Raw genomic sequence first — 141,136 nt, 5'->3', positions numbered from 1 at the left:
TTCCCAGTCATTCGATCCTCAGTGCAAGACGGGGATATTACAATTCCCATTTTATAGATGAGGAAACTGAGGCTCAGAGACATGCAGAACCACCCAGTGAGGGGAGGCTCTGGGCTTTTGCGAGAATTAAATGAGAGAACGCACGTAGAAGGGCTTTGCGGCGTCTGCCATAGAGTAGGTGTGTGGTAAATGTTTAAAAATTGGAAACGGGGCCGCTTGGCACAGAACGACTTCATGCGCTGCATCTTCAAACTTTCACATTTAAACTACTCACCTCTGCATGGCGCCCTCCTGGTGTGGACTCTATCGTAGTGAGGAGATGGCGTGTTACCACGTGGTCTTCACGTGCTGGTAGCACTGATACTAACATCTGTTACTCTAGTACTGTAGCATGCATTAGCACAAGACGGGACAAAAAACTTGTGTCCAAAGGAAGGGACAGAACTCAGGAGGCGGGTGTTGGGGAGAGCGGAGAGCCTGCCCAGCCATCATTTTCTTCCCAGCTTCACTAGTCGGGATAATTTCTCTCGATGCTTTTCAAAGCCTGCTCTGTAAACCTGGGGACCTGGCCCTTCCGGGGCTGTGGTGGGCTTACTGACCGGCTGCAGTTGGGCAGGGACCTGACGTAATGGCTTTGCCCTCCTCCCCTCTCTGCCTGACCTGGGGGATGTCATGTCTTCCCTTCCTGCTGAGTGTTTGCTCTTTCAGTCCCTCAGCCCCTTAGGCAAAATCCAGTGCAGCTAAACCCTCCAGTCTCAGGCCTGATGTGTGGCTCTCCTTCCATAGCGGACTCGATGTCCCTCTGGGTGGCAGGTACCATCTGGACACCAGCTCCTGTGGCAGGACGAGTGCAGGGGCTGCCCCACGGCACAGCTCCCTGGCGTGGCAGAGCTGGTTTGATTCAACTTTGCCCAGCCCAGCAGCCTGGAACGGGGAAGCACTCCCACCCTCCCAGGCAGCCTTCTCGGCTGGAGCGGCAGCAGGAGTGCCCAGACCCCGGAACCTTGCTCTGTGTCCTCCCTCTGCCACCGTCTGCCATTCTCTCTTGTTCTCCTTCCCCTCCCCAGGGAGGAACGCTTGGGGCAGATCAGTGAGTGCACAGGCCAAGGAGTGACCAGCTAGGAGAGAGCTCAGTCCTGGATCTGTGATTGAGTTTGGGGTGCAGGTGGGGGAGGGTGGAAGTCACCTCTTCCTCCCATGTACCCCAACAACTCCTGTTGTTGCCTGGGAGGGAGGTGGGGGGCTGGAGTGATGGCAAAGGCAACGGGGTGGCCCTCAGCCTCTCCTATCCCTGATGGATGAAGGTGGGCTCTGGTCCTCATCACGGTGGTTCTACCAGCTCGGTCCTGCAGTGAACAGAATCCCAGGTGTGAAGGGAGTATGGCGTGGGGACTTTCTGCAGAGGTGGGAGCAGGGGTAAAGGCGGCCACACCCAGTGGCCAGCTGCAGTGGAAAGCTGTAAGCCCCTCAGCCTGAAGGCAGTGGGGAGTCCAGGGAGACCCCAAGGGGGCCCACCAAGGCTGGAGTCACAGGACAAGGCCACTGTCAGGAGATCGGTGACCTGGGCCACCAAGGAGGGAGCAGGGTGGAAATACCCAGACCTCTTTCTCTTCCCGTCTCCAGTCTGGGCTTCCCGTCTCTGAGCCCAACAGGAGCCAGAGGCCCAAGTCCCCCACGTGGTAAGGTCGTGGCACACAGGGGATCCCCTCAGGTGGCTTTGGGCCCTGGCTGCCAGTTCCAGGGTGCCAAGAGAAGCCTTACTCCACATCTGCGACACTCCCACATATTTCAGGAGGACCCTTGGGAGGGGCAGCCAGGCCTGCAGGGCTCCAGGGTGAGCATGGAGACGGGGCTGTGCCTGGCCCTTGGCTGGGAGCGGCCTGTGGGAAGCCAGGCCTTGGCCTTGTCAAGAAAGTGGTGATGAATTTCAGAGCACCGGGGCAGGGAGCCATGGGTCTAATGAGTCCTCTTGAGGTCAGGGGCCCCCCAGGTGCATTCTCACAGTGCCCTTGATAGACACATCTCAGGCCCATTGCAGGGAGCGCTGTGGATGATCACAGCAGCCACCATTTAGCGCACACTTACTGTGTGCCAGGGCTGCTTGGGTTCAGGTGGGTTATTCACAGAGGTGCACAGAGCACTGTCCCATGGCATGTGAAATCTTGTGGTGCAGTGACATTTTAAGCTATAAAGAATAACCCCTGACAGGCCTGGTGTGGGGGCTCACTCCTGTAATCCCAGCACTTTGGGAGGCCAAGGTGGGCGGATCACCTGAGGTCGGGAGTTTGAGACCAGCCTGACCAACATGGAGAAACCCCGTCTTTACTTAAAATACAAAAATTAGCTGGGTGTGGTGGCACATGCCTGTAATCCCAGCTACTTGGAGGCTGAGGCAGGAGAATCGCTTGAACCCAGGAGATGGAGGTTGCAGTGAGCTGAGATTGCTCCATTGCACTCCAGCCTGGGTAAGAAGAGCGAAACTCCGTCTCAAAAAAAAAAAAAAAGAAAAAAGAAAAAAAGAAAAAAGAATAAGCCCTGACAGGCTGCATTGCCCTGGACTGTCACCTGCCTGGGAGTGAGCTCCTCTCCTGCACCTGGACAGAGCAGCCCTGGCCTAGAAGACAGCACGCTTCACAGGAAACATCCAGGGTCCCGCCACTCAGCAGCTACCCGCCCAGGGCCTCCTGGCTGGGAACCCAGCTTCCCTGCCTCTCCGTCCCTGGCTCTGTTCCCACTGTGTGGCCAGCACAGCTGTCATTCCAGGGGCCACTGGTGGACTCTGGATGATCATTTACAGATTGGGAGGGGGCGATAATGCTCTTGTGCCCTGTATGGGTCATTAAGAAATGGCACCACAGGGGCCAGGCTCCCATGCCAGCTCCCCCTCACTGTCTCTTTCTGCCTATCTTTTATTGTCCACTCTTATCTTTCTCCCTCCCCATGCCCCACCCTGGTGCAGGTCCCTAAGACCATAACCTTCTTCAAACTGCTGTTGGCTTTTCCCGACCTTCTGCCCCAGGCCCGGAAGGTAACTTTATCAGCAGGGCTGGTGAGGGCTTGGCTGGGGCCCCAGCCCTGTATGGCCAGAGAGGGGGGAGAGTCTGCCAGCAAAGCAGAGACCCAGGGCTGCGCAGCGACGTGGAGGAAAGGGATTAGAAGGCATCAGACTCGGACTCATCCCATCCTTGTAGACCTCAAACGCATTTCCCCCGTCCACAACCCAGGCCTCGGGAGGTGGGCATGGGGTTGGACTGGCTCCGTTCCTCCTGATCTGTTCTTCTTCTGCAGAGTGACAACTGCTGTGATCAGAGAGTGAGGGAGCTGATGGGCACAGGCAGCTCTGAGTCACCTGGGACCATTTAGGGACTCCTGGGTCTCTGTCTTTGCACCTTAAAATGGGTTCAGGTCCTGGCTCTGTTTAAACTTTCTCATGCTGGTGACAAGAATAGTCACCTATGAATGTGAATAGCCCTCCTCAGTTTAAGAGCAAGTAGGATGCACTGGAAATTTGACAGGTCTTGTAATCAAATGAATCAGGCTTCAAACAGAACCCACTCTTCCCTCGAATGGGGGTGGAGCCTCAGTGTCATCTGCCAAATAGAGCCATGATCCCTACCTCACAGCCACCATGAGTGGGATCAGTACCTGTTTGCTGAAAGGGCTCTCCACATGCAGCCAGGTGGAGAGGGGATAGCTTTGGAATCATGGAGACTTGGGTTCAGATCTCAGTGTCACCACTGGGTCAGTCCACTCCTCTCTGGTTTGCTGTTTGCTAAATGAGGACAGTGACACCCACTTCTCAGGTGTTGGAGGAATTGAAGAAAGGTATGTTCTTGCTCGTGGCCAACGATCAACAAGTGGCAGTGGCTGGCAATGACACTGAAAGGAGACATCAGTGTCCCCATTTCACAAGTGAGGAAACTGAGGCCCCAGGAGGGCAATCAGATGAATGGTGGAGCGGGATCAGCCTCGGCCCTGGGCCTGTCTGATGCCCAGACCACGAACTCCACTACCCCTCTGGGCCCCTTTTCCTTCTCACCTGACCCACGCAGAAGCATTTGCTCTTGGAGCAGGCCTGGCCTTGGCTGCAGACCAGGGGTGAGTATGGCTGGAGTGTATCCACGCTCTTTCCCGGAGCCCAGGCATCCCGCCCCCCCCACCCACCAAGGGAGGGGTGCTCATGGCATCGTGGTGGGTGGGCTTCAGACATGCGTTGCTGGCATTCTGACCAGTACTGTGGGTTGGGGTGTCGGAAGGCTTGGCACGAGTGAAGGGGTGAACTAGCTCCCTCCAGCCTTGCTTCACTTGAGTCAGTCTTCTCTGGTGCCCAACCCATGTTTGTTTTGTCTTTCTGGGTTTCAGCCCTTTGGCCAGCAGAGGTTAAAGATTATTGAGGCGGCTGACAATAAAAGTGCCCGGCGCGCTGGCCTTTGACCACCCATTAGAAGGCAGTGGGATCAAACTCCCCACAACCGCCACAACGGCGAGAGCGGCGAGGGTGTGGGCGAGGGCACGCCCTCCCTGCATTAATATTAAGGGGACAGTCGCTCTTGCCTGGGCAATTGGGCCAAGTTTCTCTTTTATTTGAAGCCAGGGCCACAATGTGGCATTGTTCTCCGTCTCAAAGGCCACCATGCGGCCTCAGAGTGGACCCTGGGAGGGACCCCACCTGGTAGAGTAAACAGCCACCCAGAGGTGGCTGGTAGCAGTGGGAGGAGTGTTCTCTTTCTTCTGGAAGACATACATTTTTTCCCAGGGAGTCTGGGAATCAGAGGCCTCTAGGGGTGGTTGACCCCCTTCCTGAACCTCAGTTTCCTCATCTGGATCAGGGTGCTTTGCTTGAATCTGCACTCTGGGACAGGGACCTGAATCCCTCCAGTGCTCTGGACCTGAGGACGTTGAAGGACCCTGTTTTCAGAATGTTTTCTTAATACATTAAATAAAACCAGAATATCACAAAGGAAACTAATTATATTGAAATACAGTGATCAAAATATTCAAAAACAAATTTGAGATGATACATGTATTTCTTTGTGAGTGCATTAAATAACAAGTTGTAGCCACAAGTCTACCAACTACTACAATTTCAAAGGAGTGATGAGTGAAAATTGCTAGATATCTATAGCAACAAAGCCATAGACGTTCCTTGTATTTCTGTTTTTTTTTTCTGGCCTATATTTTATTAAAAAAAAAATTATTTAAGATAGTCCGGGCACGGTTGCTCACACCTGTAATCTCAGCACTTTGGAAGGCCAAAGCAGGCGGATCTCTTGAGGTCAGGAGTTCAAGATCAGCCTGGCCAACACGGTGAAATCCTGTCTCTACCAAAAATATAAAAAAAGTAGCCAGATGTGGTGGCGCACACCTGTAATCCCAGCTACTCAAGAGGCTGAGGCAGGAGAATCGCTTGAACCTGGGAGGTGGAGGTTGCAGTGAGCTGAGATGGCGCCATTGCACTTCAGCCTGGGCGACAGAGCAAGACTCTGTCTCAAAATAAAATAATAATAGAAATAAAAATTTAAAAATAAAAAAAATTAAGAGAATTATTGATTCACAGGAAGTTACAAAAATAGGAGAGAGGTCCCATTTACCCATCCCCAGCTTCCCCCCGTGCCCCCCGTGGTGACATCTTGCATAATTGTGCACATTACCAAAACTAGGATATGACCAGCACAAAACAACGAACTAGACTACAGAGCTGAACTCAGATTTTATGCTTTTTACCTGAGCTCCTTTTCTGGTATGTCTGTGTATAATTTGATGACATCTTATCACACATATAGATTCACATAACCCCCACCACAATCAAGATGCCAAACTCTCCCCTATGGCTCAGCGGCTGCCTCAAGTTGCCCCTTCATCAACCTCCCCCCGCCCACTCATCTATTCTTCATTCTGTACAAATAAAAATAGTTAGTGTGCACCAGACACTGACCAACCCTGTGGTCTAAAGAGGTAAAAACGGAGGCTCAGAGAGGTTGAGTCATTCCCTGAGAACACCCAGCAGGAGCTCACACTGCCTGCAACCAGATCTTCTCTATTCAGCCTCACTCACGAGCCTTGCAGTCTTTTACAGATGATCCCAGATGCGCTTGGGAAACCTAGATATTTTCTAGCTCCACTGCCTGGGAGCTGTGTGAATTGGGGCACATCCTGAACCTCTCTGAGCCTTGGCATCTTCAGGTTTCAGTGAGGGGAAGGAGGGACAAGCCCACCGTCACGACGATGCATGCTAGGTGGGCTTGGAGAAGACGGCCTTGCACCTTTAGCGGAGCTCCAGGCATCTCCAGGGGGCAAGACGCCACCACCTAAGTGGACACACACACACACACACACACACACACACACACGGAGACAGAGAGACAGAGAGAGAGAGAGAGAGAGAGAGAGAGAGAGAGAGTTTGGGTATGTAAGAAATGCATTCAGAGCCTGGAAAAGCTCAGCACTACTTGGTGGCACAATTAATCCTTTCTCATCATCTCACAGGTCACTTGGAGGCCAGAGTGCATGGCCAGAGGTCCCAAGAGTTGGAAGGAGGGCGGGTGGAAGGAGGGCGGGAGGAAGGAGGGCGGGTGGAAGGAGGGCGGGAGGAAGGAGGGCGGGAGGAAGGAGGGCGGGTGGAAGGAGGGTGGGTGGAGATGATGTCTGGGAAAATTCTGTGCCACTAGTTGCCTGGGGAAATTGGTGCAAAATTGCCTGCATTTAGTCTACAATTGGCTGAATCAATAAATGAATAAGTGAATAAATATCCTCAAAGTAACACACCATGCAGAATTTTCTGAATTAGCTAAAATCCTTCTGATTACAAATGATTAGACTCTCAAATTGGCTTAAGGAGGAAAAGAGTATCATTTATTGGCTCATGTGATGAAGCACCCTCTGGGGCAGGGTAAAGTTGACCTCGGGTGCACCTGGGCATGGGGCATTGGACAACATTGAATCTTCTCTCTCTCCCTTTCCCTCCCCGTGTTTTTCTCTCTTTTCCCCTCTGCATGCTGCCTTTTTGTGTGGAATGGGCTGGGTGGGGGAGAGTTTACAGCCCAGGCAGCTCCAGAATCATCCCCTTCCTGCTTCACAACTTAAGTAGAGAGATGACTCTTGTTCACCAGCTCCACCTAGGAAACATACTAGAGAAGGATCCGACTGGCCCCGTGCGTCCCGCAGCCACATCGGGACCAATCACCGCAATCAGAAACCTCAGTCTGAGTCCTGAGCTCAACCCCATAGTTAGGGGTGGGCTGTGTTCCTCAGAGACAATTGACTTGGGGAAGCTGTGTTGGGCTGAAAAAGACAGCACAATAGTGAGACTTGTTAAGAAAGTAACAGGATGTGTAGGCATCTCACGGAATGTCTGGAGAAGCTCTTCAAGGACAGGAAAGAAACTCTGGGGTTGCCAGTGAGTAGCCAACGACAGCATGAGTGGTGCAGGGAATCACTGGATGCTGCGTGCTTGGTAACTTGTATGAAAGTTATTTAATGTCCAGTCCAAATATGTCCGGACTAAACTAACAGAGGTGTGCTCTCTGGATTCCTCAATTTAGAGAGGCCAGGCCCATGGGCGTCCTTCAGTTACGTATTCACCAGATGCTCATGGAATGCCTGCAACGCTCTGGGTATAGCACATAAATGAATGAGTGAAGCAGACATTGTCTGCCTCAGTCTGCCTGATTGTGTTACTCCTCTGCTCACAAACCTGCAGGGGCTCCCCAGTGCCTGAGGACGGTGGGAACTGCCAGCCTGGCTAACAAGTCATCAGCCATCCAACAACAACCTTTCTTTCTTTTCTTTTCTTTCTTTTTGAGATAGAGTCTTGCTCTGTCACCGATCTTGGCTCACTGCAACCTCTGCCTCGCAGGTTCAAGCGATTCTCCTGCCTCAGCCTCCCGAGTAGCCGGGACTACAGGTGCGCACAACCACACATGCCTGGCAAATTATTTTTTTATTTTACTTATTTGGTAAGTTGCCATCTATAAGGATTCTGCCAATTTATGGCCCCGCCCACAATGCACGAGAGTGCCTATTAAATCTTTATAAGTGTTATCAAATGTTTTGATCTTTCCTGATCTGTTAGTTTAAAACATGGTATTTTTATCTTAGTGGAATTTTGTATATTCACTTAAGAATAAGGTTGGGAACTGGGCGTGGTGGCTCACACTATAATCTCAGCTCTTTGATTTTCAAGACTGTTAGCTCGTTTGGTCCTCTTAATACCCCTGGCGGGCAAGGACAGAAGCCAGTTTGAGGATGGGAAAACTGAGGTCCAGGAACTTCTGTTGCTGGCAACACTGTGAACCAGATAGATAACCATCTTACTAGAAACAACTAAAAATCTTGGACTGAAAAACTCTCAAAAGTATCCATAAGCTGATGAGACAGCAAGGCAGTCTCAGGCCAGGAAGCAGGTGAAGACAGAGACTCAGAAAAGTCGGTGGTGGGCTGAAGTCAGCTTTTGACTTGGAGGTATTTGTTGAGCCATGACAACCTGAGCATTGATTTTACGTATCCTGAGGCTAGGGAGTAAGACAGCATAACAGAACCTGCCCAGGTGGAAAGTCCAACATGGAGCCAGGGGTAGACCTCCATGCACGAGTGAACTAAAAGTCAATGCCCTCTTCTTGGGACTGCAAAGAAAACTACCTGTTTTGAAGCTTGCTGCTGGGTGAAGGTGAAAATAAAACCTCCAAGAGTTTGTGACTAAGGTCAATTTGTAGCCTGAATTCACACAACCTGGGAGCCCTAAGAACTTCCTACAGTTAAAGTTCCATAGAAAATAAGCAATTTCTATGTAAAAATCACTAGACAATCATGGAAATGGGGGAGAAAGAGAGAAAGCAGAATGAGATACTATATAGTCAGACTTTCAAGGACTTCAGATATTAGGGTTATTGTACAAAGAATGCAAACAATTTACTTAAAACATAAGAGGAGGCTTAAGATGAGTAGGAAGTAAGTAGATTAGCAAATGAACTAGAAATGAAAAGAATAATTGGAGCTAAAAATTCAATGGACAGATTTAATAGTTGTTTGGAAAAAGCTTAAGAGAGAATTAGTGAATTTGAAGACAGAAATAAGAAAATTATTTAAAATCAGCCCAAAGAGGCAAAGATATGGCAAATATGGACAAGAGGTTAAGGGACCTAAAAGATGGAGTGAGAAGTTCAACTGTAGTCTAATCACAGCTACAAAAGGAGAGGCGAGTCGAAAAAAAGAGAGTGAGCAGGAGGAAAGAAGGGAGATAGAAGTGTGTGACAGGCAAAGCCAATAATGTGAGCAGACAAGAGCTGAGAGCTTTTCAGAATTGAAGAAAGAACAATCCTCAGAGGCCCAATACGTTCCAAGTTAAATTCAAAGAAAAAACATAAGTGAAACTGCAGGGAGCCAAAAATAAAGGAAAGATGTCCCGAGTAGGAGAGAAAAGCTAGACTATACACAGAAGAGGGACAGGCTGACGTTGACTTTTCTGCAGAAACAAAAGGAACCAGAAGACCATGGAATGCTATCTTCAATGTGCGAGAAAAAAATCACTGTCAACCAGCAATTCTATACTCAGTGAAAATATATTGCAAAATGAAGATTAAATTCAGTCATTTTCACATAGACAAAAACAGAAAATTTACCACCAATAGACTCTCAATAAAGGAATTTTAAAGAATATGCTTTAAGCAGATGGAAAATAATCCCAGATGGAAGGCCTAAAGTGCAGGAAGGAATGAAGGACTAAGAAAAATGGTAAATACATGTGCAAAAATTGCTTTATATCGACTATATAGAACAAAATCATATACAGTCATATACATGATGCCTGGTGTGCATATATTGAATAGGTGCCCATAAGTGATAGCGATGAATGAGGATGATGATGATGGTGCATACAACTTGCAGAATGATGGTATAGAAAGACTGAAGACTCATGTAAAAAAACTCAGGTTAAATTATAAAACTTTCATTTATTAGCTGAATGAGTTCGAGAAAGTTACTTCAATTCTCTGAGGGTAGTTTTATAACATGTCAGGTCGGGATAAAAAGAGTGTTTATCAGGTTTTTGTAAGAAATAAATTAAATAATGCTTATCAAACACTAAGCATAGGGCTTAGCATGCAGTTGATATTTTGTATTAGGTTGTTCTTGTATTGCTGTAAAGAAGTACCTGAGACTGTCTAGGCAAAACCATGCAGGACATAGGCATAGGCAAGGACTTCATGACTAAAACTCCAAACACACTGGCAACAAAAGCCAAAATAGACAAATGGGATCTAATTAAATGCCAGAGCTTCTGTACAGCAAAAGAAACAGTCATTAGAGTGAACTGGCAACCAACAGAATGTGTCACCACGCTTAGCTAATTTGTGTGTGTGTGTGTGTGTGTGTGTGTATATATATATACATACATATATATATATATTTTTTCTTTTGGTAGAGATGGGATTTCACCATTTTGCTCAGGCTGACCTCAAACTCCTAGGCTCAAATGATATGCCTGCCTCGGCCTCCCAAAGTGGCTAATATTTATCAAAAATTTTGTGTAGTTTTCTAAAGGATTTGGCCTATAGTTTCTTTTTCCTGTAATGTCTTTGATTTTAATATTAAGGCCTCACAAAATGAGCTAGAAAGTATTTCTTCCTTCTGTATTTCCGAAAAAAAATTATGTAGGACTGGTAGTATCTACTCCTTAAATGTTTAATATAAATCATCAGTGAAGTTGTATTTACTGGGGCATCTTTTTTTGGGGAAGAGTTTTTACATTACAAATTCAATTTCTTCAATAGTTATTAGGGCCAGGCATGGTGGCTGATGCCTACAATCCCAGCACTTTGAGAGGCTCAGGTGGGAGGATCACTTGAGCCCAGGAATTTGAGACCAGGCTGGGTAACATGGCTAGACCCTGTCTCTATAAAGAACAAACAAAAATTAGCCAGGCATGGTAGCATGCTCCTGTAGTCCCAGCTACTTGGGAGGCTGAGGTGGGAGGATTGACTGAGTTCAGGAGGTCAAGGTGCAGTGAGCTGTGATCGTGTCACTTTGAGTTAGTTTTGGTGGTTATTTATTATAGAATGAATGTTTATGTCCCCCTGTATTAGCCTGTTTTCACACTGCTATAAAGAATACCTGAGACTGGGTAATTTACAAAGAAAGGAGGTTTAATTGACTCATAGTTCTGCATGGGGAGGCCTCAGGAAGCTTACATTTGTGGCTGAAAGTGGAGGAGAAGCAAGCATCTTCTTATATGGCTGCAGGAGAGAGAGAGAAAAGGGGAAACTGCCAAATACTTTTAATCCATCAGATCTAGTGAGACTCATTATCACGAGAACAGCATGGGGGAAACTGCCCCCATGATCCAATCACCTCCCAGCTGGTCCCTCCCTTGACATGTGGGGATTACAAATCAAGATCAGATTTGGGTGGGGACACAGAGCCGAATCATATCACCCCCCAAATTCATTTGTTGAAGCCTTAACCCCTAATGGACCTTTGAGAGGCAATTAGGTTTGAATAAGGTATGAGCATGGGGTCCTCATGATGGAATTAGTGTCCTGATATGAAGAGGAAGAGAGACCAGAGTGCACATGCTCTCTTTCTCTCCAACATATCAGGACACGTGGAGAAGATGACTGTCTGCAAGCAAGGAAGAGATCTCTTACCAGGAACTGCATCTACTGGCATGTTGATCTTGGAATTCTCATCCTCCAGAACTGTGAGAAATAATGTCTGTTGTTTAAGCCACCCCGTCTATGGTATCTTGATATAGGAGCCTGAGCTAACAGGTCTTTCAAAAACTTTGTGTATTTCACCTAACTCGTTGAATTTACTGGCGTAAAGTTATTTGTGGTATTTTGGTAAGCATTTTTATGTCTATTTTTGTGAGGGATATTGATATATGGAGTCAGATTACAAAGGCTCATGGGATTTGACTTGAGCCTCTCTTTCTTTTTTTTTTTTTTTTTTTTTTTTTGAGACGGAGTCTCGCTCTTGTTACCCAGGCTGGAGTGCAATGGCGCGATCTCGGCTCACCGCAACCTCCGCCTCCTGGGTTCAGGCAATTCTCCTGCCTCAGCCTCCTGAGTAGCTGGGATTACAGGCACGCGCCACCGTGCCCAGCTAATTTTTTTGTATTAATAGAGACGGGGTTTCACAATGTTGACCAGGATGGTCTCGATCTCTCGACCTCGTGATCCACCCGCCTCGGCCTCCCAAAGTGCTGGGATTACAGGCTTGAGCCACCGCGCCCGGCCGAGCCTCTCTTTCTAACTCTGCACTCAGTGACGTCACATTGATAGTCTGAATGCAGCTATGATGGGAGTATTTACAACAGGGAAATTGGCAAACACTACAAGTCAAATCTTTTTCTCCTGTCATGGAGAGCTGGCTTATCAGCACAACACTGCTTGTTTTCTTGTTTTGTTTTGTTTTTAACATCTGTAGAATCTGTATTTGTGTCCCTTCTTTCTTTCTTGAAATAGATATTTTTTTCTTTACTACTTTAGCTAGAGGTTTATCAATTTTATTGATTCTAGAAAGAACTAACTTTTGGTTTTACTTATTTTCTCTATTTTTCATCTGATTTTTAAATTTCAATGATTTCTGTTCTTTACTATTTCTTTTCTTCTGCTGACTTTTAATTTCTTCTTTTTGAAAAAAGTTTCTTAATATAGAAGCTTACAGCATAGATTGTAGGCCTTTCTTCTTTTATACTACATGCTTTTAAAACTGTAACTTTTCCTCTCGGTACCACTGTATCTGTATCTCACACCTGCATCTGTATCTCACACCTGTATCTGTATCTCACACCTGCATCTGTATCTCACACCTGTATCTGTATCTCACACCTGCATCTGTATCTCACACCTGTATCTGTATCTCTCACACCTGCATCTGTATCTCACACCTGTATCTGTATCTCACACCTGCATCTGTATCTCACACCTGTATCTGTATCTCTCACACCTGCATCTGTATCTCACACCTTTTCTTTTCTTTTTTTTTTTTTGAGACAGAGTCTCGCTGTTACCAGGCCGCAGTGCAGTGGCACTATCTAGGCTTACTGCAATCTCTGTCTCCTGGGTTCAAGTGATTCCCCTGCCTCAGCCTCCCAGGTAGCTGGGATTACAGGCACGTGCCACCAACCTGGCTAATTTTTTTATATTTTAGTAGAGACGAGGTTTCACCATGTTGGCCAGGTTGGTGTCAATCTCCTGACCTCGTGATCCACCTGCCTTGGCCTCCCGAAGTACTGGGATTACAGGCATGAGCCACTGCACCCGGCCATACCTTTTCTTATACTGTGTTTTGACTATTATTCAGTTAAAAATGTTTTCTATTTTGATTGTAATTTCTTTTTTTACCCATAGATGTTCAGGTTCCAAATACTTGGGGCTTTTCTAGGCATCTCATTGTTATTGAAAACTAATTTAATTTCATAATTTCAATTTAATCAGAAAATATACTCTGTGAGAATTCAGTCTTTTGAAAATTATTGAGATTTATTTTAAGGTCCAGTGTAGGATCTATCTTGGAGAGCATTTTACGTACACTCGAAAAGAACCTGCACTCTGCAGATATTGGGTATACCATGTTATAAATATCAATTAATGTGCTTGTTAGTATTGTTATAGCTTCTAAATCCTTATCAATTTTTTCCCTGGTCGTTCTATCAATGATTTTAGAAATATGTCCTGAAACCTCTAACTGTGAATGTTGATTTGTCTCATCTTCCCTTTAGTTCTATCAGTTTTTACTTGGTGTATTTTTTTTTTTTTTTGAGACGGAGTTTCACTCTTGTTACCCAGGCTGGAGTGCAATGGCGCGATCTCGGCTCACTGCAACCTCCACCTCCTGGGTTCAGGCAATTCTCCTGCCTCAGCCTCCTGAGTAGCTGGGACTACAGGCATGCGCCATCACATCCAGCTAATTTTTTGTATTTTTAGTAGAGACGGGGTTTCACCATGTTGACCAGGATGGTCTCGATCTCTTGACCTAGTGATCCACCCGCCTCGGCTTCCCAAAGTGCTGGGATTACACAGCGGTGATGCTGTGTCCTCTCAGTGCAGCCGGTCAGGAAGCACGTGTGGCCCATTAGTCTCATGGCTGGTGACATTAACTTTCATCACTTGGTTAAGGTGGCATCTGTCAGGTCTCTCCAGTGTAGATATTATTTTATCCTTTGTAATTGAAAAGTGTGATGTGAGGCTATACTTTGAGACTATGTAAATACCCTGTTATTCCTCAAAGTCTTGTCTCTTAGTTTTAGTATCTATTAAGGATTCTTGTCTGAATCAATTATTATAATTATTATTATAGTTGCCAAATGGTGATTTTCTAATTTTACCATTTGTTCTATTTTTATTAGTTGGCTTTCTAGTATAAGAAAGAATTTTTCTTCCTATTTATTCGTCTATTTATATCAGTATGATTAATAGATTCTTACTTTATACTGTAGGTTATAATCATTTACTGCCATTGTTTATTTTGACACTCAAATTGTCCAAGATTCGGCCAGTGAAAGCCCCGTTAGTCTAGCTCTTGTGCCTTTGACACAGCTCTGACTTTTTTTTTGAGCACTTCCTTACATTTTGCCACAAGATGTTCCAGGCTCATCTTGTGCACTTCCTTGCTCCAGCACTGCGATCAGCCATCAGCTTTTCTGTGTGGAAAATGACATTTATAAACTGAGATCTTGTCTATACATACGCTGATGGTTGCTAGGCCCTCTTAACAGACAGAATCGGGAAATTTTACACATACATACATCACATATCTGTATGTATGTATCTATCAATCTGTCATTTATCTATGTATGTATATATCTATGTATCTATCAATCTATCATCTATCTAGGTGTCTATCAGTCTATCATCTGTCTATCTAGGTATCTATCTGTTTATCTATCATCTATTTACCTCTTTATCAATGTATCTATCATCCGTCTATCTCTCTATCATTGGTCTATCAGCATCTATCAGCTATCTATCTATCTATCTATCATCTATCTATGTATCTATTAAACTATCATCTAACTATCTATGTATTTTTTATCTATCTCTCTACCATTGGTCTATCAGCATCTATCACCTATTTATTTGTTTATCAGTTATCTATCTATTATCTATCAATCAATCAATCAAAACCTGTAAGTTCACACCAATGTCTCCAATTCCAAACACCTCATAGTACCTCTATCTTTCTTCTTTTGCATATTTGTAACTTTCTTCTCAACCATGAAAAGGCTGGCTTCCATGATCAACAACATAGTCACATATCTCTTCAATATTAGAATGTACAGAGTATCTGAATTGCCAACCCATTCCTCTGCAAAAAGGAAGCCTATTAATGAGAGGTCAATATTTGTGTAGAGTTCTTTTTGTCTAGTGCCTGAGGGCATATAATCCAAGTACCATGTTCAACAGTGACTCAGTTCTCCCCGGCAGCAGTTATGCTGTCTATTTGAAATATAGCTCTGTAGTCTGTTGGTATTCTAATTCAGGTCCTCTCCTCTCTCCTGGTTGATTTCATGTTCTTTTTCTTGAGCACGAATATAATCAGAGAGTGTTTTCTGTTATGACCCCATCATCTTGAACCTTTCACTCCCTTCTCACCCAAGCCCTGTATGTGACTGCTATGGCCTGAATTACGTCCCCCTCAAATTGATATGTTGAATCCTTAACCCCCAGTGTTCCAGAATGTGACTATTTTTGGAGACAGGGTCTTTAAAGAGATGATTAAGGTAAAATGAGGTCATCTGAGTGGGCCCTAGTCCAATCTGATTGGTGTCTTTCTTATAAGAAGAAGAAATGGGACATAAGCAAGGACAGAGGGAGCATGAGAGGACACGGGAGAAGGCAGCCATCTGCAAGCCCAGGAAAGAGGCCTCAGAAAGAACCAACGCTGTCAACACCTTGACCTCAGACTCCAGCCTCCAGAACCGTGAGGAAATGTGTTTCTGTTGCTGAAGCCAACCAGCCTGTGCCACTTTTTTTTTTGAAGATGGTAAATGCAGGGGATTTTATTGCCAATGAAAGTGGCTCTCAGCAGGAAGAAGGGGAGCAGAAAAGGGGGCGCAAGCGGGAAGGTAATTTCCCCCAGAAGTCTGGCCATCCCAGCTGGACTCCTCTCCAAAGCCATGCTGTCGAACTGTATTTGTGAAGTCAAGTCGCTTCTCTCCAATGTCCACCTGTAGTCTCCGACGCCCAGCTGCTTCTCCTCTCTCTGCCGGCTGAGCCTGGGGTTTGTTCATTTTCTGGTACTCCTCTAAATGCATGGAAACCTGTTCTTCAAACAGCATACAGGTGGCCCCACGCACAACTGCGCAAGCGGACCCCATGGACATCCCTGCCAGGGGAAGCCTGGCCCACTTTCTTTTTTTATGGCTGCCAGAGCAAACAAATGTAGTAATTAACCTCACTGGTCCTTGCTTTATCTTTCCCGGTTCTTTTTGTTCGTATAAAAAGATATATGGATATTTTCATATTTCTCCTTTTCTCTTTTACCAAATGTAGTCTACTGTAGATACTCTTGCACTTTTCAGTTAAGACAATATTCTAGAAATTGCTCCACATAAGCACATCAGTTGCTTAATAAGTCAACCATACATTCCTGGGAAAACCTCACTTGCTCACGATGTACTATCCTTTTAATACATTGCAGAATTCAACTTTCTAATAATTTGTTTAAGATTTTTGTATTTATGTCATGAGAGATTAAGGTCGGCAATTTTCTTTCTCTCTCTCTCTTTTTTTTTAAGAAGTCTCGCTCTGTCACCCAGGTTGAAGGGCAATGGCATGATTTCAGCTCACTGCAGCTTCCACCTCCTGGGTTCAAGCAATTCTCCCACCTCAGCCTTGCAAGTAGTTGGGATTACAGGCACCCACCACCATGCCCGGTTAATTTTCATAGAGATGGGGTTTCACCATGTTGGCCAGGCTGGTCTTGAACTCCTGACCTCAAGTGATCCACTCGCCTCTTGTAATGTCCATGTCAGGTTTTGATTTTGGGGTTCTGTGTCCTCATAAAATGAGTTGGGAGGTGTTTTTTTCCCTCTGTTTTCTGGAAGGATTGGTGTAAAATTGGCATTTCTTCCTTAAATGTTTGGAAAATTTACCAGTGAAGTCATCTGGGCCTAATTTTTTTTTTTTTTTTTTTGGTGGGGGTTGGGGGAAGCAGAGAAAGAGGAAGGAGGGGAAGAAAGTTTTAAATTACAGATTCAATCTTCAACAGACATGGCTCTGAAAATTTTGTTTCTTCTGATGGTAGTTTTTTGTTTGTCTGTTTGAGACAAGCTCTCACTCTGTCACCTGGGTTGGAGTGCAGTGGTGCAGTCAAGCCTCAAGCTCAAGTGATCCTCCAGCCTCAGCCTCCCAAGTAGCTGAGACTACAGGTCGACACCACCATGCCTGGCTAATTTTTTTTTGTATTTTGCAGAGATGGGGTCTTGATATGTTGCCCAGGCTGGTCTTGAACCTGTGGCTTCAAGGGATCCTCCCAACTCAGCCTTCTAAAGTGCTGGGATTATAGGTGTGAGCTACTATGCCTTAAGTTTTGATAAGTGGTATTTTCAAGGGATTGGTTCATTTTATCTAAGCTGTCAGTGTTTCAGTGATAAATCGGCTGGTTTAGGGAAGGAAGAAAGGAAGCAGGCCATGACTTGGGGAGAGTATTTCAGGCAGAGGAAATGCAACATGCAAAGGCCCTGAGGCATGTACCTGCTGATGAGTTGCAGAATAACGCGCAGGCCAGCCGAGTATTGTTCCAGAAGGAGAGAGTGTGGGGGGGTTAAGGTCAAAATGGCAAAGGAGGCTGGGACCCAGGACCCTCTGGGCCATAATAGGGTCTTCGGTTTTTACTCTGAGTAACAGAAAGTTTTCATCAGAGCAGCGTTGTGATCTGGCTTATGCTTGATTGTATATCAGATTGCCTGTGGAGAACAGCCTCGAGAAGGAAACGGAAAGGGCAGACAGGAGACCCTGGCTGGAGAGGTGGCAGCGGAGGTAGTGAGACTTGGCCGTGTTCTGGAAAGACTTCACAGGCAGAACCAACAGGCTGTGATGAGGGATTGGATGTTGGGTGTGGGAGTAAGAGAAAGGTCGGGGTTGATCCTCAGGGCGTGGGCCTGAGCAATGACCGTTTTCTGAATTAGAGAACACTGTGGGAAGAGCGGATTTGGGGATGGAGCTCTGAAGTCAGTCTTGGAGAGGTTAACAGTGAGAGGCCTGTTAGGCACAGAGTGAGGAAGTCCGTCAGGTGGCTGGATACATGGAAGCATTGTTCGGGGTTGGGATACACGGGCATGTAGATGGCATTTGAAGCCACGTGAGAGGTTGATATTGCCAAGAGAGCAAGTGTAAGTTGAGAAGAGGTCCGAGGGATGAGCTCTGGGGCAGAACTATGCCCAGGGGTTGAGAGATGAGGGAGAACCAGAAAGAGATTGCTGACCGGTGAGATGGGGGAAAAAACAGGGCACGTGGCCACGTCGAAGCCCAGCGAAGACGAGGAATGCCCTGCCATGCCACAGGCAGCCGACGGATCTGGGGTGATGAGAACTGAGCGGTGACGTTGCACTTAGCAACACGGAGGCCACCAGTGACTTTGGCAGGGGCCCTGGGTGGCCCCTGAGAGCCAAGGCAGATGGGGTGGCCTCCACAGGGACTGGGAAGACAGACCCAACAGAGTGAGTGCAGACAGCCCCGTCACAGACGTACTCTTCCTTTTATTTTTTTGAGATGGAGTCTTGCTCTGTCACCAGGTTGGAGTGCCATGGTGCTATCTTGGCTACCTCTGCCTCCCAGGTTCAAGCAATTTCGCTGCCTCAGCCTCCCAAGCAGCTGGACTACAGGCATGCACCACCACGCCCGGCTAACTTTTTTGTATTTTAGTAGAGATGGGGTTTCACCATGTCGTCCAGGGTGGTGTCGATCTCCTGACCTTGTGATCCACCTGCCTTCTAAATGCCGGGATTACAGGTGTGAGCCACTGCACCTGGCCACAAACGTGGTCTTCTTGGAGAAATGGGGTGGTACCTGGGGGAGGTGTGGAGAAATGACAGCATGTTTCAGTCACAGCTGGTAAAATGAGAGCTCTTTATGTGTGAAGTCCTGGGGCACTGTGGGGTCCCAGGGCTGAAGAAGACACCATTCTGCACCCACCGAGTTCAGTAGCAGCTTGGGGCCTGCAGAGTTACAGCCCAGGGACTGATGTGCTGTGATGGATGAGGCCCAGAGCCTGGTGGGAGCCTGCAGAGGGAAGCCTTCCTGGAGGAGGTGATGTCTGGCTGACATCACTGAAAGGGAGGTGAAGAGGCCTCCTCCCCCAGGAAGCCTTCCTTGATGTACTTGCTCAACACCCCTCATCTTTGTCTCCATAGAACTCACTGCATTCCTCTTGGTATTGGCTATTCATGGGGATTACATTCACACAGGTGAAGCACCTTCCACGCCCAGATGCTGAGCTTGGTACTTTCACCTGAGTTTTCTCATTCCTCCTTGGAACTGCGCTGTGAGGGAGGTCCCGCCAGGATTCCCTCCTCATAGGGGAGGAAACTGAGGCTCTGGGGAGCTGAAGGGCCTTGTCCGTGCTGGAGCTCAATTTGAATTCTGTTTGATCCCTATCCAGTGGCCTTAGCACACAGCAGGGGCTCAGAAAATGTTTTTTGAAATGACACTAACACGAAGGGAGGTTTGATCTTGCAGAGGCCGGAGGAGGAGAAGGTCTCCTGGCAGACTCCACAGACACAGCTCAGAGGCAGACTGAGCAACCCCTTCGCTCATCCTCGGGACCTGCTTCAAGGGAGCTTTGGTGTGGCTTACACTGGGTCCCTGGGCTGCGGGGTGAGCTTGGGAGACCCGGCTTTGCTCTGGAATAAGGGAGGCTGGAGGTAGAGGGGAAGCCCCATCCAAGCCCTTCTGCCACTCTGGGCCCGCCTTGGTTCGGGTGGGCCTCAACTCTTATGTCTAGACGAAGGCATGGCCCCTCGCTGGCCTTTCACCCCATCCTCTAACTGTGTCTACAGGCTGACTCCAGAGGGGCCTTCCTGATCCGAGTCCTACCAAGTCTCACCTCGGCCTAAACCCCTTCGGCGTCAAGTTCAATGACACCAGCCTAGCAAACCTGCTTCGGCTGCCTGTCCTCCCTCCCTCCGCCCCTTCTCTTCTCCCTTCCACCTTCTTTGTCCTTCTTTTTTCTTTCTTCTTTTCTTTCCTTCTTCCCGCCTTTTCCCTTTTCCCTCCCTTTCTTCTTTCTTTCTCTTTTCCTCCCTGTCTTTTATTTTTCTTTTCCTTTTATTAAAAAATTTAAAACTATCAAAAAATTAATGAAATTACTGTGTATTACACTCAGTGGTGGATACACGTGATTATGCCTTTGTCTAAATCCAGAGAATGCGGAAATCAAGAGCGAACCCCTGATGCACACTGTGGCTCCGGTGACATCAGCACATCAGCGCCGGCTCCTCGGTTGTCATGAAGGCACCACCCTGGTGGGGGCTGTTGATTGCGTGTGGGGGAAAGGGGTATATGGGAACTATATGAGTATATATTGTACCATCCTTTCAGTTTTGGTGCGAACCTAAAACTGCCCTTAAAAAAGTCTTCAAAAAAAACCCTGAAACATTTTCAGGTTTCCAGCAAAGGCAGATAGCCATATAATAAACAGCATGCACCCTGCACTTGCTTTAGGAGTGGACTCTTACAGATGTCACTGAAGTCCCCATGTCACCCTGCCAAATCTTTTTGCTTCTTTGACTCATTTCTTTTTTTGTGTTCTGCCGGTCTCTCCTGGTGGGGAGGCAGCAGGCAGGCGGCCACTCACGCTTTCACGCTGCGTTGTTCCCTCACCCATTCACACATTGCTCCCTGTTCATCCCCTCATCCACGTATCCATTGAGTTGAGGGTCCATGGATTCATCCACATTTCCCGGGAGTCTTCTTGGGGTGGGAGCTGGGGACACGCAGGTGAATGAGCTGTGGTCTCTGCCTGAAGTTACTCAAGGTGCAGGGGAGGGACAGAAAGAAAGCCCAGCAAAACCTGGGACCCAGTGGTTGCTGCGGAGCTGGAATAGGAGCAGGATTAAGTGATATGTGAGCTGAGCAGACAGAGCGAGTATCTGCTGGAAAGGAGGATGTGAGGACGGTGGACTTCCTGGAGGAGGCAACCCTTGGCTGTCTGGGCTCTGAACAATCAGCTACGGTTTTTTACTTGCTGCCAGAGCCTGGCCAGAGCCCCCCACGTGGAGGGAAATAGTCCAGTGATCAAGGTGAGCACAGCACTTGGTTTGCAGGGACCAGAGGGTGACCCAGCTGGGGATGAGGCTAAGAAGCCAGAGCCAGACACCAAGGGCTCCCCTTCTGCCCAAGACTCTGAATTGAGGCAGTGGGGAGCAGAGGGCGCCTTACAGAGGGCGTGGCACAGGCAGATTGGTGCTCCTTTGTCCTCCCTGGCCACAGTTTCTCCATTTGCAACCTGACAAGCCTCAGGATTACCTGGACTCTAGAAGTGCATGCTGGAATCATATCCATCCTGACCCCTTTGACAATGAGCTTCCTTAGGGACAATTCCAGGAGGTCGAGGTGGGCAGATCACAAGGTCAGAAGATCGAGACCATCCTGGCTAACATGATGAAATTAGCCAGACATGGTGGCACGCACCTGTAGTCCCAGCTACTCAGGAGGGTGAGGCAGGAGAATCGCTTGAACCCAGGAGGCGGAGGTTGCAGTGAGCCAAGACCGCGCCATTGCACTCCAGGCTGGGTGACAGAGCAAGACTTTTTGCCTCGAAAAAAAAAAAAAAGGACGACAGAGAGAGAGAAAGAAACAGTTCCTGGGTCCCTGGCAGTTTGCAGCATTTTGGTTTTCCCACACTTGGCATCAGACCAAATCTGGTGGTCGTGAGGGCACAGCTCAGGCAGGAGAGATGTTGGCATGGTGTCACGCCTGCTGTAGCAGGGGCTGCTGGGAGGCCTCTCTCCCGACGTGGGTCCTGAGACATCTCAGTGCAGTGCTCTTGTGGAATGGCACGGCCCTCTTGACTGCCTGGACACCCTCTTTCTCATGAATAAGCCCAGGTTTCTTTAAGAATGCAGTGGCCTCCCAGTTGGGAGAAACCTTGTTTGGGTTGAGGGCCAACCTCTCAAGCCTCTCGAGCCTCTTCCAGGGCACAGAAAGTGGAAACTAGGAGCAGAGGACACGGAACGTCCTATGATATGAATGTTCGTGTGTTCCCCCCGCCCCAGTTTATAATCCTAAAATTTAAAATCCTAGCCTCCAGTGTGACGGTATTAGGTGTAGGTGGACCTTTGGGAGTTGATTAGGTCGCAGGGGGTGGGAGGGGTTGGAAACCTCTTAGATGGGGTCAGCGCCCATATGAAAAGGCACACCGGGAAGATGACCACTCTCTCCATTACGTGAGGACACAGCAAGGAGGCAGTCTGCAAACCTGGAAGAGAACCCTCGCCAGACACAGGCTCTGCCCGCACATCGAACATGGACTTCCCAGCCTCCAGAACTGTGAGAAATAAATGTCTGTTGTTTGAGCCACTCAGTCGATGGCACTGTGTTATAGCAGGTGACTGAGACAGAGGAGAGAAGCCCTGAAGTACTCTGCCTCCCTTCTCTGATCAGTGAAGATTCCCGCCCTTTTCCTGTGACCCAGGGTCTCTCCTGAATGACTGGGATTGGTGAGCCTTTTTCTAAGCCCAGTTCTATGGTTTCCCAATGCTTGTTTCTCTTTTGTTGGTCGACAGATGGTAAAAGGATTTGGGGGAATGAATTGAGGCAGCAGTCCCAGGCCCGGGAGTCAGGGGCATCAGGCACTGCCCCCAGCCTGTGCCTCCCCTGCCTCCCCCTGGCTTCAGACTCCCTCCTGAGGTAGGTGGACTGCATTAGCTCTTGGTTCCTTCCAGCTTAAAAATTCTACGTTCTAAATCCATCCATCAAACCCTATTTTGAGGGCTTTGAAGTGAAGCCTGGGTGTTTTTACCTTATCCCACACACCTACCTCACACCTTCCAAAGTTCCAACATCTCTTTTGATTGGCAGGTCAAGTGGACACATTTCTGGACCGGAGGGGCCCCAACTGTGAGCCTCTGTTTCCGAGGAGCTAGCTGCTCACTTCCAATTCCTGCAGGTTTGTTTGCTCCCGAGGGCACGTTGCACAACGAGGAATAAATTCTCCCAGATTATTACTTCTGTATCACCTTGAAAGCCCCATGCTTCTTCAGTGTGATGGCAGCAAGCACGGTGAGTGATGGATAAAGGAATAGTGGCAGCAGTGAACTTCAGAGGATGGAGGAAAAACACCCCAGTCAGCTCAGAATAAGATCCCGCGCATGGTTATGTAACAAAACCAGGTGTGTGGGCACTTCCGTTGAGCCATGGTCCTGCTTCCCAAATTGACTGGTGAAGAAATTTCTAGTGAAGGCCCCTTCAGTCAACGCGGAGTAACTGTACACATGCCTTTCTGGACCTGGTGTCAATGGGCTGGCCAACCAACCACACTTGGCTGCTGGCCTACATTTCCCAGCTTCCCTGGAGGTGGGGGGACTCATGTGACTGGCTCTGGCCAATGGGCTGTGACTAGAGGTGATGGGTGTCACTTCTGGGCTGAGGCAGTTATGAGCCTGTGGGACTCCCCTGTCTTCCTCTTCCCCTGCCATGGAGGCGCTGGAGGCCACGAGGGGTGGCTAGAGGGATAGGAGGGCCACCAACAGCCTACAGCAAAAGAGGACATGTGAGTCTTTCTTGTGTAAACTTCTTAAAGAGATTGAGTTGTGCAGCGGCCCAGCCTGGGTTACCCTAACATGAGGAGGTGGACACAACAGGACCCGCGTCATTGGAAAACCCGACTTTGAACCCTGGCTGTGCTGCTACTGCCTGTGCAGCCTGGAGCTAGTTGCATAGCTTGGCTTCCCTCCTGTAAAATGAGATGCCGATGTCTAACTCAGGCAGTGGTGGGGGGCGCGGGGGGCGGGGATTAGGAAGAGTGGATGTCGAATGTCCAGCCTGGCGCATAAGAGGGGCACAGTCTGGGTCTGCGTCAGCTCTCTGTGAGCCCTGCCCTGTGGCTTCACTCCCGCTGAAGGCTCAGTCACCTGGGGGGACCATTCCGTGAAGAGCGAGGTCACATCCACCCTGCCATATGTGCCTTTGGTCAAAGTTGCAGAAGCCTGTGGTTGGGCGTGAACCCAGCACTTTGCAGAAGTGTGAACTCTCAATTTACCTCCCCCACAGCCACACACACAGGAACGAAGGCAGCAGAGCCAAGCAGGAACCCGTCCTGCCCCAGGCCTCAGCTTTCTTAAGAGGCTGCATGGGGCAGAAAGGTAAGGTCGTTTCTTCCTCATCCAACGCTTGCAGGAGCAGGGGGGGATCTGATGCCTAGATAATTTCATTTAGTGGGGCGCTTGGGGAGGAGTGAAAACAGCGCTTCTTCACCCTATTATGTCCAGGAGGGTTTTCCTCAAGCACCAGAGAAAGGTGTCTTTTATCTAATTCCCTTTTCCTTGTGCGGTAATCTAGTACTGCGAGTGAGTTCATTGTTTCTCTTGTTTTTAATTCTGTGTTTATTTATTAAACACAAAAATGAAAATGAAACCCAGCTACATACCAAGCTAGCACTTCAGGGGCTGAAGAGTTTCGAAGTCCCAAGCTAGGACACAAGGTGGCAAGGGTCTTGTGAGTGGGAGTTCAGGCTCAACCAGCCGTGGTCTGGGCCTCAGGATATTCGCAGTCCAGTCATTATCGCTCTTTTCCGAGGCTGACAAGGAGGGTCACCAGTTCATGTCAACGTTCTCTTTGCAGATATTAAATGCAGGGAAATCCTTATTTATTTATTTTTGAAGACAGGGTCTGTCACCCAGTCTTGAGTGCAATGATACAATCATTAGCTCACTGCAGCCCAGAACTCACGGGCTCAAATAATCCTCCTGCCTCAGCCTCCCAAGTAGCTGAGACTACAGGCCTGTGCCAGTATGCTTGGCTAATTTTCTTTTCAAATTTTTGCACAGATGGGATCTTACAATGTTGCCCAGGTTGGTCTTGAACTCCTGGCCTCAGGAAGTTCTCCTGACCCTAAAGCGCTGGGATTGCAGGTGTGAGAAACTGCGCCTGGCCTGGGGGGTAATTTCCACCGTGTTTTATGACTTTGTAGAAAAGGCCTGTGGCCTCTGAGCCCCCAGGGCAGGGTCTGTGTCTGGGTAGCTCGGCTCTGCTCACCTGGGCCCGGCTCATTGTCTAGCACAGAGCAGAACCTCGCATTCACTTCCTGGGGTTGGCATAACAAAGTATTGCTAACTGGGTGGCTTCAAACAAGAGGTGCTTATTGTCTGACAAGCAGTGAGGCTTGAAGTCTGAAGTCACCCCGTCTCAGGGCCACGCTCCCCCTCCAGGCTCTCGGGGAAGATCCTTCCTTGCCTCTTCCTAGCTTCTGGTGGTTGCCAGCATTCTTTGGTGTTCCTGGCAGCTGTCTGGGTCCAGTGCCTGCCTCCATTGTCACCGGATGTCTTCACATGGCTGTATTCACATGACTGTCTTTGTAGGAGGACACCAGTCATTGCTTGGAAGGCCCACCTTAATCGAGGATGACCTCATCTTAACTGATTACATTCGCAAAGACCCCAATGCACATTCACGGATACAGGGCTTAGGACTCCAGCGTATTATGGCGGGGGGTACGATTCGACCCACAGCAGAGTGCAGTGCGTAGTCACCAGGTGAACCATGAGGTGCTTTGGGAGCAGGGAGGGCACTGGAAAACGAGGGCGAATGGGCCGCAGAAAGGAGGGCTTTCGTCTAAAACGTGTCTGTGTGTTCAGGCGTTGCGTGGCACTGCGTCGGGCGAGAAAGGCAGTCAGTCGGCTCGGCTCTGCCGAAGCTCAGGCTCTCTCTTCCTAGGGCCGTTGTGCATTTTTGTTGACTATCGATTATTTCCCTTTATTCAGCAACTGCACTGAGGCCAGATCCCAAGCTGAGTTCTGGTGAGATGCACAAGCAAAGGACACAGTTCCTGCCCCCAGGAGCTCCCAGCCAAGCGGGAGAGAAGGCTGTGGAAATGATCCTTCTGGTACCACAGCTGCAGAACTCGGAGGGGGGGATTGGGGGAAAATGGGGCAGAGCCAGATTTTAAAAACCCTGTCCTTAGCCAGGTGTGGTGGTGGGCGCCTGTAATCCCAGCTACTTGGGAGGCTGAAGCAGGAGAATCGCTTGAACCCGGGAAGTGGAGGCTGCAGTGAGCCGAGACCGTGCCACTGCACTCCAGCCTGGGTGACAGAGCAAGACTCTATCTCAAAACAAAAACCAAAAGACAAAAACAAAACCCTGTCTTGAATTTTTGATGTTTATTTTATCCAAGTCAGGGCTCCTGGTCTGAAGAATATTTGACCTCATGACTATTGGGGGACATTGGGGCTCCCTGCCCGGGGTCAGGATGTTCTCTGCAGATATCAGGGCGTAGGTACTGGTGACAAGGGTGCTTTGCTGCCGTGGCCCAGAGCTGGAAGCACACGCTCTCAAAGGCCGATTGTGAAGCTTCCAGGGGAGACGGTCCTCTCAGGAAGAATACGAGCCATCCTGTAGCCTTTGCTGTTCCAGAAGGCTCTGTGGTGAATACATAATTAGGCCCTCTGTAATTACCAGTTTGAATCTGCCTAGGACACTAGGGCTCCCACCCCCTAATTTACCTTATAAATTTATTCTGCTAAAAAAGTCGAAAATGTCAGTCTTCTGTGAAAGCTGCATAAATGAATTATCTCCCCGATGACAGAAGGTGGGGAGCGGGGAGGCTTCCAGAGGACATTCTTCACTGTGAGTGTCGGAAAGTGCTCCACGCTCCTCGAGCACCCAGCAGAGAGCCTAACCAGGCTGCTTCCCAAGCCCACGGAGGGCCAGGTTCCAGCAGGTTCTGTTTAGCTGGTAGGCTGGGTAGCCAGCCCCAGCAGGGTGAGCAGAGATAGCTTTAAAATCAGCCTGTTTGGCCGCTGTGAGAGAGCCTTGCCTTAGCGTGCAGACCCAGTGATGGAGGCCCACAGACGGAAGGAAAGGAAGGAAAAAGCATGGCAGCTTCTTAAAGAAGGTCTCATCCAACCACGTCCCACGTACCTCGCTGCACCCAGGACAGTCTTACACCGTAGCGTGACAATCGCCTCCTTGATTCTTTCACAAAGAATAGTTTTACAAAACTATTTATTACAATGTATGAGGCTGGGCACGGTGGCTCATGCCTGTAATCCCAGCACTTTGGGAGGCCAAGGCAGGAGGATCGCTTGAGGTCAGGAGTTCGAGAACAGCCTGACGAACATGGTGAAACCCCTTCTCTACTAAAAATACAAAAATTAGCCGGGCGTGGTGGCAGGCACTTGTAGTTTCAGCTACTTGGGAGGCTGAGGCAGGAGAATCACTTGAACCTAGGAGGTGGAGGTGGCAGTGAGCTGAGATACTGCCACTGTACTCCAGCCTGCCTGACAGAGCGAGACTCCATCTAAAAAACAAAACATAACAAATGTACGGCAAGTCTTTAATGACATTCTAGGAGGTTTGGGAAACAAAGTTATTTTAAAAGCCCCCCCCTCAGTCCCATAATTCTCACACAATAGCTGCTGCTATTTCTGAATCTCCTTCCAGTCTTTTTTTCATATGGAATCTATTATTTCCTCCCTGAATAATTAGCCACAAGGTTCAGTTGCTACAACCTTTAATTTTTAATTTCTTTCTTTCTTTCTTTTTTTTTGAGATGGAGTTTTGCTCTTGTCGCCTAGGCTGGAGCTCAGTGACAAGATCTCAGCTCACTACAACCTCTACCTCCTGGGTTCGAGCGATTCTCCTGCCTCAGCCTCCTGAGTAGCTGGTGAGCAAGCTGTCCACCACCACGCTCAGCTAATTTTTGTATTTTTAGTAGAGACAGGGTTTCACCATGTTGGCCAGGCTGGTCTCGAACTCCTGGCCCCAGGTGATCCACCCACTTCAGCCTCCCAAAGTGCTGGGGTTGCAGGTGTGAGCCACTGCACCTGGCTGGCCATGGATTTTCTAGTTTGCCTGTGTTAGGTCTTGTACTGAGGCCAGCTGGTTCAGGCACTGATACTCTCCTATGTGCCTGTCACAGGCACAGGAGACACGGTAGGATCTGGACTGTCTGCTTCAAGAAGCTCAGAGCCAAGTGACCTGCCATCAGCAGACAACAACTATAATGTTTTCCTCTGGGTACTGGCAAAGGTTAGCCTGGTCCCTGGCACAAAGTAGGTGTGCTGTGATTTAAATGTGTCCCCTCCAAAATTCACATTGAAACTCAATTTCCACTGTGGTGATAGTCAGAGGTGGGGCCTTTGGGGAGGTGATTGAGTTATGGGTGCTCTGCCCTCATGAGTGGGTTAGGAGGAAAGGGCTGGAGGGAACTAGCTTAGGCCTGTTTGCTCCTCTGCCATGTGAGGATACAGTGTTTGTGCCCTTGGGAGTATGTGGCAACAAGTAACTATCTTGGCAGCAAAGTCTGGGGCCCTCACCAGACACCGAACCTTCTGACATCTTGATCTTCCATTTGCCAACCTCCAGAAATGTGAGAAATCAATGTCTATTTTTTTTTTTTTAGACAGAGTCTTGCTCTGTCACCCAGGCTGGAGTGCAGTGGCGTGATCTTGGCTCACCGCAACCTCCACCTCCTGGGTTCAAGTGATTCTCCTGCCTCAGCCTCCCAAGTAGTTGGGATTACAGGCACCCACCATCATGCCTGGCTAATTTTTGTATTTTTGTAGAGATGGGGTTTCACCATGTTGGTCGGGCTGGTGTTGAACTCCCGACCTCAGGTGATCCACCTGCCTTGGCTTCCCAAAGTGCTGGGATTACAGGCATGAGTCACCGCACCCGGCAATATTTATTCTTTATACGTTACCCAGTCTCAATATTTTGTTACGGCAGAACCAAGACAAGGTGCTTCATCAGTATTGGTTGATTATGTACACCAGTGAAATCTGGGGGAGATTTCCCATTTCATTCCTGAAATGTTGACATGTGTGCTGTAGATTGAGTTGACTGTGAATCTCCTGTTTCATGAGCATAAGGCCTCCATAATAATATCTATCATTTATTCAGTGCCTCCTCTGTGCCAGGCCTGTGCTGGGGGCTTTCTGAGAGCTCATTTGCTGAGATCCTCCCAGAGGCCTTGGATGTAATAGAGGAGGACCTACAATGCTGAGAAGAGAAACCGCACGAAGGCTTGGAGCTGGCAGCGGGTGCACCTTGACCCTGGTGGTCTCGGAGGCGTACATCAAAGCTGTGCGTGCCCCGTCCTGCTTTTCTCACAGGCTGCTGGGAGGACACACTCAAGTCAGGGAAGCAAAAGGGCTGTGTACACTAAAACGCTGTCCCAACATGAGTTGTCTGTTTCAAATTTCACTAGCAGAAACTCTGTCTTACCCCACTCTCTCCATCCATTTCTTGCTGCCTCAATTATCTGGTTTCATAACCATGGTGTTTCTTGTTGGACTTTGCTGTCTATCACAAACAAACAAACTCTCTTCTACTGAGCGAGTATACCGTTTCCTTATTGCAAAGCTGTTTCTCTGTAATTCTCTTCCTTCCTCCATGTCTACCTGGCATTGACTTTGTCTTTGCTGTTCTAGTTCCACATCTGGTGATGTTTCCAGCTGTCTGTTATTCGCTTGCAGGATGGTTGGAAATCAAACCTGGGTAAAGGACAGTGTATTGGTTATACACAGAGACAGAGCTGGGGCAATTTGCGCTCTGCCTCGTGGTGGCTGACTTCAGGCTTCCTGTCTAAGGGGGATAAAAGTCTTCCTCTTCCCAGGATTCGGTGAGATAAACGGCCTAACAATGTAATTAGACAGAATGTCTTTTTGAATGAGCAGGCATTGAGGGTCTTGGAAGAATTTTGCGATCCGCGCTCAGGAGCCTTGAGCCCCGCTGCTTTGCTCCCGCGGCACTCGGGACACACGGCCATAAGTCCATGTGACGGGCTGTGCTGTTACTACTCTAATAGCAGAGCTGGGTCGCCAACTTTTGTTTCCCCTTGCTCTGTTCTTTGGAGCTGGGGTGGTGTGTCAGATTCAGGTTTATCTGAACCTGGAACCCCGGGAGCACCACCTCACAACATTGCCGTCTTTGGGCCTGTCTGTATCCCGTGGTGTGCTTGGCATACAGCAGGCGTCCCGTCCATGTGTGTTGTTGAGGGAACAAATCACGGCCGTGGTTATGATGAGACTGCTACATGGTGGCAGACCAGGCCAGGTGCTTTGCTAAGATCCACTCATCACCGCTTCCACGAAGCGCTGAAGCCCATCTGACAGGGAGAACACGGACCCTGAGAAATGAATGCCCTTTCCCAGCCGACTCAGCCAAAGCCCGAGCCTCCAGATGGGCACCCCTGGCAGCATGTAGCAGGCCGCGGTTTGCAGGGCAGGGGAGCCGTTCTAGTTCAAGGCAGCAGGCAGCCTTCATGGCCGGTGGGGAGGGGGCTGACAGTCACTGGCCATTACTCCCAGTAGCAGGCAGCTTTTAGGGAACGACGCCTCCATTTTTCACTTAGAGGAAACCCTTGATGTGCGCTGTGGCAGTGGCAGAGGTAATCGCATGGATCTGGGAGCTAATGCCACGGCTGTAATTCCTGTCACCTTCTCGCAGCTCACTGGGAGCTTCCGATGAATAACTCGTGGCGTTCGGGGGCTGTGTACATCCGTGGCAGGTGTCACTGTCAGAGGTCGGGCAGGGCACTGGTGCTCCACCTTGCCTTGTCTTTAATTAAAAGAGGAAATATGTCAGAACTGACATGACCACTGTCCAGCCTGCCAGATCCTTTCCCACCACAGAGAAAGCAGCCGTTAAAGATGCTCATCTCAAGAGGAGAACGAGTCTTATGCTTCTGGGGAGAAATCACCATCTGCTGAGGGCTTCCTGGCCTTTGGGGGTCCCCCTGCCACCTCCTCTGGGCCATCAGGGGCTCCCCTGCATTTGCCCCTTAATTGGGAAGTGTAACCCTTCGGGATGGGTTGGAGCATGGGAACAAAACGATTCAGTAAAGTCACAATAAAGCATCCAAAGCCCTTCGTACTTTCCTTTTCCTTTAACTCAATTTATTTTTCATTTTGTGGACAGAGATTTAGTCTGGGTATTAGTTTATGACTTTTACTGAAGGAATTACTCAACACACACACATATAAAAAGGAAATATTATTTTTATCATTTATTTTGTGCCATGTATACCATAGGAGAAAAAAACGGAGCGAAATCACTTCAGTACCGCTGTGTTTTTCATTACAAAGTTATTACATATAGAAATTACTCCAAATTATCTGAAATGAATGGAAATTATGAGGTTTAAATTCCCCAGGTTACTGCAGGCACAGCTCTGGAAATTTATTTTGTCATCTTGCTGAACATAATTGCTACAACAAAATTTCTTCCATTTTACAACTGCAGCATAACTTATTTATGCCGGCGTAGCTGTAATTTTACATCAATAAGTTGCATGGGAAGGAATACACAGGTGGTAATTGAAAACAATAATTTGTGCTGAGGTCCAGGTGGAACGGTTGGCTCAGAAAAAGGCTCCAGTTATTATCGGCAACAGCTTTGTGTCACTGTGGCCTCTTCTCATCCCCTTAGCCAACACCGGTCAGACCATCCAAACACCTTCAATCACATCCCCGTGGCTGCTGTGGTGAGAGCTGCAACTCGTCTGACTTTCCACCAAGGCCCATGTATTCTGCTCTGGAAAGTGAGGCCACGGGGTGCTGGGGGTACCCAGGGAGGCCCGTGCCACCTCTGTGCCAGCCCCTGCCCTTTCCTTCTGCTGCTTTCCAACTTGCCTCTGGGTTGGGTACATTTAGGTACCCGGAGCTAATTAAGGTGTTTGATAGATTTCAATTGGAGTATGAGTTCTTGCCAGAAACATCAACAATTCGATTCCCCAAGCACAACGCAGAGCGTTAAATCCACTAATGCTTTATACATTACTGCGTTCCTTCCCCGCCGGAATGTGTGGTCTGGGTACAATACCGAACCGGTCCCCAAACAGGCGTCCTCTCTTCAGTCTCTAATTGTTCCTGTTAAGCAGATACAAATAATGAAACTGCAGATGCCGGTGCTAAATCCCAACAGCTGATGAATCTACCCGTTTGAATCTGGAGGTCCAAATACAGATTTAAAATAATTGACTGTAAATCTGCCTTATTTAGAATCCAGATCATCAGTGTGGTCTGGGAACAGGTCAGAGATGGTCTTTTTTGCTCCTGTTAATGTTCATTTCATGGTGTGTGTGTGTGTGTGTGTGTGTGTGTGTGTGTGTGTGATGGGGGCAGGCTGGGGAGAGAGAGTGAGGCAGGCAGAGGGGCTTTGTCACAAGTTCAAATGGGAAATGTTATTGCCACATCCATATTATAGAAGCCATTCTTGTTTCAGTGATTCCAAAGGCTTGAAACCACAGTGAAATCAGTTTTATAAAAGGATCCAGATTAAACTAACACCAGAATGCACAGCAATCCAGTGTCTCGGTTTTCCCTGGGTAGCATTAATTATCTTTTGTTGTAGCAAATTGTCTGCCTTGTAAATTGAGCTGAAATGCATCTTCAAGCAGAGGCAATGTTTTAATATGTACATAATAGAACAACTTTCATAACTTCCACATACTATAGAAATATGATTTCATCTTCAATAATGTGCCTGCAGTTAAAACTTTGCGGTGTAGAGCCTTGTTTGTTAGCTTGCAACCTTAACCCTTCTCTATTAAATAGAGAGAAACCACTTACGTGTTTTCTAGGATACAAACTACCTTTGTTGAATTCACTCGAAAGCATCCGTGGCTGTTTCTAAAATGACAAAACAACAGATGAGGTCTCCCAGAGTTCTCTTGCTTTCCCAGCTCTGGAAGGCATATCTGAAACAAGGTGTTGGCTGGTTTTCATTTTTGTTTTTTGGTGAGCGCACCCATTGCAGCATACTCATTAGCTGAGCCTGTCAGAGGGATGCTAGCCTGACTCATGTCTCTCTCTCCTTCTCTGTTCTTCCATAAGTGAGTGCTTCCCCCTCACTTCCTTTGTAGTGCATCACAGCACAGATAGGAGTTTTCAGAGCCTGGGCTTGGGGGTGGGGGAGCCCTCTCTACTGAGTCAGATGTCTACAACTCCAGCTTAGCATTTACTGAAACTTCATCTTTCTCAAACTGCTTAAGGATACAAACTAATTAATCCTCACAGCCTCATAAAACCCTTGTTAGGAAGGTGATCATTACTGCTTCCATCCCCAGTCTTCCCCATTTCCTATCACCAGATACCTCATTGTTGCTAGCTCTGGACGACAGAGGCTGACAGCCAGGGTCGGAACTGAAAATTCCCTTCTGAATCCCTCGTTTGAACCACTTTAACTCTCTCTTTCTCTTTTTTTTTTTCCCTTGTCTGTGCTTTACACAGGGCAGATGGATGGTCACTAGACCACTGAATTCAAACTCATGGATGTGTGTGGGTCTTCAAAACAGAGCTCTCAGCATCTTCAGGAAAATGGTCTTCCTTGCGGTTTCAGTTACACAATTTGAAGACTCAGTGACAAAAGAGAAAGCAGCAGAGAGACCCTTTTGCATAACACACACACACACACACACACACATGCACTCACACCACAGCCACTCGGATCTCTGTATATGTGAGGGGTGGGGGTGGAATTTGGTGCATTCTGATCATCTTCATGAACAATGTTTCCCCAAGTCGACCAACTGGGTGATGCCAGTCCCTACCAAATTTGAATTGATGACTCAACTAAAGAATTAAAATTAGCAAGACAAGAAAATTCCAAATGAGGTGAGAAAGCTGTAGAAATAGTTCCAGATCCCCTAGTACTGAGCCATTCAATATCATTTCTGATGACAGGGACAGAGCTAGGAACATTCAATGTGGGTGTGAGTCCTTTTCATATACGGGGAGCTGGGTAAGTATTTTTTAAGGAAAATAATACATGAACAGTGTTCATCAGGAACAGTGAATTTGATTTAACCCCTCGGAGGCTGCAGATATAAAGGCAGCAGGTAATGATGCCTGTTTCCTCCAGCCTACCTATGTTGCATGCAGTTAAACAACAGTCGGAAATGTACTCCTGTATCAAGGCCAGGTATTACTTGCAGAAAAAAAATAAGGTGCAAATGATGTCATGTTTTAACAAAAGCAATGTTGTTAAATTCAGTACACAAAAAGAATCAGCCAAACAACTGTTGAAAGGCAAGCTTTGCGGTCCTGACTCTGTTATCGGGTGACAACGAGAAGAACTCCTCCAAATCCAGCAAAGCTTTAATTGAGTGCTTATGGCGCTCAGAAATTTGCTGTAATTTTCAGAAATGACATAAAATAATTCTAGAAGATATGGCAGAAAGCCCAAAAGGCCTCTTTTGTCTTTTTATGCCTCTGGATTTGATAGCTGCTAAAGATTCTAGAACTGTAAGGAAAGAGATAAGGACCACCTTGGGAGCCTTATTAATATGTACATAAATATGATTTGCTTGGTTCCTCCACTGCAGTTTCCTCACAAGTTAGAATAAGTCAATCCACTGATCAGATCGGAGCATCGTATTCATGCTCATCTTCACGGTCAATAACACTTATAGATCCGGAGGAAAAGAAATGAACAGTCAGAGGTTGCTTCGAGTCTGCCCTATACCTGTGACTATGAAGCGATTTGCCTTCTCTTTGCGTGATTTCTTCTTCTTCTTTGTTTTAAAGCACCAGAAATGAAGCCCAAAGTGATTTGGGAAGATGCGCTGTGTATTGCTACAAAGTTGACTGCGTTTGAGAGGGTGGATCTGTGTTAAAAAGAAAACAACAAAAACAAATGAAATGTCAGTTTTCTTTCTGCAGAAACATTAGGAGTTCCCATTGCTACTGACACTTCTTATCTTGATTCTTTCCAAATTTTCGTAAAGACATAAGATAAAATATAACAGCTCAGAAGGCAAAGATAACATTGTGGAATCTCGAATAGAGTCCAACCTCAGCTGAGTTAAGTATTGAGAATCGTTCAAAGAATTTTAAACAAAAAGTCTGGCTTGGGGGTCACGTGTCTGTTTAATCTGCCCCCACTGAATGGCGTGTTCCATGCCGCACACACAGGGAATTAAAGCCCCACATAAGGTTAATAAAAATGCACTCTGACTTGATGAAATGATTTCTGATTTCTGAACTATTCCTCTAAAAAGAAATTTAAAGTGAGAATATGGAGGATTATCTGCTGGAATGCACTGTGAAGCTAGAAAAAGAATAGCAGGGAAATATTTGCGAGTTCAAAAAGCTTTTTGACATCTGCTGTGTGTGTGTGTAAAGATAGTGCAGAAAAGGTGGCATTTATTTCCATCTGATTCCAGCATGCACAAAGCCCCAGCCTTGGGCCCAGCACACAGTAGGTCTGCAGCAGGTGCTGGAGGAATGCATCTGGTTTTATGATGCTAGTTCAGGACCACATTTGGATCCACACTTTTTCCTTTTACATTTTCATATGTGAGCCACCTGCACCCTCTTTTTGGGGGGTGGAGCGGGAGCAGGAGTGACTTTTATTTTAAACAAAGGCTTGGTGAGGAAGAGGTGGGGTGGGGTGGTGCAGTGACCTTCTCAGGAGCGTCCTGGATCCCCCTCTCTCCTGCCTGGAGTGCTGAGGCAGGAGTGGGGACCAGGCTGTGGGCCGAAGTCGGCCACCCCTCTTCCGCCGCGCCTTCTGTCTGGGCATCTAGAGAATGGGGAAACATTAGTGCGGGGCCAGCTGCGGAAGCTAGGCAGGGTCGAGGGGGAGGTCAAGGTTGGCCGAAAGGCGGCTATTGATCCGGCTTGGAACGCGAGACAGGGAGCGCAGCAAGACTAAAGGGGGAGCTGTGAGACCAGACATTAACAGCTTTCCGCGCTGATGAGGCCCGTGCCAGACGGGCAGAGGGAAAAAGAGGAGACTGGAGTGGCAGCTGGGATCGCTCCCTGACTGCGCCCGGCCGCCTCGCGGGAGAAGAGGAGGAGGAGGAGGGGAAGGAGGAGGAGGGGAGGAAGATGCGGAGGAAGCGGGGGAGGAGTAGGGCGAAGGGGCCAGCGCAAGGCTGGGCAGGGGCAGGGCAGCCTCTCCCCGGCTGCCGCGAGGTGGAGCGCGCCGGCGGGCGGCGGCATGTCCGGCCCTGCGCCCGCCCGCCCGCGCGTCCCTCTTCCCGCCGTCGGGGCAGCGCGGGGCCAATGAGGAAGTGCTCCTCGGGTCGGGGGGGCCCGCGCCGCCCCAAGCCCGCTACTTCCTGCTGGGGGTGGGGAGAGGGTGCCCCCTCCCCATGCCCGGCCCCTGACCACACGCGGGGTTGCGACTGCAGCTGGGACCCGGAGCGCCCTTGCGCTGCCCGGGGAGGGGCCCCCTTTTCCTGAGGAGTCCTCCCCGCGCCTCCTCGCCACTGGCGGGGTCTCCCTTCCTTGTAAGCAACCCGCGGAAGGTGAGACTCGAAGGTCGGGATTTGGAGTCCTGGACCGCCGGCGGCGCTAGGCTGCAGGCACGCCGCGGCGTTTTGGGTCCAGACCTGTCCCTGATGCGCTGTGTGTCCTAGGGCAAGGTGCTCACCCTCTCTGGGCTTCACATCGCCAGTTCTCAGAAAGAGAGCGCGAATTGATCTTTCAAATTTAGAGTCTGGGCGAGTAAGGATGGCCAGCTTATGAATGTCTCGAGAAGTTTATTAAACGTGCGTGTGGGCATATTTTTCTTACTTAAGCCACTTTCCTGGAAAGATTTTCGCGGTGAGAAGGGATGGCAGAAGAGGGAGGCACTTCTGGACTTTGGACCACGTGGAGGTGGGGTGTTGTGGGTGGACAGTCGGGTGCAGTCTGCCCCGCCAGGGCGAGGAGGTGCAAGCCCGCGCCCCGCCCCCGATCTCCATCCGCTTGGCCTCGCGTCCGCCGACCCCGGAGCCCAGAGTTTACAGAACTGCAAGCCAGGGCACATTTTATTGTTATTATTTTTTAGGGTATGGGACTGGAAGGGATCTCTTTCCGTTCGCGCTCACAGACGCTGGGCGCTGTTATATTGTTGGTGCCATCGCCCCACCCAAGACCTTCGGGGCGAAAACAAAAACCCCGTGTGCCCCCCGAGGAAAAAAACGCCGAGGGAGGCGGCGCTCCCGGAGGCGTCACGGCCTCGCTAAGCGCCAGGGTGAAGCCGCCGGAGCCAGGCCTGGGGGCGGAGTGGGGTGGGTGCAGCTGGACTCGCCCGCGAAGCCCAGCCGGAGCCAGGCCCCGACCCGCCCCGGCCGCCTCCGGAGACACCCTGAGAAGGGAGAGGAGGCCAGCCGCGTGGCGCGCCCAGCCCTGGAGGCCAGGTCATCAAATGGACGAAGTTGGCTTCAGCCTGGGGAATGGGGGGGGTCTCCACGGGGGCCGTGGTCTGGCCTTGTCCCCGGGCCACGGACAGGCCCCACAACTCCTCTTGTCCTCGCCGGCTGGAGATCAAACGGCTGACAAGGCAGCTGCGTCCTTCCCAGTCTGACAGGCATTTCCAAGTCCTACCCTGGGCCGAGGAGCGCGGGAGGCGGGGTGCGACTTCCAGGTTACTGTGATTGTCAGGGGCGCCTCCTGGAGTCACCCACTCGAGTATCTGCGGTGATCTGGCCACACCTACTCCTGAGCCCGCAAGTCCTAGTCCCTCTCCCACGTGGGGCGCCGCGGTCCCTTTACCCTCTCGCTGGCCATAGACCGGGTTTAGGAGGTGGGGCCGTGTTTGACCCGTAGGAGTCAATGGGGGTGAGGTGAGGGGAGGGGGCAAAAATTCGGGTGAAAATCCTTTTCCAAATGGGACTCAAACAAGGTCTCAGACACTTCTCCCCCACCCCCCTCATGTGCTATTGATTCTGTCCTCTTGGTGTGGTTTGTCTTCCTCACCCTCCTGGAGTCCGTAATACCAGGATTTATATGGAGACACTTTTTGGAAGTTGAACTTCAGCATCCACCCGCCCCCCGCAACCGTAAAATAAAAGTAAAAACTACCAAGCGACTTTTCCAGGGAAACGAAGCAATTCTTCACGTCCCCCACCCCCCATGTCGACCCCAACCCTTTTCCACAGTCCACATCCCCACCCCCAAAGTCCAAGTCCGAAAGAGCTTTTGGGTGGGTGGAGACTTGCACTGATTCAATGTAGTTCACTCACACAGCACCCTGCCCCCCACTTCTTAGGGGGTCCTGCTCCCAGGAGGGAGGAGATATAAGGACGGTTTTTCTTGTATTTAAAAATATGCTGCCCAGTGGCCCCCGCCCCTTCCCTCTTTAGCGCAGCCGGGGCTCGGGGGAGATGAGGAACGCACAAAAACGCGGTTTGCACGTGTGGCCTGCCTGGGCTGCGGGTGTGCGCACCGGCGAGTGTGTGTGTGTGTGTGAGTGTGCGCGCGCGCGCGAGTGTGTCTCTGTGTGTGCTTTCTTGTTCTCTTACAGGGTACAATGTTAAAAAGCCACCGCTAGTCGCCCCCAGTGCTCCGACTCTCTGGGTCTTTTTGTCTCTAGTGCAGATTAAACGTCACGTCCGCACTTGAACTTGAATTTTATCCCATTGTACAGAGGCAGCCCCAGCCATAGAGAGACCGAGAGCTCCCAGAGAACCCGGACTCCGCCATCTTCACGTTGCAATCTATAGCTCCCAGTCCGCGCCCGCACCGACCCAGGCGCACTGGGCGAGCCGCCCCTCCGCCCCGCTCCCCCCGGGCCCGCGGCGCCAGGGGAGCGCTGGGGAGCGCTCGCGGGGACTCGGCAGCCCCTCCGGCCGGCGCCAGCCTGCCAGGTGAACTGGGAAGGAGCCGCTCTTGGTGTCCCCCCAGAGCCTCGGAAGGGTCAGTCTCCGAGAAAAAAAAAAAAGAAAAAGAAAAAAAAAAAGCAGGCAGCCCGCAGAAAACCCAGAAACAACCGAACCGGGGCAGTTTTACATTGCTTTGGGTTTTTTGAGGGGGCGGGGTGAGGGGGTACTAGACAAGTCCCCAAGTTTTCTTTGCTTTTTTTTCCTTTGCTTTTTCTTCTTCTTCTTTTTTTTTTTATTTGTTTGAATTTTTTCTTTTCCCCTTCTGGTAGAAGTGCGCTTTCCACCTACCAGACCTGAAAGAAAGTGTCAGGAGCCGGTGCAAAATCCAGTTTAAGTTCAAGAAGACATTTGCAAGTGCAAGAGGCCAAGCAGTTTGAAGAAGTGTAAGAGATTTTTTTCCTTCGAAAGAATATATTTTTAAAGAAACCAGCCAGTCCGCGGAAAGCAACAGCAGTTTTTTTTTTTTTTTTTTTTTTTTTTTGCCTCTTTCTCTTATTTTAGACCGAGAGGTTTTTCTTGCTTTTCCTCCTCTTTTTTTCTTTTTGCAAACAAAACAAAAAACAGCATAGAAGAAAGAGCAAAATAAAGAAGAAGAAGAGGAGGAAGAGAGGGCAAGAGAGGAAGGGAAAAAAAACACCAACCCGGGCAGAGGAGGAGGCGCGGCGGCGGCGGCGGCGGCTCGGACCCCCTCCCCCGGCTCCCCCCATCAGTGCAGCTCTCCGGGCGATGCCAGAATAGATGCCGGGGCAATGTCCCGCCGCAAACAGGGCAACCCGCAGCACTTGTCCCAGAGGGAGCTCATCACCCGTAAGTGTCTGCGGCGTGCGCGCGAGGGGCCGGAGATGGGGCTCCGGGCACCTAGGGCTGGGGACACCGAACCCGGAGCAGCGGAGCCGGGCCAGGAGCCGGGGCCGCCCGCGGACTGGCAGAGGCCACGACGTCGGCCTGGAGCATGGCGGGGGCGGGGGGCCATAGGAAAGTTTCTTTGCAGCTCGGGGAGTTGGGGCGCTGAGCAGCCGGACGCGTCTCGGGCTTGGGGGCCTGCGGAGCCGGCTCCGGGCCGGGGAGGGGGCGTGCAGGCTGGAGGAGTGTGTGTGCGCGCCGAGCCCGGCTGGACGCTCGCCCCTCCGAGCGGCGTGTGTGGCGGCGGCGGCGCTGGTGGCGGGGTTTGGAGAGGAGGGGGAGGGGGTTGGGGGAGCGGAGGGGGAGGGGGGAGCCGGGAAGTGGGGAAAAGTTGGCGAGCGCGTGGGTCCGCGCTGATGGCGCGGGCGGAGGAGAGCGGGGTGCGCTCCGGGCTGGGGGAGCTGGAGGGCAAGAGGCGGCCGCTGGCTCCGGGTACCCGGTCGCCGCGCCCGGCCCAGCAGGGCGCCGGCCACGCCGGTCCTAGGATTCCGCCGCCGCCTTTCTCTCCCCTCCTCCTGCTATTTGCAAAATAATCCAGCTGCGCGGCTGTTTGCCGGGCTCAAGCCCCCCTCCCCACCCCCCATTTCCCCACCTCCGGCTGTCTCCTGGGATGATCTTGTCTTCTTTCCCCCACTCCAAAAAAGGTGGGGGGATTGGGGTTGGTGAAAAATCCCCGCCACGAGAAAAAAAAAAGATTGTCAGGAGTGGGAAGAGAGTGATGCGCTTGTAAAATAGTAAAAGAAAAAAAAAAAAGAAAAAAAGGAGACCCATCAATCTCATATCCATCTTTCTATCTCAGTATCTTTCATCTTTCCTATCTAAATAAACAAGGCAGGTCGCAGTGGAAATCCACCCGCTGAAATCGTGTAGATTTCAAGCATGTGGTGGGGCAGGCAAAGTCAGGCGGCGGGGCAAGAGAAGCAGCAGCTTCCACCGTCCCTGTTGGGTTTATTTAGCAGAGGGAAAAAGCGAGCGCGAGCGGGCCAGGTACCGGGTTTGCAGGGGAGCCCGCCCCGGGTCCCCGCACACTTGCACCGGGAAGGTGGCTCTGCGGCGCTCCCCGCCCGCCGCAGCCCGCGGGGCCGCTTCTTCGCTGCGCGCGAACATTTCTCCGCCGTCCTCTCTCGCGGTGCCTGGGTCGCCGTTCCTTTTTTTTTTTTTTTTTTTTTTTTTTTAATTGCAATAGAAATAAAACATCCTCTGGGTGCCATCGAGACCGCGGGCAGGTTGTAAGCCTGCAATCCGCCGCGCACCTCGCCGGGCTGGGGCCGGGCTGCCCGTGCGGAGCTAGAGAGGGCTGCGCGCCCAGCCGCCGCCGAGGACTGGCTGCGGGGCGGCCGAGAGCCGAATATTTATGTTATATTTTAAAAAATTTAAATAAATAAATAAATATATAAAGGGGTTCTCCCCTCCCCTGAAAACCCAGCATAGGAGCCATCTGCTCGGAGCAATTGCTGTTGCCATCTCTCCTTTGTTACAGCAGATACATTAGTAAGAATTTGTGGATTTATTTTGATTATTTTTGTGGGGGAATAGATATTAAAGTGGGATTCGCCTTGGGAGAGGGATGCCTCTTTGGAGGGAGGGAAGAGGACTTCTCTTTTATTTTTCGCCATTGTAACATCAAAGAAGACTCGCCGGTTGCATTTAAAACAAAATGTTTTGCAGCCAGATTTGAGCTTGATCAAGGTCTTTTTTGCCAGTTGACATTTCGATCCTTTACCAAGCCACAGCAATCGCTTCTCCTATACCCTTCCCCCTTTAGATGGGGTGGTTGTTAAAACGTCTGTACTTGCAGAGGCTTAATTTCTCCAGGAGACAATTTGCCCCACGTAGCCGCTGTATAATTGCAAGGGTTGTTTTTGAGGAGGGGGAATTGGGGGGGTCGGGGAAGGGGGAGTGGATGGGGGTGCACTGCCAAGCTGGCAGCAGCGGCGAGCCAGGAGTGCTTGCAGTTGTGTGTGAGGGGAAGAAGCAGGTAGGTTTGCTTTGCTTTGGCTCTCCCTCTCCTGGAATTCCTGGGACATCAGGCGAGAGCCCTGGCCAGAGGACTGGTGGCAGCTGGGTGTGGGGGTGAGGGGTGCCTGGTGCAGCACTTTCCCATCCTTCATTTGTTCTCTATCTCTCTCAGCCTTGCTCAGAGCCGTGCTGGGGATAGCCAGCTGACACTGGAGCAGTGGCAGGGGGGGAAAGAGAGAGGCAAAGGAGAAGAGAGGTGGGGAGAAAAAGGGGAAAGAGACCAGAGGGCAAAGGAAAGCCCGCCTGCCTTCCAGGGGCACACGGAGCCCAGGCTATGTGTACGGGTTTAAGCTGGGAGAGTGGTCCAACCAGTTTTCAGACAAGGCTATTTATTATCCAAAAGCAGCTGGCTTTTCGTCTGTCCAGTGTCACCCGGGAGGGAGGTGGGCGAGCAAGCAGGGAAAAGGCAGGAGTCGGGTGTACTTTAGCCTGTGTGGCCTCTGGAAGTGCCTCTCCACAAAGGACGCAGGAGTCCTGGACTCAGGGTGCTTTGGAGACCTGGCTGGCAAAGCGGGTGCTGTCGCAATCTCCACTTGGGGTCCACATTTTAGGCTGAACGCAAAAGATACTCCTTAAAACATGGGGCATCTTTATCAGCTGGGTGGCAGCTCCCAGGCCTGTGGGGAAGCAGCCTCAGGTCCTTCAGGGATGATGCAACTGCGAATAACTGATGGCCTGGGAAACAAGGAGGGCACACAAATAGCACGCATGGTCTTTGTGGGGGGGAGGCGGGGGAGGAGGGAGAGTCTGAGAAGGGCTCCATAATGAGCTAGTTAAATTTACAGACAGGGCCAGGGACAAGAGGAGCGAGGTAAAAAAGAGTGAGAGACAGCTGGTGATGGAAACCTGGGCTTCTGGTTTGCTTCAAAATGTTTGACCCAGATGGATATGGCTTTTAAAAGCGGAGGACAGACACAGTTATTAATAAAAAAACAAACACAAAACAACAGAGTTGCAATAGTGCGGAGGGGAGGTTAAGGGGATCGGCTGACCAGGCAGAAGGAGAGGCCAGAGCCTGCTGTGCCAGACAGGGCCAGGGAGAAGGGAAGAGTACTTAAATCCAAGAAGGAGCTTCATGCTTTCTGAAGACACCGAGGAAAATAAGATGTCCACGGTAACTTACATCACCGCAATCAAGGTGATTTTCTCAACAGCTCACCAACAGGTTTCCTAGGAAGATGAGTAATTTTCCGTATGAATTCACGATTTTGTAAAACAACCAGAGACCCAAGATTTAATGCAAAAGTTGGGCTGTGTTAATTCCATGGTTGCCTTTTAAATTAGGTTTTGCTGTAGCTGTGTGTTTTGAATGTGGCGGTGCTCACAATTATCTTAACTCCCCAGGGTACAGCGTATCTCCAGTGGTCCACATGTCTTTCAAAATTGGGCCTCCGACAAATTTCATAAGACATAAGCCCCCTCTCTTTTTTCCTTTTTTTTTTTGGTTAGTTGGTGGGGGGAGTGAAGTTCCTCTCCCTTCTGCACAGAAGGGAACCCCATATCATTAGAAGTGTGATATAAGTCAGCTGCTCCGATTCAACGGGAGAATAAAAATGTGTTCATCAAAGGTGTTATGCCAGGCTGATTTTATTCATTTGTAATTCACACCTGAGAGAAAACAGCCGTGAGCATATTTTAACAACCCCTAATATTTTTAAAGGGTCTTTTTCCCCTACCTGAATGATATGATGTATATACGAATATTTCTTTCTTTTCCTTCTTTCTTTTTTTCTTTTTTGATGGGAAAGTTGCTATCTGCCTGTGCCTTGGCCTTGGTGAATTTTTTGTCTGGCCTTTGAAATATTTTGTAACAGAAAACGAGTCATTTCTGAAGTGCTGGGGTGAATGCAGTTGCTTTCGTGAAGCCGGCCTTAGAGACATCTAGGCTGGGGTCAGCTGGTGGGGTGTGTCGCGTCAATGACCAGTGCACAAGACTAAAGGGGTCCTACTCAACCCAAGGGAAGGCCACCTTTGGGCGCGTTTGAGAATAATTAGAATGATGTCTCAGGTGAGATGGGAGCACAAAACACAGTCGATTACAGATACCAGTTTCCAGCTGTGGGGTGCATCAGTTTCTGGCGCCTTCTCAGAATGGAGTCCTTGGCTCTGTCTTGTAGCTTAGAACACGGCTTGCACCAGCCTCTACCTATCCCCTTTTCATCTCCTATCTCGATTGCTTTGCATTCTCTGTTGCTTGTTGTGATAAAATACTTTCCAAAATAAACTTTCAGTTGAATTGGCTTTTGGTTGATGGCAAGCTGAAACGCCGAGCCGCGCCTAGCGCCACTTGGCGCTAGGGGGAGCTCGGTGCCCGTGTCATGGCTTGGCGCCTCTGCTACAATGGGCTAGGAACGGGCTTCCATCAGCAGCGGCGGCAGTTTACGTTGCTGCAAAATGTCTTAAGTGTGAAGTTGTAATATTGATTTTCCTGCAGAGATTCGTGCAGGACAAAATGAGAATATAAGTTTGAGAAATCTATTTTCAAGCTATCACCATTGATTTACAAGCCCTCACTTGGCAGATGGGGGGGATTTTCTTTTTCTTTGAATTTCTTTCTTTTTTATAACAATTAAAATTGTGAGTTTTGAATAGGTGTGTTTTCCCTGATTCGTCTGTGGTCTTGACGTTCTGAAAATTCTGTTGCGTTGTTGAGGCGCTGGTGATCGCGCTGGTGGGGGGGTCTGGGAAGAGCGCACATCATTTTGGGTAAGGCGCACTGCTCATTTCTGTCTCTCACATGTCACAGACCCAGGGAACAGTCGAGAATCGCCGCTTTTGGGAGTCGTGTACCTAAAACGACTTGATGAATGGAAGTCCTTTTAGCTCAGATTTTATAACACTTGGATTCTCAATTCCGTTTATTAGGTAATGTTCCCACCGTACTGGGGAAATAGCACCGTTCCCCAAAGATTTAAAATGCCAACTCAAATAACATGTAAAACTTTGTTTGTAAAGAGGATGTGATTGTCAGAGCCTGTGCTGGTCATATCTTTCACCCCAAACAGTTGTTCTTTATGGATGGCTTTTAATGAGACGATTCTTCCCTAAACATGTAATTTAGTGCTGGGGAATATATGTGCTTTTGATCACAGGATTTCCAGATTTATAATGTCTTCTTTTCCAAGTTCAAGAAATCTACAGACTGCACCCTGAGTCTTATGCTAGAGTTCAATATATGAGCAGAAGAGGTTACTCTGCGACAGGAAAGAGTGCTTTATTCTAACCTGAAAGAGAAATAAATTAGGTCAGACAAAAGCCCAGCGCTGTCGTCAGCTGGAGAAAGAGCCTTCACTCTCCGGTACAGAGGGCTAGCAATTTATCTGATGATTTCTCTACTTCATTTAATGTTTGAATCGAGCCAGTTGTAAGCATGTAGTGGCAGCCAGCTCACTGGACCACTCAGAGATGAAGAGCACGGTCACCTCAAAGTCTTGGGCCGGGCAGTGGCCTCTGGGCTGCAGAAAACCGTTAAAAAAATCAGTTTAGTAATCTGCAATCCTTAACCTTAGAACTCAGGGGAGTTTCACAAGCTGTAACTAAACACAGATCACAGATAAGGCAATGCAAGAAAAAAATACGTAGGGGGAAGGAATGAGGGGGGCAGGTTCTTGACTCTCCTTCATCTCCCATGGCTTAAGGACAGACCCTCTGGCTGCCTGGCTAGGCCTCACCTTTAGCTGAAACTCTCCAAGGACTTTGGGCTCTATGTGAATGCTGGCTTCACATCTGGGAAGGACAAGGAGAAAATAAATGCTCTTTGGGGATTGTACCCTGCACCCCATGGTTGAGTTACTGATACCGGCTGAGCATCCTTCCCTGAAGATGGTGTTAGCTGCAGACACACTTTGTGATTATTAATGGGGAGGGGCACAGAAGAACACTAGGAATGAATGTCGTGTCACCCAGCTGCCGCGAGTGTGCTTTGTCACTTTGCAGTATTCTTCTGACTCACGCCATTCGGCCTGAGGTCCTGTGGGCTCTGTCCTGTCCCTGTGCCCTGATCCCAGTCATCTTCCTTCGGGTCCCAGGGAGCCAAATGTCAGGGAGATGTGCTCAGGCTTGGTATCCCCTGTTTCTCCATCCCTCCCCAAGAGATGCCGTGTGCTGACCGCCTCCCTGGAGCAGTAGGCTTCCCAGGACGTGGGTAAAAAGTGCCGAGAGCAGGCTATTTGGAGACTCGTGGAAACAGAAGCACACATGTCTTGCGTCTTCTGCACAAGCCAGTGAGGAGGGTGAGCAGAGCAGCCTCGTTTTTAACTGGCAAAAGTGACACTAGATGGAGGTTTGATGAATGGTGCCACATTCACGGGACTTTGGTCCAGCATTTTGACATATGCAAGTCTTTTGTGCAGTTGCTGAAATTCAAGAAATTCATTCTTTTTTCTTTTCCTTGTGGCAGCTGATAATTTGCTTGGGTGTTGAATTAGCCAGCCTGAGCGATTTTACTGTAATGAAATCTCAGGCCACACAAAATTAAGTCAATTCAAAGTAAAAAAAGAAAAAAATCCTCTCTTTTACATAACTTCTTTTTTATGACCCCCTTCCATGGAACTGCTGAAATACAAATACAGTTGTGAAATGTTCTAATGAGTTTTCTACTAAAACCACACGCAGAAATGACTCAAGAAAAGTTGAATGCCAATATTGTGGTGATTAACCTGTGCCTCAGAAATGGATGCACTGCTAAGAATGAAAAAAAAAGCATGTGTGTGGGGAGGTCATGTTTAAATTCCTACCTTGGAAAGGAGATGTTGAAAGCACTCCTGCCCTTGCTGTTTGCTGTTAACCTCAGAGAATCCAAACTCTCCAGCTAAAGCCTTGAGGTCCGGTGTCCTGTGTGGAAGCCTTTTCTTCCACACCTTTGAAAAAAGCATCGCATTAAATAAAAACAAATCTCTTCATTTGGCCACAAAGAGTGCTTTTATATCACATCATTAGGAGCCCGTGGTGGCTCTGAAGATTTAAGGCATTTGCAGTTTTATAGAACCTGCTAAATGTGTTGAGAAGGATTGCTATTGTGGTAAATCTTTTCCTTTAAAGCACCTATTTTATTTGTCAAGCCTTTTATTCCTAACCTTTTAGTAATGGCCGGGATCTGTGAATAAATACGTGAGTGCTGTTTTCCTTATTCACTGGTTCCTTTTTTTCTGCTCTTGTGTTGGGGAGACCCAAACTCCTGGGCTCAGTTTTTGGGGTTCTGGAGAGGTGTGTGCAGTTGGGGAGAGAAGGCAGTTGGACTCCGTAGAGCAACTGAGGATATTTTTTCAGGCAACTGCTTAAGTGTCCTAAAATTAGGCTGGAGTCCTGCAGACGGTCTGTACGCGGGGAAGCCCTCCCCATGACATTGACTTTCCTGCCTGGGGTCTACAGACTAGAGGTATGGGCGCGAGGCTCTTCCTGTATCTAAACCTCTTCATGGATCTGGAATTCCCACCTCCTGGCCTGCAGGCCAGGCCCTAACTTTGCCCCGCTGGCGCTGGCGGAGTTGGTGGTACCCTGGTCATTTTCCTGGGAAATTTCCCACAGTGGGGAGCGTGTTTTGCGTCGGCTGCCTTCCCTTGCTCTCCCTCCCACACGTCAGCAATGGCGATCGAGGTGTGTGCCTTGGCTGAGGAGGAGCAGACAGGACCTCGTGGGGCGGTGGCTGTGGTATGCATCCGTCCCTTCAGGGAGGCAGCCTTTGGAGGCTGTCAGAGGGGTACAGAGCTGACCTGGAGCAGGCTGGACTCCTCTGACCATCTACTGAGAGGGCCGAGGGTCAGGGCAGAGATGGGGTGATCTGGGCGATGCTTCTTGCTCAGACTCCACCTGGCTGTGCCCTCCCAGGGTCCCCACCCCGACCTTGTGTCCTAATAACCCTTCAAGACCCCTCGTGGACATCCTCCTGACACCCGTATCCCTCTTATCTCCGTTTCCTTCTCTGCTGGGCACTTCATTATTCCTTCCGTTAGGGGAACTTCATAAAATCTCTTGTCGTGCCTTTAAGCGTCATCTAGTCATAGATTATTTTCTCCACCAAGAATTGATTCCTGCTCTCTTCCCCTCCACCCTTCTCCTCCCCCACCCCTACGGTTGTTATTTTCTCTTGGATCCAATAAATTAGAAATGGATGGCAGCTCAGAAAGTGTTGTGCTCTGTCAAGTGTGCGTGTGGTGGCGTTTCGGTGTCGCCTGGAGTCCCAGCCCCTCCCCAAATGTTCACGGAGAGGAGATGAAAAGATCTTTTCGTAGATTATGGGTAAGCCTGGGCTTGCTGGCAGGAGCTCCCTCTTCGTAGGAAGCAGGTGTAAAGTCTCCAGTCGGATGCAGAGCTCGGGTGGATGGATGCTGAACAGTTCTTGTAAACATGTGTACACATCATGATGGCGGTTGTGACGTTGGTGGCACACGATTTTAAGAGGCTGGCACCCCTCCCCCCACATCCTTCCCTTTCTCACCCCCGTCGTCACTGAAACAACAATTCTGTGTATATTTCGTCTGGACTGTAGCTTAGCCATTAAAGATAAGAGACTTGATCTGAATTAGTGCAGGGTGAGGAGGAACACCAGTCCATGTGCTGTGTATGCAGCAATGCACACGTGTGTGTGCAGGCAGCCATGCACATACCCCGTGCTCTGGGGACAGCAGGCAGCAGATCTCTTGCTGGAGTTCCCCTAAGGGCAGGTGCATGGGCAGTTGTTACAGATGGACCAGGGCGGGTGGGACCCTTGGTGCCCTGTGTGTGGGGGAGTCACCAGCCAGGTAAGGCCCTGCTGAAAGCTTGCAGCTGCTGGGGGCTTGCTGGCTGCTTGGCGGGGCCTGTGTTCACGACGTCTTTCCATTTCTGTCTTCTGCCCCAAATTCCTTCCCAGCGAAGCTGAGCTATGGGGAAATTTGTCTTGGGATCAAGTGCTTCCCCCTTCACTTAACAACGATGTCCATTATTATTTGTCAAGCCTGATTTCATTGCTTCTAAATGCATTTACCAGCTGGGAGGAGGCCTGGCCTTGTAAATAAAATGTGGTTTTGTTGTAAAAGAAAATCCAACTTGTGTGTGTTTGTGTGTGTGTAAATACAGATTTGTCCCTGCACTTTAGGATTTAGCGTTTCAGAATCCACCCCAGCCCTCTGATAACTGACATCCGAATAAGTTGCCTGCTGCATCCATTCATTTTTCCTCTTAATGAGTCAAACATTTTAGCAATTGCTCTACTTTATTCGGCTCATAATACATGGAGAGCAGCAATATTTTGCAGGCCTACCTGATATTTGGGGAGCTTTTCATGAAAGCAGAAATCATCTCAGAGGAGAACTTCATCTTGGCTTTATTTTTGTAAGGCTGGAGTTTGCTGGACAAGGCTGCCTGAGGGCCTGGTTTGTAGGGTCTGGGAATTTGAAAGGCTGTCTTCATGGCTCTTTTTCTTGTGCTTCTTCATCTCTGGGTGGCAGGTTGGACCCCTCTGCCTGTAAGAACAGAGGCCTGGTTCTCTGCGGCTGTGCAGAGCCGGGAGACTTAGGCATCCATAGGGTAGAGAAAGAGGGGTGTCACTTTGCCCTTGCCAGGGCTTGGACAAATGTTTTTCTCCCTTTATTTCTTCCATTACTGATAGAGTTCTAAGAAGGGACACACACACATACACAGGAACCCTGCACGCCCAGCTTGGTATCTGCCTGCCAGCGGAAATGAAACCACAGTCTTTGGGGTGTCTACGAAGGCCCTGAACATGAGCTTTCAGGCCTAGTGAGCTGCCTTGGTCTACTTGCTCTGACCCAGAAATCTGGGGCTTGGGGTGACTCTGCTGCCTGAGGCTGGAGCGACCTTGCTACCTACCTGGGAAGCGTTGCATATAGCAGGCCAAGGCGCAGCCCCACAGCCTGGGTGGTGGGGAGAGGAAACCCCATTCTTTGGAGTCGGGTGAACACCCTGTCGTGTCATGGGGTTTGACTTTCAACGCTGAAAGTGGGAAGGGAAGGAGATTTTTTTTGTTTGTTTATTTTCTTCCCAGACTGCCTTAGAGGCAGTGAGTTGGATGGCTGGTCTAGGAGGTGGAGATCCCAGCTCAGGGCTGAGCCCCGGAGCCCTGGATAATCCCGGGGCTGTCTCGGGGACGCCAGCAGGGCCTGGCTCCCAGGTTGCTTGGCTGCTAGGACTTGACGCAGAAATCAGAGCTGCAGCGCAGCAAACGGCTTTGGACACCTTCAAACTCAATTACGGGGCTTGCAGGGCTGCTGCATGAGGAAGGGGAAAAGGCAGAGACTGCCAAAAGAAGGAAAGAATACCAGATGTTACCAAAAATAAAAAAAAAAGGAGAGAAAGGAAAAAGTGCTGGTACATAGTCTTGGCAAAAGAGGGAGCTGGGAAGGAGGGGTGCTTGTGAACAGGCGTGTGTGACCTCTGCTGATTTTTAAATTCGTCGGCGTTTCTTTTGAATTAGAAAGTGAATTTGAAATTATGTGGCTGAAAACCTCCTCGCAGAGAGGAGATATTCAGGCTTGCTAGCACTCCTTCCAAGGAGGGCGGAAGAGGCTGAAAAAGTTAATAAAAAACAACAAAAAAGTAAACCAAAGATTAAATTTTAAAAACGCAAGAAAACCTCTTCGGCCTCAGAAAGGACGATCAAGTTGGCCATGTGGATTTGTCGTTTGTTTTGATCAAATCTTCCACTGCTGCGGGAGTTTGCCAGGCCTGTCCAGGGTGGCATTTAAAATAGTCCCAGGTACTGCACCTTGCTCGCTTCCTTTGAATTCTCAATTTCATTATGTCCTTTTTTTGCTTTTCAGCTCATTTCTTTTGTGCCTCTCTATTTTTTAACTAAACAATATTTTGACATCCTCCTCCCATTTATTAGAGCGCCTTCTGTAAAAATGGCGCACAATACATCCTTATATTTCTAAAGAACTGCTCCTACAGCTCTCCCCTTTGGCTCTGAAATTATGTATATGTAATTGGTAATTAAAGGTGCGAGCTTTTCAATATAAACAGTATTGCTCAATGTTAGATCATTAAAGGGAAAAAGAGGCACCAAATAATTACCTTTTCCATTCTGACAAACCGTTCACAGGAATCCAGTCTCTCCTAGAACCTCTGTTCAGAGGGAAGGTTGTGATTACGTTTTAACCATAGCAAAGCATCTTTTCATAAAATAAATTGGTAAATTAATTACGTGGCATTGTCTTCAAAACCCTTTTTAAGTAAACTCCGATTTCTTTTTAAAGTGTAATTAATGGTTTCTGGGACCGGCTTTGTGAGGACTGTGGCTTTACCTTGTAGGTTCTTTTTGTTAGAGAGATGCAGACAACAGATTTAGGATTTCCTCGTCTGCGGGGTGTACTGCCACATTTCTGATGTATTCTACATTTAATTCGTCGAGGGCTCTGTCTGCTTTTCTGTAACCACAGGTGGGATCTCAAATTGTAGTTTCCCTTCTCAGCACTACCTACGTCGCTCCCTATCCACGCAGAGTTCATAGGCGTGCGTCGTACGTCACGTATCATCGTATATTTCGTATTCAGTTTCACACGTGGACTCTCCTAGGCCCTGCATCAGCTCGTGTTCAGAAAATAGAGAACAGTGATTTATGTGTAGGATGGGAGATGCCACAGAATTTTTTCCTTAAATTATCTGTTCTTTGGCTCTGGCACTTCAATAACTTCACTGCCACGGAATGCATTTTCCTCCCTCCCGTTCCTTCTCGCCGTTCCTCTGTGGTTTTCATTATACAACTCAAAATGTACCTGCCTCCTCGGGTTTCAGACCTTTGGGTGCCCTCTGGCTTCTCTGAAGACCCCGCCACTCGTGCCTTCTCTGCAATTACTGACATTTGCTCTCGAAAAATTCCAGCCTGAATTTGCTCAGACCCCGAGGGGACTATGAAACCTCCACAGTGTCCACTGCCCTTTATTTATGACACTTTCGGCTGCCGAGTCTTCCCATTTTCCCTTGAGGAGGTTGCTGCTTTTTGAGGCATTTATTAGTTTCCAAATATTTGGGTCCTAGACCCCCTACCTCTCCAGCAACCCCTCCCACCGCCAAAAAAAAAAAAAAAAAACAAAAAAAAAAACCAAGAGAAATCTATCTGCTGCTAAAGAAATATAAAAACATACAGTCCATTGAAAGTATGGTTTGATATCTTCCAAGAATGCTTTTGGAGTCTGGAGAATTTTCTTTCTTTCGTTATTCTGGGAGTGAAAATCAAAGCAGCCAACAAAAAAGGACAGTGGGGAGTGGGTGAGTGTGGGGAAATGGAAGTCTGACCGGGCCCCGGGTGCTTGGCAGGAGAGCCGGCTTCCCAACTCCGCAAGCCGGTTCCAGCCTCCCTTCTGCTGCACTGCTTTCTCCTTCGATATTTTTTTGGAACCTGACACTCACTTGTTGCTTTCTGAGCATGTGGGCTTCCTTCCCTCCTAAGGACTGGCCCTCTGACGCCCATCTGGGTTTCTGTTTTCTAGTTTGGTGTGTGGCCAGTTCCCAGGTAGAGGAATGTGAGTGGGACTTGCATGAATGGGGAGGACATGAATGAAGGTGTCAGGGACAGGAGGGGTGGTGCTCCAGCACAGCAGGGGAAAAGGGCTCCAGCTCCCTGGTTCTCAGCCCTGGATGCCCATTGGAACCACCTGGGGAGTCTGAAAGAATATTCCGATGTTTGGTTCCCAGTGTAATTGGTCAGGGATGCCGCCTGGGCCTTGGGATTTTTCGAAGCCTCCAGGTGATTCTCAGATACTGAAAACTTTGAGAGACTCATCAGGACCTGATGCTGTCAGCAGCCAGGGTGTGTGTCTATGCGCGCCTGTCCGGGTGTATTCTTATACTATGTTGGGAAGAAATTGGCAGAAAATAGAGTGCAGTAAGATCAGCACCAATTACATGACAATGTCCAGGGGGCCTGACGTTGCTCCTAGAGCCTCGGTGTGGCCATCTGTCCCATGGGGGATGCTTACCTGTCCCCAGCCCCGGGGAGGACCTGGTGAGCTCTGGCAGCTGGCAGCGGAGGGGGCTGCTTCTTGGTGGGGAAGGGGTGGACTGGACGTCGGGTGCTGTGACCTCCTAAGCCCATCTCTATCTTCTCTGCCCCTTCCCTTTCTTCTTTCTGTCTCCAGCAGAGGCTGACCATGTGGAGGCCGCCATCCTCGAAGAAGACGAGGGTCTGGAGATAGAGGAGCCAAGTGGCCTGGGGCTGATGGTGGGTGGCCCCGACCCTGACCTGCTCACCTGTGGCCAGTGTCAAATGAACTTCCCCTTGGGGGACATCCTGGTTTTTATAGAGCACAAAAGGAAGCAGTGTGGCGGCAGCTTGGGTGCCTGCTATGACAAGGCCCTGGACAAGGACAGCCCGCCGCCCTCCTCACGCTCCGAGCTCAGGAAAGTGTCCGAGCCGGTGGAGATCGGGATCCAGGTCACCCCCGACGAAGATGACCACCTGCTCTCGCCCACGAAAGGCATCTGTCCCAAGCAGGAGAACATTGCAGGTATGGGACGCTGCGCTTGCTGGTTGCTGCAGAAGCCACCTCCCGGGTCCCACGCCCTCTGCTTGAGTGTGCTGGTGCAGGGGAAGGCCCAGGGGCTTCCAGGATGGCCTCTGGGTTGCCAGCCAGTGCTCCCCCTTTCTGAGGGTCCACCATCCAGGTGACCTTCAGGAGGAGACAGGCCTGGGGCTTGGGGAGGCCCAAATAGCTGATGGCTGCTTGCTTTTGGTGAGGGGACTCTGTCTCGGGGGCTAATCCAGAGGTGGTCAGAAGCACAGAATGGAAATTTGGAAGTCTGGTTGGCCCTCTCTTTGCTACTGATCTCAGCTTAGTCCGTGATTTTGAAGCTAGACAGACAGTCTTGGGTTAGAATTTGTCTTCACAACTTGGACATGTCAGTTTGCCCATCTATGAAATGAAGCTAAGGAAACCCACCTCACTAGGGCTGCTGTGAGAATCAATGAGCCGTTGCATGTGGCATGATCGGGTAGGGACTTACGAATGAGGGTGCTCGTTTTCTCCCCTCTCCTCTCTCTCTGGACTCAGTTTCCCGTGTGTGGAAAGAGGAGTTAGGCCCTGATCTCAGAGACTGCTTCTGACGTTGCCTGACCCTAGGGGCCGGTCCCAGGCGGGGGAGTGGGAACTTGTTGGAGCACTGTGCCTGTTGGAGGAGGTTGGCCATGCCCTTTGACATGCTCACTCATTCGACCACTGGGACAGCTGGTTTTACCACCTTGAGAACAGGTCTAGGGCCCCTCTGTCCCCAGGCATGGCTCTGCTCACCGCAGTGAGTTAGCATGAAGTCCCTCCCTCTTGGCCAGCGCCATGGCATGCTGGGGCCTCCTCCAGGGAGCCACTGCTTTCTGTGCAAACCGGTGTGTTTGCTTCTGGTTTATACTTCTGAGCCCAGAAGGCCTGGGGGAGAAAGGAGGGCCTGGCCAGCCTGGGTTCCCTCAAAAGCAGTAGCCCGTCCTGGAGCAAGACAGCATCAGAGTTTATGCAGACGAGTCTTCCAACCCTGACGCAACTTTGGCTTAGCCACTTCATGGGTCTGAGCCTCAGTTTCCCCATCTGTCAACAGAACGTGGATAATACCAGCAGGCCTGGTGTAAGGATTTGATGAGCAGGGGCTCTTATCAGTTTTTTGCCAGTGGCCCTTCTTTCTCGGGGGTCTCCTGGTTTTGTGGCGTGCGAGTAGGTGGCTGGCTGGGGAAACAAGGGCGTTGATCACGACTGTGCTTCCATCATGGAGGCCAGCATGGGATCTGGAGGGACTCAGGCTTTGGATGCTTCTAGGAGGGCGAGACTGATGGGCGTGGGCACTTGTCAGCACCCATCACCCTGGACGCAGTCAGATGCCACAGCCTGTCTCCCCCACATCTCCAAAGCTTTGTGATGCTGAGCCTCACTTTGCCCACCTGTACAAGGGGCTGAGTGAGCCCTCTTTCTTATAGGGAGACTGTGGTGGTATACAGATTCCTGCAGCCTCGTGCCAGGCACTGGGGAGACCCCAGTGGACCGGTTTGGCCTCTGGGCCTTGCCTCTGATGGGTGCCTTAGCGCGAAGTCTCTCAGACGCCTTCCAAGATGCAAGGGGCTTTGAGAAAAATCTCTGACATGTCCAGGCCGCAGGCATGTAAACATTGGCTTCTCAGAGTGCTGTGCACACCCTAGCAGCGTCTCTTCACCAGGCTGAGCCATCAGGCGAGAGAGGGGCTGGGTCCCTTTTGTCTGTGTTGGCCGACACTCCAGGGACAGTTTCACCTGTAGTATCAACGCCTGGCCTCGGTGCACCTAGACCTTTCAGGGGTGGCCTTGCCCGGGAGACTCGGGCCCCCTATGTATGTTTCAATGGAAAGATTTGCGGCTTTTGCCAGAAACATCCAAATCCTCGTTTTACATTGAAGGCATTTCCCAATGAGAGGCTGCAGAGCGCTGTGGCAGGTTTGTTTAAGAAAGTGACTAAATGTGATTTCATAAAAGGCAAAGTTAATCTCCAAGGCAGCTTTGTCCTCATCCTTCCACCCCTCGGCCCCCCTGTTTTTTTTTTCCGGGTTGTGATACTGCGGCAGCCTACAGTATTTTTATTTTATGTGTGACGAAAGATATTCTTGGCCTTTCTGTTCAGCAACAGGACGAATGGATTTCTTCATTCTGGAAGAAATATGTAAAATAATCCCTTAGAAGTCTAAAGAGATATGTTTGTTCAAAGCATTTAAAATGTTATTTTAATCAAAGGCACAAAACAGTCTACATGCTGTGTCAGCTGAAGACGACCATCCTATTTTAACAGCACGTCATGTGCCTGCCTTTCTAGTTCCATTTTTCCCATTTCCCCTGCCTACTTGGGCACCAACTTTTCTTTTCTTTTTTTATTTAATAAAAAGGAAAGATTAAAGAATAAAACTTCAGTGACTCAAATGTATAAAGTAATTTAATATGGTGGGAGCATTAATTATTTTAGCTTAATTGAATTCTGAGGCCTGCAGTAGTTGCATTTTTGTAGACAAGCCCTGTTTATTATTTCTCTGTGTAGATTAACAGTAAAGGAAACACAGATAACTTTCAGTTATTTATTGTAAAATAAATGTGTCAATTCATGTGTAAAGCAAGCTGCTCAGAGATAATTGAGTCTTTATATTTTAAGAGGGGGACTAGGCATCACGGGCACTTCTCCGCCCGGGCTTCCGGAATCCCGTCCAGCTGCTGCCCATGATCCTGGCCCCCGGGCTGGCTGGCCCCCCATGCTCCTGCCTCCTGGCCAGGGCTCCAAGCAGTCCTCCAGCTCCTCCATGCCCTGCTGTTGTTCCCAGGGCCTCGCTGGCCCTGGCCAGTAGCTGGTGAGCGGATGGCTGCTAATGCTTGGACTCTGCCTCTGGCTTTGGCTGTCCAGGCTTGGAGGAGTACAGGGTGAGGTGGCCTCGAGGGTCCTCCTGGTGACCATGAGGGCCCCGCCTTTCCCAGGGCCAGCAATCTTCCCAATGCCCAGGCAGGTCCCTACCCTTCCTTGCTACTAGGTGCTTCTAGAAGTGGGGACTCCAGAGACAGACCCGAAGGGGGTTCCTCTCACCCTTAAAGGAGACCCCAGGGTGAGAACTGCGTGGGGGCTTCTGTCAGTCATCACGCTACGGTGTGGACTCCGTATCAGCCATTTCCTTGGGACAGTCATTCTGGAGATTAATTACAATTTTTTTTTTTTTTTGGTAAATGATAGAGAAATAGGAAGGTAGAAGGAGAAAGGTTCTGAAGCTTTGCTTTCTGGAGGGCATTCATTCATTCATTCATTCAGCAACTGAACACCTGGGGCCCTTCTTCCACCCTGGGTGTCCCCACCTGGCTCCCCAGGTGAAGAGCCCCCAGGGGAGGGAGTGGGCGTTGCCGTGGGGATAATGAGCAGAGTGTGAGCTGGCAGCAGTCCTGCTCTTGGGTGCATTCTGGGTCCAGGACCTGGCTCCCTGCTGAGCGCTCCTGTGGGCAGAGGAGGTCCTTGGAAGCTTGTTTCAGGCCTGTCTGGGGATGGGGTGGAGTTGGTGAGAGGCGGGCTCTTTGGCCGGTGGTCTGACTCAGGGCAGCTACGGTGCCTCTGACACATCGCTGCCTGTAGGTTTACAGTCCTTATGTCTCTTAAGGTTCCTGCCTGTGGCATCCTCCCTATCTCTGTGGGGGTTTGGGGGAGCGGAGGACCCGTCCGTCGGGGAAGCTGAGAGGTGTTCCAGGGTTCGCAAAGAGCACATGGTGGTGCCAAGCCGTTATCTGGGAGGGGCGTTTCGAGGAGGGGTGAGGAGAAAGGAGCTTTCAGGGTGTTTGGGGTTTGAAGGCTGCCTGCTGCTGCGTGGGAAACAACACAGCCCCAGTTGGAGCCCCACGTTGCTCCCTGCCAGCCTTGGGCAGAGACTCAACCTTCCGAGCTTCGGTTTCCTCATCTGTCATTGTGACATTTATGATGAGTGCCTGGCACACGGTGGGGGTAGGTGTGCTGCAAATAGGAGCTTCTCCTGGCCCTCGGCTTTCCCTCCTCTGACGCATTTTCAGGCGTTAGAGCAGCTTGCACCGGTCTCCTCGGCACTGGGCTCCGTCAGGGTTGGGACAAATGTCCACTGAGTTGTGGGACTAACTCCACCATGACAGGCAGCGTCAGCATGGGGAGACCCTCTCCCCCACATTCTGTCTTTTGTTAGGCAGCTGTCCCTTGAGGATCTCTTTGCAGGCGGTGCGCTCTGTGGGGGCCGGCTGGGGGTTTTGGGGTGAGGGAGCATGGGCTTCGGTGTCTCCCGGGTGGAATCTCAGCCCCGTCACTCACTGCTGGCCACTCGTGAGTCGCTTCACTTCTGGGCCTCCGTTTCCTCGTCTGCACCTCCTTTTCAGGGTTATGCTCAGGATGAAATGAGGAAGCACCTCTCTGGCGCAGGTTGGGCCTGAGGCAGATGATTGAGAAGTGGATGCTTCTAGAAAGCCAAGCACAGGAAAAGTGTGGGCCCTGCTTGGCAGCAGGCCGAGCGCTTGCTTTTCTTGGCCAAAACCATGAAAACTTACCTGGGATCTCTTGTAGTGATTTCCTGCAGGTTCCTCCATGTAATTCCCGATTGGTAGTCACTGAAGGGAGACGCTTGATCACCAGGAATTTGGTTTTGCCTGTTATCAGCCCTTCTATAACCGAATGAAGCTACAGAGGGAGGAATGAGCTATAAGCCTTCATTTAACCGCCTGCCTCCCTAACCCTCCAAGTCCCGAATGTCAGTTTTCTGGAGAAGTGCGGAGACAGGCAGCAGGTGACAGGGGGAGGCACATCGCCCTGGGCTTGGAGGTGGCAGGCAGCCCTGGCTGCGATGCCCCTGCCTACTTAATATGTCTTCATCGGCAGCCCAGGGAGGACCCGGGATGTACCTGGGAGATTCTCGTAGCAGGTCGGGGCACAGATACGGGTTTGGGGTCCCAGTGACCCATTGCTAAGCAAAACGTGTGAGAGAAAAGGATTTCTGACGGGCCCAGGGATTTACATGCCGTCTTGAGAACGTTCGCTCCAGACTTTTAAAAATAAATAAAATAAACGTGGAAAAAAAAATTAGCTCAGCCAGGGGGAGAAACTAAATAACTTGCTTGTGCTGGAAGCTGGAGATAAATCCCACTTGCAGGTTGCCTTCAAAACTTGCATTTGATCTGTTTAGAGTTGTTATTTTCCCTTCAAATTAAGAGGAGTTAAATCCATGTGTGTTGTGGCATGGATTATCTTTTTTTATTATTAAATCGTGACAGCTAATTATTAGTTCTGTCTGCACCGAGGAATAGTGCAGTGTTGTGTCTGAGGGACATGGCCTTGGGCTCAGGGTGGGGTCTGGGTGTCGGGATGGCTGAGCAGGGCTGGTGGGTGGTGGGGAAGAGGGCGCTACCTGGGATCCCTCACTGTGTTAGACGCTTTTCTTGGGTTATCTCACTTAATTCTTCAAGCTGGAAATAGATATTCTTGATCTCACCTTGAATCGGGGCTCAGAACGGTTAAGGGCCTTGCCGAAGGTCACACAGCAGAGCAGGCAGACCTGGGTCTGCCTGGTTTTGTTGGATAGAGAGGGATGTAGAGGATTTGGGGAGGAGTATTCTAACTCTGGCTGGCTGGCTGGTGGGGCCTTGACGGCAGGCACTACCTCTGACCCCATCCAAGATGGCCTTTGAAGCTTATCCCAGATATGCCCTGTGGATACAGGCAGGAATCCCCAGACCCCCAGGGACCGTGGCCACAGTCTGTGGCATTTGCATATACTGTCCTGTACTTCCTGATGAAGGTATTGGAGAGATGGGTGGTGACAAAGAACACAATACGATGTAAATTCAGGTGCACCTGGGCCAGAATTTTAGATATTTTCCCATATATACAATTATTTCTTGTATTTTGTATTCATTGTTGCATAGTTTTTCCCCATAAGTACAAATTATTTTTTTATTTTGAGGAATTGTGGTTCTTCCCAGGACTTGCCGTGCGACTGTGAAGCCAACCGTTCGCCTCCCCACGTCTCCGTCCCTTTAACTGGAGATACTCTCCCTTGTCTCTTGGCCTTGTTGCAAGGTTTGATTCAGACCAGGCATACATAGAACAGGCCCTTGGGGTTTTAGCTGTTGATAATGGAGATTCTGCTGGTGGATCCAGGGGAAGGGTCTGGCTTCCGAACCTCCTGGAAGGACCTTGCTGACAACTCTTCCTTCTCACCTGCTCAGTGACTTGCCTGCGCTTATGTAACTAGTTACTGGCAGAGCTGAGTCCAGACCCCAATTATCTGGAGTCAGGATAGGTGACTTTTTGCCATCCCAGGCTGCCCAGCCCTGTAGCTTGAGGCCATCTCCCCTGGTGGAGTCCTGGTTTCCTCGGTTGAGAAAAGGGGTGAGCCCTGGAGGTGGCGGACCCACCTGCCAAGTAAACTGTGCAAACTGGAGTCAAGAGTGTCTGCAGCTAAACTAGGTGACATCAGCACCGATTGTAGGTGAAAGTTTTATTGCATTAAAGAAAAAGGACAATGCTGGTCAAATAAATGGGTGTTTTTTTCTGCTCTTAAGGTTTGAGGCCTTATTTACTGATTTATACACATGGTTCCATACTTCCAGCAGTAGTTCAGGACACAGGAGAGAGATAAGAAAAAGAGAGAAAGGCAGCTGGGCTCCCAAGGGGCGAACTTAACGAACATTCAGCCTGAGTTAATAATATCATTCTTAGTTTTTTTGACAATAAATAGTAATTGACTAAAGTTTTTTAATCAGGCATTTGACAGCATTTTTTGGATGGTTGTTGCTCATTTTCACGTCTAGAATATGTTGGGAGTGGGCTCTGCTGATAATCTATAGAAATAAGGCTGGCTGTCACCCCACGCTTTTGGGGTCATCTTTTCACTGAGGAAACAGAGATTGAGTTTTTCATAATTTCATGTAAAATTTATTTTACATGAAAATAAATGTTGAGACAGAGTCTTGTTCTGTCACCCAGCCTGGAGTACAGTAGTGCGATCTCAGCTCACTGCAACCTCTGCCTCCCAGGTTCAATTGATTCTCCTACCTCAGCCTCCTGAGTAATTGGGACTACGGCACCTGCCTGGCTAGTTTTTGTATTTTTAGTAGAGATGGGGTTTTGCCATGTTGGCCAAGCTGGTCTCGAACTCCTGGCCTCAGGTGATCCGCCTGCCTTGGCCTTCCAAAGTGCTGGGATTACAGGCACGAGCCACCACACTCAGCCTGATATTAAATTTAACTCATACTTACTAGATGTTACTGTGTGCCAGTCCCTATTCTAAAGACTCTGCAGATACTAACTGGTATAATCCTCCCTATGACCTTATGATATGCTAATATCAACCCCACTTTATAGAAAAGGAAACTGAAGCCCAGAGATGTTATTTACCCAAGGTCACACAGTGGTAAGTAGGGTCCCAGGGTGTCAACTCCTGCAGTTATATTCTTCACCGTGGTCATATTTCCTCCTATGTTCCCATCCACTGTCTCTGCCCCACGAGGGTGGGAAATCAGATATTAGTTTCATTTTGTCCGTGATGCAACTGAGTGATAGAGAGGTACCTTGCACAGTTGTCCTGTGAGTCACTGGTTCAGCTGTGCCTAGTGATCAGGCTCCTGGGAGGGAGAACATTAGGAAAAATAGCTAATGCATGATGGGCTCAATACCTAGGTGATGGGCTGACAGGTGCAGCAAACTACCATGTCACACGTTTGCCTATGTAACAAACCTGCACGTCCTGCACATGTACTCCAGAACTTAAAATTAAAATAATAAAAAAAAGAAGACAGGCTCCTGACTTTTTCCCAGGGCAGCACTGGGTCTTCACTGGGTCATTTCCCAGGACCCCAGTCCTCATGGGACCATGTGTTCTTTAACTGTGGCTGGTGCAGGCCCTTTCTGCCCCTGGCTCGGCAATGAGTGATTTCCACTCTGAGGTCAAATCTTGGTGATGGGACTTGGGTTCCAGAGTGGGGTGAAAGGACCAAGAGAGTGGGCACCCACCTGTCCTGGACACATCTGTGGTGGCATGTTGACTGCATTTTGGGAGGAGCTGGCCCCCTCGTCATGAGTTACAGGCAAGTGGCCCTGTTGAGTCCAGAGTGGAGAGAGGCAGGCACGGGGGAGCATCCTACTCCAGCGGCTGGCAGGCTGTGGGACCTTGAGCAGACGGACCTTCCCCCTCTCTGGGGCTGAGCCTCCTGGGCTGAAATATGAGATGGAGCCACAAGTGGTTTCTAGTAGCTGCAAGAGCCAGGCGGGGGGTCGCGGATTTCCCACCTCAATTCCTCTCACACCTAGTAGTCCCCCCAACTTTCCTCATTTTTTACATTAATTAGGCTTAGGAGGCAGTTTTCTCTGAAGAAATTGGTGGTGAAAATGAAAACAGTTAGATTAAAAGCTTAGGTCTTTCTGCTCCAGGGTGTGAAGATACTTCTGGGAGAATTTGGTGCACTCACTGTGCGGTTGACAGTTGAAGCTTTGACCAGGCCCTGTCCCGAACGTCCCCGTGTGGTTTGGCATTCTTTTCTTTGTAATGAGTGTACCCTGAATTGTATACACCTGGGGCCCCAGAGGATCTGGACCCACCCTGGCCCAGAGCCTGCTGGGGTTGGCCAATGACCTCTGGGTGTACTGAGTGGGAGCCTCCTGAGGGCAGGGTGTGGTCAGGACTTGCAGGCCTTGAGCTGGACCCAGGGAGGAGGAGACCTTGCTGGAGAAGGCAAGGCATCCTAGGCTTCATTATATTTTGTTTTTAAGTTTTATTGATATCTTCTTGCTGGTCTGCTGGTTTTGGTCTGGAGACTCCTGGGGTGTCTCAGAAAGGCAGAGTCTGTGCTGAGGCTTGGGAGAGGTGGGCAGGAAGGGAGGGAGGTGGGACCCCTTGATGAGCCACAGGTCTGGTAAAGCATCTGCCCCTTGCAGCTCATACAGCTAGGAAACTGGGACCGCAGGCTCCTCTGGGCAGAAAAATAGTAACAAAATAGCCTTTTTGTTGGAGGTGAGAAGTCAGACTGCCCCACTCCTGGTGTGGAGAGAAGGCAGCTTTTCAGATGCACCAGCCAAGGGCAGGGTGAGCCCCCCAGTGCAGGACCACCGCTCAGTCTCTAAGCCAAGGTGATGTTTGATCAGGGCTGTTTTCCCCCCTCCCCTGCCCTGGGGGCTGAGTGCCTGGGCAGCTTCCACAGCTGTCAGGTTGCAGGTGTGGACACAACCTCAAAGGTGCAGGCAAACAGGTGTGTGGGTCAGCATCTACCCAAGATGAATCCAGAGGCACAGAGCCCTAGGGGCTGGCAGCCCCATGCCTGGACTGTGCTTCGAGTGTTATAGCACAGACAAGCCATCCTTCCAATCCCCAAGAGTGTGCAAAAAACACGCATCTACCTCCTGATGAGTGCAGGTGCCAAAGGCATCCTGGAAAGAAGTAGAGAGGTGGCTTTATTTCAAGTCTTTTTCAGGGCAGAGCACACCTTCCGGAGAGTGTAGCCAGCCAACCAGGGATTTTAGGCTCCTCCCCTGGGGTTAGGAGGCAGACACTGTCTGTCCTGGGCTCAGAGAGACAGCAACTATCTGGATTCTTCTCTGTTCAGGAGAAAATGGGACAAACCTTCAATGACTCCTTCCCACTTTCAGCAGCTGGCTAAAAACTGTTGGAGTCGGTACACCCAGGAAAACTAAGTTTTCCTGGGGCTGGAGCGGGTTATTTTCTCCTCCCACCTCAAGTTCAAAGCCAGCCAATTATGAAAGCTAAACAGTGTGGTCTTCTCTCTGCATCATTGGCTTGTAAAACTTTCCCTGCAAACTAGGCGACCTTATTTGTTGGGAAAACGAAGTATGTAATTATCCTGACCTGGCCTTTGCTTTGGGGAGAAGGGGAAAGAGAGAAAGAAGTCATTTCCAGAAACAGACGGGTCGAGAAGCAAACTAAGGTCCACACTGCAGCGTCAGGGCAGCGTAGACTGCAGTGCGGTGGTCTGGAACGCGGAAAACAGCGTGGTGCGGGGAGGCGGGGCTCGAGGCTCCAGGCTGCGGAGCAATCTGGGGCCTGCCGGGGTCACTCTCTGAGGGGCGGACATCGAAGTCCTCCCAACTCTGCTTCTGAACCTCTGAGCGCCACCTGCCTCCCCGCTACTGCGATTTTCCGGTTTCCCTGGCGATTGCAACTTGCAAGTCTCCTCTCGCCTCCTTCTATTTCCAGCAGCCCCTCCTCAAGCTTGGCCTCCTCCCCTCCCCGCGACGGTGCCGATCCCCAGCAAATCATACCCATCCCCTCCGCCTCCCGCCAGACGGCCTCCCCCTGCCCTGCCCGCGGGGGACTCCAGACCCCTCCCTCCGGGGGCCTCAGTGGTTGGGGACCATAGCCCCCCGCATTGCCACACAGAACCCAATGGCCTTCCCCGCGGCCAGGGGCGCTGAGCTCTGCAGAGCGGCCGCATCTCCCGGACCCCGCACCCGGCACGGCGCGGACACTCTGGCAACTTTAAAACTGAGCAGGGGCCTCCCCTGCGAGCGGTGCCCTGTCCCGCTGGCCCTGGCCGGGTCGGGAGGCTCCTCAGCACTGCTCCGAGGCCTTTCGGCGCGCCTGGCCCGCGCCTGGCTGCCGGCCTCTGATTCGCCCACGGCCTCGCGCCCATCGTCCACCTCCTTCCCTCTCTCTCTGACCCGGGCTGGCTGCGCACGATGATTGTGCCTTGGTGGGGGCGGGAGGCCGAGAGGGCTCAAGGTCCATGCATAATTCGGGGGCTTAATGGACCAGCTGCCCCAGCCGGGCGGCGAGGGGCGGGCGGAGGCGCAGCTGACCCAGGCCGCGTCTGGCCTCGCCGGGAAGGCGCGCTCCTTTCTTCCTCCCCTGACACTCCCCTCCCCCACTCGGCTCGGGTCCGAGGGAGGCGGGGGGTGGGCGAGCCGAAGGGCCAGCTGTGGGGAGGGGGTTTCCCTCGTGCGTCCGTGCAACTTTTGCTTTGGGGGGCGGGGGTGTGGAGTGAATCGGAGCCGCCTCGGGACCGGCTCCCGAAGGAGTTGGAATGCAGGTTTCCTCGGAGCACTGTGCAGCCCTGGTCTTTTTTCCCGGCCCCTTTCCTCCCCGCCCCCTGGCGGCCCCCTGTGGGTCCCCAGCCCAGCAGCCGCCTAGCGAGCACGCCCCTGGCCCCGGGCCAGCCCCCTTCCCTGGCAGCCGGCGGAGATGGATGGAGGCGGGGACCCAAGGTCAAGGGCGGGGAGCCCGCCGGCCCTGGGCCCCTTTGTGCTCCCGGGGCCGTCCCTCCTCCACCAGTCGCCCCCTCTCCGGCCCTTGGGCGCCCTCCCCGGTGGGTGATCTTCCCGGGCACGGAGAATGTGGTAGTGGTCTCCTCCCCGAAACCGCCGCGCGCGGGGTCAGGTTGCCTCGCTGGGGTGGCATTCGTCCCGGGTGCTGGGGGCGCACGGGGATCCCTCTTCCGCCCGCCGCCATTGCCCTGAAGAGTGGCGCCGTCTTCCTCAGCCCACCTTGGTGGGACAGAGCGGGTGGTTCCCGGGATCCAGGTGCGGCCGGGACGGAAGGAGCCTCCTCGAGTTCCCTTGTACTTTTTTTGGTCATCCAGGGGCAGCAGCCCCAACTCAAAATGCGGATTTCTTGGGGACCTTATTTTTTTCCCGAGGGGGAGGAGAGTAAGCCCGCTTTTCTAGATGGAATCCTGGAGCTGGGATTTTAAAATCTCAAGGACAAAAGTGTTTTCCCAATTGTGTGGGAATGGTACTCTCCACTAGAGTGGGACACTGAAGCCTCCTGGAATTGCCGGGAATTCATGGCAGGCCTTCTTCCAGCCTGGCTTCTCTTAGGATAACCCCTTCCAAGAAGAATTTGTATGCAAATCGTCACCTTGCTAGGAGTCTCTAGTTTTGTGCCTTAAAAATTGGCCTCCAATTGTTTAAAACACTTCAACAGGCCCTTAAAGACTCAGAAAAGCAGTGGTTGGACTCCCAGCGTATCCACCACGAAGTTCTTAAGAAAACGTTCAAACATTTCCCCAAAGCTATTACTCTGGAAATAAAAATGTATGCTGTTCGCCTGTAGCTGATTAAAAGTTTACCTTCACGGTGACAGCGTTTCCAGGCTAGGATTGGAGCCACATCTCTATTTTCCATTTTTTTCAGAAATAAATCTGAACCAGACAGAATAGATTTGCTATAACAAGAGTCAAGATAGTTTAAAAAATGTGCGTATACATATGTATTTATGATTTGGGTCAGAAACAGTTTATTGCACTTTCTGTGCTCTCAAGGCTAAATTATTGTGTAAACGGCACCTTCATGGCGTTTTGAGTAAGAGTTGATTTTAAAATCTCAGATTTAGCTAACCTGAACTTTGAGCAGCCAGCTCTTCTGATCGAGGAATCTGAAGGCATTTGTCAATTTATTTTTTGAAAGGCCTCCGGAAAAGGTAACAAATTCAACACTTGAGAACTCAAAACTACTGCCAGTCCTGGACAGGAAGGTTTTCATATCTGCCTGAACTTGCTCACTGATTTCTCAGACGTCCATTTATAACAGTTCTAACAAGATAGAATCTGCCTTTGAATATCTGTAAATACGGGTAAAGATCACAATCCGGCACTCATAATGGTCCAAAACGAACTGGCAGATTCTCGTGTTTGATTAATATTTATGTTACCGGATTCCTTTACAGAAAGAAAGATGAAACGCTAATTATGTATGTGTGTTTGAGGGGCCCCATCCTAGGTCTCTGCAGTTCATTTAAAGTGATGTACATTTTAGGATTTTTGGAGACAAGGGGTGTGTGTGTGGGGTAATTGTTCATGTTTTGCTTGAAAGACAGGTAACCTGTGGTTGCTGAAGTATTGGCTGGTACACTGAGGGGGAGGCTGACTTTTCATTTTCATTTTCTTAATTTTGACAGCTCAACAGTGATCAGAATTATGGGTGATTTCTCCCTCTAGGTTTGGGTTAAGGCTTGGACAGTGTGGTAAAAGGTTCTTGTTCAGAATCTTCCTTGAGGATAACTGGAAGCCCCCAGGGTGCTCTGGCATCTTTGAGGGCACACACTTTCTGTGCCTGAGTGGCAGGGTGGGCTGCCCTGCGGTGTGTGGTTCCGAGCCCTGGCAGGTGTCTTCAGGGCACTTGCCTTGCTTTTTTTTTAGGAGCAGTGTGTGGGAGATTTGCCTGGAAATGGGGGGTTCTCTCAGCTGGATCATGTTGAAATACCAGTGCAATTGGTAGCCTCCTTCGGAGGTGCTGTGTTCAGCATCTTCAATTTTATTGCTTTGAGAAATCTAGATTTTCGCATAGGATTTCCTACGAGGGTGGCTTCCAGAGTGGCACCTGAGTTCTGCTTAGAGGTTCAATACTATTTGTTGTTGCTGGAGCATCAGGGACCGTCTCATTGTTAGAGCAGCAGAATCTAGAGGTTGGCATGTGACATGGGGTAGTCTCAGATGCATCTCCTTTCTAAACAGCCCGGGGCAAACCAGTTCATCTGTTAGTTTCTTCATCTATAAAATGGGGTTAGCCAATTGTTTACTTTCCCGTCACTGTCCAGATACGAAAACAAACCCCTCGGTAGAAGTGAAGCAATCGCTGATTTCAAAGACATCATAAAAATGGAGAACTGTTATTGTTCACTGCGTGAGGGCAGGGTGGCTAATTTGCAAAAGGGAAAGGAATCGAATAGCTGCTTGTAGAGGGTGTAATTTTTTACTGCAAGGGGGAAGAATTAGGGGCTTTGGGAGGAGGTTTATGTGGGAAGGGGACTTGGGTTTTCGATTTAGTAACCTGATTCCAATAGGAGACGCCCCCCTCTCCCTATGCATTTTAGAGGACTGTTCCCCCACCCCAGCTCCTTATTGTTGGGATTGTGACATGATTCAAAATCTTGACACTGAATAGTGTCACTGTAGCCCTTGACCTGAATACCCCAGAAAAGGTATTTTTCCTGATATTTGGTCTCAGGCCCCAGAAGGAGAGGAGATGGACAGGGGCCACATGGACTTGGATTGGGGAGGAATGCATACAGCAGGCAGTCTTTAAATGCACAGTCTTGCTAGGTGCTGGTGAGGAAGGAACTCAAGCGGACTGGTGAGGAAATTCTCGCCGCCTGTCAGAGCTAACAAAAATTGGCACTTATCCCCATGGAGCACACAGCTGGCTGCTGTGAAATGGTACCTTCGCTGGGGAAGCCAGAGGCCCTGAGTGTCCTGTTGGGGCTCCATTTTACTTTTTGGTTGTTGCTTTTCTTTGGAAGTGGCTTGATTTCTTTTTTCCAGCAAAAGCTGGATGACTTGTAATAGATTTTTAATAAAATAACCTCTGGCAGGGCCCAAAACCTCTGAATTAGTCTTGTTAGTTCAGAAATACAGAAGCTTTCTTTATATATTGGGTTTGTTCACCCTGGCTGGGCCAAGACTTGGGGCTAGAGTTGTGGGGTAGGGGTGGGAGAGTGTGGACCTCTCCTTTCCCCATGGGGGGCCTTGAGCGAGACCCTGTTCACTGGCTTCAGGGCTGGAGTGGGGGACGGCAGATACCCGGAGTCTGCGTTGGTGCAGGCTGGGAGCCAGGAGCTGTCTGGTGCTTCTTAATTGAATACAGATCTAAGTAAATTCCACGTGGGCATGCAAGGCTGGGCAAGGAAGGCAGTGATATTCCCCTCTCCACGGCTGGACTCGTAACCCTCCCAACTGACGGGCCTCTCCTCTGCCTGTCGCTGTACCCAGCCCACATGGTTTGCGAGAAAAGGTAGGGAAGCTGGGGGACAAGATCACGCAACGCCCATGTAAATATTGTCTGTATGAACGAGCTCTTCCATCTTTTGTTAGTGGCAGCTCGTTAATTAACTAGCCGATTAGTGCTGCTTTCTTTTGACACATGCGTGTATTTTGGGGTAGAAGATTTTTGTTCTCCTAAAACTCAGAACCAAACCGTTCAGGAAGTCTCCCTTCAGCGCCGCCTTCCCTGCTCCCTCTCCCCATGTCCTCCCAGCTCTTCTTTTCCTGTCCCCTTCTACCCACCCTTTCCTTAAACCCAAGTGGGCTTGTAGCGGAGTGGAGGACAGACACGTTAAACACAGCTAAATAAATCATGTTTACGCTTGGCGTTCTCGGTAGTGAAAAATCTGTTGGCTGTTTTTACTTCCTTATTTCTCAGCATTTGCTTCCTACCTGCTTTTGAGCACATGCCCAGAAATAGTAGTTTTGTCAAATGAGGGGATAATGCCAGCCAGCCTTACCCGCTGCCAAGGAAGCTGCTGGATTTTGCAAAACAGAGTGACGTTTTTTTAGTGACACTGATGTTTTTTTTCAAAGAAATTAGGATGTAGAATAAGGGTATTAAAATGCACTTAGGGAAGGAGGAAAAAGCGGCTTGATCACCCCTTACAGCACGGGGACATGTAGCAAGCAGGTTTAGAAAAGAAAGGTCTCATTTTTGTTTGCACTTGGCCGCTCCAGGGGCAGGAGGCAGCTGTCAGAGGCGGAGGAGCTGAGTCAGGTTCCCTTCATCTCAGCCCCAAGACTTAATTTTCTCTGCCATTTTGGTGATGTGGTGCAAATTTTTTTTTTCTCTTTCTTTTGGGTTTTCTGTCTGTTTAGTCTCTGAGGCCTCCTGAACGATGCTGCTTTCTTCCCCTGAGATTACAGCTAGATTCTCGCCCCGATCTGGAATTGGAACTTGTTGGGATCCTGGCTACATGATGATTGTTTATGCCTGTAAGAGTGGCCCCGGAGGCCTGCCCGCCTCTGAGTTCTTATCTACGATGTTGTTTTGGGGTATCTGAAAAGTCATTTTCATGATGGGTGCTGGGCAGAGAACTACCTGGGTAATTACAACCAAACAGAGGCTGTAGATTTAAAAAAATTAAAAAAAAAAAACCAGTTTCAAACAAGTAGGTGGCGTGTAAATACTGGGCACTCCTGTAGGGAGAAGAGGCTTGTCTTATCGTGGCATCTTTGCAGGGTTTCTGCAGTAAATTCTGAGGTCCAGCACATCAGCTCTGTTTCAAAGATAGCCGAGGAAAAAAAAATTACAACAAAATCAGAGTCAGCGTGCTATGATTTCCCCCAATATCTAATGGGAATACTCTGCAATAGAAATGATATTTCCATTGAGGACTGTGCTGCCGGCTTCTTTAATTACATTAAATAGCGGTATAAACCTCAGCTGAATGTAAAGCTCTGTTAGAACGGCGTCTCGAGCGTGGCTAGATGAATCGCAAGGAGCAACGTTACTAGTGTTAATGTGCTAACAATCTTTATTAAATTAATCCTGCGAAGTGTTAATTTTTACAAATTTTGTTGTGCACACACTGCACGTCACTGCTAGTGTGTGAGGAGATGAAAATGGATTTCACGTCAAAAAATACGAAGGTAGCTGTCAGATTGTTCCCTTAGAAGAGAATCTGTGATTTTTGCCATCAAATGTTACCTGTGCTGAAAAGAAGGCTTACAATATGTATATTAAATGCCATCTACATACAGAAAACTCAGTTCAAGGAACTACTTTGTTGAAAGTAATTACAGGCCTGTTCAATTTCTTAGTCAGTGACATTTCAGACTTGGCTTAGGAACATAAAGAGGCCATAGAAAGATTTTGTTCTTATGTAATGCAAAGCACTGAACCTCAGTATTCTATAAGTCCATTAGAAAAAGGAAAAAAGAAATGAAAGGGAAAAAAAGAGATTTAATCATCAACAAAATCCAGGGGAGAGCTGGATATTTTTTTATTACAATAGTAGAAATCAATTACCTATAATTCTATTAAATGCAACCCAAAACAAAATGTGCATTTAAACTGTAGCAGGGTCCTCCTTTTTACGATTTGATTTCTTTTCTTTTTCTTTTTTTTAACCTTCTACTAACCAAGTTTATTTCTGTTCTGTCTGAAACAAGAAACTCTGCCTGCCCTGTGGTTGTCTGCTGCCTGATTGCTCAGGTGGAGTTTTATGGTCTGATCTTAAAAAGGTCGATGATGCTTACATTGCTCACATCCATGACTCCGTCTGCACCTGAAATTTCTGTCCCCTTTTCTGGCTGCTTTGGGCTTGAGTCATCCCAGTAACCTGCTTGCTGGGCACTCTGTTTTCTTTATGTTCTTTTTATTGGCTGTGCCGTGTATTTTCATTCTTAATTCTCCGGGATTCTCGCAGCTCAGCCTCCCTCCTTCTGTTTATTCCACTGCGCTGTGTGAGCATGGTTGCTGAGCAGAAGCCACTATTGGAGCCTGTGGGACCTTGGAACCACAACAACTTCCTGAACTCACCAGTTTTTAAACATGTTTTATAGAGGGCCGGATTTTTAACATGCATCAGGATTCAGTCTTTTCCGGGTCATTCTTCCAAGGTCAGGGACGGTGGACGCTGAAGGGTTAGAAAAAGGTATCCTTAGTTTAAAACTCCCTGTAGGCACCCAATCTGAAGATGAGTTTCCTGGGTTTGGCCTTGTGTGACATGTGACTTCTATCTTAACGGTGTGTTTCCACCCCCACCCCCGCCCCCAGCTCTAAATTAATGAAGACATGGGAACATATCGAAGGGATGCCTGGCCAAGCTTGTCATTGGAATCCGGTCCCCTAGTTCCATCTGGGAAAGGCTATGGGTCCCAACCCCAAGTTCTACACTCTTTATGCTTGGAATCCAAATGATTTATCTAACGCTTCACTTCGGCTTGTAGCCTGCCTTCATTCTTCGTCAAGTTATGCTTTACGCAGATGACACGGAGTATACTGTTTGTGGCTCTGTACGCAACCAGAGATAAAATTCCTGAAGGATCTTGGATTAGGTTGTCTTAGAGAGCAGAGACTGCTGAAGGTTGAAGTGGTGACCACACCTCAGATCAAAAAACCTGAATCAGGAGGAAAAGGGGCAATTGCTCTGCCAGGTATTGACTGGCTGGTTTTGCTGGTGAGATTTAGAAATCTGCGATTTCTCCATGGCCTCTATGGACTCTGGTTGGATGCACCCAGGACATCTTAACATGCCCACGTTGCTGATAGCTGAGTGTTTGTGTGTGCATGTGCGTACGTGTGTGTATATAGACGCTGTCTTATAGGTAATAGCATGCACACATTTTCTAACCAGTGTGACACAGGGCTTCACCTTCTGTTGTCCTCAGGCCTGCCTCTTCCAGGATTGTGGGTCCCAATTTGGTGGACCCTGCCTGCCTGAGGTCACCCCAGAGGAGTTATATTCATTTTTCTATATGTGTCCCGAGGCATGATGCATAGGAGCAAAGTAGTGACCAGTGTCCCGGCTGGTGGACAAGTGGAAGTGGTTTGTTTGCATTCCAGTAGTTCAGAGCACTCCAGGGTTTTCCCCAGAGACAACCAAAAGAAGACTCCAAGCCTTGTGTCCCCCACTGTCCCTCCTACCCCCAGCAGATACCCACTTAGGGGCTGGAACAGCCAGCCCCCTCCACCTCCGTGATTCACAGAAGATGGCTGAGGGATGCCCTTCCTTCTCAGCAACATCTGAAATGTCCTCTGCTCCCTCACAGGGGCCTTGGTGTTGGAATTTGTGATAGCACCTCACCAGTCCTTGGCTCAGGGTGCAGAAAGGGGATCAGCAGCCCTGGATATTTCAGTGGCCTGCATCTTGAGGAAATTGGAGTTGACAGTCAATGAAACAGGTGTTTTTGGACCTGGGGAAGGGGTGTGCCCACGTGTGCCCTTCTAAATGGCAAGACACAGCTGCTAGGGGGCATTTTCCCTTTCTAATCTCTGGTGGAAGGAGGAGAAAGGTTTTGGTAACATTGTCGGGGGACACGGTCATTCCTTTGCTCTGCCTCTCCATTTTCTGGGATGTGTTAGATGGACAGGGTGTTGGGGAGTGAAAATAGCATGAATGGTGATTCATCAGGACAGATTTCGGAAGTGCCCCGAGAGGAGGAGCTTAGAGGAGGGCAGCCTGGCTCAGGGTGCTCCCCGAGGTGTGCTTCTAGTCTCGCTCGTGGGCAAGCCTTCTCACGGTGGGTGCAGGGAGATACCTTGGTGGCCACACAGGGTTGTGGGGGGCCTGTGGGTGGCCTGTGGGGATCTCTGGATGGTCATTTGTGGAAGTGATGGTAGAAGTGATCTCAAGCCCAAAGATGAGAGGTTACACATGTTCCTGGAGGGCCCTGGCTAGCCCACCTCCCTTCCTGCAGCCTGGCACCCCTCAGCGACCCTCTCTGGGTCCATCAGGGCCTACATGGTTGATGAGGGATGCTGGAGAGGCTCTTTCACCTGCATCTGGATTCTTCCCCTCCCAGCCACTTGCAGTGACTGCTGGCTTTCAGCCGGCTACCCGTGTAGAAGCCACATATAGATTCGAACTATTTTTATGTCTCCCGTGTAATGACCCCGAAGGAACTCTTTAAACACAGCTGTGCACAACCTTGTGAGACCTCATTTTCCGTTTTCATTGCTATTCTTTTCAAAGACACCTACATATTCACCCATAAACCAAAACCCATGGCAGCAAGGGACTGGGGACCTGTAGTGGCCATTGGGTGACCAGACAGAACAGTGGCGTCTCATGGAGAGCGAGAATCCAGGAGTGGGAGGTGGGACTTGGGGAGCCCTGTCGCCCTGCCTGGCATTTCTAGGTCCCCCAAATGCTCCGAGGCAGTGAGCTGAGCCACGTGGCACACCCACTCCCCCTCTGGTCCTGACGTGGGGACCCGCCCTAGACTTGCAGATTTTCGTGGTAACCTATGTGTTGATGTCAATGCTTGGCTTTCCCTTTCTGCTTTATTATTATGATGATTGTTGTTGAATATTTTTCAAGGAAATGGAAAACAAGTTCCAGTAATTGCTGGTTCCTAGACCTTGGTAATTAAAAGCTAAAAATAATAACAATAAATGAAATAATACCTGTGGAGTGAAGAAATTTATTTTTTGAGTCCCCTCCCACCCCAGAGACCTGTGTAGCTCTGAAATTGAGCAACGAAGAAGGCTCCCTAGAATTGTTTTTCTCTTTTCTTATTGTCTCAGCTACTCCCCCTCTGTCCCCCACAGCCCCCCAAAAAAAGGGATTGAAAAAAGACGAATGATGAGAAGGCCAGTCTTGTCAGGTGAACACCCAGTGCCTGTTTCATGTAAGGTAGCACTCCACTTCTTTCAAATAGGAAATTGCCAAAATGGATGTCATGGGCTGCTAATTAGATGTATTTTAACTGCAGGATCATTTTACCAGCTAATACTGTTATTATGTGCTTCAATGTGAACCCATGGTGGAGCTGTTAAAATATGAGCGTTCAGTCTTAGCAGACAGATCTTGGAGCCGGTGGGATGGGTGGAGGGTGCTTTTCATCATGGCCCCAAAGACCCCCGGGCCAGGCCCTGTGCTGAAGGTCTGGGTCCTTTCAGCGTCTCAAGAGCTCCCCCACCACCCTGCTCTCCTGAAGACCACCTTCTCCTTGTGTTTACACCGGGGCCTGAGCCTCCAGGAGGCCTGAGCTCTATAGACTCCAGGCACCAGCATTACGCCACCTCCCCGCTAGACATCACTGTTCCCTCTGGACCAGCCTAGAAGCACCAGATGACCACAATCCATGGCGGTGTCTGCCCGGAACCAGCAGGCCTGAATTTCAAGCATTGCGGTTTAAAGTCTGTGCTGGCTTCTCCTCCATCTTCCCTCTGTAGCAAACCGGAAAAAGAATCCCAGTTTCCCGTTGGGGTGGGAAGAGATGAGCTAGGATCAGGATAATGATTTTTAAATGTGAGCAAGGCATTTGACTTCATGTGATGTCTTTCCCCCTCACCCTCTTAATACATAGCTTTTTTTTTTTTTTATCATCCTTAAGACAAAGTAGCTGGCAAAATATTTAAGTGATCAGAAAGAAATATTTTTATTTGCCCGCGTGCGAATTGGGTTATCTGCCTATCTTGTTTATGAGATTTGGCGCTGCCTTTCCTGCACAGTACGCTCGCCTCTCAAATCTTTCCCGGCTCCCATTTCCATATTTCTGCGTGCTTGTTCTTTGTTAATCACTTGGCAAGCGCTTATTTGAATATTAAAAATTTCTTTAATCATCAAAGGCAGGAGCACAGTCTCATGAATATTCATATTTTTCCCCCTCCTCAGACTGGATTCTAGTTCATTACCCTGCAGTAAAAGCCAAACAGCCATCAATCGCCCTCATTACAGGCTCTGGCGTTTTGATTGGCTGCCTGCTGCCCAGAGCTTTTTTTTTTTTTTATTAAAAAAAATTTTTTTTGCCTTCTCCTATGAGCTGTCTTGTACCTGCCAACAACCAAAAAAAAAAAAAAAAAAAAAAAAAAAATCAACAATGCAAGAATAAATTTCTCTGGTTGGAAAACAACTTTGCAAACTTGTCAAATAGTCCCTGTGGCTTGCTGCGGCCGCCCCTGTAGTGTCCACCGGCGCCACCTCTCCCTCATACCCTGTCCTTCCCCTCACCAAAAAAAAAAAGAAGCCCAAGATAAAAGGGGGGGAGAGAAAATTAAATAAATAAATAAAAAGGGGGAAACTTGAGCCTCAGAGATGAATATTTGTCAAGAGAGTTGACGTAAGTTTCATTTGCATAATGACTTTGTACTTCTGCATTAATAAAATTTGCATATGAAGCCATGTTAATTACTCCTGATCATGCTTTTTGCATTCATGCATAGTAATTTTCTCCGACTTGTGAGAATTAATGTCTTGGCATGGGGGGAGGGGGCGCGGGGACTGTCAGGTTCCCTTGCCAGTGTCCCTCACTCACGCGCGCTGCCTCCCTGGCTGTCTCCTTCCTTGATCTATGACTCATTTCTGCACTATCAGTAGGAGTTCTCTGCTTAAAAAAATGTATCAATTGAAAGGCACCAGTAGGGAGAAAAATGCACGTCTCCTGCACAGTGTGTTCCTGACCACCTCTCTCTAGCTCCGAACGTGGAATCTGTAATCCTCCCATTGGGGAGGGGATGCCCCAGAGGCTTCACGGGTGGGGAAGGCTCGAAATTCCCCCCAAACGGGACTGGGGCTTTTCCAGGCTTTTTTGTGTCTCCACGCTTCTGGGTGGTGGGCGTGTTCCCCGGGTGAGTGCGCATGTGTGAGGAACGGAGCAGGAGCATCTGCAAAGTCCCTCCAGAAGGGAGACGGGTGACAGACCCCTGTGGAATGCTTAAACCCATGAAGGCATCAAGAATGAGCTTATGTATCATTGCCCTGTTTTGGAGCCTAAGAAGCATTTTAGGGGCCTTGTTTTTAAACTTTTTGTGTGTGTGCATAGACCTCCAAAGAGAGCGTTCCTTTAGGAGTGTCTTGCAGGCCTTCGCAGCGGGCTGTGCTGGTGCCTTGTGGGGCAGGTATCGGAATGGAAGGTGAGAGAAGGATGGTGACCCTTTACTGCGTGCTTCCTCTGTCCCTGGCTCTGGTACACGGCTGGCCTGACCCTTCCTTTAAAGCTGAGGGAGCTGAGGCTCTGAGAAAGTGACTCACCTTCAACCAGGAGGCCAGGAAACGGCTGAGGAGGACTTGAATCCAGGCTTCTCGGTCCTGAAGGCTGTGCGGCGTGGGAGCTGTGGTGGCTTCCTCTGTGCATGTGTGGCTGCACACCCTGTCCCCCGGCCTCAAGGGCTCCTTAAGTGCTTTCTAGATTTCCCAGCTGCACTTTTAAAGGCAGATACCCCTCCTCTGGGGAAGGATGGGGGCTGGCAGGTAGGCTGGGACAGGTACTGAGGCTGTTTTTCCAAGTTAAGAGTCACGTGATGTAAAGTTGACCATTTTAAAGTGTACAATCAGTGGTTTTGAGTCTAGGCACAATGTCATGCAGCCGTCACTCCTAAGTCCCGAGCATTTTCATCACCCCCCGAAGAAACTCTGTACCCAGTAGCCTCCCTTCTTGCCCCTCTTGGCTCCCCAGCCCCTGGCAACCGCTACTTTCTGTGTCCGTGGATTTGCCGCTTCTGAACATTTCATATCCGTGGAATCATGCAGTATGTGGGTCCTTTCATCACTTTGGGCTTTTGCAATAGTTTCAGATTTCTTGAGTTTCACCTTTGGGCAGGGCTCTGGGTTTAAGCTGCCCCATGGGGAGACCTCTCCCAGGGTAGAAGGTGCTCTGAGAGCCCCAGAGAGGCCCCGAAGAGCTTGGGATTTGAAGCCCCTCTCCAGGTTGCCCCCCTCCCCTTGGCCTCAGTTGAGCTGGCCCCTGGAGCAGGTGGACTTCAGGAAGGTCAGAATTCCTAATGAGGCCCTGGGGAACCTGTCCAGGGCGGCCCAGCCCCCGACCCCTATGCAGGGGGCATCACGTGGTGTGTGACATCGCCTTTGCAGACCCTGGCTTGAGCCCCACCTTGGACCTTTCCATGAGAAGGGTGTGGCCAGATGCCTGTTTTCTAGCTGCTCTCCAACTGTTCCTCCCGCCACGGAGACAGAGTCAGCTCCTTAGCACCTGGGACAACCTTACCAGGCCTCGAGGTGCTTCTGCTGGTTTCTCTGTCATGATAAATGTTGCTGGCTGTGTCGTGGCCTCACCCAGAACCCAGGAACCGGAGCTTGGGTTTGGCCTTTGCAGCTACCAATGGCTGGATTGAGCCCAGGATCTCAGCCCTCCTACCCTGACTAGAGATCCTAGGAGCCCTGGTCCCTTCACGCCATTCACTGCAGCCCTAGAGGGAAGCAGAGCATTGCGGGCTTTGGAGACATAGCTGGGTTCCAGTCTCAGATATCCCTGAGCCTCAGTTTCCCCCCAGCAGAATGTGGATGTTTGCTGAGCGAGGTGGCTGTCATGATGATGGATAATCGAGAGTCCTCAGTGGTCTGCAGGGAAGGCCCACATAGGGGATTTGAGACCACCAGTGGACGGGATCACATGCAGCGTGCAGGCCAGAGAGGTTCAGGCCAGGGCAGGCTTCCAGGAGGGGGCAGGTGCTGATCTTCCTTGAGGAACAGCACCAAATCTAGGACATGGCCTTCCCATCAGCATCTGAGACTGAAATGGTTTACAGGTTCCTCAGCCATGCCCTCCCAGGGCTAACCCCAGCTCAGAAACACCCTGGGTCCTAGGCCTAACCTAATATGAGGTCTTCGTTGGCCCAGAGGGGTCCGAGCAGTGTTGGCATTAGCTTTGACCTCTTGACGGGACACTGACAGTTGGCAGTCCCTAAGCAGGGGGTCTTGTTCAATGCCCCAGTGCCTCAATCCTGGATAGCCCATGTTTTAGATAAACCAGGGTACAGAGAAAGAGCCCTGGTTCTGGGGCCAGACAGCTGGGGTTTGGATGGGGCTGTTGATGTCTGCAGTTTTCTGCAGTCACGCCAGCAGTTTCCTGGTCTGTGCAATGGGTATCCTAAGCCCCACCCCCCGTGAGTGTGTTAGGAAGTTCAGTCCAATGAAGACTGACAGGCTTCTGGCTCACGGTGGCTCACAGGGCCCCGTGGCTCTCCTTGGGCTGGGGGGATCCATGTGGGGGCCCTGGAGTGGGCAGACCCCCGGCCGTGCAGACCTGTGCTGGGCCTCCCTGCCAGAGCCGGCCGGGCCCAGCTGCCCATCCTCTTGTTGACGTTTCCTTTCTGTCTCTCTGATGCTTTCCTGTTCAATTATTTGCCCAGGGAATTTGGGCTTCTTCACTTGTGGTTTTGGCAAGGGCTTCACACAAATGTTTTGCCCTGGTGGTCTCTTAGCCATTTAAGATAAACGGCTAAATCAAACGCAGGCCTTGCCAGGGAGCTGAGCGAGCTGTGGGGCTGGGCAGAGGCGGGGCCCTCCCTGGCCCTGCGTCCTTGCTCTGTCACATGGCGGGAGGCCTCCCATGCCAGGCTGAGATGTTAGGAGGGGCTGAGCAGTGCCAGGGTTTTCTTGGGGTGTTGTGGGGGTGCAGAAGCCTTCTGAAGGGCGTTGGGGCTAGGGTGCACATGCTTGGTGCTTGGGGCTGGAGAGAGCCCCCGCAGGTAGTCTGCAAGCAGGGAGACTCTCAGTGCTCAGACACCTGGAGGCAGGCCGAGCTGTCCCTGGCCTGTACAAACAGCCCATCCTGAGACAGCACACAGGGGAGGCGCTGAGCTTCCCAGCTTTTCCAGGGAGGGGTAGCCTGAAGTTTTGGAAACAGATCCCCAAATGGAACCTGCTTGATTGCTCCAGAAGCCCCCACGTGTGGGGTCCTTCCTGAGAGCCTGGCCCTTACAGCCCCCATTCGCCCAGCCCCCTGCACGAGGCCCCCAGAGGCGGGGTCCTGCCTCCTCGACAGCCCAGCCTGGCAGCTGTGGAAACAGGGCCCTTCCCAGAGCCCCTGCCCACCTCCCCGTGCCCATTCCCCTGCCTGTGTCCCGATCGCCTTCCCTGCTGGGCCTGGCACCCCTGGGGTCTCCCACCCCCAAAGGGTGGCCTGAGCCGAGCCCTGCGCCCCGGGCCCCGTCCCACCCCGTGCCCCTCACTCGGTCCAGGGCCCGACTGACCAGTCTTTTCTATTGTTTTTTCTCCAGGGCCGTGCAGGCCTGCCCAGCTGCCAGCGGTGGCCCCCATAACCGCCTCCTCCCACCCTCACTCATCCGTGATCACTTCACCTCTGCGGGCCCTGGGCGCTCTCCCGCCCTGCCTCCCCCTGCCGTGCTGCAGCGCACGCCCAGTCTCGGGTGACGGGACTCAGGGTGAGGGTCAGACGGAGGCTCCCTTTGGATGCCAGTGTCAGTTGTCAGGTAACAGACGACGCGGCGGTTGGGGGTGGGCCCCCGGGGATGGCGGGGTGTGCCGTGGGCAGCGCTGGAGCAAGGTGGGGACCCAGGGAGGAAGGGCAGCTCCCACCCAGAAGGCTTTTTGGGGTGCCAGGGGAAGTGGTGAAGAATGTTCACTGAACGACGAGCCAGTGCCCAGTGCCCCATGGCAGGAGTCCCCACCGTGCCCCCACGTGTTCTGAGAGTCTTGTTCCCAGAATGCATCCCTAGCCTCCCAATCCCGTTTCTTTGGGTTGTTTAGCGGCAGCTTAATTGGATAACACTTAACATCTGAGGTTTTCTTCTGCCCTTGCCACTGCCACCCCTTCCCCCACCCCAGACAACCCCCTGCCCCGCCAAGACAAGGCTAGGGGAGGATTCCTTGCTTGTCTGTGTACATTGCTGGAGCCGTCCAAAATGCTGAGTTTCTCTTTGGGACAATGTGTTGCCCATTAACTTTGAAAAAGAAAGTGGCTCAAAAGGAGCCTCTTACAAAGCTGCGGCCACGAGAGGGAGTGAAACCCTGTGGGGTGTGTGGGGGCAGGGGTGGGGGCTGAGTACCTGCTGTGCGTCCAGCTCTGGGCCAGATCCAGACACAGCTGTGTTTGTGCCGACTCGTCCTGCTCTCCTGGGAGGGCGGTGTCGCTGCCCATTCTACAGATGGGCAGATGGGGCAGGGTAGCCACACAACCCTGTCCTCCTCTACGTGCTCTGCCTCTTTTTAGGTGGAACCCAAGATCTTGTTCCACCTAGGTCTCTGGGAATTCTTGGGGTCCCTGGGAAGTCAGAGGCAAAGGACCCTCTCACAAGTCTGTCCCCGCAGCATCTCAGCAGGGCCTGGTGTGAAAACACTGTGGTCACACAAGCCAGGATGCTGACACAGACACATGTGGCAAGCGGCCGTGGCCTGGTTGCTGTGGCAGGGGCAGGAAAGGAGAGAGGGTGGGTGCAGAACTGGGGCAGATTTGATTGGTCCCTGCTTTGTCACCAGGCATGGTGCAGGCTTTCTTTTGACTTGAGTTGTGAAAGGAAAACTATTTTTATTGGGCAGGTTTTGTTTTGAATTGAAGCTGTCCCCAGGGACAGTCCCTGTTGGAGCCATAGCTCTGCAGAAGGCCACAGCCACAGCTCTGTAAAATGCCACAGGCAGCCCCTGCTCCAGGGTCCAGAGCTCCCTGGGCTCCAGAGCTCCCTAGTAGGGTGGCCTGGAGCCTTTAGTATACCCTCCCTGCTGTGACAGGTGGTGACATTATAGGATCTGGCTTCCAAGAGGGAGTTCTGGCTTCTTACTGGGCTTGTGCCTTAAATGCACAAAGCAAAACCCAAAATCTCCGGGGAAGGAGTCAGAACCACTTGCAAAGACGCCATCTCCCCGTTCTAGGCTGTGCTGGTCCCCAGGTTCTCAGGCCTCCCGTCCTGGCTCAGTAAATCTGTTCTGAGTCTGCAGAAGGCCCTGCTTGCTGAGCAAGGGGTGCCTGCTTCGTCTGGGTGGTTGCCCTGTTCTCATGGCTTCCTGTCATTAGTGCTGCAGCCTCTGCAGCCACTGGGGGGGCCGTGCTATCAAAGATCAGCCTGAGTGTTTATTACTGGACTCGGTCAAGTTCTGCGGCAGCACAGAAATCTGATCTCGTCAGAGGCTCACCCAGGGCTTTGCTTAACCCTCTGTTGGCCCTGCTGAGAAGCTGCTGAAGTAGATGAGACTCAGCTAGAGGACTGAGCCCCTCCCCTAAGTGGCCAGGCCCGCCTAGCACCTTTGTATGGTGCTGAGCAGGAGCTGTTACCATCCCCATTTTGCAGATGGAGAAGCAAAGGCTTAGGGAGGGAGAGTGGCTGGCCAGGGTGGCAGAACTGGGATTTGTCCTTGGATGCCTTGAAAGGCCAGTCCTCTTCCCATGGAACCATGCTGCCTCTGCCCACATCCATGGGAGGTCCAATGAACTTTCCACTGCCTTGGCTCTGGTGGACTCTGCCAACAGCAAGTCCTCATATGTGCCACTGGGATCCTTATGAGGACTGTGTGTGGAGGGCCTTCTATGTGCTGTACCATGCTGGGCATTTGTGTGCCTTCTGGAATTTAATCCTCACAGCAACCTAATGCTTTACTCTCCTTATTTTGTAGATGAGAAAATGATACTCAGAAATGTTGAGGTCTCACAGCTCACATTCATCCATCTGTCCATCTGTCCGTACACCCATCCATCCATCCATCCGTCCATCTGTCCATCCATCCATCCATCTGTCCGTCCATTTGTCCATCCGTCCATCTGTCCATCCGTCCATCTGTCCATTCATCCATCCATCCATCCATCCATCCATCCATCCATCCATCCATCTGTCCGTCCATGTGTCCATCCATCCATCCATCCTTCCAGCCTTGTGTCCATCCATCCATCCATCTGTTCGTCCATCCATCCATCCATCCATCCATCCATTTATCTATCCATTCATTCATTCTTTAGCTTGAAGCCATTTGGAGGGCACCTAATTTGTAGCACTATGCACACACAGGAAGAGTCAGCAGGCAGGTCCCTGCCCTCCTGCAGTGCAGGGTAGGAGTGGGGGCCCGCGTAACGAGGAGGAGGAGCAGGGAGGAGGGAGTGTCAGAGGTGGGATTTGATGCCAGGCTCTGCATCCAGCACCTGCCACATCTTTGGCTTTGGCTCTTCTTCTGGCATTAGAGGCATTTTTGGATTTTAGGCCTTGAGAGCTGCCAGGACTCAGCCTGTGAGCAACCCGTGCTTGGCTGCAGTGCTCTGGGAGGGGTGTGAGGAAGGGCAGTGTCCTGTTCCTGGGGTTAGGACTACAGGAGGCTGAGCGCCTAGGACCGCTCCAGGACACTCTTCTAAGGGGCTGCTGTTACCTCCTGCCCTCTGCCACCATGTCCAGTAGAGTTCTTTCTTTTCATTTGGTCCCAGTTCATTGGCCCACACCAGCTTGCACCGCCATGTTCCCGATCAATTTCGATACCTGAAACTATCCTAGTCTGGTGGTTCTTGTCCCTTTGTGGTTTGTGTCCCTGGCACTGGGCTGTTTGCTTAAATGTTTTTAGTGCCTGTTTAATGAGTAGTTGGAACGGAGTCGTTAAGTTCCCAGTAACCTGTTAGGAAGAAGCAGGCCTTTGTAAAGATGGAATGCGCCTGCCGTCCTTACTTGGTTTTGGCCCTTTTCGGATCAGGATGCATTGAACCCATCTCTTCAAATTAATATGAAGAACCCCAGTGTAAACGTGTTTCACACGGGTTAATTGCATGCCTGTTACAGAATCTGCAGTTATTTATAGAAGGATGTGATTTTGTGGGGGAGAAAACCATACAGGTATATGTGTTTGTGCATACCCTGGGCTGGCAGCATCCCAGGCGGCCCTGCCTCCCGGGACCCCAACCCTAGACTCCTTCCAATGGTCACAGCGGGGAGAAGGGACTCTTTTTGACTCTGCTGAAGGAATGTAGGGCTTTGGGTATAGGCATTCCTGGGAACTGAAATTACTTCCCTGAGAAATCCCACATAGCGGATTTGGCACAGTGGCTGTGGGGTCAAGAGCCTCAGACTGTGGTCCTGGTCTTCGCTTCAACTGGCTAGGGGCCTTAAAGAAGTCATTGCCTCAGTTTCCCCTTCTGTACATATATGCGTATGTATGTACAAGTGTATGTATGTAACATTTGAAGACGATGCTCCTGTGTTATTCTCTGAGACAGCTCAATGTGGAGCTGCTGTGAATGGAGTGAGCGTGGGGCTAGCTAGGCTCCCAGGGCAGGGCGTTGTGCCCCCCATCCTGGTACCCTTCCCTGTTCTCAAGCTTCCGTGATTGGAAAGTGGTCATCAAGTGTATGAGACTGCTTGGGGGTGAAGGCTGTTCTGCTCCGTGTAGTCATTTCCCTCACATTCCTCAGTTTCCCCATATGAAATGGAGCTAAGGATAGGACACACTCTGAAGGGTTGTTCTGGGCATCCCGTGAGATCCTATGGGCCAGATACTGAGAACAACGCCACGTACCGGGTGAGCCCTGTAGAAGTTAGGGTCCATGGACAAGCAGAATAGGTTTCACGACGTTGACACTCTGTCAGGTCTCACTTCAAGCTGGATCCTCGGTTTCCATTCTTAAAAGTATTTAGCCTCTTGGCTGGCTCAGATCATGTATCAGCGTTGGGAGGTGGAATAGGAATGGAGACACTTCATTACATATTTAAAAGCTGCAAATGGTCATCAGCCACAGTGATTAATACGTGCACTTGGTGAAGTTCAAGGTCTCATGCAAGAACACACAGGATCCCAGCTCGGGGAAGTGGAAGTGTTTGGCTTTAATAGAGGGAGTCAGTTGCAGTCATTAGTATATGCTGAAATCACAGGGCAATCTTGTAAAGTTAAATTCAATTTACTTTTCTACTGAAATTGTGCTTGCTGTGTTATTTAACTAGTCTGGGGTTTCTTGGCATGGGTTAAAGGGACAATAAAGATAAAAGAATACCTGTAAGTAAATAGTAGGTTTTAACCATAGAATCTATCCTTTTCTCCTCCTTCAATTATATCCCAGTGTTCATTTTGTGTTGGTTTTATAACCAGAGCCGTCCAATGGGGCGCCGTGGATTAGACCACCCTAGCTGTGGAAGCCTGATGCAATTAATACAGTCTGTCTGGAAAGTGGCCTTATTTGTGGAAGTTTTATGTTAATGATATGGTCTGTGCTTTGCACATTTCATACCAGAACAAGAAGCAAGCTGTAGTTTCATTCTGGACTGGGTTTGATTAACACCGGAGGATCCATGGGAAGCCACGCAGTGATGCGGGCAGCGATGGCAACCTCACCAGGCCCCTGCCGATGCGCTGCCTTGATTCTGGTGCAGGGGGTGCCAGAGGCACTCCAGGAGGGCGTTAGATCAGCCACTGAGACTCTGGAGGGAGGGGTGAGTATGGTGATGAAGACAAAAGGAACCGTGTGCGTGAGCGTGTGAGGACAGCAGAGCTCCGTCGTGAGACGGTTGGAAAACGTGCTCATGGGATTCCCTTTGCAAAGTAACGTTTGTTGTTAGGATACTTCTGGGCTGACCAGACCAGGACCCAGTGTTGATGGGGGTTGGCTCAATGTAGGAAAAGGACTTTCAGGGGAGTTATTAAAAATTTAGAGAGTCATCTGTATGGCTTGCAATGTCTACATCGCCCAAGGGCCTGTGGTCTCAGCGTCCTCAACCCAGCATTTACAGCGTTGCCGCTATTCCTGCATGCAAGCTCTGTGGATTCTTCCCTGGCATCTGCCTGCTTCTTGAGGTCACACTGCTGCAGAGGCTGTCCATGCCCACCTGCCTTGAGAACCCAGACACCTCTTTCTGTGACCGGAGGCAGTGCCAGGAGAAGTCATGGAGAGCTGCAAGGCCCCCAGGCTTGGGGAAGCTGATTCTCAGATTGCTGGAGGTGGCCAAGGGTGGCAGGGCTTGGTGGATGCCAGAAAGTCCCCTGTCCCATGTAGCTGGAAAGTGACATTTCCTACAGTACCAGCAGGGGCCAGAGGAGCTGGGGAGTTGGGGGAACAGAAGGGCTCCACTGTGGCTCTGTTGGGGTTGGAGCACCTACCAGCACGGCTGTCCTTAGATGAAAGAGGCCCAGCAAATCCCTGAGCGGAGATCGCTGCAGTCTTGCTAGATTGCATTTCACTCTCCTAGCTGGCCCTTCAGAGACGTTCTGAAGGCAGAGCTAAATCAAAGAATTCTGTTCAAATCCATACAAGATGTTGCTGTTTTTCTGCTCTGACAGGAGAGGCATTTGGAAGTGCAGTTTCTTTCTTTCTTTCTTTTCCTTTTTTTTTTTTTTTATAGCTGTCTTAAAAAGGAGTTTGGCTGTTTAGCACAGCTGGTGCTCATTACATTATGCACTGGCAATAAGATAGCATGTGTAATTAATTTTTAATGCAGTGCTGGATGCAGCGCTTTCAAGCAGTTAGTGGATGTGAGAAAGAGCACTGGCCACGGACATCAGAGACCTCAGAGCAAGGCAGCCCCGTTCTCCTTTAAGGGGATCGGAAAGTGGCAGAGGAGGCTGGCATTGCCCTCTGTGTGGAGCGGACTGGCCCAGAAATGGGTTCTTCTCTGGTGACCTGAGGTCAAGTCAATCTTTAACAATCCAGGACCAGGGATCTGAAGAGATCATCTCCTCTAACCCCTTCATTATAGAAATGGGGAAACCAAGGCAGAGAGTGGGGATGAAGCCATGACACATGGGTGGCAGAGCTGACTCAGACCTGGGTCTGCCCACTAGACCATACTGCCCTTCTTGAGTTTTTATTGAAAACCAGAAAAGGAAATTTGTCACCCGGTAGAAGCCACTTACAGATTGATTTCTGCCTGACCGTGAGGCTCAGCGTGAACCCTGCAATGAGACTGGGTACCAGGTAGAGTTCTGATGTTGAGCGGCCCCATGTTGGGCGCCTTGGGCTTTGGTTTTGCTATCTGCAGTGGGAGCACTCCAGGCACATCCTGGGTTTGAGACTCTGGGCTTGTGCTTTGACAGTTGGCTGTTCCGTCCTCATGGGGCTCTGTGACATGGATGCATGTTTGAAGTTCAATGTCATTGTGAACCCATATTAGACTGCAGGCATTGTGGGAAGCTCTAGAGATGGGGCCATCCTCTGTCCTTCTGTCACAGTGAATGGGTGTGAATATGTGATCCCAGGCTAGCCACTGACTTCCTCTCTCCAAGCTTCAGTTTCCCCACCTGTCAAATGGGAACACTGAAGTACTTGCTCACCATCCCTCCATTGGCAGGTCCCATGAACAGCCACCATCTGGGTGTGGCCACAACCCATGACCAGCACCTGCGGGAATCAGAGGGTAAAGGCCAGTGGGAGGGGAAGGAGGGAGAAAGCTGAGCTGCTGGAAAGCCTTTCGAGACTGTGGCCTTGGGTACCCAACATCCCAGTGATGACTTAGCTGTTGGAAAGTCACTTACCTGGAGGAGTTTCTTAGTGTGAATGAATGTTGGGGAAGGGTCAACACCATCAGTGTTCCTGGGGCTTGACACTGTTTGCTAAAGGGCTGGCTCGGTCCCAGGCAAGACATCCCATCATCATAACGCTCCCAACAAGACGCACTCCCCAACTCTTTTGCTTGTGAGGATAGTGGGGCTCAGAGAGGCCACACAACCAGGGGTCACACAGCACACAAATAGCAGAACTTGACAGAGAGTCTCAAAACAGAGATTCAGACTCAGGTCTGGCCAGCCTCCCAGCTATGCTCAGAGCTCTCCCCTCAGCTTCCCCTTGGGCTGTAGTGGACAACAGAGATGGAGTTGCTGGTAGAAAACCAGATCGAACTCCAATATGGGATCTGGGAGGGTCCCCAAGGTCTTCCTTCATGCACTGGTCATGCTTGTGCCAGACCCTGGGCTAGACTGAGGGATCCGGAAACGGGCATGACAGGGTCCTTGCCCCAGAGGAACTCACCGTGGTGGGGGTGCCCCATGGAGGGCCTTCTCACTCCGTGGACGTGAAATGCGTGTCTCCATGGTGCCTTTCTCTATTTGAAAAAAATGAATAAATTGGCTGCCGCCCAGGGGCTCTCTCACTTATTGCCGGGCGCAGCTCAGGAGCAGATCTCAGCATGGAGAGGTGTCCCACCTGAGGACAGCTTGTCTTTGTGCTCACTCTGCTGAGAGGTGGGGGGTACCTTCTGTGAGGACTTTTACCTGAATGAAGCACAAGTGGTGCCCGGTTGCATTGGAATTCTCATGATTATTGGCGTGTTTTTGACTCTCATTGTATCCAAGGGTGCAGTGGGCCCACGGCTGCTCCAGAACCACGTGTTATGTGGAAGAAGTGAGAGAGCAATGGGTTTTCTATGAAAGGTGGTGCTGCTTCTGGAAACGGGGCATACACATGTTCATTCTCATGGAGCAGCGCCGTATTAAACTGAATTGTGTGAAGGGCACCTGGACCTCTCTTGGAAAATGCTCCAGACTTCCATGGTGTTCCTTCCAGAGAATTTATTTTTGTGTTCTCTGTATCTGAAATCAAATGTGTACCTAAGCAGTAGTGTCCCCTGGCTCTCACCACCCTATCCTCCCCACAAAATGGTGGACATTAGGGGCAGGTAAGGGAACAGAAGAGGTCTCTTTGCAGGTATTATAATATTTTTTAAATTGTTCTATGTAATAAGCAGCGGCTAAGGAGTCAGAAAGACAGTAGATGAGGAGAGTGCCAGTATCTCCCATAGGGAAGAATGAATGCGCTAAAGGAGAATACTATTTTTCTAGAATACAGAAGCGCCCTCTCACAGACCAACTGGAATTCCAAGGTGGATTATGAACTTCTTCCAGCCCCCATTGGCAGTGCTTCTTACCAGGCATGGGGAAGGGCTACTTTTTCCGAAAGGGTTTCCCCTTTCAAGACAAAGCTTGTACCAAGCCCTGAACTGTAGAATTTCTCAAGTGACCGCACATACATATATTCCTAATTTAAATGATTATTTAAGTCAAATGCTCATTGTGAATCTTAATATTACATTACATCAAATAAGGTTTACTTGTAGAAGAAAGAAAGAAAGAAAGGGAGGGAGGGAGGGAGGAAGGAAGGGAGGGAGGGAGGGAGGAAGGAAGGAAGGGAGAGAGGGAGGGAGGGAGGGAGGGAGGGAGGGAAAGGAAAGTGCTCCATAGGAGCTGGGAGGATCGGGAGATGATCTGGGGTTTACCACTGGGGAATGTGAGGCCGAGGGTCCAGTCCACTGTGGGCAGTGACAGGTGTGGATGTGGTGTCTTCCTGGGGCCTGCTGACAACAAGCTTCCTCCAGCCCTGGACTTAGAGGGAAACAAAGTCACTGATCCTCAGTCCACAGAAGGCAGTTTTGACCTTGAAGAAGAGGGCTAGAGCATGGGCAAGATTTTCTCATCCGATCTCCTCAAATTAGGTTTTGGGGGTCTGATGAGAGTCAGGGACTTGGCATGTGGTCCCACGCCAGCCTTGACCAAGTTGATTTCCTCCGCCAGGCTCATCTCTGTCTCTCCAGTGCCTGGGGCGGGACTGAGCCCCAGCTGGTGCCCAGGAGATGCTGGGGGACAATGCAGACCCAGAAAAGGCAATGTCTGAACCTGTGAGAAAAAGCAGAGGAAACACAGAAAACCCTGCCAGCCACATTCTCTTATGACCGTCCTCCTCGCTTCTGTACACAGGACGGTGGAATCCATTTTTTTTCCCCACTGGGAAGCGAAAGAAATGGATTCTAGCTTTCATTGCTCTTAAGAAAGCCTGAGGTGTTGTTTTCATGGTGCCGGGAGCAAAATGTACTTGACTTTTGAAATCTGAGCGCAGGGTCGGGGTAGAGGGGCTGTGTTCTGTCTATATTTCACAATTAAACCCAAATAGACTAAACTGTGAGATATCGTTTATTCAAACATAATCAAGGCCGGCCAGTTTTAATCCAAAAAGCAGTAGGATGGAATCCTCCGTGGTCAGGGTTCCCTCTGTGGGCCCGGAATTATGCCGGGAAAACCAGATCAAACTCAGATAACGTCCCTGGGAGGGTCCCCAAGGTCTTCCTTCATGTGCTGGCCATACCTGTGCCAGACCCTGGGCTAGACTTGAGGGATCCAGAAATGGGCATGACAGGGTGCTCGCCCTAGGGGAACTCGCTGCGGTGAGGGTGTCCCCCGCGGCGGGGGCTTCTCTCCCAGCTCTGGATTTGGGCTTTCCAGACAGCTCCTCTTGTAGTTCACAGGTGAGAGGTGACAGGACCTGCTGGTCTTCCCAGATGTGAAACTGTTTTCCTTACGCATCCGGTGGACGGCACAGGTGGGATTTGAATCCAGGCCTCCTCGAGCCTGGGGCCCACTTGGGCATCCTGCTCCTGTCCTCCCACCTGGCCTTGTACCTGGTAGGTGTGAGTAGGAGCAGCCAAGGGAGAGGAATGAGCTCGTGAATTACGGAGCCGCTGCTGGGCCAGCCCGAGCCCCGGGGAATTAGAATACCAGTACTTTATGATTCCCGAGGAACGGATCAGGGGGCTCAGGACTTCTCCAGGGAGGTGAATGCAAAAATGGAGTCACTACCTGTAGAAACAGGGGCTGTTGGAATCTTCTCATAAAACCGGACATTTCTAATTATTGCCTTTGGTAAGAAGTGAGGAATAGCTGGTGGGGCGAGGCCCGCTCGCAGCGTGAGTCTGCTCTTGATGCTGTATTTAACCACTCCTTTCTGACTCAAGTTCTTTTGCATGAATTTCCTTGTGTTTTCTTAGCCAGCTCTGTTATTAGCATTTTAATCTTAAAAAATACCATTGATCGGGCCGGGGGTGGTGGCTCATGCCTGTAATCCCAGCACTTTGGGAGGCCGAGGCGGGCGGATCACAAGGTCAAGAGATAGAGACCATCCTGGCCAACATGGTGAAACCCCGTCTCTAATAAAAACGCAAAAATTAGCCAGGTGTAACGGCGAGCGCCTGTGGTCCCAACTGCTCAGGAGGCTGAGGCAGGAGAATTGCTTGAACCCGGGAGGTGGAGGTTGAGGTGAGCTAAGATCATGCCCCTGCACTCTGGCCTGGCGACAGAGCAAGACTCCGTCTCAAAAAAAAAAAAAAAAAAAAAAAAACCATTGATTGAGGGTCCACTGTGTGCCATGGGCTTTCTGTGTATCTCCAGTGATTCTCACAATGCTTTGATTGTTAGTTTTTAAAATTGTGGTACCATAAACATTAGATTTACCATTTTAACAATTTTTAAGTGCCCAGTTCGGTGTCAATAAGTACATTGCAACTGTTACGCAACCACACCACCATCCGTCTTCAGAGTTTTCCCGTCATCCCAAACAGAACTCTGGCGCCGTTAAACACTAACTTCCCGTTTCCCCTCCCCTCTCCTAAACCCACCAATCCCATTCTGTCTCTCTGAATGTCACGATTCTGGGTTCCTCCTGGGAGTGAAATCACACAGTGCTTGTCTTTTTCTACTGGCTTATTTCACTTAGCACAGTGTCTTCAAGCTCCATCCATGTGGTAGCACGTGTTAGAATCTCCTTCCTTCAAGGCTGAATAATATTCCGTCGTATGGATTGACCACATTTTGTCTGTCCACCCGTCCATCGGTGGACGTTTGTGCTGCTTCCGCCTTTCGCGACTGTGAATGGTACAGCTGAGAACGTGGTGGACAGTCATCTGTCTGCATCCTTGCTCTCAGTTCTTTTGGGTTTATACCCGGAAGCGGAGTTGCTGTGTCAAAGGGTAACCCTCTATTAAGTTTTCAGAGGAATTGCCAATCTGTTTTCCATAGTGGCTGCACCGTTTTACATTCTCACCAACAGTGCACAAAGGTTCTAATTTCTCCACATCCTTAATCTGAATGTTGGGTAATGTTAGTGTTTTTTGGACTGTTGAGTTGACAGCCAAGGAACCTGCTCCTCAGGGATGTGACAACAACTGGTCCAGGTTAGGTGGGTAATAAACCTGAAGGCGACTTCAGTCCAGCCTCAGCCGGCCCAGGTGTGGTGCCTACAGTCACCGCTGGACTGCCCGGGGCTACCACCTTCAATATATTTTAGTGGAGGGTCTCAAATCCCGTTCTCTTAGAAATGGTTCCCCATGACACAGTTCTCAGTTCTCACTTTTGTCTCCCAGGATAGCTTCTTTTTACTTTTATTTTATAACAAAGTCAGCTAAACATTTAGCTACCCTGATAGTTTGGGGAAGAAAATTCTACAAATGGACAATTTTCATCGTTCTTTCTGTTGTATCTTCAGGGTGTGATTCGAGTGTGACTACGCAGAGGGAGCCCGCATTTGGAATCAGAGCCCCGAGGAGTGAGGCAGAGCTCACTCCTCCGTGTGCTGTGCATGCCATGGCTCTCTCTGAGCTTTGTGGGGTCTCCTTGCCTGATGGGAATCATCACACTGGTTTTGCTTCCTTGGCTGGGCTGGGAGGGACTGGGGACAGGGGATCTCAAGTGAGTGGCTTTGGGTCCTTTGTATATTGGGGATGGTAATGGTGATGATTTTTATTAGTGGTCATGTTTTCTCTCTATTGCCCTGTATTCGCATCCCCGGGCTGCCATAGCAAATGGGCACAGACTGGGTGGCTTAAGACAATAAGAAATTGATTCTCTGGTCAGGCGCAGTGGCTCATGGGCTCATGCCAGTAATCTCAGAACTTTGAGAGCCTGAGGTGGGTGGATCTCTTGAGCCTAAGAGTTCAAGACCAGTCTGGGCAACACGGCGAAACCCAGTCTCTAAAAAAATTAGCCAAGCAGGGTAGCATACACCTGTAATCCCAGCTACTGGGGAGGCTGAGGCAGGAGGATCCCTTGAGCCTGGGGAGGTCGAGACTGCCATGAGCTGAGATCGCACCACTGCATTCCAGACTTGGGCAACACAGTGAGACCCTGCAGGGGAAAAAAAAAGAAAGAAATGTATTCTCTCACAGTTTGGGAGTCCACAAGTCCAAGATGAAGGTGTCAGCAGGGCCGTGCTCCCTGTGGAAGCTCCGGTGGACAATCCCTCCTGCTTCCTCCAGCTTCCGGTGGCTGCAGCACTAATCCCTGCCTCTGTGGGCACACAGCCTTCTCCTCTGGTTTATTTCTCTTCTGAACAATTAAAATAAAAAAGACGGCCAGGCGCGGTGGCTCACGCCTGTAATCCTAGCACTTTGGGAGGCCGAGGCTGGTGGATCACGAGGTTAAGAGATTGAGACCATCCTGGTCAACAAGGTGAAACCCCGTCTCTACTAAAAAATACAAAAGTTAGCTGGGCATGGTGGCGCGTGCCTGTAGTCCCAGCTACTCAGGAGGCTGAGGCAGAAGAATTGCCTGAACCCGGGAGGCGGAGGTTGCAGTGAGCCGAGATCGCGCCATTGCACTCCAGCCTGGGTAACAAGAGCGAAACTCCGTCTCACAAAAAAATAATAAATAAAAAAGACGATTGTCTTTGGATTCAGGACCCACCTAGACCACCCCGAATGATCTCATCCACAGCCTCCACTTACTTCATCAAACCTGCAGTGACCTTTTCCCCAAATAAACTCACATTTACAGGCCCTGGGATCTGGCGGTGGACAGCTTATTTCAGGGGGCCCCATTCAATCTTCTCTGCGTGCCTCTGGCTGGATTCTAGACTCTTCCAGAGCAGGAAACTCCACTGGTCTCGGTGAACTGAGGTCTGGGACGGGCTCAGGCTCTTCCAGGGCATTCCCCAAATGTCTCCTGCGTTGAACCTGGAGCTGGTTTTTGACAAGGCGGATGCATGTTCCTTTTTTCTCAGGAGTGTGGTGATTCTGATATGTCTGACCCTTGGCCAGCCTCAGACGTCCATGTTTATGGAAGGCAGTGTGGTCACATGTGGCCCCCAGCCCTGCCCCCACGCTGAGTCAGAACACAACTGTTAACAATGGGGCGGGGGCACGATTTAAAAAAATCTGCGATGATTATTATGAGAATTAACAGAGTTGAATAGGAGCTAAAAATAACTGGACACACACTTGCCTATAATCCATTTTTTAAAAGAAAATATAATTATTTTTGTAAACTGGCTCTGAGAAGCCAGGAGTATTTTTAATCTACATCTTCTTTTTTTAATTTTTTTGAGACGGAGGCTCACGCTGCTGCCCAGGCTGGAGTGCAATGGTGCGATCTCAGCTCACACTGCAGCCTCTGCCTCCCGGGTTCAAGTGATTCTTCTTAGTCTACATCTTAAGACATGGTGCATATTTTCAGAGAGAGCAGCTCGGAGCCCTCTGGCATGTCATGATGTCACCAAGTCAGAACCCACCTGAAGCCTGTGGGGATGGGATGGTGGCAGGAGGAGGGGTCAGAGGTTAAGGAGCCCAGTTCTGAGTACCATTTTCCTGAGCATGTATTTGATGAGAAGTGTTCCACGAACCTGCCGTGGCTTCTGTAGGTGCTGGAGCCTGAGATGTCCTGGATACCCCCGGTCTGGAAGCCGGTAGCATCGAGAGGACAGCAGCTGGTTCAGCTCAGAGGCCAAGGGGTGGGGGTTCCCCCTGGGTGAGGTGAACCTGACAGGGTCTGAGCGGACCTGCAAGAAATAACCAAGACTTGAGGGAAAACATTCCACGGCTTTTTCATTTGGAGCCAAACATTGCCTCATGTAATTTTCTCCCTGCTTTTTCCCATTGCCTCTGCCAGGGTCCTTGGGCCTGGCACAGACCCTGTAATAAAAGGCCATGTGTGTGTGTGTCTGTATGTGTGTACATGTGAGAGTGTATATGTGCATATGTGTGCATGTATGTGTGTTCGCATGTGTATGTGTCAGTGTAGGTATTTGTGAGTGTGTGTATGTGGGTATTTGTGCATGTGTCAGCATATGTGTATGTGTGGGTGTGCATGTGTGTACATGTCTGAGTGTATATATGTGCATGCATATGTGTGTACGTGAGTATATCTATGCATATTTGTGTGTGTGTGTATGTATGTGGGTATTTGTGCATATGTCAGTGTGTGTGTATGAGTAGGTGTGTGTACATGTCTGAGTGTATGTATGTGCGTGCATGTGTATGTGTGTACATGTGAGAGCATATGCACACATATGTGCATATGTGTGTACACGTATTTGTGCATGTGTGTACGTGGATATTTGTATGTACACATGTGTACATGTATGTCTGAATGTGTATGTGCATATGTGTGTATGTATGCATATGTGTGTGTATATACTTGTGTGTGAGCCTGTATGTATGTGCATATGTGTGTGTTGAGTGTGTGTGTGTGTGTGGGGTCCAGGGAGAACTATCAGCACAGAACTGGCCCCTCCCAGCCCCTCATGCTCCGTGTTTATGGTGAGGGCACTTGTGATTATTTTTCTTCCCTGAACTTTCTGATTCTTCCTGGATTGTGGTGTGTGTCCGTCCTAAGGCCTGCTGAGACCTTTGAGGGCAAGTAGCTCTTTGGAGCTGAATTTACCTTCTCAGTACCTTCTAGGGGAGACTGACTCCCACCCGCAACCTTAGAGGGAGCCCCCAGTCCACAGTGCTGGGAAATGTGGCCAGTCCAGTGTGTGACCCACCAGGAGTGAGTGCAGGAAGAACAAGGGCTGTGGCAGTGGACAGCTGGGTTCAAATCCTGACTCGGATGTCTCTGAGCTGTGGCCTTGGGGTGCCGCCCAGCCTTTGTGCACACCCGGTTCCCTACCTGTGGAATGAGAATAGCACCATCTTACCACGGAGAGGGGGGCGGCTAGCAGTGAAAATGGGGCGCTGTGCTAAGCGTTCATTGTGGGCTTCGTCTTCAACATCCCTCACCCCAATTCTGTGAGGAAGGCACTTTTCACATCCCCATTTTACAGATGAGGAAACGGAGGCAGTCCGATTTCAGAACGCTGTACTGCTTTATTCTTCCTGAGAGCCGTTCCTTGTTACGTTATGCTGTCTTAAGCAGCAGCTGGCCTGGGAAAGGTGCTGCATAGTAGCAGGTATTACTGTCATATTTTTGTTGTTGTTGTAACTATGGTTATTATTATCGCCATCACTATCATTGCCGCTTTTCTGGGTGGAGGCACTCCGGGGTCCCCTGGGTTTTCCTCTGTTCCCGGCGCTGCCCTCTGTTTCTGGGGGCCACATTCCTCCTCTCGCCTCTCAGCCCCAACTCCCCGGCTTCTCTCCTCCATTTTGCGTTTGTGTGAATTTGAGTCTCTTTCCCCTCTAATTGAGATAATGAACACAGTGTTTCCAGAATCTCTGCGCTAAAAGTCAAGTGCAAAGTGATGGTTTTCATTTGTTCTCTCTCTTTCTCTCTCTCTTAATATACATCTCTTTAAGAAGGGATCGGCTGAAAGCAAACAGCTAATAACCTATGGATTTATGGAGGCAGTGCGAGCCGGCTTAATAAGCTTTTATACCTGGAATCAGTGTTCTGTCCCTTTAAGTTGAAACTCCAACGTGCCTTGGTATTTTACAGTGCCTGGTTTCATTTATGCTGGAGCCAGACTTACTATGTGAGAGCCGTCCGCATGCTGGAATTAGTCTTAAGCTTGCTTCTGTGGTGTTGCCAAATTCCATGTTTGTGTTTTATTTAGAATTCTTTTCACGGCCAGCCGATTCTGTGCCGGCACACATAGGCACTGTTGCGCCCCATGGAGAAAATAAGCAAGCTTGCGTTTTCTTTGGCAGGGGCCGCGGCCACAATAGACTGCGGTCTCCGAAACATTTTTTAAAAGCTATTTTAACCCATAACAGATGCATAAAGTCGGCTCAGGCATGCCAGTTTTCTTAGTTTTAATTAAAAAATAATTACAGTCTAATGGGATGTTAGTGACACATTTGGATGAATGGTGAGTGACATTATCTGCAACTTATAGATTAGTGCCTCTCCCTTGGCCGGAGCAGGGGTGGGGAAGAGCTGGCGAGGGAGAATGTGGATATCTGTTCTTAATTGCAGGGTGGGGGCTGGGGGAGGTGGGAGTCGTTCTGGGCAGGGAGGCAGCTAAGGGAGCCCTTGGTGAGAGGTCAGCAGCGCTCAGAAGGGACATTCCACTGTGGCTGTCCAGGTGACAGTGCCGTCAGGAGGAATGGTGGTGTGGGAGCCTCCTCTATCCCTGTGTGCTTGATCAAGTCACCTGTGGAGTTCTTCAGCTGAGAGACTGCTGTACCTGGGTGCCACAGCCTCAAGCCACCACCTACTTTCCGGCCCCTGTGACCCCTCCCCTCCTTCAGCTAGAAGCACATCGACCTGCTGGGGCCATGGGAATAAGATGCTGCTGGGAAGGCAAAGAGGCAGAACAGCACTGTCCCATCAGGTCCCCATGCTCCTAAGAAGGCTGCATCCCTGATGCTCATCCTGTTTTTTTTCTAATATTTAATTTTATTTTACGTTAAGTTTCGAGATTCATGTGCAGATTTGTTACATAGGTAAACGTGTGCCATGGTGGTTTGCTGCACTTTTTTTTTCTTTAAGATAGGGTCTCGCCGTGTCACCCAGGCTGAAGTACAGTGGCAGGATTATAGCTCACGGCAGTCTCAAGCTTCTGGCCTCAAGTGATCCTCCCATCTCAGCCTCCCAAGTAAGCTGAGATTATGGGTGGATACCACCATGAAAAACTTTTTCAAAAATTTTTTACAGAGACAAGGTCTTGCTATATTTCCCAGACTGGTCTCAAACTCCTGGCCTCAAGTGATCCTCTCTCTCAGCCTCCCAAAACATTGGGATTACAGACATGAGCCACCATACCTGGCCACACCTGGGTTCAGATTTTAGGTAGAAGTTGCCACTCATTGGAATCTGGAGTGGAGGACAGTGGGCTGGGCTGGCCCTGGGAGGCAGGGTCTCCTCAGGAACTGAAGCTAGGAATAGGCGTGGCTGTGGACGGGGTGGAGTAGGGGGGGACGCTGACTGTGCCAGGAGGGAAGGGAGCTTCTGTGCTGTGTCACCAAGGGGGTCAGTAATGTCCTCTCCACTAATTAGGCAGCTGATAAGTGGCGACAGTTTGTTCCGACACTTGAGCCCAGGTTCTGCCTGCCCTTTGTGGGATCTGAGGACCAGGTCTGGGGAGAAGGAGGACTCAGTGCCCTGGGCCCAGCCTCTCGGGACCTGCTTTCTCTCCAGCTGGCCCTGCTGGGAGGAGGAGCACTGCAGGGTTGGGTGTGTCACCTTGAGCCTTCCAGCATCAGGAGCAAGATGCTGGCCCCAGCAGTACCCTTCTGCCTGGGCGTGCTGGGCAGCCCCTCGGGGGCCCTTCCCAGGGGCCCCTGTGCCTTGTTGCCAGGTGCTCTCCACGCAGTGCCCCAGAGAGGGGATGGGACGTGCCCCAGGAAACTGTGCTGAGCTAGGACACGTGTGGCTGACGTTGGACTCTACCTTCCCCTTAGACCCTTGTGCTCTGCGCAAGCTCACGGACTCTGCAGCCTGTGGTGCACAGGAGCGTGGGAGACAGGCACAGGCTGGGGTTCTTCACGTGTACTTTCGGGCTGGTGGGACTTAGCATTGCCCGTGGAGTAAAATGAGTGTTTCTTAGACAATATTTCCCTGAGCCCAGATTTCTCAGAAGTGAAAATTAAGTTCTTCTATTAAAAACATGAGTCACATCAGCCCAGATGAGAGTCATTTTGGCGTTCCTCGGATTTTTGGAGGGGAAATGTCGCATTCATGTGAATCCGTTCAGTTACACCTCATTGCTGAATAACGTGCTGGGCATTCTGGGTGGCACCCTCTGCTGTCTGATTAGTTGAGGCTGTGTCTGCCACACTTGAGAGGGAGCAGCTCAGGGCTTTCGGCCCCCTTTTGTGCCGGCACACCCAGGTTGGCTGAGTCTTCGGGGCTCCCTTTTTTATTCCAGGGGCTCATCAGGAGCCTTGGCCTGGTCTCAGCATCTGATTCTTGCAAATGATTCCTGCTGAGATGAAAAGGCTCCCTGTCTGTCTGCTCATGTGAGGTTTTTGGTTTTTTTTTTTTTTTTTTTCTGAGACAGAGTCTCACTCTGTTGCCCAGGCTGGAGTGCAGTGGCATGATCTCGGTTCACTGCAACCTCTGCCTCCCGGGTTCAAGCTATTCTCCTGCCTCAGTCTCCCAAGTAGTTGGGACTACAGGTGTGCACCACCACATTTGGCTAATTTTTGTATTTTTAGTAGAGATGGAGTTTCACTGTGTGAGCCAGGATGGTCTCGATCTCCTGACCTCGTGATCTGCCTGCCTTGGCCTCTCAAAGTGCTGGGATTACAGGCGTGAGCCACTGTACCGTGCTTCATGTGAGTTTTAGGCAGATGGCAGTGGGTCCCCCGCTCTGCCCTGGCACAGGGTCTAGAGGCCGTCTCCCCTGGAGGGCGTCCTGCTCAGGTGAAGGTGGAGACAGGCTTGGTTTTGTTCTCTCAGTGATGTTATTTTATCCTCCCAAAAGCCACCAATGACCAAGACTGGAACCAAAGCAGGAGGTGTCACTGGGTTTGGGGACAGACCCAGAGACTTCTAGTCTAGAGACAGTACATCCTGCATTGGGGAAAGGGAGCCAAGCAGACGGAGGAGGCTGGAGAGCATCGTGGCCCTCGGACCAGCCCTCTGCAGTGCAGTCTCTCATGTCTCTCGCCCTGGGCTCCGTCAGGGCCTGGGTCACAGGCAAGTGGACACTTGCTTCCAGATAAAGCTCCCGGGGTGAGGTGTGGAGGGGTTGTTCTCTGGGAAGTGTCTGCTGAGCTTGGGGCCTAGGTTGGTCTCACCTGTGCCTCCCCACCCCCGATGGGCCCCTGTACTTCCCCATGGAGACACTTATCATGGAGTGGGTCTCCTTTCCTGTCTCCCTGGCCGTCCTGGGACACCAGGTTGTGGGCTAGCCTGGGCCCTGTTTGTCCCCATCTGGCCCCCATGAGGCTGTCTGCGAGCGCTTGTGAATGAAGTGAAATCAAGTGAAATGAAGCTGACTGAGGAGAGGCCCAGTGTGGCCAGAGACCCAGGCAGGTGCGTTCAGAGCCTCAGTTTCCTGCAGTGTCGGCTGCCCGCTCAGGCCCAGGGGAGCCTGCAGGTTTGCATATTTGGACAACATGGGGCTCGAGCTGCACACGCTGCAGCTGTCAGACCAATCTGGAGGCTGCCTGTCTGGCTTTGGGTGCACCAATTGATTTTTGGAAATTTTGGGGGGCGTCCATTTTGCTTTTGCTTCTTTATTCAGCAAGTTGCTCCAGCCCCAGTGCTCGGGTGGATCCCCGGGTAGGAGGAGCAGTTCCTTGGGTTGATGGCAGCTCTTGGAAAGAAAGATGAAGTGTAAGGAGGATGAGAATGAGTGGAAGTTGGTGGCCAGCATGGGAGAAGCTTTGTGCTTGGAATAGGATCCAAAGTGTGGCTTCTGAGTTTGGAAGCGCTCCTCTGCTGGGATGTGTGTCGGGAGTGGGGTGGGTGGGGCTCAAGTTCAGTCACTTGTATTAAGTTGAAGTTTCCTCTTTTTATAAGTAAGAAGCAAAAGCCCATGTAGATGATGAGAAACACAGGCTGGAAAAGCAGGGTTTGTTTACTCGTTAAATTTTCCATAAAATGAACAACAGTTTAGCACTAAGGAGCCAGCTGTGGGGGGTACTCCAGAGGGCAGGGCGGAGTTTGGTGTGAAACTCTGGGTGGGAAATACGGCAGCAGGTCAGAGTCATGCATTCGTGTGAATGAGGTCAGGTGCAGCCCTGAGACGCAAGGACGATGGACTCCAGGGACCAGGTGGAGAGGGGTGTGCATGCACGTGTGTGTGCACGTGTGTTTTTGCATGAGTACATTGTGTACATGCATGTGTGCACTTATGTCTGTGTGCACACATGAGTGAATGCTTGTGAGTGTGCATGTGTGTGTCCATGTGTGCATGAGTGGCAATCTCTACACTATACCCTGATACCAGGCTCTGTGTCCAGCTACTGTGAGGAGGAGGACAGAGCAGCAAAAGACACAGGCCAGGAGGGAGTGAGGGGCCCGGACAACACCCGAGTGCATGACTCTGCTCTGGGCCCAGAGGCTGTCCAGCTGCAGGCTCTCATGGGGACCCCTTTACTCCCCTGGCTGTACATGGGCTTGGGCTGGAGACTGGAACCTCTGCTGCTCCCACGGCGCTTTCTGAGGCAGAAAGCCCAACAGGGAGCCAGACAGGCCTGGCTCTGACCTGGCTCTGCCGTCTTCACTGGATGACCTCGGCTTCCACTTCCATCTTCCAGCCTCAGTTTTCTCACTTGCTAAAAGGAGATCACAGTGTTAGCTCGGTACACATGTGTGGGCGGCTCAGGACAAGGCCTGCATCTGCAGGCCTCCGTGAGGGGAGCTGTTATTATCTTATGATCGTTGTCATCGTTGGTAGAGGGGAAGGTGTCTTCTCCATGGTGACGTGGGGGTCCGTGGCCCCAAGTGCAGCTAAGTCAGGAGGACGTGATGGTGAAGGCTGGGCTTCTGCTTTGGGCTCCTCCACATATCAGTGTCAAAGTCACCCCTGCTAGACCAACTCTGGGCTGCAGGGCTTGCCTGGATCTGGCTTTGGGGGACATCCTTATCCTCCAGTGGGAAGCCCTGCCGTCAGTCTCTCTCTTCCACACCTGAGCAGGAAGAGCCTTGCCATGGACCCGAAGCTGGGGAAGTTGGTGTCTTGGTCCTCGGGCACGAGCTACTTGAGCTCCTCTGCGAGCCTGTTCCAGACCCAGAACACAGGGTTAGAGCAGGGAGGTGGCCGGCCGAGGAAAGAGAACACTTCTTGGTGATTTCTCCCCAGAGAAAACCTTTGCAGTAAACACCACTGCAGGCACGATGGGGTGGAAAACCTGCGCCTCCTGTTTACTGTGGGCTCATAAAGCTCAGGGATGTAGGGCAGTTGCAGGCAACTCTTCTTCCTCTCTGTCTCTGGTTTTGGCCGTTCTTTGGAACCTGCTCTCCCAACCTTTCCATTTTCTCCAGTGCTTGTTCTGTCTGTTTCGTTTGTTTCTTCTGCAAGGAATAGGATGCGGTTGTCCAGAGGTGCGTTAGCACTGGGCGTGTCCATAGCACGTGTGCCTCTGCTGCTCCCTCCTCTACTGTGGCAGACATCACTTGTCGATCACAGCATCTCCTTTCCCTGGATCCTGACCTGGATGCTTCAAGCCGAGAGGCAGAACAGCCTCTGCTAATCAATTGTGCTGGCCCAGGAATTGAAACTTAATTCCTGTTCTGGCATGACTTTCCTCCAAGGAAATGGTAAGAGTGTGCACCACCTCACACCATTTCTTCAGCCCTTGATGAAAGTCTTGGGGGCGGCTCAGAGGTCTTCCTGGTTGTTGGACCATTTAGGGGACTTGGCTGGAGGCCTTGGCTTAAGCACTGAAGCTCTGGAGATGGTGGCTGCCCTGCTGAGGGCTAGTGGGTGCCAGGCCGTCCTGAGCACTGCATTTTTGCAGTGGTTTTATAGTCAAGGTGCACAGAAGGCAAGGCTTTGATCTGAGGTCACAGATTTAAAGGCAGAGAGGACAGCTGGCCTGGCCAGTCCCCTCTAGGGCACTCGCCTCTCACCCACGCGCTGTGCTCCTCGGGTTTCTCCCCCTACCCTCAGCCTCCGGACTCTCTTGGCTTCCTGCAGCCGTGGCCCTGGCCCAGCCTGAGTCTGAGGTTCTCCCCTGCCCGGGGCCAGCTCCCAGGGGCCGAGGCCTGCATCCCTGTGGCACCTTGCTGATGTTTGCTGGTGGCTGATTCTCCCCCCCGGTTGTCCCAGTGTCCCTGGCAGCTGTTGTTGCTCTCAGCTCTGGGCTGGCCCTGGCACTGACCTCATTCGAGCCCGCAACCAGGCTTGTTCCATCACGTGGCCTCTGTGGTCTCCATGGATTCCACCCCAGGGCTGTGCCCTGCTCTCTGGTTGCCCAGGAGTCCCCCGCGGATGTCAGTGAGGCTGTGTGTTTTCATAAACAAGAAGTGGAGTTCTGGGGTCCGGTAGGAATCTGAGCTGAGAGAGGGATGGAACCCCCTCCCTGGCCATGGCCTGTCTTTCACCCTTTCTTTTTGGAGTCCTCATTGTGACTCTCTGGCAGCATGGCAGCTCCCGTCTTGCAAATGAGGAAACTGAATCTCCTAGGATTCCAGGGCCTCCTGTGGGACCTCATGGCTCTGGAGTGGCGGAGAGGGGATTGTGACCAGGTCTCAGACTGTAGCCCTTCTCTATCCTCTCTATCCTAGCCATATTTAGGTAAAGCTCCTCCCCGCTGTGTAGCCCGTCTCAGCCTCCTCTGCTCTCACCACGCTCTGCTCCCCTGGAGGTATCCTGGCTCTTGCCCGGAGCCCCTCTCTCTCACTTCTTGGGGGCTCGAAGTTCCCATGTCCACGTTGGTCTTGGCCCGGCTGCAGGGTATGTGGCTGTTGGAGCTGAGGGCAAGGACGAGCCTCATGACCTCTGTGTCCTGGTATCAGGGTCCTGTCCAACCCCAGGGAGCCTGACATCTGCTGGGTGGGTGAAAGCATAACCAAAGCAGTTCTTCCAGTGAGCACTCCTTTGCGCAGACTTGCCTGCTGTCTTGGGTCAGGAATGCCTCAAACAAAGGGTCCAGCGGATTCTGTGAAGGGGCCCTGCCCTGAGCCTGCCTGGATGGGAGGAAGGCAGCGTTATTAGCTAGAATCAAGTCTGAAGCCAAAGGGAACACGAAGGCCCCTTTCCTCTTGTTAAACGCAGCCCCGTGCTCGGTCTTGCTTGGGTTAGCTTCCCTGTCTGCAGCTAGAAGGAATGGCCCTTTTATGACTTCAGCGCTTCAGGAGACCTCAGGAAAGCTAGGTGTAAATATCAGAGCCTGCCAACAGCCAGTGGCGGCAACTGCCTAATAAACTCCGAGTAAATAACGTGGTGATTAGCAGGGATTGCAGCCCTGAATGCTGTGCTCTCTGGAGGAACGGTCCTTGTCCATGCCTGGGATCTGGGCTCAGGGAGGTCCGAGGGCCCTGTGGCTGTGGCCTAAATGACCACACCAGGCTTTTCTAGTGGGGGAAGGGATGCCAGGCCTGAGCGGGCCCATCTTTGTGCAAACTGTGCCTCTCAAAAGGATGAGGGACGGGATCTCTCACTTCTTGTTTTAAAACATCTGGGCTCAGCCGAGCGCAGTAGCTCACACCTGTAATCCCAGCACTTTGGGAGGCCAAGGCGGGTGGATCACGAGGCCAGGAGTTCAAGACCAGCCTGGGCAATATGGCGAAGCCCCGTCTCTACTAAAAATACAAAAATTAGCTGGGTGTGGCGGTGTGTGCCTGTAGTCCCAGCTGCTGAGGAGGCTGAGGCAGGAGAATCACTTGAACTCAGGAGGTGGAGGTTGCAGTGTGCCGGGATCTGTCACCCAGGCACTCCAGCCTGGGTGACAACAAAACAAACAACAACAACAAAAAAACACATCTGGGCTCTCAGGCATCCCCGTGGGAAAGTAGACTCCTCATTGCAACGTGCATGGCCCTGGGACTTAGTGGACTCAGCTCCCAGGGCCCTGCGTCCACCGCCCAGCCCGGCCTCCTGGGATAGCCTTCATTTACAAAGCACTCACTCCATGCTGGGCATGGTGCACCTGCTCGCTCCAGTGCTTCTAGTAACGCTGCTCTGCTGGTGTGTGGAGATGGAGACTCAGGGGCCTCTTACTTGCCCAGGGCCACCGAGCTGGTGGGAGCTCAGTTCCAGGGGGATCTGGGGACAGGGTCTGCCGGAGCCCCTTTAGGGCTGCCATTGTTGGCAGCTGGGCTCTGATCCATTGGGCTCCTTGCTGGGCCCTCGGTGCCTCTGCCCTTTGGCCTGGCTGGACTCCTCCCAGCAAGCCCTTGGCCTCCCCAGGCAGCAGAAGGAGTTTACTCTCTGGGAAAACCTCCCCCAGGCAGCACCTGCACCTGCACCTGATCAGGTCACGTCACATCCTCTGTGTGTGGAATGTGAAGGCTTCCAGGGCATGGATTGTGCCTGATGCCTCTAGCTCCGGTCCCAGCACCCAGGGTGCCCAGTAGGTCAATCAGGGTCTGAGTGAATAGGGGTGTTTTTGGAGCCCTCTTGCCCCCCAGAAGCAGGAAGCGGACTAGAAGTGACTGAGGTGAGTGCCTAAAGCTCCCCAGCCTTGTTGGGATTTTCTATTCCCAAGGGCTCAGCTAGAGGGAGTTTAGATTGGAAAGGAAGGGATAAGGCGCCCTTGGCCAGGTGAGTTCTGAGCGTGAGGCCTGCAAAGGCTCATCAAGGTACAGAGGGCCCCCTGAACTGGAGCGGCTGTTGGGTCCTCATCTATTTTTTCTTTCTTTATCGTTTACGTCATAATAAAAGGAGTCTGAAGACTCTTGCTTTAAGTAAACCAGTAATAGAAGCATTAAAATGGTGATGAAATAATGAGAATCATGCAATCCAGGGACAGAAAAGGTAGCCCTAGTAACCTACATTACATAAAAACCTAGAGTTGGTCTACAGCCATACCACCCTGAACGCGCCCGATCTCATCTGATCTCGGAAGCTAAGCAGGGTTGGGCCTGGTTAGTACTTGGATGGGAGACCGCCAGGGAATACCGGGTGCTGTAGGCTTTAAAAAAACAAAAACAAAAAAAAACCTAGAGTTGATCTCTGAGCTTCTTGGCAGCCTTCGCAAAAATGGAAATATTGTGATTTCTGATTCACTTATGAAAGAAAGAGTAATAGTTCATAGTAAAAGATTAACAACAGTAATTAATAATGAAATAGAACAGTTGTAACAATATGCTAGCATCATTGCCCTTGTGCTCTGGGGCCATTATTAGGTAAAATAAGAGTGACTTGAATACAGGCACTGCGACACTGCCGTAGTTGATTTGATGCCTGAGACAGCTACTAGTGACTAACGAGCAGGTAGCGTCCACAGCACGGATATACTGGACAAAGGGAAGATTCAGGTCCTGGTGGGGGACAGAGCGGGACGGTGTGAGATCTCATCATACTACTCAGAGTGGCTGGAAGTTTAAAACTGATGAATCATTTATTTCTGGACTTTTCCATTTATTTATTTTTGGACCCTGGTTGATCTCAGGTAACTGAAACCCCAGAAAGTAAAACCGTGGGTAACAGGGAACTACTGTATTCAAGTTTGCCATCGTAGTGCAAGAGTACCCGTGGACAATTAATGAACAGGTTGTGGCTGTTGTTTCAATAAAACTTTGTTTATAGAAACAGGCGTACATCCAAGGCCCGTAGTTCGTGGGCCCCACGAGAGAGTGAGTATTACCTTGATGGATGACTGTGACTTCTTCCCTTGTTGACTCTGGCGGAAGCTGAGATCTTCTTGTTCTGCATCCCTGGACTGACCTCTGCCTCTGCTCCTGGAGAGAGAGAGAGTCTGGTCCAGAAGTCTCTGGTCCTGGCCTCTATTGGATGAACCTCGTTGGCTCAGGTGTTCCCTCCCCAAAGCCCTGGTCCTCTGTTGAGGGTATCCGGGGTCCTTCAGGCTCCCTTCCCACAAGACTCCCTTCCCACCCCCCAGTTACAAAGGGCTGCCTCTTTGGAGCTAACCTTCCTTCAGCAACTTGATTCTGCAAGGAGAGATCTTTGCAGGAAGACCTTGGTGGAAGTGACTTTCGACTGTCTGGATTTGGTCCACCATTGTTAAGAACCATACCGTTCCCAGGAACTGGTATGTGTGTCGGTATTTTCTTTTAATTTTGGAGGTAAAATGTGGGAATAGAACTTTCCGGGAATTCTGCTCCTTACCATGTACTTTGTTTATTTGCATATTCCTGACCTCATTCCACAAAGCTGGGGGTTTGAGGGGATGCTTCAAAGATCCTGTCAAATTTTGAGCTTCTTTTTCCTCCTCTGTAAAAGGGAGCTCATCTCAGGCATCGCAAAGTTCACAGAGCGCCCAGGACAGGGTGGCACATGGGAGGTCATCACACCAGTCTTCCCCTTTCCTGGCACGCTGGCGTAGCCAGTGCCTGGTCATTGGACGCATTTAACCGTCATTGTAGAAGTGGGAGATGGAGGCTTTTTGGGAGAGTCCTCGAATTTTCCCAGACTATCAAATCTGTGGGGCACCCAGGGTGAATGCGTCTCCTTCATGGGCCCCGCCCGTCTGGGCCATCTCAGTTAGGGACTGTCCCTGGATGCTTATTTTCAGGGTCTGAGAGCCTGTGGCCACACCTCCATGAAGAAATGGCCGGGTAGGATGGAACCATCATCATGACCAGCTATAGAATTCTCTCTTGCCAGCCCAGGAGGGCCCTACAGTTCCTTCAAGGGCCTGTTTTATTTCAATCCCCTCTTCCTACTATTTTGAAAGAGCTGTTTCCATTAAGTAGGGGTCATTTTATCCTCTCTTTCAAAGTAATGTTGCCGGAGGTACATTCCCTGACACCTGCCCACAGGTGGTCTGGGACCTGGCGCACCTGTCCTGTCCCAGATAGCCCTCGATCCGAGGACCGGGGACACAGGCTGTAATGGGGTGGCCACACAAGTGGGCTGAATTCAGGCCCCAAGTTGCACACCTGTGTTTTGCTTTGCCCCTGTGGCCCTATTGTGGGTATGTTTATGAGTTTCTTTAGGTTTTTAACATTTCTGAATGAGGAATGCAGTAGCCCTTCATGACAGCCTTCAGACACCCAAGGACGCAAGGAAGGCACTGTGGCTCGGTTTTGTCTAGAACATTGTCTTTACCATTTGAGCTCTCGCTATCGATCTGCCTGGGCGTGGAGGAAAAGGGACGTTATTGGTGAGGGAGAAGGTTCTAGACTCTTGTTAGGCTCCCAGATGCCCAGCACTGGCCCGGCCCCCGGGAGGTGTCCAGAGACTGCCCATGGGTTGAGCGGCTGCTGGGCACGGGCAGGGAGTCGGTGGAGCGGTGTGGGATTGGGGGGGGTGTTGGTGAGTCCCCCCTCCCACCTCCCTGTGAACTGTTGGGGTGAAGGATGGGGCTGGGAGAGCAAGGTTCTGAGTCCCCCTGCCTGCCTCCCTACCCTCTACCCCAAGGCTGCTGGGCGGTGAAAATGCCTTTGGCCACTGCAGACGGAGCTCGGCGCTCAGGCGCAGGCCAGTGGGTGCGGGGTGTGGGGCGGTTGTTAGGTGGTTACAGGTGTCTTAGCCTCTCTGCACTAACCCCAGGGAGAGAGAGGCCTTCATTCCAGACCCCATGGAAAGATGAGTCCATAGACTTCACCAGAGGCCCACCAGGCAGCTGGTGCCTGGATCCCGTCTGCTGCAACCTGCCCAGTGATGGGTCACAGGTTGGCTCCTTAGTGAGCCCTTTAGGTTGGCCCACCGCTGGTCACTACCCCCAAGGCAGGCTTTTCCGCTCCGAGGCCAGGCTCCAACTGAGCAGGGAGAACGTCCATGCTTTGGGCACTGAGTAGAGCCTGGAAGGTTGGGGGTGGGGGGTGGTGGCTGGGAGACCACGGGGAGGAAGACTTTCTATTTCAAGGGCCTGGGGGACCTGGGGGCTGATGGCGTCCTGGGCACTGCTGACCTTCTTATGACGCTCCTTGGCTCAGAGGTAGGGATTTGGAGGGGCGTAGGGCGCTGTGATGAAATTAACTAGGCACTGAGAGGGAGGTGGCTGCCCCCTTCTGTGCCCTGCCAGCCCTCTGTCCCAATCTGAGTTAAGGCCCCACTGTGCTGGGCTGTAATGCTGCCTCCGGTGTCTGGCATCATAGCCACGTCCTCTCTTGTCCAGCACGGAGCTTGGCCCAGGGGACACACTTTCCAGGCCCATTTGTGCAATGACAGAGTAAAGAATGGCTCACTGAATGAATGAGTGAATGAATGAATTCCTTTTGGGTAGGGACCTTCCCAGGACCCCCTTAGTGCCTGGCACATAGTAGATGCTTAGGGAATGCGGTTCGGCCAGTGAACATTCCAAAGCCACTTCTTCGTCCTCACTGACGGATCTCGGCGCACCTTTTCTTTCATTAGCCTCTTTGAACCCGCCCTTATGAAATAAAGTTCTGGATTCAGTGTCGGTGTCCTGCTGGTCCCAGACATGCGTGCCAGCGTGTCAGGTGAGAGCTTTTCATCTGGGACGTCTCTCTCTGTCCTGGGGCTTCACATGCCGTTTCCTTGATGATGGGATTTGCAGGAGCAGATCTGAGCCTGGTGGGGACCTTCTGTTTGGTGCCAGGTCATGTGGCTGCCTAGGCCTGTTCTGCTCACTGGAGCCGTGGGGGATGAGAACGGGAACACATGGGGCAGTGGAGTGGCTCTTGCCTTTCCAGGTCTGTGGCTGAGGAAAGCCAGCACCTCAGTTTGTCTTCAGGGAGGTGGGAGTTGAGGTAGGGTGTGGAAAGGCCCAGCTTCTTCCCACAGGGTGGTGTGGACAGTGAACAGCTGAGAGCAGGGATGAGGGGACCCTGCGTATTTCTTAGTGGAAACAGCTTTTCACCTGCCGTCCGACCCCAGGGTACTTGGGCCATGAGGCCCTGGATTCTTGGTGGAGGTTTGAATTGGATTTTCCTGGCTTGACTCCCTTCCTGACCAGAGACCCGAACCCGGAGAGAAGAAGGGACACTTTTGGGTCACTCAGCAGGGGCAGCGCTTCATGAGACCCCAGCCTTGTTCTGCCGGCTCCAGGCGGCCTCGCTGTTCCCTGCCATTGGCGAGGCTGAATGAAGCTGGGGCCGCGGAGGTCAGACCGCCCTGCAGCCATGAGGACTGTTAGCCTTGGGCTCCAGCGGCCTTTGGTGGCCTCTCCTCCTCCCCAGGGCTCTGTGCGCCCTGCCTCCCTCTCTTTCTCGCCCGTCTCCAGGAGTCCTCAGCGGCACTCCTTGCAATGCGGCATGGCTTCAGGAGGGAGCTCTCTTGTTTGTCATTTCTGGCCCAGGGCTGGGCTGTCCTCTTCCATTTCAAGGCACATTTTCAGCTGATCACAAAATTGCTACCCAGCACCTTCTCTAAAGGAAGTGAGGTGAGCTGGCAAGCTGGGAGGGGCATGTGTCCTCCTCCTGGGATGGGCCTATTGAAAGAAAAAGCAGGAAAAAAGAACCCTTAGAGGCTCCTACCACATGCAAAGGTTTCACCAGAAACAAGTAACTCTGGTGCTTATAAGAGGCCAATGGCTGGGCGTGCGGTGGCTCGTGCCTGTAACCTCAGCACTTTGGGAGGCTGAGGTGGGAGGATGGCTTGAGTCCAGGAGTTTGAGACCAGCTTGGACAATATAGTGAGACCCCGTCTGTACACAAAACAAATAAGCAAATAAATAATCAGCTGAGTGTGGTGGTGCGTGCCTATAATCCCAGCTGCTTGGAAGGCGGAGGTGGGGAGGATTGCTTGAGCCCAGGAGGTTGAGGCTGCAGTGAGTGGTAATCAAGCCACTGCTTTCCAGCCTGGGCAATAGAGCGAGCCAGAAAAAAGAAGCTAGTGTTTCTGGCTGATGCCCCAATTCCTTCCTGCCTGGTGTGTGCTCAAGGACCTCCTTGGAGCCTGGCATTGCTCTAGGCACCAGAAATAGAGAGGAAGGGTGCAGCCCCTTGGGAGCACCCCAGCATAGAGCCCAGGAGTAGTGTGAGGCCACCGAAGGACGGTGAAAGGAAGGCCAGGAGCTCTGCAAGGGAGTCTGAGCCCAGACGTGAAGGAGGCAAAGACATTCCCAGGTGTGGGCACGGTGGAGGGGTGGCCATGCAAGGCAGAGGGGATGTCCGTGCTGGGTATGGGCAAGGAGACACTTCTGGGATGTGCCGGGACCGCACCAGGACCTGGAACGGGGTGCAGAGAGACAGCTGGGTGGCTGCTGGTGGCAGAGCAGAGAGAACTCAGGGCCAGGACAGGGACCGGGGTCAGGTCTGTTGCCCTAGGGAGCAGCCTTGTCATGGGAGGTGGGGGCTTCTGGCTGTGTGACGTTGGACAAGTCACTCCACCTCTCTGAGCCTCTGGTTTCTCATCTCTAAGCAGGGAGGAAGCCTCCTGTGGCATGATGATGATGATGATGGCAGTGATTCAGGTTGTCACAGGCTTTCATCAGGCTCTAGATGAGAGGGAGAGCATTAGCTGGTCACCATTTGTGTCCCACCCTCTCTTAAAACAGTATTTGGACTGTTAATTGTGTGTGACAACTTTTTAACTACTGGCCGCTCTTCAGCCGGTGAGGGTCAATTTGCTTTTCAGGCGTTCTTTACAATGAGCTTTGGTTTTGCTTCCAGGGTGAGAAATCCCTGGCGAGGGTTGTGTTTTCCTTGGTAGAAAGGATTTGCACGGGCAGCGGGCCACTTCCCTCGGAGAAGTGGGTGCTCTGCGGCTTCGATCCCGCCCTTAGGAAAATGCTGGGGGCCTGGTGGGGGTGCTGTGTGTCCACCGTCTGACCTGTTTTGGTGCCCCGGCTTCTCTCCCCACGCCGGGTCTGGCTATACCACTTCCCGAAGCCAGCAACATCTGGTCTGGGAGGATAAAAGATAGGGAGGCTGGCCAGTCTATGGACCTCTGGGGGGCCACTTCCCATGCAGTTTGAGTCAGCAAATACTGACCAGGGGCCGCTCTGTGCCAGCCCTCGGGGGAGGGCCCCCGGCCAGGAGGGGAGCCACATGCAGGCTCTACCCTCTGGAAGCTTCTTGTCCAGGACTTGCCGGTTCTCATTCCATCCTGGGTTAGCTCCAGCAGTGGCCATGCCAGCCTCCTGCCCCATGCCAGGGACATGTGGCTATGGGGGACTGTGACCCAGCCCTGGAGCTGGCATTGGCAGGGGGTCCAGATGGGTAGGCCATGTGGTATGAAGAGAGATGCCCTGCCTCCTTCTCTCATGGGCAAAGTGGCATCCTGGGCCCAGGCAGAGATTTTCTCACCTCTCTGAAGGGCAGATGCCCAGGTCCCCAGAGGAGGCCTGTCGTGGTTGGAGGGCTTCCAGATGTCGGCAGACGCCTTGCACTGCCCACATCTCCTGGCTCCAGCCATCAGTATCAGCTTCGTAGCATTTGGCCTGGCGTGGCCCTGGGCTTTCTGAGTGCGAATGACAGAGCTCCAAATGGGGTGTCAGCCCAGTTCCCCTCCTCTGCCCATGCTGGGTGGAATCTGAGCTCCCTCGAGGCTGACCAGCGCCTGTGCTCCTGCACCAGGACAGCAGGCTCTTCTCCTAGCTGCAGACCCCTGCAGCGTCCTGGATTCCCAAACGCTCACGGTGGGCCTCGTGGGGTTTCACTGTGCACCCGTGATGTGTGTTAATAAGACTGTTCAAAAAAAAAGACGAGAGTCCCCGTCTGTGGCGGAATGTGGTGCCTTTCGAAGCCGAGGGATGGAGAAGTCAGGGGGAGCTCTTTCACAAGAAATAGACTCTCACATCTTGGGATTTGGGGAAACAGAACTGGCAAGGATTTTTTTTCTCAGGCACACTGTATTATTAAGACACTCTGTCTTATAAGGGATGCCGGATAATTAATCCTGTGGCGAGGCAATAGCAACAAGCGTTCGAATATATTTAAATAATGAGGAAGTTCTTTAATGTGGACCCGTCAAGTAATGGTGGGCCGGTGGCATGAAAAACAGAGGGTCTGTATTTATTGAAATGTATTTTCCCCTTTAGAGGACGGGGATTTTTCTTTTGTGTACACACACACGCACGCACAAACACGCACATACACACACACGCACATACACATACAGAGCATTTAGCCAGAACCCTGCTAAGTCTTCTCCCTTTTCAGTCAAAAAGAATTAATTATGCCTTGTGGTCGCTTTCCAAAAACCACTTTTGATTGTGTGATTTTGTTTCAGTCGAGAGCGCTCCAATCAGCCCCTCAGAAACAAGAAGGGGGAAAAGAACCCTCTCACCAAATATCTGGGCGTCTGTGCAGATTCTCAGCCATTGAGAATATTGACAGCAATCAGAATTCCTCGGCTGTTGAAACTTCGCCTCTAATTGAACTGGGAAAGGTAAACCCAGATTCAGGGCTCTGCACGCTGTAATTGCAATAATTTAATTTAGCTATTTAACCTGTAATTCAGTGGTATTTATTAAGGAGCATGGGAGAAAATGAGGCCATTAGGAGCCAGAGATGAATACATTGAAATGAAAATGAACACTTCTAACTGCCAGTTGACCTTCGGTTTGTAGCAGTTTTTATTAGGCTGGTCACGGTAATTACCAGGACGTGGATCAGGGAGGAAAAGCGAATAATTCAGTAATGAACATTTTTATTCATTATCTCACATTTTCAGGAAGTGAACAAGTATCGCAAAAGTATCAGCGATGCTTCCTTTCTGTTTGTTTTTTTAAAAAATGATTGTTTGTGGACAATGGCCCTGCTCAAAGCATCCTTCCGCGGTGAGCGAGTGGTGTCTGTGGAGCCTGCGCGAGGGGCTCTGGTGTGTTACTGGCCTGGGGTGCACTTGGGGACGGCTGACCTAGTCAGCCTGGGAGGAACGCAGAGAGTCAGAAGCCTGCCAGCCCCAACCACCGAACAGTTTCCTAAAACTGTTGATTAAGTGGGAAGATTTTTGCTGTGCTGACCGGGGCGGGGTGGCACAGGTATTCTCGTGAGTTGGGATTAGCCCAGATGGGGCTGTTGGGGTTGAGTGTAAAGCAGTGCACTTTGCAAGGTGCACTCTGTTTGGAAGGCTGGGGGCATGGCTTGAGAGAACGTGTCTCAAGACCTTTCATACCATTTGATCGGGGAACTCCAGGACCACAGCTCGAAGACTAACCAGGGACACGCATAGGCTCATACGCACATACCTGCAGCGTCCCTATAATCGTGGAAAATTGGAAACAAGCAGATTCCACGAGGAGGAGAACGGTGAAATAAACATGTTCCAGCCATAGGATGGAACATTACACAGCAGTTGAAAATAAGGATGTCAAGGTGTTTCTAGTGATGTGGGAAAATGTCAAGCACAAATCACAGCTGTATATAGCAAGAGCTCAGTTGTTTGATGTCTCTGTGTTCCTGTCTGTCTGAATCCATAGGAAAGGGACCGAAAGGAAACATCGACATTGTAAGAGAAGTTATTGTGGTGGATTATAGTTTCTTCTGTATCCTTGTCTGCACCTGTAAAGGTTTCTACAGGAATAAAATGTTCCTTGAAAATCAGACAGTGCAGTGACATGGATCTCAAAAGTTGTAGTGACTTTTGCTCAGTGGAAAGAAAAGTTTCCAGCTGGGCACCCTGTGTCGGCAGCCTCTGCCAAGCTTGTGGTTTCATTAGCTCCTCCTCCCACTTCCCAGAAAACCATCCAGCCCTTCGATGGATCGGGGGATGCGCGCTAAGCCCATGGGTGTCAGCCGGCTGTGATGGATGGCTTCCCGATGCAGCCAGTGTCCTGTGCATTTGGGAGGCATCGGCTCTCTATTGCTCTGATTTCCATACTTTGCTTGTGGCTTTATATTGGAAGTCAGGGGCCTGTATAGCAGAGTCTGCTGTCCTCTTCTGGGGCTGGGGGTGCATGACCTAGAAAGGGGGACACTTGGTGAGGATGTCTCCCTTGCGCCCAGCTGTCCAGTTGATGGCCTCCATTTCTGAGTCTCCGCTCCAGCCATCCGTCTGCCTCATTTGTGGTCATTTCCTTTCAGATAGAGACATTAGAAATAATCATATTCTATTCATGCAGCAAGGAAGAGTGCGTGTGGGGTGTGGATCATGGCGTTGTCAGAAGAGCCTTTTTAGATGTGAGGCAAATCCTCCTCCCCACAGCAAGCCTTCATTTCCTCCCTGGAGTGCCCCTCACCACCCTTTGAACCCAAAGGAATGAACGAGAGGCTTGCCTCGTGAAAAAAAGATTCTCTTTCCAATCTTCAATTTTCCAGCTTCTCTCATTTTCTTTATTAAGGGTACTATGAATATTGAAAAGAAAGAAAATGACAGCTCTGCCCTGAATCCAGAGTGGGGGGACCCTGCTTTGCATAGTGACTTCAGCTGACTGGCAAGAGAGGGGCTGGGGGTGTCTTTGGGCCCTAGGGCGGTGCCTGGCCCACACTGGGTCCCCGTAGGTGTGCCCTTCTACCCTGGGGTCCTCTTCTTACTCATCTCTCATTGATTCTGACCCAGTGCCACCAACGGTATCCCTAGACGGTGCCCTAAAGTGAGACGACGTTAGCAGAGGGCTCTGTTGTGTAGCCTGAGAAGGGTGCAGGCTGGGGCGGGAGAAAGGCATGCATTTGGCTTCTGGTCTGGTGCTGGGCCTCAGTTCCTTCACCTGTAACAAAGTGGATATGCTTCCAGGTCTGAGAATAAACTCCCTGAGCTTATGTGTGTGAATCCTTTGGGCCTGGTTCCCAACATGGAAGGAACGGGAACATGGAAGGTTCTCGGTCAATGTTCCCTTTCCTCCTTCTAGCCCCGAGCCTCAACATCACCATGTGATAATCGTAAGACCCACCTAACTGGTGAGGATCCTGTGCAGCCTTGATTGAGGAAACAGCTGGCTTAGGAGGCGCTCGTGTGAATGAGCTGGGCGTGCGAGGTGTATCACTTGGCCTTGGCAAGCATTTGATTTTTTGAGTGGGTGGGTTTTTTGCAAGGTCCCCTCTCTGATGGACACAGGTATCCCCTCTGATGGTGGGCGAACATTCACCCAGTGTGCAGCAGACCGGTGGAACTTCTGAGGCTTCTACTCCCTGGAATCTTGGGGGCATCTGTCAAGATAGCCGCCGACAGGGGAAAGCCGCTGTGGAAGGCTGTGGCTTAGGACCTTAGGTTTTAAACCCGCTGGGAACAGCTTTGACCAGGATTGTTGGGGACATGGAGCTATCTCCCTGAAAGATGGACTGGCTGGCCTGGGTCAGGAAGGGAAGGGAAGAATGCTGGGACATTGAGGTCTTCACATTGGAGGAGTGGCTAGTGCAGGGCCAGCCCTGTTTTTCTCAGGTCCACAGAAGGTATCACGGTGCTGTGCCCCAGTCACCCATGATCAGAACGCCGCTGGCCTCGCTCGTGTGGAGGAACTTTGGAAGCTTTCCTCCCCTGGTTGCCTGGTTACAAGATCATCTGTCATGTGTTCCCCGAGAAGGGGGCTTGGCTGGGGAGACGTGGGCCTGCGGGGCAGCATTGAGAGATGCTGTTTGCTGTTGGGAATGCAACGAGCACCTTCGATCCTATCTAATTCCCATTTATATTAGGCCGGACAGCCTCACCGCCCAGCTGCCCTCTCGAAGCCTCGGACCGCTGGGGTTTTTTTGATGCATGAATGAAGACTGGGAAGTGGGCCAGGACTTGGCTCGTGGGCTTCTTCATCATTTATTAGCTTCTAGTTTTAATTGTTTCCCGACTTCTTTCCAGATATTTATCTAGGAAGAATTGTCAGTTCTCGCTGTGCCGCACAGACGCAAGGGGTGGGTGCCGACTGCAGAATTTTAAGGGCTTTTCTGGGCAGCAGGCGGGAGGGCTGTGTCAGCTCAGTCTAGCAGGTGTTGGCTGAGCACCTACTATGTGTCAGATGGTGTTGGGTGGTGAAGGGCGACAGGAATGACTGGAACGAGGCTCCAGCTCTGTAGGGGCCTGTCGTTTCCGGAGGGTGGGGTGCTAGCTCAAGGACACTCACTTAGGTTTTATTTTGAGCACTTCCCACGCTCCAGGCCCTGGGATGGATGTGAGCTGTGTGTCATCGGGTGGGTTGCTTTACCTCTCTCAGCTTGGATCCTCCATCCGGAATCCAAGGCATATGAGCCTTGTAGGGGTTCATGAAGATACACTGGGGAACTCATTAAGTACTTAAGGGGCAGCCATTGTTTTGGGGGTGCAAAGCCCAGTGCAGTATCCTGGCTGGGGGGGCTGTGGGGTGCGGTGGGGTGGGTAAGGACAGGGTGCTGGGTGTACCATTTGCTTTCAGCATTCTGGCCTCACCTGTAAATGGAGATGCTGGGGGAGCCCCACAGAGGAGGTATGGGGAACATTGGAGAGCCCTGGGAAGCTTCCTTTCCTTTTCTTCCAGAGGAGCCCTGGGTCAGAGTGGACCACTGTGTTGGTGTCTGTGGTGGATTTGGCAGTGGGATTCAAAAATACAGGTCAGGAAGCCAGGTGCTTCTCTCTGCACATTTCCCGAGAAGGCATCTCGCCTCGCTTTAGGTACTTTTCAGTCCTCCGATCATCTGGGCAGAAGAGGGGTCCGAAGGCTTAGGTTCCTGTGCCAGCCTCGTCCTTGGGCTGTGGGACCCCGGGAAGCCCTTTCTGCATGCTGGGCAGCTGTCGTTCTCCCATCTGTGCACCCGGTGGAGATGGCTCTGGGTTAAGGTGACTTACTGGTGGAAGGAGCAAGGACTGGCTGAATGGCTGGACCCGCCTTGCTGCCTGGATGGCCTCGGCTTCCGCACTTAGAAGCTGAGGGAAGATGGGATTGCGGTAAGGACTGACCAACGTCCTCCTGGTCGGGTGCCCGTGGCGGGGGCCTGTCCACGTCCTCGGGAGTTGTCATCATTGAAGGCTGTCTGCCCCATGTCATCCAGGCCTGGGTCCCGGCTCCTTCACTTCCTGTAGGACCAGCCACGCAACCCTGTTGAATCTCACCTTTCTCCCCTGAGCTTCAGGGAAAATATTAACTTCCTCTGGGGACCATTTTGCAGACAAGGCATTTCACAGCAAAAGACAGATTCAGAGAAGTTAAGCACCTTCCCCAGGGTTGCCCAGCTAATAACTGCCGAGCCACGGCTGGTTTGGACTAGAAACCCAGTGTTCAGTCTTTTGCTTAAGGTGCATGGGCAACACGGGATGGGGTTCTGAGTCGCTCAAAGGGCAGAAGCAGAGAAGGACAGAGCTCTGGCCATGCCTACAGGTCTCTTCCTGAGCCTGCCACCCCTGGTGATGTTGTCCAGGAGCCCCGGCTCCTTGGCAGGCCCATCTTACCAGATCTGGGTGTGTTCTGTAAGCCAGTGCAGTCCAGGGAGGCCTTTGGCGGTTCGCTGACTGTGACTTCCGCTGTTGGGGGACAGTCCGGGGCCAGCAGCACTTGCTCTGTGCTGGGGCTGTGAGGAGGGAGGACAGGTGTCCAGGTGATCGCCCTTCACCTGCCCCGGGCTTCCAGATATTTTGTCTTCTCCATCATGTTTGAGATAATTCATGTTTCTCTCAACATTCCCATTCTTCAGAAAGTAATTGAATTTGCCATTTGCTTTGGGGCCATATTGGCTGGCAGAAACCGTCGAAACCCCAGTGCCCCTGTTCACACTGACAGGCATTGGGGCCAATATAATGGCTGGATCTCATTGGCTGGAGCACTGCTTTTGGATGGCTGCAGAGAAGGGGGAAAATAACAAAATCCTTCAGACTTGTCAGCCTGCTTCTTAAATGGGAGTCTACCAATGCATGTTAGATGTGGGGTGTTTAAAGACAGATCCCTTCTGACATTTGGCCAGAAATGATTTGAAACAAAATTATCACAGACTTGATTAAAAAGGGGTGCTATTAAACCCTCTTCCTGGTCTAGACCAGAACTTCTGTTAACAGTGGAGTTCGTTAGTGCGTTAGTTTGTTGGCTGATAGTTTCTCTATTTAGTTACATGTTTTCTTGTTATCTTTTTGGCTTTAATCAATTATTTTATTGTTTTAGAAGGGAAACTTTTTTTTTTTTTTTCCAGAAAAGAGAGGTAAGAGGATTGGGGGGAGGTCCTCCCTCTGCAGCCGGAATCTGAGTTCTCCAGCGTGTTGCACCAAGTTGATGGCTATTATTCCCCCAGAAAAGAATGTCCCTTTTTTTTAAAACTTCCTTTTAACATTCTGCCCTTGGCATCTGTTCCAGGCATTGTGGACGAACGTAGACTGTGTTCTGACAATGGGTTAAAGCAAGCACTTACTGAAAAGCATTCTCTACTTAATTACATTTCCTTCTTCTGGAAGCTATTTTAATTTTTTTTATAATCACATGTTAATTGTGTATTAGCGGGGCCTTTCTGATTAGTTGAAAACATAATGAAACCTTTGTAAACAACACAGAGAGAAAGAAAGAGGAGTGTGTGAACAGAGACAGTGATGATGAGCCCGTTCTAAGAGGCCAAAATAACTACATTTCTTGATGCAGGGAGGGGCTGAAATTGTACCTGGAAGGCGCCTTTTGAATGACAACTCCTTGATGGCAATGGCTGACAACGGTGGCTGGTCAGTGCCTGCAGCTCTCTTCCTGGCCCTGCCATCCTCCTCTTAGCCCCTTTTAGCCCCATCCTGCTGTCTTACACTCATTTATTCACTCATTCATTCACTCTTTTATCTACTCACTCATTCACTCATTCATTCATTCACTCTCACTCATTTACATTTTGATCATTAAATAGCATTCTCCATTGAGCACCAACCAGGGGCAGGACTCTTTCCATGCATGCTCTGGAATCTTCCCACCATCCTCAATATGGGTGTCGCTTGCATTTATGGATAAGGAGCCCGGAGCTCACAGTTGAGCTCACTCACTCATGTTCAGCCAAGGCTGGGAAGCAGGAGAATCAGATCTTTCTGGCCCACAGCCCCAGCCCCACTGTGGTTCCCAAGTCACCATGTCCCTTCCCATCCAAACTTCAGCGGGTCTGGACACACCTGGTACCTGGCAGGACAGCAGGAGGGTAGAGGAGCCAGCTTTGGCTGGGCCCGTGTGTGTGTGTGTGTGGCGAGGACGAGGTGAAAGGTAGCTCGCTGCGGTCCCCAGAGCGTGCCGGCATTGTTTTATTTTCCGCCTTCTAACGAGAGCCACGTTTCTTGATTGAAAGCACCAGCCCCAGTTTACAGTCCCTATTGTGGCCAGCAGGGCCCCGAAAGCCCTGCTCTGTTCCCCATTTAAAGGGCTGGGCTTACAGGGGTTTTGCAGTTCCCAGGCTGTTATTAGGGAAGCGTGGCTGGGGCGCTTAAAATGAAAGTGCTACTGTATGTGAGAGCCAGGTTCACCGTGTGCGCTCCAAGGAAGCGCTGCCAAGACAGTGTTATGAACAGCAGCCAAGCAAAACACGCGCATTCCGTCCAGTGGAGCCAGCTCACTTCTGCAAATAGAGGAAAAATTGACTTTCTGATTTGGAGTGTTTCTACAACTAAGAAGAATCACTCCAGTGATTGTTCTAAAAATATTCCGGAGGCAGCACGTTCTTGAAGGCCTCGGGATTCTGAGCGTCTCTTAATTGTACTTTTTATGTAATCTCTCTGGATCGTGTTTAAAAAAAAAATCACTTAAGCTTGCGTGGTCATCCTCCTCCCCCCACTCGCCCCACATAAGTATTGCTGCTGCGTGAAAGAGTGGCATACGCAGCAGAAATTGTATTTTTATCTCTTTGACTTCAGGAAGTATATTTGTTTTTCATCTCCTGCAGCCGCTGTTGCAGGGCTGAGCCACCAAATCTAGGGCAGCCCCTGACATCCCTGCCTCAGTGGCCCAGCCCAGCTCTGGAGGGAAGTCACTCAGAGCATTTTTTTTTTTTTTTTTTTAGGTGGAGGGCTGTGGGCAGGATGGTGCTGATTAATGCAGTCCCCCTGCCCCCTCTGCCATTTCAAGCTGCCTTTCCCCTTCACAAGGCTCCCTGAGCTCCCTAGGAGCTCCGGATTCTCAGCTCCAGGCAACTCTGGAATTCAAAGCATTTCTACAATGATGAAACTGACTGGGATTCCACAGTTCCTTTACTGCCAGAAGTAGATGGTGTGGGCCCCTCCTCTTCTCTCTCTTTTCAATTCTCTCCACCTCTTTCTCCCCACTTTCCCACTCTTCCTGACTCCCCAGTCCCTGCTTTCTCTTTCAGTATTTTTTTTTTTTTTTTTTAAGATTTAGGGGCAGTGCCCACAAGAAAGCCAATGTTTACATTGACGGGTGTGGCCCAGGCCTGCCCACTCTTGGGACAGTTGATACCTGGACTGGCTCACCCTTTGCTGGGGAGCTGTCCTGTGCATTGCAGACGTGCAGAGGCATCCCTGGCCTCTCCCCACTAGATGCCAGTAGCACCCCAACCCAAGCCCCCTCAATCTTGACAATCACAAATGTCTCCAAATATTGCCACAGGTCCCCTACAGGGGCAAAACAGCCCTCAGGTTGAGAACCACTGTTCTAGCCTATTTTTTGAAACTGACAACAACCCGAAAAAGGCCTGGGGAAATATTGGTATCTATTTTGAAGAACCAATAACAAAAGGGTGGAATCAAAGGCCTTGAAAATTGGGACTGAATTCCCATTGTTAGATTTTACCCCTAAAGCATATTTTAAAAAGAAGCAACAGATGACCCTGATTTGAGGGTGACCCCCTTGTGTGGCCTAAGCGGACATTGGGAGTGGAGGTGGTGAGCTGTCTGTCACAGTCGCACCTGCGGGGTTAGAATGGCCAGGTGGGTCAGACGTCTGTACCTTCAAACACTCACGCAGTTTTTCTTGGAAATACTTCCAGACCCCGCTTTAGGACAATTCTTCTTTCTAGAATGAGCTTCCGGATAGCCTTCTTGGCGAATGGACACTGGAGGAAGGTGCCCGTGGTTTTAGCAGTGGGTGCTGGAGCTTTCTCAGTTTCACTGATCTTCCTCCCTCCTTTCCTTCCTTCCTCTTCCCTCTTTCCCTTCGAGAATCTTTTCCCCATTGTTAGGAATGGGACCTAGCTGGTTCACAGGCAATGCCTTGTTTTAAAGACATATGCTGTAACCGTTTCCATGAATCATGTTACGTGGCTTTAAATGTAGGCTCATTACTGGGGCATCCGGCAGGGTCAGGTGCCAGGTTTCATTGCATCCATCAGCAAAACCTGTCTTTGGGAAATGTAGAATTGGATTGTCAGCGGGTGCTGTGCTGGGCTTCCTTCGAGTGCCTTGAGAGTGAGTTCCCGGGCTGGGCCCACACCCCTGCTTCTGCTGGCCAGCCCAGCCAGCCTTGAGGTGCTCCTGACACTTGGAATTCACAGAACTTCACCTCCCCTGGGCCTGGGTCTCTAGGCTTCAGGTTCCCTAGTGCCCATAGTCCCCGAGAGGGGCCATAGTGGGGGCCTCCTTGCTTCAGGTCACACAGTGTGGGCTGCATTTCCCCAGCCCTTCTCATCCCCTGCTCTACCGCGAGCACTCCCCGCCGGGCTTTGTCACCAGCCTAGCGCCCTCCTGCCTCTTGGTATGGATGATGCCTTTTCCTGCCCTCATGGGGTGGGGGGCAGTGCTGGGAGAACCAACAGGCACAGCTGCTGGAGCCACAGGCCGCAGCGAGCGGTGCAATCGGATCTAGCTGCGCAACCAGTAGCCACCATGCTGGGATGTTGGTGTCTGGAGAGGACCCTGCTAGGAGCGTGGGTGTAACTCTGTGTTCACATTAGTTCCTCTCCTGCGCACTGTGTGTGATGTGTGTGTTTGTGTGTGCCGTTGTGGACACACACGCCCCCCTGCATTTTCTTCTGACCCTGCATGTATGTGTGTCTCTGTGTGTGTGTGTCTGTGTGTATGTGTCTGTGTGTGTGTGTATGTGTGTGTCTGTGTGTGTGTCTGTGTGTATGTGTGTATGTGTGTGTGTCTGTGTATGTGTGTATGTGTGTGTGTCTGTGTGTGTCTGTGTGTGTGTATGTGTGTGTGTATGTGTGTGTATGTGTGTGTGTGTGTCTGTGTGTGTAGTGTGCGCTCAGCTTCTCTCTTCCATAACCTCCCACGGTGGCGTTTGGTGCATCTTGGAGCCCTCTGATGTTCTAGCAGCACCAGGCAGCTCGGCTGCGCACCTGGGCACCCGGAAACTTCGGCACTGTCAGGCTGTGCCTGGCGAGATGACCCTGTCCCGGCAGCCAGCAGCGGCTGGAGGAAGCTTGGCACCGTGGCAGAGGCAAAGCGCCGCAGAAGTGCCGCAGGTTTTTCATATGGAAATGTGAAATAATGGGGTGATTAAATAGAGCTGTATATTAAAGTACATCTGACATTAGAATTACCATAATGTGCTGTAGCCTTAGGCTGAGTACTTTATTTGCCATCTGCGTCGGCCCAAAATCCCCCGGGGAAGCGCTAAAATATTCTGAATAAACTCAGCTCGGGTTCTTATTGAGAGTAAAATACCATTTGTGGCACGTCGTATTGATTCGTCTTAATTGTGGTGCAGAAAAGAACATTCACTGGCTGATGACTTTTGTGCTCGGTGACAAGCTGGCTGGAGTTACTCTAGCACTGCAGTTGGTTAACCTGGCCGACAGCGGACTCGGCCAGGCGGGCACCTGGGCTCCAGCCGCAGGAGCCACAGCGCCACCCCCCCGCCCCAACTGGTGGCACAGCTGGGGCTCCCCGCCAGCCCCCAGCCCTCCTCACAGGAGAGGGTTGGAGAGAAGGGAACCCACTGGGGGCAGAGGAAATTCACACCCTACCCTGCAGTCCTCTCCCTATGGCCAGCCTCGTCTTTCCGCAGAAGGACGAACTGACCTGCTGGGGACAGAGGGGCCATGGTTTCAGCCCCAGCCCCAGGCCGGCCCTTGGTTGGAGAGATGTACTCTGCATTTCAAAGGAAGCAAAACTAACGAAATAAAGGAAAAGAAAAAAGAAGGAAAAGAACCCATCCTTGGATAAACCCAAGCTTGGTTAGTTACTGGTTAGTGGTTGTGGGACTGGGTAATGGTCTCTGAACCCCACTGGGGGGAAAATTACTTGCAAAATGCATTAAAGATAAAAGAAAACACTTGGTGATCCAAACGGTGTCCCCCCCATTCATAAGGTCCAGTTTTTTACCCTATAATTGCCTATCATTATACACAATTTAAATATTCAAACATTCTCCACAAACCCTGGGCTAGCATGTTTTTATTACAAATTCAGAACAAGGGAATAACCTTTAACTTCAGAGACAAATGAGACAAATTTACAAGTGCATATCTGCTGTTTTCTTGTGCTTTATCAATCCCCGCGGACCGGAACACTTTTGCTCTAACGCCACTCAGAACAATATACATATATTACTACTTGTTTGTAGTGTGTCGGTAATGAGTCCCCTCTGCATTAGCTAACCTATATAACTCGGTGTCGAGGCTCTCCATAACGTCAATTATCTCCTTGGAGCTAAACGTACACTCCATTAAAATGAGATTTACTGCTCTGCCATACTTCTTGGGGTGGAATCTAGGGATTTTTTTTTTTTTTTTTTTTTTTGTGGATTTAAGGAAAGGAAGGATGGAGGCTTGCCTGGTGAAGGAAGTTGTGAATTATGGAGAGGGGAGACTTCCTGTCTCAGGGAAGAGGAGGAGGAGGAGGAAGGGCCGCATGGGGTGCTTCTGGGGAGACTGAGTCCTGAGTGTGAGTGAGCAGCGGCTATATACTGGTCCCCACTCACACACCTGCAGCCGACTCCTGGCTCTTTTTTTCCCCATTTGTCTCCTAATTCCCTTTTTATTTGTCCATTAAAATGATAAGGATGGTTTGCTCTGTGCTTCTCTTTCCCATTCTCTGCAAAATTCCTGTCCCCCAAGTTCTTGAATCCTTTCAGAAAACTCCCCCTGTTGGGTGGCGTGTGGGAACGTCACCATCAAAGTGACTTCAGCTATCAGCCCACTGAACACGGAGCAGCGCAGGCCCTTTTCAGGGAAGTTCACAGAAAGCAGATTTCGAGGGACTCTGAGAACGCATTCTTTACGATTTCCAGTGGATTTGAGTGACTTATCCGAAGCGGGGACCTCTACAGACAGCCTCGAGGAATGTGCTGTAGTTTTTCACGAACGCCACAGCTGAGCTGCCACATGGAAAATTGCTCTGTGCGTTCTGCCCCGGCTCTTCCATCTTGCTGACAAACACCACTGTTTTCACCCTGTGCTGGGATGCCCCTGCGGCTGGCAATTTTCCTTTATTTTGGGGTTCGGTGGCTGTTTCCTGAGCCTGAAACCGCACACCTGGTCTGACCAAAGAATTGAGCAGTTGAAATAGAGACTGTTTTGGGAAATCGTGGGCGCATGGTGCCTGCCGCCCTAGTTCAGTTTTAATACTTCCCTGTTCCACCGACAGCCTGGATTGTCTTGTTCCTGACGGTGGATTCACAGGCCTGGGTGTTCAGCTGTGAGGCTTGCCGGAATCATTGAACTCCTGCTGCAGAGGGTAACATGGAAGCCACCTTCCTTGCCAGTGATCTTCATAGACTGGATCTTAAGTTTCATTCCTTTGTACCGTACGGTTCCACAGTTTGGAAATGGTGGTTCTCTGAAGGGTTCACCTGCACCTTTTTGTTATATTGAGATTTTCTCTTCCATTGAACAGTTCTTGACTTGAGTAGGTCTTGAATGTGGGCTTCGAATTTCTCACTGACAAAAGAGGGAAGTGTTTCCTTTGATGGGATGCACAGCAATGGGATTTGCTCCACGTCCAGCTACGTTTCTTGTGTGTTTTCAGAGCCTCTCCATTTTCAATTCCACCTTCAGTTCTTCCTTTCTTTGAATCTGAGTCCCACCCCCATGCCTTTGGGCATGCAGTTCCCTCTGCCAGGCATGCCTTTGCCCTCCCTTCTCTGAATGACAAATTCTTTTTTTTGAGACAGAGTCTTGCTCTGTCGCCCAGGCTGGAGTGCAGTGGCGCCTCTCAGGTTCAAGCAATTCTCCTGCCTCAGCCTCCCCAGTAGCTGGGATTACAGGTGCCTGCCACCACACCTGGCTAATTTTTGTATTTTTAATAGAGATGGGGTTCCACCAAGTTGGCCAGGCTGGTCTAGAACTCTTGACCTCAGTTGATACGCCTTTTTCAGCTTCCCAAAGTGCTGGGATTACAGGTGTGAGCCACTGTGAATGATACACTCTTATTCTCCCTTCTGAACTAACGCCAGGGTCTCCTCCTCAGAGAGCCTTTCCTGGTCCCCCCACGATGTCAGCCTCTGCCTCCTCTGGGTTCTCCACTGCTTGGCACAGTCTTTGCTAGTCACTGAGTGGCTTGAAGCCTGCATAGATGTTCCTGGAGTCACTGGCCTCTTGCTCTAGACTCTGGGCTCCATGAGGATAGGCCTTCATTTCTGTGTCCCTCCTCTTGGCGTCGGGTCTGGCACAGAGTGGACACATCGTGCATCCATAAAGGAAGGAAGCGAGGAAGGAGCAAGTGAATAAATGCTGTGGAGAAGTTGACGGTGAAGCCACGCTCTCACTTCTGGCTGTAGCTCTACCATTTCTGGGTTCCCAGATGCAGTGAGGTTGTGGGTCATCCTGATACTCTTCTGGGCATCCCTTGGAAAGCACCTCGGGAGCAAGGTGTCTTCTGCACACCTAATGCTTACCCTGGGTCAGGAGGGTGAGTGTGCCAGAATGAGGACAGCCCTGTAGAATGAGCCAGTCCTCACTGGATGGAGACCCCCTTTGTGGAATGCTCTTGGGTAAATATTGGTTCTCCAGTTGGATTTCCCATTTCCCCCCACCTGCCTCACTCCACAGCAAACAGAGCTGCTTTCCCCGTGGCACGGCTGGCGCCTTGCACCTGAGTATGCTCACTCAGCTCCCTACCCTCAGACCCTTCCCTCCTTGGCCTGGGCGTGTCTTGTTTGAACATCACTTGTCATATAGTTTTTTTTTTTTTGAGATGGCATCTCTGTCTCCCAGGCTGGAGTGCAGTGGTGCCATCTCAGCTCACTGCAACCTCCACCTCCTGGGTTCAAGCAATTCTCCTGCCTCAGCCTCCCGAGTAGCTGGGATGACAGGCACGCGCCACCACACCCAGCTAATTTTTGTATTTTTAGTAGAGACGGGGTTTCACCGTGTTGGCCAGGCTGGTCTCCAACACCTGACCTCACGTGATCCATCCGCCTCGGCCTCCCAAAGTGCTGGGATTACAGGCGTGAAACACCGCGCACGGCCTCATCACGTAGTTTGACCGCCTGCCTCCTCCCCAGGTGCTCAGAAGTCACTTGAGGTTTCTGCTCTGCCTGACAATTCTCTGTGTCTACAGCTTAACCCACTCCCACTCCCCGACCCCCACCTATGACCTCTTGGGGGAGGGAAGCAACACTCACTGGCATTTTTGTGTAAACCTGGCTGTCAAGGGCAATGCCAGGGCCCTTTGTTTGAAGGCTGTAGGCCCAGCTTCCTAGGATTTTTCTCCAAGCCTGAATTAAGTCCAGGCAGATGAAGCCGCATGCTCACCTCTGCGGCAGGGGTCCCATGAGGGTAAGTGGATGGTCACCCAACACTATGGGATGAGCGAGGTTTTCTGGCTGTGTATGGCCTCTTTCTTCTGGGCCATTTCCTGCCCTCGAAGGCCTTTAGCTTGCTCTCCCGGGCCAGCTTGCTTGTGATCCCAGGTGCAGGTGGAATGACTGGACGGGACTGGTCTGGGCTCCTTCTCAGGGCCGGTCACAGCAGGGTTTACCATCCCTGTGTGAGGGGAGTCAGCTGTGAGTCTGGACCCAGCACGGGCTCTGGGGTTAGGTGAACCCAGGTGTGCATCCTGGACCTGCCACTTACCAGCTCTGTGACCCGGGGCCCCTCACTCGACTTGATGAGACTTAGTTTCTTTTTTCTAGAGAACCTGGATTAAAACCCACTTTCCAAAGTGGCTGTGAGCATCCACCTGAGGGCAAAAGGCCAACGTTGGCATGTGCGAGCTGTAGCCATGTTGAACACACCAAGGTCAAGGACAAAAGGTGACAGTCCAGTATGGTGATCGGTATGACGCAGAGCCGAATGCGATGCTGTGGAATGCTGAGGGTTAGACCTGGGCTGGACTGGACTATGGGGAGAGAATGAAAGGCAGGCATTCCAGGACGCAGGAACAGCACCGGCAGGGGCACGGAGGTGTGAAAATGCACAGTCCAAAGGGAGACACCGAGAGGGCGAGTGGGCAGCGTGTGGGTGTGTGCAGCAGGCAGCCGGTCGGGCCAGATCTTGAAAGCTGGGGTGCCTGGTACCTCGTCCTGGGCATTGGGGAGGCCCTGCCAGCTCTGTGCTTTGGGAAGATCCGTCCCTCGTTCTGGGGTGGGCAGTGGCATACTGTCTTGGTTCTGTGTGGAGTCGCCTGGGATTCTGGCTGGCTTTGGTGGTTGGGATGCAGCCGGCTTCGGGGTGGGGGCAGTGCTGGGTGTGTCCTCTGCCAGGGAAGCAAGGCCCTTTTTGGAGGGTGCTGAGCGGAGCCCTGCTCTCTGGAGGAGCCCGGTGTGGAGGGCGGTGTGTGGACTGTGGAGCTGGAGCATTCTCCCCAGTCTAGTCCTGGTCTTGGTGGAACTAACTTCAGGAACGCTGACCGTGAGAAAACACAGGGGAAGTCTCGGTCTGTTCCCTGCTGCATGTGAGTCCCCATTTTGGGTATTTTACCACGATGAGCCCTCTTCCTACAGTGAATGATGCAGGAAGGCAGGTATTGTTTTCACTGAAGGGATGAGGACCCTGAAGCCCCGGGATGTCCAGCAACTTGGCTGAAGTGTCTCGGCTCTGAAGTGGGTCTGGAAGGAACATGGCTCATGCTGGCGGAAGGCTGAGAAGACTCCCGGTCTGTGGGACGAATCGGCCACTGGCAGTCCTGAAGTGCAACTGCGTTAGTCACCATGTGGCAGGCTGGTGTCCAAGCAGTCCACAAGACAACGCAGCCACTGTCCTCAGGGAGCTTGGAGTCCAGAAGATGAATCGTAAATAAATAATCTAAGGCCAATAATTTCCTCTTGAGCAACTTACCCCAGTTCTCTGGGCATTTTTTTTTTTTTTTTTGACAGTCCTGCTCTGTCACCAGTCTGGAGTGAGGTGGCGCGATCTCCGCTCACAGCCACCTCTACTTCCTGTGTTTAAGCGACTGGCTTGCCCCAGCCTCCCCAGTAGCTGGGGTTACAGGCATGTGCCACCATGCTTGGGCTTCCTTTGTTTCTTCTGTCAGTGGTCACTGTGTGTACAGTTATCTGAGGTCTAAATGAGGTGATGTGGGTAGGAGGTCTGGCCTCATGTGGGTTCTGAACCCCCACGTTGAGTCAAGCCCTTGAATTCTTCCCTCTCCTGGCACCCTCAGCTTCTCCTGGCACCACTGATAATTTGCATTAACTAATGGAGTGAGTTGTGGGGACTCCCTGTCTACCCCTGGCATGTGAGCTGCACCCTTAGCTACCAGCATAGTACCTCGCAGAGGAAGGGCGCCCAGATCTTGTTTGTTCAGTGAATGAATGAAAGTTAGATGTAGATATAGAGCTCAGCAGGACACACAGTGCTACCAAGTTTATTCAGCCCCATCGATTCGGATTCCACATTTACTGGGTTTTCATGTACCAGGATCCAGGGACAGCAAAGGCACAGGCACGCTTTGTTTGGCAATGACTGCCTGGAGCCTGGGGTTAAAGAGGATTCCAAGGCCTGGAGGGAGAGTGCGGGGATGGATTGGTCATGTCTGCCACAGGCCTTGGTGTCAGGGCAGTGGCTTTCTTAGCTAGAGGCTGGCTCAGCACTTTACGTTGAGAGGAGACCACGTATTATTGGTCATAGTTCCACTGCTACCACCATCACCACTTGCACCCGTCTGTGGACCACATGCTTTGAAAGGCTTTTCTCTTCTAAACGGCATCTATTACTTTCCCATGAGATAATCAGCATGATTTCACGGAGTTACTGCAATTCTAGCCAAAGGCAACACATCTTGAGATTTTTGTTAGTACGTGGGCTGGAATGAAAGGTAAAATACGAAAGGTAAAATACGGAAGCCCAGGTAGCTAGCCCCCTCCCTGCCCAGAGTGCGTCTGCTGCTCTTCTGACCCAGCGTTTATCAGAACAGGTAACAAGAGCACAGCTTTACCGCGGGCAGCCGGCTGCGTGTAACCACGGGCAGCTGTGTGGCCCCAGGCGGATCCCCTTATCTCCTCCTGTCCTCAGTTTCTTCATCTGTAAAATGGTGGTGATGATGGTGGGTACTGAAGGGGTGGCTGGAGCAGCATGTGAGGTCCTCGGTGTGCTTAGCTCAGGGCCTGGCAGGTGGTGAGGATTTCATAAAGCCTTCTTGTTACCACCGTATTATTTCCCCAGTTGTGCCTTTGTCTTGGAGAGAGCTGAGGTTTCACGGAATGCATGTGGAACAGGCAGGGATGGTTATCAATCCTGCAGATGGCTGTGTCCAGGAATGATATAGACACGAAACTTACATAGGCCCCTGAGGTGCCCAATTGACATCTCCTTTCTAACATCACGAAAGAGGATAGCTTTTAAATGAATAAGGAATCCACACATCTGAGGGATAACACTGATAATTACGATCATTTTGGAACTGTGGAGATGGTATCTTTAGCAGACAGATTCTGGAGGCGGACTGAGTGGTTGGCCGGTGAAACCAGCCGTCTCCTTGGGTACTGGGCACCCTGAAGTCCAGAGCGGGGAAGGGAGCTGCCACAGGGGGCCCTGGGATCTGGCTCCCCGTCCCTGGATTCGGCCACCTCGGTGTCTGGAGTCTGCCTCACCGGGTCCCCAGTGACGTGTCACACGCAGCAGGCTCTCTTGCTCGCTCTGTGAAATGTGTCCACTTCTCCTTTCTAGGGTCAGGGCCTGTGGTGGATCTGGCTGGGTTCCATCGGGACATCATCGGTGCCTCCCACTTGGGGGGCACTCACAGTGTGGTGGGTTCTCCTTCCTGGCCATTTTCATTGTGGAACAGGCCCTGACAAGTATAGGGAGGACGATAAATACTTTGGGTGCTGCTGTGTGCCTAGGCAGGGCTGCAGCCCTGCTCGGGGTCGGGAAGCCTGCAGAGGGGCATGGACTGCCCCTTTCTGGCTATGCCACTTTGCTTCTCTGAGCGTCAGTTTGCTCATGTGCCAGCTGGGACACAGTTTTCGCCTGGCCCACCCTCGAGGCCTCAGCGAGCAAAGATGGTGTGAGTGAACACATGGGAAATGCCACATCTGGGGTAAAATGTTTTGCAAACTGTAAAGGGGCCTGTGAAGCTGGGACCCGGTTCTTACTCTAGCTCCCCAGCCTCAGGAGATCACCCCGGTCCCTGCTTGAGTCGAGGGGGTGTCTCCTTGTGACTCCTTCTCGAACAGCAGTGGGACCCTAAATCTCACCCAGGCAGGAATGCCTTTCCCTTTGGTATCACTTGGCCTTAGGAGGACCGCTATCAATTACGGCCTTTTCATTGAATAATAATTTCAATTAAAGGTGTGTTTTTTATTGAACATCTCTGATACCTTTATTGGTATTATTAGGGCAGCCAGCTTAATAAGGAGGAACAATTATTCAAATGCTCATAAAAAACGCCTAACGGCAGAGGGAGAGTCGCATTTCATTGCAGGAGTCCAGTTACACATCGGTTCCCAAGCATCACAATAAAAAACGATGTTTCCTCAATGTTTGCAAGTTTCTGCTTTCCTAGAACCTCTAATGCACGAGGCAGGCTGCATTAAATGTCCTCCAGGGTTTCATTATTGCTGGAGTTATACTGAAAGTCATCCCTGAAACTCCGTGGCCAGGTACAACGATGGATCATAAAAAACAAAACGTGCAAAACCCATCGTAACGTCTGCATAGCCATGTGCGAGTTATAGGCTGTGCCCACACACACAGAAGCTCGTTCGGCCTCCCCTGCCCTCTCTGGAGCCAGCTATATTGTTCCTCTTCTATTGATGAGGAAATCAAGCCTCAGAGAGGTTAAATGACTCGGCTGAATTCCGCCTTCTGGGAACACCAAGGTGAGGGGTATGGACGCATTGCTGCTGTCCAGGGCTCTCGTGACCCAGAGATCTCGGGGACGGTTTTGCATTTGAGAAAGATGTCCAGGGTCTCTGTCTAGAGCCAGCAGAGCAAAGAAGATCCAGTGTGGGTTTCTGTCAATGGATACAAAAAACGTCTGAGAAAGGAAGGAGGACGGAAGGAAGCAAGGGAGGACAAGGCGCTGGGTCTGAGTCGCCAAGCGTGACTTAGTGAGCAAAATGCAGCTGACGTTTCTAGGTCTGTAGGCCAGGTTTGATGTTGCTGGCTAAATCGCTTCTAAATAATCTAGGCCTTGACCTATCAGTGGGACTCTCAGCAGCCTGTCTGGGCCGCCAGCATGAAGTCGTTACCCCTCTCCACAGTGCAGCCTCCAGCTCACCTGTGGGCAGGTGGTCCTCAGTTCCAGGAGGCGGGTGACAGCCAGGAAACATCTGGTCCCAGGAAGGGGAGTGGGCCAGCCCCCCAGTCAGAAGCAGCCTGCTCACCAAGGGTCTTCTGCTGCACTTAAAAAGCCATTCGAGACTGCATGCCACGTGTTTAAAATATTTAGCGGGTTTTCAAATAGAAAAATGTTCTGTGTGGCTCTTCAAAGACTTTCTGACAATGTTCAGTTCCTAAAAGTGAGCAAGGCCCATGCTCAGGGCTACTTCTGGGCAAGAGATAACCCTGGAGCAATAATAAGGAAATGAACATTTTATTAATAAAAGAAGGGAGGGGGGATTGGAAAGAGAGTTGTCTAGGGTGGGCCTTTGAGGGCTGGGCGATGTTTAGGATATCGGAAGGCATCAGATTCTGGGGAGGCCGTCCCCTGCAGTGAAATCTTGCCATTGTGCAGAGGGAAGTCTTGGAATCAAAGCAGTTCACAGACACGGGTCCAGTAAGAGCTTCCCGGGCAGGACTGGTGGCCCTGAAATCCAGCCTGATGATCACATCGCTCTTCACCTGATGGTGAATTATGGACAGGAACTTCCTCCCTGTGCTGCTCCAAGTTAGTTTTAGAAGATTTTGTTTGCTTTTTTTTTTTTTTTTTTTTGAGACGGTCTTGCTCTGTTGCTCAGGCTGGAGTGCAGTGGTACCATCTCAGTTCACTGCAACCTCCGCCTCCTGGGTTCAAGTGTTTCTCTGGCCTCAGCCTCCCGAGTAGCTGGGATTACAGGCATCTGCCACCACACCTGGTTAATTTTTGTATTTTTAGTAGAGACGGGGTTTCACCATGTTGGCCTCGAACTCCTGACCTCAAGTGATCTGCCCACCTCAGCCTCTCAAAGAACTGGGATTACAGGCGTGAGCCCCGGTGCCCAGCCAGAAGCATTCTGTATTTCAACAAGAAGCGGAAACACTTGAGCTGTTAAGCACCTGTAGCTACCTGACTTCCAGTAGCTGCCATTCTGAGTTGAAAACCTTGTGACGTGCTCATTTCAGCTGTAGAGCCACCTTCATTTCTGGCCTGCCTAGGAGCTCTGCATTTTCCTCTGATAGCCACATTCCTCCCTCACCAGCCACAGAACTTTTCAGAAAATCTGTGGCCACCTAGATCAAGAAACAGGAAGTGTTTTGGAGCACTTCCCACGGAAACAGAGATGATGAAAAAAGAGATTGGGGGAAGGGAGGTGGCCCGACTTCAAAACACAAAGAACCGGAGCCACGGAGAGCAGTGAATCGATTAATCAGAGTGGCTGAAGGGCGGTGCAGGGTACAGGAATGCTCTTTAATTTGAAGATCTATGACCCTGGAGGAAGGGACACTTCATTTGCGTTATTAGCTCCTGTGTCAGAAAGGGACGTTTATCTCTCTTCTTTTTTATTACTTATTTATTCTGTCTAATTCCCAAAAAGGGTGTGAGGAGGAGTCTAAATATGGCTTCTGGCCAGCTCTCCTGCGAGGCTGTCTGAGCTAAGGCGTGATGTTCCCCAGCTACATTCACTAACAAGCTGAGGACAGAAATGCTGCCCAGAGAAGCCAGGTGCTTCCTCTATTCGCTGAGGGTGCGCAGAAGGGGAGGGCTGTGGTGTTGGCGTGGCCTTACAGGGAGAATCATGGCCACCCAGGGCCTTGGGAAGGCGTCCCCGCTCTATCCAAGCTGGGAGGCTTCCCCTCAGGGGCTCCTTCATCGGGGAACTGAATTACCTGGAGGACTGAGAGAGGGAAATGACCCAGACATCCAGACATTAAAAAAAAAAAAAAAAAAGTTGGCCGAGGTGGGCACATCACAAAGTCAGGAGATCGAGACCATCCTGGCCAACATGGTGAAACCCTGTCTCTACTGAAAATACAAAAGAGACATGCTGGAGAAAGAAGAGAGCCTCAGAGGTTCTCCTTGAGCAGTTTTTAAAAGAGAGATGAGGCCAAACTTGAGAATTCCTTGTTCATTTCTGTCCTCCCTATCACTGTCTTCTCATCATCAGCCACACAGACAGAATAGGAGAGGAGAGTGAAAGAATCCCTATGTAATGCCAAACTCGTAAAAGCATGGCTCGGTTTCTAGTGTTGGTGTCCTGGGCCAACTGGTTCTGAGGTCGTGGGGGAATCTTCACCCTGCCCCTCAGACAGCACAAAGCCTTCTGTGACGTTGCAGGCCTGGGGTGTCTCGGGGAGGTCCTGGCCCCACAGAAACTGGCCCGCCCAGTTTCAGATAGAGGCACGGGCCACACTCAAGACTGAATCCCCTGGACGGAATTCAGGGTACTTGGTCCTCAAGTCACTTGGTTTTTAAAAGATGGTTTCCAAATCAAGGTTTATGTGCCTATAAACACTGCTAAGTGTGCAGGCTTCCAGAAACATAATTAGTGGGTGGAAAACAAAAACGCTGTCTGCCTAGGATTTCCGAAGTCCTGTCATGGATTGGTGGAGAGGCTTAGCTTAGACCGGGAGTGTTTTCTCCACTTCCCACCGCACCTTACCGATATTGGGTATGGTCATTCATTTGCACATTTGGCTTCACCAGAGACTGTGGCTCCTGTACTTGAGCATCTGTGTTCAAATCTTCCAGGTGGAAGAAAGTTTGAAAAAACAAAAGGGGTCTTTCAAGATCTCATATGCCATGTCTTCTGCTGGGTTTGAGCTGGGATTCCTGTTCCTCTCGCTTCCCCAGCTAGTGAGTGCGGCAAGAGGAGCTGGCCATGTCTGCACCATCTCTTTTATGCAGAGCATTAGGAGAGGTGCGTGCTGCAAGCGCAGCGAGCTTCACCCACAGGTGTGGGAGGACGCCCGAAGGACGGGTTCTGGACAAAATGTGCAGTCTCCATTTTGTGACTGTCTCAGTGACAGACAAAGACCATGCCGTTTTGGCTCTGTGCCATGAGTGTCCGCTACACTTTGCTGCCTGTGTCACCAGAGCCAGTTGCTGACACGTCAGCATTTGCCACTCTTCATCCTGACTGCCCTGTCAGATGTGACGATGCTCTTTCATTCCTTGGTATTCTGGCAGAGGACTTTGAAATACTCATTTAGGCCAGTGTGCCCCGCCCTCCCTGGGGGTCTGGAGGTGGAATTCCAAGCGGTGTTTGGGCGTGTGTGGGAGGACACGAGGTGGGGGCAGCTGTCACAGTAGTAGCGGGTCTTCACAGCAGGTTAAACTTCTTCTGTTCCTACGAATCCATGTTCAGTTGTACAGTGCTTTCTGCACAGACGGTGGTGTGGGAAACACGAGAATTTCCTATAGCTAAAAATCCCAAATGTTGCAGAGGTATTGCAGCTATTTCTCTTTAAAAAAAAAAAAAAAAAAAAAAAAGTTGGCCAAGGAGGGCAGATCACAAGTTCAGAAGATGGAAAACATCCTGGCCAACATGGTGAAACCCCGTCTCTACTAAAAATACAAAAATTAGCGAGGCGTGGTGGTGCGTGCCTGTAGTCCCAGCTACTCAGGAGGCTGAGGCAGGAGAGTTGCTAGAACCCCGGAGGCAGAGGCTGCAGTGAGCCGAGACTGCGCCACTGCACTCCAGCCTGGCGCCTGTCGACAGAGCAAGACTCTGTCTCAAAAAAAAAAAAAAAGTTTTCAGCATAGTACAGTTTGATTTGTGTTTTTGTACAACTTCCTGGAATCAAATATTATCAGAATTGGTTGCTCTCAAAGGGGGCGGGGCAGTGATCTTGCCCCCTTCCCTGGGAAGATTTGGCAAGATCTGGAGGCATTTGGTCCTCACGACTGGGGGAGGTGGGTGCTTCTGGCATCTGTTTAGTGGGTGCAGGCAGAGGACGCTGCTAAACATCCTGCAATGCACACGACAGTCCCCACCGCCCAAAGAACTAGGATGTAAATGTCAGTGGTGCCTTGACTGAGAAACCCTGGTCTAGATGGTTTCGGGTGTGGAGGGTGCTGGAGGGTTGGGATTTGCCGGGGCCTCTACACAGTCCAACCTTGACAGAACTCCTACTACGGGATCATATTCTCACAAACACGATCTCCGTGGCCTTGGAGGTAATGGAGATAAGAATCCTTTGGGGGAGCAAGGCGGGCCTTACAGAATTGAAATAACTGGCTGACGTCCAGGTGCCAGGGCCGCCTGCCCACAGACCCTGCCTCTTCGGCCCCCCAGCCGGGTGGAGACAAGGAGCAGGCCCTGCCACCCCTGTCAGGCAGGGCACAGGGATCCAGGATCTGGCCGGGCCGCGCACTCCAGGCCAGTGGGCCCGCGGTGCCCACGCCCCGCTACCGCTTCTCACGCTGTCTCTGCCTTTCTGTCCGTGTGTCTCCCCAGGTAAAGATGAGCCTTCCAGCTACATTTGCACAACATGCAAGCAGCCCTTCAACAGCGCGTGGTTCCTGCTGCAGCACGCGCAGAACACGCACGGCTTCCGCATCTACCTGGAGCCCGGGCCGGCCAGCAGCTCGCTCACGCCGCGGCTCACCATCCCGCCGCCGCTCGGGCCCGAGGCCGTGGCGCAGTCCCCGCTCATGAATTTCCTGGGCGACAGCAACCCCTTCAACCTGCTGCGCATGACGGGCCCCATCCTGCGGGACCACCCGGGCTTCGGCGAGGGCCGCCTGCCGGGAACGCCGCCGCTCTTCAGCCCCCCGCCGCGCCACCACCTGGACCCGCACCGCCTCAGTGCCGAGGAGATGGGGCTCGTCGCCCAGCACCCCAGTGCCTTCGACCGAGTCATGCGCCTGAACCCCATGGCCATCGACTCGCCCGCCATGGACTTCTCGCGGCGGCTCCGCGAGCTGGCGGGCAACAGCTCCACGCCGCCGCCCGTGTCCCCGGGCCGCGGCAACCCTATGCACCGGCTCCTGAACCCCTTCCAGCCCAGCCCCAAGTCCCCGTTCCTGAGCACGCCGCCGCTGCCGCCCATGCCCCCCGGCGGCACGCCGCCCCCGCAGCCGCCGGCCAAGAGCAAGTCGTGCGAGTTCTGCGGGAAGACCTTCAAGTTCCAGAGCAATCTCATCGTTCACCGGCGCAGCCACACGGGCGAGAAGCCCTACAAGTGCCAGCTGTGCGACCACGCGTGCTCGCAGGCCAGCAAGCTCAAGCGCCACATGAAGACGCACATGCACAAGGCCGGCTCGCTGGCCGGCCGCTCCGACGATGGGCTCTCGGCCGCCAGCTCCCCCGAGCCCGGCACCAGCGAGCTGGCGGGCGAGGGCCTCAAGGCCGCCGACGGCGACTTCCGCCACCACGAGAGCGACCCGTCGCTGGGCCACGAGCCGGAGGAGGAGGACGAGGAGGAGGAAGAGGAGGAGGAGGAGCTGCTGCTGGAGAACGAGAGCCGGCCCGAGTCGAGCTTCAGCATGGACTCGGAGCTGAGCCGCAACCGCGAGAACGGCGGCGGCGGGGTGGCCGGGGTGCCGGGCGCGGGGGGCGGCGCGGCCAAGGCGCTGGCGGATGAGAAGGCGCTGGTGCTGGGCAAGGTCATGGAGAACGTGGGCCTGGGCGCGCTGCCGCAGTACGGCGAGCTCCTGGCCGACAAGCAGAAGCGCGGCGCCTTCCTGAAGCGCGCGGCGGGCGGCGGGGACGCGGGCGACGACGACGACGCGGGCGGCTGCGGGGACGCGGGCGCGGGCGGCGCGGTCAACGGGCGCGGGGGCGGCTTCGCGCCGGGCGCCGAGCCCTTCCCCGGGCTCTTCCCGCGCAAGCCCGCGCCGCTGCCCAGCCCCGGGCTCAACAGCGCCGCCAAGCGCATCAAGGTGGAGAAGGACCTGGAGCTGCCGCCCGCCGCGCTCATCCCGTCCGAGAACGTGTACTCGCAGTGGCTGGTGGGCTACGCCGCGTCGCGGCACTTCATGAAGGACCCCTTCCTGGGCTTCACGGACGCGCGCCAGTCGCCCTTCGCCACGTCGTCCGAGCACTCGTCCGAGAACGGCAGCCTGCGCTTCTCCACGCCGCCTGGGGACCTGCTGGACGGCGGCCTCTCGGGCCGCAGCGGCACGGCCAGCGGAGGCAGCACCCCGCACCTGGGCGGGCCCGGGCCCGGGCGGCCCAGCTCCAAGGAGGGCCGCCGCAGCGACACGTGCGAGTACTGCGGCAAGGTGTTCAAGAACTGCAGCAACCTGACGGTGCACCGGCGGAGCCACACCGGCGAGCGGCCTTACAAGTGCGAGCTGTGCAACTACGCGTGCGCGCAGAGCAGCAAGCTCACGCGCCACATGAAGACGCACGGGCAGATCGGCAAGGAGGTGTACCGCTGCGACATCTGCCAGATGCCCTTCAGCGTCTACAGCACCCTGGAGAAACACATGAAAAAGTGGCACGGCGAGCACTTGCTGACTAACGACGTCAAAATCGAGCAGGCCGAGAGGAGCTAAGCCGCGGGCCCCGGCGCCGCGCACCTGTACAGTGGAACCGTTGCCAACCGAGAGAATGCTGACCTGACTTGCCTCCGTGTCACCGCCACCCCGCACCCCGCGTGTCCCCGGGGCCCGGGGGAGGCGGCACTCCAACCTAACCTGTGTCTGCGAAGTCCTATGGAAACCCGAGGGTTGATTAAGGCAGTACAAATTGTGGAGCCTTTTAACTGTGCAATAATTTCTGTATTTATTGGGTTTTGTAATTTTTTTGGCATGTGCAGGTACTTTTTATTATTATTCTTTCTGTTTGACTTCCTTTGAGAGATTTTGTTGGGTATCCATCCCTTCTTCTTCTTCTTCTTTTTTTTTTTTTTAAACCCAGTAGTAGCCTGAGCAATGACTCGCAAGCAATGTTAGAGGGGAAGCATATCTTTTAAATTATAATTTGGGGGGAGGGGTGGCGCTGCTTTTTTGAAATTTAAGCTAAGCATGTGTAATTTCTTGTGAAGAAGCCAACATTCAAATGACTTTTAAAGTTGTTTACCTTTTTATTCCTTCCCCTTTTTTTTGTCCTGAAATAAAAAGTGGCATGCAGTTTTGTTTCGTTTTGTTTCGTTTTTAATTTTTTTGATTTTTTTTGTTTTTGGGGTGGGGGGTGTGGATGTACAGCGGATAACAATCTTTAAAGTCGTAGCACTTTGTTTCAGAATTGGAATGGAGATGTAGCACTCATGACGTCCCAAGAAAAGCGGCCTTTTCTGTGTTGATTTCGGGATTTCAGCTTTCGTATATAAGGGAAACCTCCGGTGGTGGTTCTGGGGGAGGCACCCCACAGATTCAGCACCGCCACAGATAGGGTTTTGGAGGGCTCCTCTGGGAAATGGCCTGACAGCATTCTGAGGTTGTGCATGACCGGCAGATACTATCTTTTTCTTGGAGTGTTGGTGTGCCCTGGGGTGCCATGGCTGCTATTCGCTGTAGATTAGGCTAAATAAAATGGGCTGAGGGTACCTTTTTGGGGAGATGGGGTGGCATGCAGTGACACAGAAAGGAAGAAACCAGTGGTGTTCTTTTAGGCTTTTTTCTGGCTTGATGGCTTCTCTCTCTCTCTCTCTCTTTTTGAATCACCCCACCACATAAATCTCAAATCCTATGTTGCAGCAAGTGGTCATTGATCATTTCCCAAGCAGACGAATGCCCTAATGAATTGAAGTTAGTGTTCTCTCATGTAACGCACACTGATGATATCGTAGGGATGGGTGGGGTGGGGATCTTGCAATTTTCTATTCCCTTTTACTGAAAAAGCAGGGGAGGAGTTCCATCAGAAGGGACCCAGCGCTACTTCCCAGGTGTTTTTGTTCTGTTTTGTTTTGTTTTCTGTCTCATTAGATTGGAAGGTACTAAACATTGAACTGTTCAGATTAGAACATTTGAATTCTGTTGACCCGCACTTTAAAGCTTTTGTTTGCATTTAAATTAAATGGCTTCTAAACAAGAAATTGCAGCATATTCTTCTCTTTGGCCCAGAGGTGGGTTAAACTGTAAGGGACAGCTGAGATTGAGTGTCAGTATTGCTAAGCGTGGCATTCACAATACTGGCACTATAAAGAACAAAATAAAATAATAATTCCTAGGACAGTTTTTCTACTGCCATTCAATTTGATGTGAGTGCCTTGAAAACTGATCTTCCTATTTGAGTCTCTTGAGACAAATGCAAAACTTTTTTTTTGAAATGAAAAGACTTTTTAAAAAAGTAAAACAAGAAAAGTACATTCTTTAGAAACTAACAAAGCCACATTTACTTTAAGTAAAAAAAAAAATTCTGGTTGAAGATAGAGGATATGAAATGCCATAAGACCCAATCAAATGAAGAAATAAACCCAGCACAACCTTGGACATCCATTAGCTGAATTATCCTCAGCCCCTTTTGTTTTTGGGACAACGCTGCTTAGATATGGAGTGGAGGTGATTTACTGCTGAATTAAAACTCAAGTGACACAAGTTACAAGTTGATCTCGTTGAATGAAAAGCAAAACAAAATTCAGGAACAACGGCTAATTTTTTCTAAAGTTAAATTTAGTGCACTCTGTCTTAAAAATACGTTTACAGTATTGGGTACATACAAGGGTAAAAAAAAATTGTGTGTATGTGTGTTGGAGCGATCTTTTTTTTTCAAAGTTTGCTTAATAGGTTATACAAAAATGCCACAGTGGCCGCGTGTATATTGTTTTCTTTTGGTGACGGGGTTTTAGTATATATTATATATATTAAAATTTCTTGATTACTGTAAAAGTGGACCAGTATTTGTAATAATCGAGAATGCCTGGGCATTTTACAAAACAAGAAAAAAAAAATACCCTTTTCTTTTCCTTGAAAATGTTGCAGTAAAATTTAAATGGTGGGTCTATAAATTTGTTCTTGTCACAGTAACTGTAAAGTCGGAGTTTTAGTAAATTTTTTTCTGCCTTGGGTGTTGAATTTTTATTTAAAAAAATGTATAGAAACTTGTATTTGGGGATTCAAAGGGGATTGCTACACCATGTAGAAAAAGTATGTAGAAAAAAAGTGCTTAATATTGTTATTGCTTTGCAGAAAAAAAAATCACATTTCTGACCTGTACTTATTTTTCTCTTCCCGCCTCCCTCTGGAATGGATATATTGGTTGGTTCATATGATGTAGGCACTTGCTGTATTTTTACTGGAGCTCGTAATTTTTTAACTGTAAGCTTGTCCTTTTAAAGGGATTTAATGTACCTTTTTGTTAGTGAATTTGGAAATAAAAAGAAAAAAAAACAAAAACAAACAGGCTGCCATAATATATTTTTTTAATTTGGCAGGATAAAATATTGCAAAAAAAACACATTTGTATGTTAAGTCCTATTGTACAGGAGAAAAAGGGTTGTTTGACAACCTTTGAGAAAAAGAAACAAAAGGAAGTAGTTAAATGCTTTGGTTCACAAATCATTTAGTTGTATATATTTTTTGTCGGAGTTGGCCTACACAGAGAACCGTTCGTGTTGGGCTTCTCTCTGAACGCCCAGAACCTTGCATCAAGGCTCCTTGGTGTGGCCACAGTAGACCGGATGGGAAATTCTTTATTTGTGTTGAGTGGAAAAAAATCAGTTTTTGTAAAGATGTCAGTAACATTCCACATCGTCCTCCCTTTCTCTAAGAGGCCATCTGTGAGAGGAAAGATGTGGAGGAGAGAGAGCGAGAGAACATCTTCCTCTACCATCACTTCCGTGGCGGTCACCACCACCACCTCTCCTGCCCTCAGGCAGAAAGCAGTGCCAACTGTGCTTCTTTAGCACTTGAGAAATTGTGAAACAAACGCAAATGTCATAAATGGAGCTGGTGATTCAGCTGGGTCCAGGTGAAGTGACCTGCTGTTGAGACCGGCACCAATTGGATTTCAGGAAGGAGACCCCATCACAGCCAGGACCTTCCGTGCCATGGAGAGTGTTGGCCTCTTGTCTTTCTTCCCTGCTTTGCTGCTTTGCTCTCTGAAACCTACATTCCGTCAGTTTCTGGATGCGAGGGCCTGGGATGAATTCGGTGCCTTTCCATATCTTGTTCTCTCTCCTTCCCCTGCGTTTCCTCTCCATCCTTCATCCTCCATTGGTCCTTTACTCATTTTAAAAACATTTTTATTTATTTATTTTTCTTTCTTCCTATTGTCCCTCCCCTAACCCTCCCTTTGAATTTTTTTTTTTTTTTTTGTAAAGCCAAGTAGCTTTAAGATAAAGTGGTGGTCTTTTGGATGAGGGAATAATGCATTTTTAAATAAAATACCTATATCAAGAAGCCATTTTTTATTTCAGGAAATGTAAGAAACCATTATTTCAGGTTATGAAAGTCTAACCAAGCATCCTTTAGGGCAATTCCTTACCAAATGCAGAAGCTTTTCTGTTCGATGCACTCTTTCCTCCTTGCCACTTACCTTTGCAAAGTTCAAGAAAGGGGGAGGGAATGGGGGAGAAAGCTGAGATTTCAGCTTCCTACTGCAATTTCCTACCTGCAGTTCGGGGGGCTGCCGTTGCCTTTGGATGCCCCGTTGAGGTCCTGGAGCGCCTCCAGGGCGGTCCTCCTGTAGTCATAACAGTTAGCCAGTGCTCACCAGCTTACCAGAATGCCAGGACTAAGCCATCCCAAGCACAAGCGTTGTGTGTCTCTGTTGACTGCAGAGAAGAGAGAATCTTGCTTCTGTTTCATGTTTAAAAAGCCAACACGGAAGCAGGTGGTCCAGAGAGAGAGGCCTCTAGCGTGGGTGACCCAGCCGACCTCAGGCCAGTTTCCACACTGCCACGACTTTGTTCAAAGTTGCCCCCAATCGGAACCCGCCACTTGCCATTAGAGGGTCTTTCATGGGGAGAGGAGGAGACTGAATTACTCTTAAGGAAAATGTGAGAAGTAAGGAAATCAGCCTTTCATCCCGGTCCTAAGTAACCGTCAGCCGAAAGTTTCGTGGAACACAGGCAAACCCGTGATTTTGGTGCTCCTTGTAACTCAGCCCTGCAAAGCAAAGTCCCATTGATTTAAGTTGTTTGCATTTGTACTGGCAAGGCAACATATTTTTATTACCTTTTCTATTACTTATTGTATGAGCTTTTGTTGTTTACTTGGAGGTTTCGTCTTTTACTACAAGTTTGGAACTATTTATTATTGCTTGGTATTTGTGCTCTGTTTAAGAAACAGGCACTTTTTTTTATTATGGATAAAATGTTGAGATGACAGGAGGTCATTTCAATATGGCTTAGTAAAATATTTATTGTTCCTTTATTCTCTGTACAAGATTTTGGGCCTCTTTTTTTCCTTAATGTCACAATGTTGAGTTCAGCATGTGTCTGCCATTTCATTTGTACGCTTGTTCAAAACCAAGTTTGTTCTGGTTTCAAGTTATAAAAATAAATTGGACATTTA

At 50.7% G+C, this 141,136-nt stretch overlaps 1 protein-coding gene, 1 long non-coding RNA gene and 1 other non-coding gene across 7 annotated transcripts; all 3 read left to right on the top strand.

Moving 5' to 3' along the window:
* Positions 1–23,622: 23,622 nt before the first annotated feature.
* On the top strand, positions 23,623–31,684 carry LOC105730206 (uncharacterized). 2 transcript variants are annotated; one of them, XR_002479341.2, is made up of 4 exons: positions 23,623–23,709; positions 24,210–24,301; positions 25,517–26,040; positions 29,075–31,684. It is a non-coding gene; the product is annotated as an uncharacterized LOC105730206 (long non-coding RNA). The 2 variants fall into 2 exon arrangements; XR_001110428.3 differs by lacking the exon at positions 29,075–31,684 and having other exon boundaries at positions 25,517–27,133.
* Positions 31,685–39,325: 7,641 nt separating this feature from the next.
* On the top strand, positions 39,326–139,151 carry BCL11B (BCL11 transcription factor B). 4 transcript variants are annotated; one of them, XM_021675212.2, is made up of 4 exons: positions 39,326–39,558; positions 52,749–53,117; positions 78,489–78,701; positions 134,190–139,151. In XM_021675212.2, exons 1-4 carry the CDS (start codon positions 39,501–39,503, stop codon positions 136,232–136,234), a joined length of 2,685 nt encoding a protein of 894 aa, XP_021530887.2. In that variant the 5' UTR covers positions 39,326–39,500; the 3' UTR covers positions 136,235–139,151. The 4 variants fall into 4 exon arrangements, with proteins under 4 accessions (XP_021530887.2, XP_064231273.1, XP_064231275.1 ...); XM_064375203.1 differs by having other exon boundaries at positions 39,417–39,558; positions 52,752–53,117; XM_064375205.1 differs by lacking the exon at positions 78,489–78,701 and having other exon boundaries at positions 39,417–39,558; positions 52,752–53,117.
* LOC135274317 (5S ribosomal RNA) lies at positions 103,506–103,624 on the top strand. Its single transcript, XR_010342168.1, has one exon. It is a non-coding gene; the product is annotated as a 5S ribosomal RNA (ribosomal RNA).
* Positions 139,152–141,136: the final 1,985 nt, after the last annotated feature.

The sequence above is a fragment of the Aotus nancymaae genome, unplaced genomic scaffold (assembly GCF_030222135.1).
Source record: "Aotus nancymaae isolate 86718 unplaced genomic scaffold, 86718_ANA_hifiasm-v0.15.2.pri h1tg000011l, whole genome shotgun sequence".
Lineage (NCBI taxonomy): Eukaryota > Metazoa > Chordata > Mammalia > Primates > Aotidae > Aotus > Aotus nancymaae.
The sequence above is the reverse complement of the archived record's forward strand: the minus strand, read 5'-3'. Positions and strand labels throughout refer to the sequence as shown.

Coding starts and splice junctions, on each gene's coding strand:
- BCL11B (XM_021675212.2), top strand. CDS start 39,501: ATGTCCCGCCGCAAACAGGGCAACCCGCAGCACTTGTCCCAGAGGGAG. Junction 39,559..52,748: donor CCAGAGGGAGCTCATCACCC/GTAAGTGTCTGC, acceptor TTCTGTCTCCAG/CAGAGGCTGACCATGTGGAG. Junction 53,118..78,488: donor CAAGCAGGAGAACATTGCAG/GTATGGGACGCT, acceptor TTTTTTCTCCAG/GGCCGTGCAGGCCTGCCCAG.